The sequence below is a fragment of the Zosterops lateralis genome, assembly GCF_965231275.1.
Source record: "Zosterops lateralis genome assembly, chromosome: 15".
Classification (NCBI taxonomy): domain Eukaryota; kingdom Metazoa; phylum Chordata; class Aves; order Passeriformes; family Zosteropidae; genus Zosterops; species Zosterops lateralis.
The window spans coordinates 5165155-5309333 of record NC_139775.1 but is presented as its reverse complement, the minus strand read 5'-3'; the positions used below and the strand labels follow the sequence as shown (position 1 = coordinate 5309333).

The following is a 144179-nucleotide window of genomic DNA, read 5'->3' as shown; positions in this document are numbered from 1 at the left end:
GACTATAAAAATCTAGAAACAAAAGACAGAAAGCTGTAGTAAAGCTTCTCTTCCCCAGTAAGAGTGCCTGTAAGAATAGGCATTAATTGACAACAGAGGAAATCACAGGAGGCTGCAGAGAATTGTGGAATAGGGCAGATACATATAAAAAAAATTAACCTGTGCCAGAACAAATTGAAGCACAACTGCTGTAGCATTTCTCATGTTTCATTATAAGCTGACTTACTGACAGCTTCTTTGTTTGAGATTCCTCTGATGCTGAGTCTGAACTGGCTGCCTCTGAACATCTCACATATTTTTAACAGTTTTAACAGTTTGGTGGTTGGTTTTTTTTAACAACTGAACTTTCCTTGTGGGTTATGCAGACATTGCTTTTCTTTTTCCGCTATACTTTGAAATACTCATCGAGAATTCTAGGTAGTTTTGGTGGGGGAAGAGAAGTTTCCTGAGTACATTGGCCATGGTAATACCTGAAAGTCTTGCTCAGGTTTGGGAAGGAAGAACAGGTGGTCTTGAAGATAGATAATTATGTGACATACACAGTATCTGGCAGAAAATTCCAGTAATTTTCCGCTCTGATATACACTTACAAATAAATATTCCTTCTAGTTAACGAGCTGTGGACAACTACTTGCTCTGCATAGAGGTAGCATCTGGCTTAAATGAGAGGAGGGGAAAAAAAGGAACAAATTATCCAAAAAGTAATATTTGTCTCCTCCCATTTTCCAGAATAGAAGCTTCAGTAGGTAGTTTAAATTGAATGGCAGGTACTTAAAAGGCTTCTTTCTGAAACATGAGTTTTAAAAATCTAAGCAACGCATGAAAATTTTAAAGACGGGAAAAGAGTTTCAGTTCTGATTCTGAGCTCCAAATTACTCCTGTGTTTGGTCTGATTCTTAGAAGGAAAAATGCCAACCCACTCTTTAAAAACATCAGTAGGATGTGTATGTCCCCTGGTACCTCCAGCAAACCAAGAGATTCCACATTACATTAATTTACGCGGTTTGCAAATATTTCTGAAGTAGCCTCTTGATTTGATTTCCCATTCCTGAGCAACAGGATCTTTTCAGGGTCTGTAAGAAATGTATTATTGAGAAAAATACCTTAAATTATTTGCTTAGCAGATGAAGGGAACTACTGAGAGAACATGGACGCAATGTAAAGACCACCTGGGCATATATGGGTAGGAATTTGTGTGAGAGAAAAGGATTTCCCCATCCTTACTGCCCTCGAAAAGAGATTTATGTGTCTCATGTAACACTGATAATAGTGGCAGCCTCTGCCTTCCTCTCAGCAGGAATAGCTATAGAAGATGAAAGTATCTTTGTAGGCCAGCGTGAACTGATTTCCTCCGTCCTGTGCATGATAATATTTTAATTAGTCAATTCCTTGTGGTGGTGAGGAGCTTTTCAATTAACCATTTTTAAAAAGCATTCTCACTTTCTCTAATTACATTACTTTAATTTCTTAGTGAAGGAATAAATCTCAACAGACAGGAATTCATCCACCTGGATTTTTGGGTGCGATGAAGATGGTAGAAAATCCAGAAAGCAATATGCAGTGGATGAAATATTAATGAATACTCTTTTTCTTATGCAAGTTATTTGTGATTAGGAAAATGGGTGATGCAGGGAGTGATGTGTGGAATTTCTTGCTCTTTAGAACACTAAAACGTGAGACATTTTCTGTAGTTGAAAATACTGCAATGCCTATTCCTTTGATTATCACCTGTTGTCAGTTCAAACCTTGAAAAACCAAATTATTTCCTGATCAGTGGAATCAAATCTAATATGGAAGAAGTCAAAATGTTTACCTGAAGATCCTTTCATCAGTTTTTTATTAACATTTCACGGAAGTTACGTGGGGGTAATAAATCACTAAGAGATGCTACAGGTGTCAGGGCATGTCACACGTGCATTCAGTGCTTGGGCCATTACTGATGGAAATGAATATAAGTGAATGAAAATGCTTATTTTATATAAAAACTGCCTTTTTTACAGTGTATATGTAAATTATAGACAAATGGAAGTGCTTAGTGACTATAGTCTATAGTGACTTTCTCACAAATCTGTGAAACACGTTTTATACACTGTTTCAGTAGAATTTTTACTGCTCCTCTCCTACTTCTGACAAATGAAGTATTTCAGGTTTTTTTCTGCTTTCTAATACACATAGCAGCTTAATTACTCTTTTGAAACTCATGAGCATTTGTTTCAGAGGAGATGAAATTAAAAGCAGGAATTCTTATCTCAGCGGTTAATGGGCCTCTTAGTGGTAAAGAAACTGCCCACTGATGAGAAAAATCTCATCAAACAGATTCAGAAACAATTGAGTAAAGCTCAGCTCTTCTTCACGTAAAGAGAAAACCCTGGAGGTATTCAGATGATTATCAGTTCACGGTTTTTCCAAAGAGCAAGGATCTCACTCACACTGGCCATAGTGAGAATCTAATTATGGTTTTTTTATTATTATTATTTATTTTTATTTAAACCTTTAGTTATCGTAATTCCTGCTGAGAGATGAAATATAATTTGTCTTTTTTAGAAGTTGTAATAGGGAAAGTGGGGACCTGGTGACAGGATAGCCAAACTAAACCCAGTTGGAAATGTTTAATGGAATAGTTTTTCCACTACAAATTATAGCTTGAAGGGTGGTGATCAGGATTAATTATTAGTTAGAACATCTTGATATTTGACCAAGAGATCTGATAAGAAAAAGCCAGATTAAACATAAATCAACCTTTTATTTTCTTGATTTCATGAATTTCTATCCCAATTTATATTTTAAATAATATAATATCTATTTTGAACCTTTGATAACATTATTGTTATTTTATAAAGTTCTGTCACTTTTGAAATATTTATAGTTGGTAACAAATCATTTTATCAGAATTCTCTTTCTGCAGGTAAAATAAAAATTTGATTTTATATTCCAATTCAAAATAAAACCAGATTTTGAAATGGGAGGTTTTCCTACAGGAAGAAAATTTATCTTTTTTAGCAGCTGTACATTTGTCTTAGTATAGTTTCAGTATCACAAAGATTTTCACTGCATTTGACTGACATTAATTGGAGGGGACAGGTGGTGGTGGCAGTGAGGAGGAAATCTCTCCAGCATTGTGTAGAATTGATTACAGGATATACAGGGCGAGAGCTGGTGAAAAATGCATAAATATCACTTATAAAAGAAATTGATTAGCTGAGATTAAAAAAAGAAAAAAAAAGAAAGAAAAAATCCACAGTATGAAGGTAAATTAACAGCAATAAGAAAGACACTTTTCTGTTGCCTTCATGAAGAATCCCTAGAAGTTCACTCTTGTTCCCCTGCACTGGTGAGGTCACACCTGGAGTGCTGTGTCCAGTTCTGGGCCAGGAAAGGTGAACCTCACCTTCAGGGAGGTGTTGGAGCAAGTCCAGAGAAGGGCAGCAAAGCTGGTGAAGAGTTTGGAGGATAAATCCTGTGAGGAGCACCTGAGGGAGCTGGGGGTGTTTTTACTTTGGGGATCCACTGGTTTTGCCAAAGGAGAATGTGATCTACTGAGTTGTCAGGCTTGTGAACCAGTGGGGTTGACACAACAGAAACTAAGTACATACTGATACAAAGCCATGGTAATTAACTTTCAAGTGCTGAGGTTGATTAACAGAAATCAGATCTTGTTGTTGGTGTTTAACTCTCATAAAACAAGGTGCAGTTGAAAATCTTCAAAATACTGAGATTTTTTTTCATACTATAAATATTTCTTCCTAGAGAACTTGAAAAAGAAATAGAGAACTATGTAAAATTATATGAGGAACCAAAACAAAAGTGCAGCAGCCTAGAAATAGAGAATAGTTGTTTGATGCCCCATGGCTTGGGAAACAACTGCTTTCTAAACATGAGACTCTTCTTTCCTTCCCATAATCACTGCCTTTCCTTCAGGAATTTGCTCACAGGGAATCAGCTTGAGGATTAATACTTCTGCACAAGGCTTTTGACAAAGTGTGTGGTATCAGACTGTGTGAGCTCGAGCATTGTTGAGAAAGGGATTTTGCAGAGGAGCAATAGGGGACCTTGGAACACCTATGTGAGCCACAGAAATACTTCAGACCCTTTGACAAACAGCTCTGGAAACAAAAGTGATATCTCTGCCTGAAATACTGGAGAGGAGGACAAATAGAAAGGGTAAAACCACTTTCCAGTAGTGGGTTCTCAGTTTTCTGAGCTTCTCCCACTTTCAGCAACGCTGCTGAGTTTGGTTTTGGTGTCTGTGGTTTCCAGCAAGAATAACAAAGTTGAATAACCACTTGCTGGTGGTGATCTGGAGTGATTTGGGTTTGCTAGGGCCAGTTCCCAGTTGTGATGTGTGTAGGTGGAGCAGATGCAGAGATTTAAAAGACTCAGAGCCTACATCTTGTCCCTGTTGGCTCTTCTGGGGTGAGACATGGCTAAACCCATATGGTGAAAGTGGTCTGTAGGAACTTGACTGTGGTAGAGAGAGACTTTCCATTCCCCCAGGGATCCCTGCTGAAAAAGGCTGCCCTGCAGCAAGCCCCGGTCAGATCCCTTAATTTATTTGACTTTTGTTTGGCAGCTGGGTTGGATTGAGGGCTGGGGTGCAGGCAAGGCAGGATGGAGCCTGGTGCAGTGCCCTACTGCAGTTATTTTTCACCCCTGTGCAGAACCTGCAGCACTGGAGCAACATTATTACTGACTTATCTAGGGACTGTGTGCTCAGAACACTTCCTTTTTTCTGCACTGCAAATGAGAATCTGATAGGAAAAGGAGAATGGTGCAATGGGCTTTCCAGAGCAGAACTGACAGGCTGCTGTTCTTGCAGGGGTACATCTCCCAGTGGCAGCTTCCTAGTGCATATGGAAGAGACGATGATCCATCAGTGACTCACTGGATGCTTTTCACTTCATCATAGCAAATGATTAGAGAAAAAAAAAAGAGAGAGAAAAAAGAAATAATACTATTTCCATGTCCTTATAAATGCAGTAGAAGCCTGTGATTAGAAACAAGCAGTTTAGCATGCAAAGGGTAAGGGCATGGCAGCAGTAGCAGCAGGTTAGATGTTATTGCTGTTATTGAACAAAGCACCAGGGTGACCACACTTTATATGAGCTTTATTGGTTCACTCTAGTAAAAATGAGTCACACCTCTCTCCCTCAGCTCCTCATCTTTTTTCCCTCAAAAGAGTGATAGGAAAAAGGATGATTAAAAACCTCCAGCATGCAAAAAGTTTGACTTTACACGTCAGTGCTGTGTACAAATGGATGATTCACCAGAATCCATCTCAGTGTTTTTAGGATGTTTTCTTGTTTGAAGTTAACATGTCAGACTTTATAGAGATTCCAGGTTTGGGCCTGTGCTAGTACCTGCTTTTATCAGGTAAAATGTGTTATGTGGTGGCACAGAAGGGATTCCTGCTGAAAAGTGCTCCCCTTTGCTAGTTTGATGGAAAAATAAAGAGAAATCTATGTGGAGTCTCCATTTCTGTGCTTGAGGCATTATTTCCACAGAGGTTTATACTGGGCACTTAAATGGTATCTAGAGGTGCTTTTCAATATCAGATACCATCCTTTGCAACATTGGAGGGGGTAAACCAGACAATTTTCCAACTCTGAATCAATTTTGTGACTTTCCAGTCTCTGTTAAGCAGCTTTTAACTTTTGTTACCATTACAGTCTTGGAAGTTACAGGCAGCAGAAGGCTCAGCTATACACCATTCACCAGGCAAGAGGTTTCATGCCAGGTAGTGCAGGGGCTGAAAGCCATTATTTAGGAACCCATATCATAAAAGTACTTGCAGATGTAAAAAAGGATGGGGCACCAACCTGCGAGCAGCAAAGTCATATAGTCCTGTCATATGTGCATTTAAACTGAATTTATCATTGTTGCTACTTGCAATGAAACTGTACTAGTCAATGTTCAGCTGCAGCAGCACCACTTGCCAAGCAAAGCCACCCTGTCTGTGACAGGAACACGTCTGTAATGCCTGGCATCTGACAGTCCTGAAGCATTTTGCAGTACAAATGTTAATTAAACTTTACAACAGTTTTCTAAGGTAGGTAAATGCCATCAACAGACATTTCAGCTAAGGCACAGGGCTCCCTCTCCTGTGGAGGGGTATCAGGGTGTGAGAGGGGGCATGTTGGGTGAGTAGCCCGTTGCGTGGGGCCAGATTTGTGCTCAGGAGAATAAGTCTTCAATTGCTGCATGACCTTCTGTGCTTGAAAATTGGGACCTACATCACAGCTGGGACCTCTGCTATGGTTACAGCAGGAAAACTCAATACAGTAATAGAAATGTTCCATAGAGTGGAGTAGCGCAGTGGTCTGTCTGCCAGGGAATTATTATGGATTTCCCCCCAAATGAGACTATAATTCAGTTTTGATATGCATCACATCTTCTGTTGTTCCCATGAACCCTTTTCTTGTCCCAGAAGTGTGGCCCTGTCCCTGGCCTGTGGCACTGCCTTGCGTGGGCTGGGTCTGCACAGTGCTCCGAGAGCAGCCATGTGCCCTCTGCCGAGGTGTGAGCCTTCATTTCATCCACACGCTGCTGAATCCTTAGCAGTGTGTGTGCACCTTGTCAGCCCTTCATGTTCTCCCTCCAGTGCTCTCCGTTTCCTGGCAGGAGAGGAAAATGCCCCTGGCTTGTAGCTGGAAGCCTTTGCTGTCACACGTCCTTGTCACAGCCTCTCATCCGAAGGGCGAGTGCCGTGTCCCCCAGCCCACCCCGAGCTGCAGCCTGACATCCAAGCCTTGTGCTGTGTTATTCAGACCCAGCTGAGTCTTACGTGTAAACACTGCAGAATTTCATGGCAAAAGGGTGGGAGGGAGGAGGAGGCAGACAAAGTGCCCAGTGCCCTACTTAGCAAACGCCTAAAGCCTGGCCCGCTGTGTCGCCTTGTCAGGCTCTGCATGCTGCAGAACTGATTAAACAAAAACCCAACGTGTTGGGGCCAGAAATTGCCCGGTTCAATGTTAACATTGTGTAAACACTCTCCAACTGACTAAATTCTGGCAGATCCAAAAGTTGCCAGGAGCATTTTCATGCTTTCCCTGTCTGCTGAAGCTAAGCCTGCAGTTCCAGCTCCCCTGGTCTCCCAGGGACTCATTAGCATGGCCCTGCCATCGCTGCTGGCAAAGGCAGCCACGGGGGACAGTGGCACACGTGCAGAGAGTGGCAACCTTCACACAGGAGCAAAACAGGGAGGCAAAACCACCGTGGAGGGAAAGGATCATGCTTAATAATATGCAAATCAATGTAGCATCTCAGAAAGATTTGATTTGTGTTTTGAGGCAGCTGCTAAAAATATTGTTTTAACCCCTCTTGGGAGCGTAAATATATCCACTAGACCCAGGCTGGATGGAGAGTGATTACATTTTCTAATAACTTTAATTTTACAAGGTAGAACATTTGAAAGCTGACATGTCTTTCATCCTTGGGCCGAGTGTGTTGGGGAGATGCCCATGTAAGGGTAATTGCATCAGTGTGAATACAGCACAGCCCTGCCAACCACACAAAGAAATGCCCTGCAGATTTGTCAGGACGTGAGGAAGTTTTGCTATACATAATGAAATGTGAAGTATCATTTCCGATGCACAAAGGACGTGCTTTCTCCTGGCTTTTTATTGTTTCATCACAGGCAGCCCAGTGCTCACTGGTGCTACCTGGGCTCAATCATTACATCTTCAGGCTGTGCATCCTCCTCACTGAACCCAGTGCTTACATACTGACTCAGGACAGGCACTGGAGCCTACGTGTTTTCTCATTTATGAGAGCAAAGGATTTGGTTCCTTTGCCTTCCTGTAACCAATTCCACACGTTGTTAAGCTTGTGTAGCTCAGGTGGCTTGTTATTGCCTGTGCCTTGCAGAAAACAACACTAAGGCTTAATGCAGTTGTTTCCACTTGACACAGCCATAAGGAAAAGCAATATTATGGCCCAGTGACAGTGAGAAGCAGAGAGGTGCCTCTGGAGGCAGAGACCCACACAAGGGCTGAGGCCCAGGAAATTAATAAATGAGCAGCACACTGCTGTGCTAGCACTTGAGGAAGGGCTGTTTGTGCCCTGCTCTGCTAAGTTATTGTTCAGGAGATAGAAAATTGGTATTTCTGTGGCTTGGATCCATTTTGATTTGTTTTCCTGTATTCAAATAATCTGCTTTCAGCTGCTTTCTTGGGCCGAGTTTGACAGGGATGCACAAATTGTCTCATGGCTCATCAGATCAGATCATCAGATCAGATCTTCTAAAGAAGGTCTGTAAGTCTTCTCCCTTTAGTTTTTGTTTGGGGCATTTGTGATAGCAATGTCATTGTAAGGGGCCAGGATTCCCAGCTCTGCAAACACAAAACCAAAAGGCAAAGGACTCAGGGAGTCTCCAAACTCTACTTATTTTAGACACACATTGTTGATTTCAAAGACAATGGTATTGATTAGCTTCATTGTACTTCGGTGCTGTCCTTGACAAAATTTTCTGAACAGTTAAAATGAGTCAGAAAAGGGCTGCTCAAAGGCTGTGCCATACTCGGGCAATGTTTCTATCAGTCACCCAGGACTGATTTTTCACTTCAGCCATGAAGGTCTTGGCCCCTCCTCACCCACCCGTGGGGCAGGGAGCAGTTGTGATTTCACTGTTTCCCTGGTGCTTGCTCAAACATTTAATTATTCTCTATGTTCCATGTCTTGCCCGGCACAGTTTTGAATTTGTCTCGTCTCATCGGATGAAGGAACTTGTAGGAATTTTGGAATTAGGTTTGAACTACTCTGCCTGGGCCCCACACCAAGGCCAACTGTGAAGCCTGTGGTGCAGCTAGAAATTCGATGTTAAGATGTTAGTGGAGATAGTGGGTTTTCCAGGTGTCAATAGGTATAGTTAAAGTGTGAACACTTTAGCCACCTTAAGGAACAAGAGAAACAATATCTACTTACATTCTTTCTGTGTTATGTGCCAATGAAAATGTATCTGTATTTGTAAACTATCTAGAAGAGTATATAACCTCCCATTTTAGACAAAATAAATGAGAAGGTGGCATTAATCACAGTGATTGGATCTGGGTTTGCTCCCGTCCAGCTTCCCATTTATTTTAAGGGTCCTCTCACTTTAGGAACCTTTTGGTAACAACTATTCCCCTTCTTCCTCTCCTTCTCTGGGATCTCCATACACTGCAAATCAGGCAGATCTTGGTCTCTGTTTTGGGCTTTAAGTCTTACAAAACCAGTCACATTCTGTTATCCTTTTTGCACCTTTGCGTTTTTCAGTGTTTTAAAATTGAGGTACTGAGGGATTACAGAACTTTCATCACCAGTCTCATAAGTGCTGCAAATGGAAGTATATTTACCTATTTGTCACTTACTTGTTCATACATCTAAGGATCATTTACTAGGTTGTAGTCTCCTATTCTGTAGCTGTGCCTAAGTACACTTCTTGTTCCTAGATACACAACCACAAATCTGACTTTGAATATGCCTGGTGAATATGAATGGATTTCACTGAGATACCAAGGTTTATTAAAAATTAAAAAGATCTTGTCTAACTCTGCTCCTGGTCCTCCGTGCAGACTCTGCTTAACTGGCTTAAAATGTTTATTTCTAGAACTTTAACAACCTCTTTATTTACTCAAGGATTGGAAAATAATTAATTTTCCTGCTGCCCTTTTCATAGATGGGATAGAAATATGTATTGAACATTTACCTCTTCTACCTTTTAGTGAAAACTTTGCTGGCTGTGTAGCTGCTGTGCTGCTGAAGTTCCTTTGCCCTGTTTAGTTCTGTCCTCAGCCAGCCCCGAGATGACTTTTTTCTCTGTTTTCTCTGTTATTCTTAGTATTGCTAATAAATATTTCATCATTTCTAATATTGTTTACAGCAATTCCTCCTTCTCAGTCATTTTATATTGGCTTTTTGTTCCTAATGCCTACTTTACTTTTCATCAAATTAGAATTTGCTTTTAGCCAAACTTGGGGTTGTTTTTTTTAAAAAAAATTTGGTATTGTGTCTCTTGTCTATTCTATGATTTTTCCCCAAGAACTCCCCAATCTCACTCTCTCTACTTTTTCAGTCAGTTTTTGGGCCCTTTATATTCTTTAGTTTTTGGGCAACAGTTCTTTTGAGGCCTCACCTGTAAAATTGTGCATGCCACATTTACCCTTCTCCTTTCTCTTTTGTCCTCGTTTTTTAATATCTTTTTTTAATATCTTTTTGCATAGTATGACATTAAACTGCAATATGCAGATCAACAACAGTCTTACCTATATGGAACCACTTGGAAAATCATGTCCTATGTTTTTGTGGTCCAGAATCTTTGGAGAGACTGTTTTCTGTTCTATCCTTTTCTCAATTAGTGCAGGGAAGTTGAACTCCAAGGAATTTTGTTGTCAGTTTGTTATTTTCATTTCAGCCCTGAAGAAGTATCCACTCAGGTTCTTCAGGCCATAACTGCTTTTCTTTTCTATATACATCACTTGGAATAACAAAAGATATTCCTCCTTGTACAAATCTTGCTTGCATCCTTACTTTCCTACAGCTACACTGTTGGAAAATAGGATTCAGCTACAATCCTTTTTAGCAGACTGCACTAAACAAGGTTTCCTGACAGTAAGAGTATACTGCAATGGTAATTTTATAAGTGGAAAAGACTATCCCAGGGATAAAACCTTTTGTTTGAGGGCCTGAGTTATGAGACCTCTCACTGTGAAATGCTGAGGGTTGGCATAAAATCAGCATTTGCTCCTAGACCTGCATCCAAAGCCAGTGCTGCACCAACTGATATGGAATAATGTTCCTGCTCCTCTTGTGGCAGTGATTTTGGGTAATGTCTGTCAGCCCAAGCTGCCAGAATGATTTTGTTCTCACTGCATGGATGTCCAGCGGTCTGTGCAGCAAGCTGTAAAGCCAGGCACTCAGGGATTGGCAAGAACATGGCAGCTTGAGCTGGCATTCCTGAGCAGGGCCCTACTGAGTCACCTTGCCTCGTCATAGCTGAATCACTGACAATTAACTGATGGAAAGCTTTCCTTACACAACAGATGTTGGACCTTGCACAGAGGTCTAGTGAGTGATCCTGGACTCCAGGACTGATTGGGAAGGTTCTTCAAGTCAAACCAATCTACACAGAGACAACTTTACTTCCCCCATACTGCAGTCAGCCATGCACCCTAAAGGATGCTTTAGTGGCTGAGTGTGGTCACACTGAATGCCACAATCATAATTTCCTGCAGCAGTCTCCCCAGAAGGATCTTTCTTGAAGAACTTCTCTGGGATGTGAGAGGGCATCATGATTTTTCATGTGACAGAGGACACCTGGTAGCTCCCAACCATGTGAGTGAGGTCACTGTGCTGTGTAGCAGAGCTATACACCTTCCTAGAGGAGATCCTGAAGCACAACCAGGCTGTATCTGAGGGGCTGACAACAGCCAGCTCAGGCTTACAGAGCATTCACAGTGTGGTTTTCAATGCCTGGGAGAGCTCTTACTTTCATAGAAAATTTCTTGCAGCCTCAGAATGAAAGAGTGTCCCTGATTAAGGGCTGCTGCCACTGAGCTCCTCCTCTCCCCCTTTCCTACCCCACAGCTGGAGCTGGAAAGGCAGAATCTGCCCTAACTGTCCATGGTGATGTTGTGTTCTATTTGGCATTTGTGCAAGATCTCTCCCTGCATTTTCCCTCCCTCAAAACACAATTCCCTAGATTTTTAAACACATCCTACCAAGAGCACTCAGTGAGCAGGGAGCAGATTGACTGCAAGCCCTTCTGACGCTAAATTCTGCTGACAATCAGCTCCTAATGCCAGCAGCTATTCCTGACTTGTATCCTCTTCCTTCAATCTAATGTCGACAAGGTCAAGTTTAGAAACTTCTAACAAATGTTACTTTCTCATTAACAGACAGACTGTTGGGTGGCAGCTTCTGTTTTGTGTGTGCCAGTTGCCATTTCAATCAGCTCTGCTCTGCAAGCCTTGTGTTTGAAGAGCTGGCCATGCCAGAGCAGTGAGTGGAGTATGCACCAGCAGGTCACCCTGCATGTGTTCAGCTCTTCATGGTGGTCACGGGAGTTTCTATTTGAATCCATTTTCCAAGGGAGCCTGACTGTTCTCTGCTCTTTGTGAAAGAAGGGATGAGGTGGCAGAGCAGTCAGGGAAGGGAATGCTGTCTGTGTCTGTCTGTCTGTCTGTCTGGCTGAAGAGCATCATGAGCAGGTTGCAACTGGTCCACAGGGCCACGTGGTTACAGTGAAACTTCCTCTGTGTAGAGGAGTCCTGGTTTTGGATTCTGTAATTCCCATTTTCCTAAACTGTACCATCAGTGCTCTCTGCTAACCCACCACTGGCCAAGGGCCATTGAAGTCTGCAAGAGACTCCAACTCAGCTGAGAACTTTCAAGTTGTGATCTTGAACAGGAAGGAAAATAACTTCCCTGCTGTATTGGTGTTGGATAGTAGGCTGAGGTAAGAGTCCTGCTTTATTGTGACCTGACTGATGTCTCTTCTCACCTAATGATCACAGTGATCTCCAACCCAGTGCAGCAGGCTTGGCTTTGGATATGCACCCATAGCAATTGTATAGGTGAATAAATCAAATATATATATATATATGATATAATAGGGTGATTTAAAATTGTATTGTGAAGATGTATATGGAGATTTATAGTTCTAATAAAACCCATTTTAGGTATTTGGGACTATTTCCACTGCTGTCATAGAATCATAGAATAATTTTGGTTGGAAAAGTTCTCTAAGATCATCCACTCCAACTGTTGGTAGCCTTTGGTTTGGCTTCCTAAAAATTTGCCTTTATAACTGGAAGTTATCCAGAGGCTGTTTTCCCATGAGCAGTTCAGGACTCTCAGGTTGGAGGATGCTCTGCTGGGGTGATGGTCCTGGCAGTAAACATCTGCTGGCAATGCAGGAGAGGGTGGGTGAGTTTGGTCTTTGAGGGGCAGTCTGGGCAGTCTGGGCTGTTTAAGGATGAGTGAGAGTGGAATGACTTTCCACAGACTAGAAAGCACATCTCCAGAGCAATGTTCTTATCCAATATGCCTTGGAATTGATACCAACCATCAGCTGCAATGAAATGGCCTCTCATTAATGCTAATCGCACTTGCCTCTTACTTTCATATTAAATAATGAACATTGTTAAGTAGTGGAAAGCCTGCTCTCCCTTTTTCTGCTGTGACAGCATTAGATTGTTGTGATTTATGCTCTTCATATAGGTAGTAATATGATTATTCGGTTAATCTATTATTCATTTCACTCATGATCTATTCTTTTCACATTCTTATTCTGTGAGTCAATTTCTCTCTCTGCTATTTTAATAGAGTAGCATTTTAAATTGTGAGAACACCGCATTAAACATGTATAAGATTTAATCTAATTTAAAATGCTTTCTTCTAGCAAGATATGCCTAATAAGCATAAAACTAATAATGTTCAAAATGCTATGGCATATTAACATGGCACATTGTGAGGGCTGCATTTTTCAAATAAAGCTAAGCACTAATTAATGAATATCTAAACCCTTTTCTTACTCCTTATCCTGAAGCTGTGTGATTGACATGGAAAAAAGATCTTTTGACAGAATAGCATTGCATACAAGCTGCCTTGAAGTTTACAAATATTTTTTCTTGCTGTCTAATGTGATATCTTTAAAGTAACACAAAATCAGTGTGATATCTCACAATATTAATGTTATATGGACACTGAAATACTTCAGAATCATTGATCTACGCTTGGCTTAATGCTGAATGTATGTATGTGACTCACTGGATGAAATGGATTTTATTTTTCCTCTCTGCATCTTTCTGCAGAGATCATGAGTCTGTTCCAGCCTGCAGTGGCACAGCTTGGCTGTTGTGTTCTATGCTAGTAGTTTTAGAGACTTTTGTAAGAGTTTAATAATCTGGGCAATAATTATTTTTGCTCCAAATTTGTTTTACAAAAGAATGAAGTTTTGGGTTGAATGTAGAGTTGTTTGAAGCAAATTCAGTCTTCTACCTGCTTCTGCTGCCTAAGAACTGAGTAATTTTGTTTCATGTTAAATATTTTTGTTTCCTGCTTTGAAACCAGGCTTCCTCTTAGAAGTTAGGTCAATGTACAATTGTGAAAATAAAATACCTGCCCAGATGCAAAAAAAAATACATTTTAGTATCAATTGAACAGATACTTATTCTAACTAAAATAGACTTGTCTATTTTGTTTGTTCGTTTCACTGTTTTCATGACCCCATTTCATGCACAGTTTTTGACCATGTGAAGATAGAGAAAACAGTGAACACCTGATCCTACAGAAAAATGATGGTCAAATGTAGGGTTTATTTTGTCTGCACTGGCTCGCAGGAACCTGTTTTTCCTTTCTGGGCCAAGCAGAGCAGAGGGCAGGGAGGCAGCAGAGCCTGGTCCCTCACTATGATGCTGGATTTTGGCCAGGAGCCCCCACTGTGCAGATTTGGAAGCCTCCTCAGCTCTGCTGTTCTCGACAGAGTCAGTGGAAGCCACTGTGTAACACCCAGTGGGAAAACTCATCTAATTAAGCACGTCTTTATGTCTCTGCAGCCCCCGAACCCGCTTTGTAAATCTCCTACTCGTTATCATTGTATCAGTTTAATTATAGATTTTCAGCAGAGGCTGGCATGCAACAGGAGGGCAAATTGCTCGCTGGGTTTCCGGGATTGCTCACTCCCAGCAGGTGACTGCAGGCACATATGGTGGAATTGGGGTGGAATTGGGGTGGAATTTAGGCATTTGCTGGCACTGCCTCCTTCCCCGTGTGCAGCATCCCGGCGGCTGCGAGCCCTGCACGCCCACACTGCCACAAGGGTGAGGCTGGAGTGATGCAAAGGGAGCCCTGGACAGGCAGATGATGAGCACTGACACAGCTCTGCCTCTAATGATGTAGAAAAATGACTAATGCTGCAAGTTCCAGAATACAAACTCCAGAGATATCAGGAGTGCTGAAAAAAACACCCCAGCTTTCTGACAAAGAGGGCAGGAGGATATTGATTCTGAGTGTGACTTGGATTCAGCAGTGTTTTTCCTTAAGCATGCTGTAGTTCTTGTAAGGTCAGAGATTTGCTGAATATTTCTATTTATTATTTGTGTTTTGCTGGTTGCTATGTACTGCTGTTGTAGTGTAAGACCTGTTGGGTTGGTGGTGTTTGAACATGAGAGAAAAATGAGAGTATATTTGAGGAATGTATTAAGAGTGTACTTAACCCTACACTATCTCTGCCCTGGAATCTGCATGAAGTAAACTTTTATGGGAAATTAACTTTTCTGAGCTTACAAAGCCAATATTTGAGTGTGTATTTATTTATTTATTTATTTATTTATTTATTTATTTATTTATTTATTTTTAACTGAAGAGGTAGAACTCCCCTTTGTAATTCTTTGTCCCAGGAGATACTGAGTTACAGCGGTTTGAGAAACCCAGACTGAGGTGCTGGAACTTCAGTGATGCTTCCTGGTGTGATGGAGAGACTGATGGGGAAACTGTGGCCATTCTTGCAGACATACAAAGTTAAAGCAATCACTGTTTTTCAATTGGGAAGGAATTTTTCCTGTGTATTGCCCAAATGCTGTTGGGTGCTGCAGATCCTAATGCTGCCCACCCCACTGTTTCTCTAACCCTGCAACCGCAGTGAATTTAGGAAAAAAAACAGTGGGTGGATGATCCAGCTTTCTGCAGGTGAAATGGCATAACTTGATGTTAGCCCTTCTGCCACCAGGACTATGATTCTATTTGCAACTACATCTGCACCTCTACAGCCCTGGAGAACAAGGTCAGTAGGAGATTTCTGCCCTGTGATCTTTGCAACATGCTCCAAACCCACCCAGAAACTTCCAGCAATGAAAAATGCTATCTAGCATTGCTTGGTTTCACCAGATACTGTCCCACGGGTGACACCTTCCAGACAATAAGAGTTGGCTTTGGTATATAAAGCTCTTCCTCTTTAGGGTCCTGGATGCCTGGGCTGGTCTCAAGCTGACAGCTGGCGTCAATGACTATTTGAGAAACTTAGACCTTGGGTACAAAGAGATGCAGCACTTTTGTTTTTCATGTCTACTTCCCCTCACATCTATCCATCTTAACAGTGATGTTATTTCTGGCCTTCGTTGTTCTGTTTCTGCTTTCAGCAAATAACAGAAGAGAAAGGTCTGTGACAATTTTAGGAAGTTTTATAGAAGGACGTTATTGATGGCTGCTACTTCTTCCACAGGCACTTGGAGAAATCCTTGAAATGATGTTTGCTGGTGTTGTGAAACGAATTATTACTATGGTAACAGCTGCTGAAATGTTACAGGAAAGTTTAGCTCTACTTTTCCTTTTTTTTTTTTTTTTTGTTTGTCTGCTGACATGAAATCTTGTAGCCTTATTGCCAAGATGGTGGCATATTTGTTATGCAGCTCAAGAAAAGGGAAAGGAGCAAGCTTGTCAAAATCTTCATATTCAGGATCTGAGCAGCAGCAGAAACAAACATGCTTCTACCTAAATAAACTAAGAATTTAGGAAGAAGGATCTATGCACATTGACTGGAGGAATCTTATTTTAAATGCTAGTGATTTTTTTAAATTAAAGTATTATTTCATACTGGATTGATATCCCAATTCTACAGTTATAACTGCTTGAGCTAAAAAATAAATTGCCTTACAGTATAATTTTCCTCTTTTTCCCAGCAGGGCCAAATCTGCTGTTTGGTCTGTGGGTAAGCAGCAGACAAAGCAGAGCTGAATGCTCTGCCTGCACATCCTGGGGCTGATTTGGCACAAAATGTCACGTCCTCCTTGCTGGAATAAATGGCCCTAAATTGTCAGAAGTGTAAATGTCTGCTTGACCACACAAGAGACAAGAAAGCAAGCTCTGGGCCTCTGAGTGTAGAATTCTCAGTTTACTACCATGGTGGACACTAAAGGACATGAAGTGTGGAAGTTCAAAATGAAAATTATAAAAGTTTATTGCAGCCTCTCTTAAGTGGGAGGAAGGGGCTTCCTCATTCAGTTCTGGCACATAAATGATGAGGGTATTGAAGAGTCTCCAGTGGCTGACAGTAGAGGTGGACACAAGTAAATAAATGGTCTTTCTTCAACATCCAAATGTATTGTCCATCATGGATTGACCCCAGCCCTGGAAACTCATCCTGTTGTAGGGGTGAAAGGAACCTTGGCAAACCAGTTCATTTATCTGCTGTGAAGTAGAGTCTGCACTTGTGCACATCCTCTGAACTCAGGATAATTCAGCCCACTCAGTTATGAAAGTAGCTTGAGAAATATGGAGCTGATTTTCCTTATGAGATTGGAGAAGCTTTGTAATGAAAAAAAATGTACCCACTGTGCTGGGTACACTGCAAGCTCTGCCAGTGGTTTTTACAGCACATTTTGAAAGAGAAGTGGAATCCAAGTCAAGGACGGGAGCTCTTTTTAGCACAGAGATTGCTGACGCTGGTGCTCATGACCAAAGGAAGATGCCAGTCTCTCAGGTTTTCTCCAGGACACTTGACTTATTATATATTGTGTTGCAGGAAAGAAACTCTGCATCTGAACAAGGTGGAACGTCACAGTCTCTGGGTTTTAGAACTAAAGGGTTGAGCCAGTCCCCATGTTGCAGGTGATACCAATCCAGGAGCCTTTGTCCAGGGGTTACCAGCCTGGGACCCCCAGAGTTTGGGACCACATGAAACCCTTTCATCTCCAGGCTGTGTTATCACTTGCAGAGCTGCTGTGGGAGTGTAAAACCTGCCATGTGTAGTGCAATGACAGTTCAACTTCTTCACTCCCTTATTTTTTACTAGTATTTTTGGGTTAGGACAATGTCAGGAAGAAGTTATTGAAGACACAACACTCTCATGAGAACTGAGGGCAGCTCTGACTGTAGTCCATGTGAGCACAGTCCTGCTGCTTAACCATGGGTGAGGGAAAAACCCTGCAAAGACATATGATTTCAGGGTCTAAACCCAGGTTTGAGACAGAGATTTATCATGGCAATGGGGAGAGAGGCAAACTGGATTCTGCTCCCTGGAGTGTTTGGGCAAGCTGATGCACAACTTCACATCTTGTGATGCTCAGCCTTGCTTCAGTGGCCTGATCCTGATATGTTAAAAAAGTTATTGAGGTGCTTTATAATTTAACTTCTCTCTGAAATTCCAGCCAGACTTACTGTATATGCAAATACCAAACAGGTAGAAGCCTTCATCCCAAGGAATGACTTCTGCTCTGTCCTTTCCAAAATCCCATCTTTAGTGTGCTTTTTGAAGTTAAACATTTTGTGATAGTTAAGATGATGGGCTTTGTCCTAAGCCTCAATCACTTAGAAATATTTGATTGTATATGACCCTAGCAAACTTTGGGAAATTATTGGCAGCTTTACTCCATTATTTGGGATCTTAGTCCTTCTGCAGCGGCACAGCAAGTAATTTTGCTTTGTGTAGCAAAGGCTGCTTGGGGCTGTCTGGATACTGCTAATTTAAGCAATGGATTGAGGAACTTTGTGCCTGGAAAATGAAATACTACAAATGGATCAGACAGTGGGAGGAAAAGTGGGTTTGTGTTTGCAAACACCCACTCAGCCACAAAGCACTGGCACCAGAGAAGTTTTTTAGCCAGTCCTGAATCTTATCCTCTATAAATCTGTGGCAATTAGGAGCAACTCCAGTGAGTTGAATGGGATTATTGATGTAAATAGAGAGGAGATCATATTTATGCTTCTGTGCAACTAGTCTTAGCAGGGAGTGGTTCCGGAAAAAAACCTAAAAGATTCAGGTTTGAATGCATTTTAACTATCCTTCCTGTCACTCCTGCCCCTTTAAATCCAAAGTAAAATGTTGCATAGAGTGCTTTCATAAATAATTTACTTTCTGCCTGACACCAGTCAGGGAGGCATAAAGCTTTCTGTGTGTGCATACTGCTTCCAGAGCTCAGCAGTAACTAGATCTGAATTTAAAACAAAAAATCTGAAGACTTCTGTTTTTCTATGAGGATGGAAGAATTTCAGGGACTTTGAAAGAGTCAATTCAAGCCCTACCACATCAGACACTCTCTGTGGTGTTTGAAAAAGCACTGTTCATTCATCCTGACCCCCCAGATGGGAGAGGGATGACGTGAGGAGAACTGCCCTTGTGGTTAAGGAACTGGGTGGAACTCCTGAGATTTTGGCTCAAGCCTCTGCTCTGCTCTAGGTGATGTTGGCCAGACAATTCACTCCTGTGCTGAGATCTCCAGGCTACTTCCAAACAAACTGGGAAGCAGAATGGCTGCATTGATCTGCTGTGCTCAGGAAAGATACCTGTTGCCCATTGGGGCTTAGCTAACACAACAGGTGTGTCTTGTTTTCCCAAATTATCTTGCAAAATTACTAAATTTCCACTTTTCAGAGGGATAGTAATTACTGGGCAAGTTGTGGAGTTGGGAGGTGTTTTTCCAGAAGTCTTTTATGACCTTGGGCAAAGCACTTAGGCAGAAATTTAGTGAAGTATTAAAGCATTTTAGTCCTATTGAGGGCTTACACTGGTTCATTTCAGTGGGATTTAGGGTTCCACTTTCTACTTAAGTATCTAAATCTTTTTGCGATCAATAAAAATCTTAAAGTTTCTCTTTGGAAAAAAAAAAAGGGAAAAATAAAATATCTTGTCTCACAGGGATGTTTTGAGAAGAAATTAAGGATTGTGAAAAAAACCAAAAGAAATTGACTATGAGGCTATATAGATGTGATAGAGAGAATGATCATGTATTCCTTAAAATAAATCCTGGAATACATGCTTGGCACGGGTGTTGTACAAGTATTTCCATGCTGGCAAGAGCAGCCGACCCATAATGCACAAAGCTCATTCTACAATTTACAGCAAACCTCTGGAAAAAATATTTCTTTCACTTAAAAAACCCAAAAAAACCCTGCCTGTGGCATGGCATCTGGAACATGCTTAGCAAGCAGCAGGAGCTCTTTATAATTCATCAAAAAGGCCACACAGATAATGAGACAAGGTTCCTCGCTGTAGCTAAATATTTCTTCCCAATGCTGCTTCAAAACAAGCAGTACCAAGGCAGTGGCTGTGGAGAAACCTCTCTCCAGTGTCCGGTCTGGTGTGTCCCAGGCAGGAGCAGTGCCCAGAGCTGAACTTGTGTCTGGGGGCACCATTCCCCCACTCCAGGGATGTTCCAGTACAAAGCACCAAACCATGAATGTCCCCTGCCTGGCTCTGGCATGGAATTTGGGCTAATGTGCCCAGGCTGAGGCTGAATGAGTTTCAAAAAGCTGTCAGGGCTGTCTTGGGAGCTCTGCTGCTGCCCTCTGCCACCACCATGCTTTCAGCTGGGCTGGGGTGGGAGAGTCTCCTGGCTCCAGACAGACCCAGAAGTTGTTGTTGGAAGAGAGGGCAATCTGGGTTTGGGCTGTTTTGTTTCTAGCTGACATTGTGGACAGGGCTGAGCTGAGCCTGCCTGTGGCCCTGGGGAAAGAAAATGTCTGTGGGAAATGATGCTTCGCTTGGCACCATTTCCAGTGGGAATCAGTAAGGATTTCAAAGATGTTCCCCCTGATGTGCTAAAGCTTAGCTTAAAAAAACACAGAGATGAAAGGGCAGCCTCCTCTGGCGCACGCTGAGATGTGACAGGGAGAGTGACTGCTGCTGCACTGAGCAGCAATGAGCTGTAATGAGCTGCTGTAAGGGGAGTCACAAGCACTAAAAAGTCAAATGAACAGGAATGACTGTGTGCAGGGTGATTCCAGCAGTGCCAGGGCTGCCTGTGCACACCGTGCCTTCGGTCCCTGTTCCTTTGCAGGGCTCTGGAATCCCATGGGACTGGGGGGGCTCTGAGGTGTCTGGGGAGGGACAGGGAGAATTGCTGTGCCACATAGGCTTCCTCTGCATTTTGGCACCCTCCCTCACTGTGTTTGTTCGTTTTTTTTTTTGGTTTTTTTTTTTTTTTTTTTTTTTTTTTTTACTTTAAATGTAAACTGCAGAGGCTTTGATACTGTAAGAGAAGAGAAAAGTGAGGCTCCTGTGCTTCACAGAAAAGCTGTTAGGTTATTTCCTAGTCTTACATCTGTCTTTTCCAGTCTGCTGTAACTGTGGCTGAAGCTGTAATGCAGAGATAGGGAATTTTCCATCATGTTGTGTGAATCTGGGAGGGTTGTGAGGCTCTGTAATTCTGCAAACTTTTAGAAACACAATCTCTTTGTGAGGTTCTGTGTCTCTGTTCTCTCACCTGTATTGTGATAAGCTTGTAGATGTGTGTTTATATCAATGAATCCATGTGTTCCTTCTTCCTTTTCTCCTGTTTAGTTTCACGAATCTTTTAGAAATTAGTAAAAGAGACTAGGAAATTGCCCCACCCCTCTGTCTGTGGGATACAGTGTCAAATGGAAGAGGGCACTGAAGGAGGAAACAGAACAGTGGAGAGTATGAGGGGATTGAAGTGCTTCCACCTACTCTTCCTTCCCTACATAAGGTCTGCATCTAACTGCAAACAAAGAATGGGAGAAGCAACATTAGAGAGTGTGTATGAATGATTTGCTAGTAGTTATAAGCAGAGGTTTCCCTCTTTCTTCCTTCTGTTTGGGGCGTGCCTTTTGGTCTCAATAACACTGAGAGATGTGCACTCCTGCCTTGGGGATGATAAATGGCTCTCAGTGATTAGGAATGGGACTACCTTCATCTCTGGGGTAAGCAACCAAGCTTACTGCACACAGTGGGGATGTAGGAGTTATTGTGGCAATAACCTGTTGAGTCACTGCTGTTTATTGTACAATTATTTGTGTTCAAGTCTGATGCCTAAATAATTTGCAATACTGAAACCTTGCAAAAAAAGGAAATTAAAGCAGAGAGCATTGCTTCACATGGCAGAATGTCCCTGCTGAATAAAATCTTTAGCTATTTCCCTTAAGCTCTAGTTAATAAGGTTCAAAAAAATGACGGCTGGGCTCCTCAGGGGCTGACATCTGAGTGCAGCTCAGAGGAGCAGACCAAATTTCAGATGCTTCTCTGAAGCTTCTCTCATCCATTTGAATGTCATAGGGTCTTCAAACCTGGGCTGAAAACCCTGTGAGGACACACTTCTCAGGTACCCCCTGGAGCACAGAAGTGCAAAGGCACGCAGAACTCATGCCATTTCAAGCCTGAAAACAGAAGTTTGTGGTGTACTGGTAATAGGCAGAGATTTAGGGTGGAGGAGGATCTTAATGACTGGTTTCAAACAATGGAAAATCTCACCCTTGTTTAAAGTATGGAGTGTGCAAGGCTTCTTAATAACAAATGAGGGAGGGCTTTGTGACCTGTCCCTATTTACTCTATGCTCATCTGGCTTATTACATATCCTGCCCAGTGTAAGATTGGTTATCATAGCCCAGCCCAGTGCCAGCACCCTAACACAAACACAAAACACACTCCCATGTGTGAACTGCTGGGGTTTCTCTAGGAGCATAGAGAAACAGCAAACATAGGCACATCCTTCGGCACACAGAGCCCCGGGGCACAGTGCCTTTACAGGGACTGAGAAACAGGCAGGGCCCTCCTGCAGGGTAACAACATCCACAGCCCTTGGATGTGCTGCACACGTGCCTGCCTGGTCACATACAGATCCAGGCTGTGGCTTTCCACAAGGCAGCACCTTTAGGAGGCATGGCAGGTTTCCATAACAGATCCAGTTTCAGTAGGAACCTTCTATTCCAAAGAGAAATACTCTTTTTTTTCTGTGAGAGAGAGCGAGTGAGCAAACAAGCCACACAGAGCCTAGCAGCTCTGGATTTCTGGATTGCATTCCTCAGCACAAGAGCTGGCAGCCTGTCAAGGATAGTCTTTAAGTATGCACATATATTTTTGCAAATTGGACACTAAGTGTCTTAGCAGAAACCTGGTACAAATGGGAGATGTTTCCAATCAAAAGTCAACATGTTGCTGATCCAGCTCATCACCATATCTTACCACTGGGGAGTAAACAAGTTGAAGTACCTGGCTCACATGAGATGACAGATAAAGGAACTGGGGTGTTAGGATCATTACTTGTTGACTCATGTGCCTCTCAAGCTGCCATGGTTCCTGCAGCAGCCCTGCAGCTCACTGTTCAGAATACCTACTTTATCCTCTTTTCCATCCCTGGTTTACCTCCAGTCTCCTGTCCTTGGAGTCTTTTGACATCAGTGTGAGTTTGAAAAATCTTTGTCTGAAACGTTATTTAGACTATTTAGAAATTGCTTGCCTACAATTGTGTGACTATGTGTCAGATCTGTGAACGCTGTCTGGGGCTTTGAAAAAAAGTACCTAAGAAGGAGCGAGGAGGAAGTGTATGAAAAGCCTTAACTTGGGTTTAAACAATGATGACTAGGCATTGTCTACGCAGGAGTTTCCTGTGCAGTGAGGGAGGCTTAGAAGTGAAGTGCTTTACTTGGCTTCCAATTCCATCTGCATTGTCTGGATCTATTCCTCCCACAGGTTTCTGAGGTAAGAGCATGGCTGAGTTTTCCAGGGACAAGAGAGTGCCACCTGAGATGCTGTTAATGGAGACCTTGCCCAGAGTGTACACAAAACTGGAAATTCATATTCTTGCTTAGAGGTCTGTATTATTTGTGGTATTGCTGAAAAAGCTGTGTTCTTTAGAATATTAGAACAGAGACTGGGAGAGTTAATCTGCAGTGCTTATGGAGTGGTCAGAGACACGTGGAACATGTCCCTACATGAAAAACTGCAAAGTGAATTCAAAATAAGTGAAATTCTGCAGTTCTGTTTGTTTATTTCACAAAAAGCCATCTTGATAAGCAGGAAAGTAGAAGGACAACTTTCCAAAGCAGAGGTAGGGCTGTTCCTGGCAGGACCCTTCCTGCTTTGTTGCCTCTCTGGACTGCCCATGGCCTCACCTGCTCTCTGGGCTTCTGGAAATGTTCATGCACTATTGACACAGTTTAGTGATAAAAATGCACTTTCCTCTCAATCCACTAAAACAAAGCCCCCTTTTTGTTTTGTTTTCTTGTCAGATTGTCTCTGTGACATTCATCTTCCAGGTTGTGACATTAAATGCTGTATTCAAGTATTAGAGAGAGGAGGATAATGTCAACAGCAGCTATCAGTACTTCAGCTTTCAGAATGTTTTGATGGTTCTCAGGCAAACTGAATTCAAGCTGTTGAAATGTGAGGATTCTTGTTTTCCTCCCTTCCCTCATGGTGTCTCTGACTCCTCCAGAGCACCAGAGCTCATCCTCCTTGAATCCACGGAGGGAGGTGAGGAGTTGTTTCAGTGCACCTTCCTGGATCCTTGATGCACTTGAAGGCTCTTTGATTGCAGTGTTATTTCCTCTCAGAGCTGATGTGATTCCCTCTGTGCAACAATAAAACTTAACAATCTTTCTACCCTTTCAAGAGAAAGGAAACAATTTTAAAAGATATATAGCCACATATATCCCTAACATTTCTAGGCTAAAAAAAATATATCACATTTAAAGTGTTGTGGCTTTGGCTCTGCTGGCTTTCCCACATCTGAACAATGCAGTGTCATGCTCCAAAACTTCATGACTTGTAAGATTCAGTGCTGGGTTGGTAACTTATTTGTTGTATTTTTTGAAATGCTGCAGTGTTGTATATCATTGGAAACAAAAAATACTTATTTGTCCTCTGATACTGAGCACTGAGTAGTAGCCATGTCATATCTGAATTAGAAATATTTTAAATTGTGACACTCACCAGCATATAAAAAGTATATTAGATTATCTTAGAATGTTTTTATGGCTCCATGTGAGTAATTCGACAGATGGTACAAAGGCACTTGGTTATAATGTTAAAGGAATGTAAAAAATTGTCTTGTTTAAAATAAGAAAGTAAATTCTCAGAAAATTCTACAACAGTTTTACAAGTGTGCTATGTGCTGCATAGATAAAGGAAGGAATGTGAATCCTTAATGCTATGCCTGCCTTGAAAACTCAAGTAAAATCTCATGAAAGTAGTAATGTTGTCCCACATGTACACTGAGAAAACATTTGCATTCCATGGTTCTGTATCTGTCTTGAAGATCAATGTGCATATGCAGGTACAGGCCGTGTTTAGAGAGTACATGAGTTAGGGAAACATATCCAGCTGCTGTGAAATCAGGCTAAATTTGCAGCACAAATTAGGTGGAAATTTTCCAGATTTGTATTTAAAACCAGCACACTCAAGAGCTTTGGAACTAAGCAAGCCCCATCTGTTTTAAAAAATTATACAGCACTTTGAACCAGCCGCAGTATACATCAAAATTTGGGATGTTGTATAAGAAACAGCAATTTCTAGGGTAGAAAGAAGATTTCCAAAAACTGATTTTGTATGTCTCTTCTTGAAGCAGTTGATTAAATGCACTCATTGCCTAAAACAATGCACTAAGTTTTTCATGTTAATTGTGAACTAGTTCCAAGTCTGATTCTCTGATGGAAGTGTTCCATCATACCTTATGGCTGAGCTGCATTAGCTGGTAGGTCCTGCTCAGCTAGGAGAGATCTCTCTCTGGCACCAGCCAAGCCACAGTTGGGGTTGAATGGCAATTTCCAGTGATATGTGCATTTTCCATTGTCTGTGCATCATGTAACTCTTCTTCCTGGGATACATTTGTGGACACAAGGAGGAGAAGGTGGTGAGGAGCCGTCAACACAGGTTGAGGAAAGAGGCCGGCCTGAACTGATTGTCTTCAGTGATGAACCAACAGCATTTGTGGGTGGGTGAGGAACCTGCCTGTCATTTACCTCAGACTTCAGCAAGGCTTTCATCAGTCTCCTAGACAATCCTCTGTGTAGTGTGAGACATCACATTCTCGATGGACAGAGTACTCAACAGATGGATAGAGAACTCAAAGAACTGGATAACTCAGCTCACTGATCCCAGACACACTCATAGGCATCTAACAAGTGCAGTACTCCAGCATCTGCTGGGACCTGTCCTGTTTGTGACCTTCACCAGTGACCTGGAGGAGGATGGGGCATGCTTTTGTCAAGTTTTCAGGGGTCACCAATTTCCAGCTGCCATCTGTCTGTAGCTTGTGGGCAAACCCACCAATCAGAGGGGCCTTGACAGGCTGAAAGGCCAGAAGGATCAGTAAGGATCAATACAAACTCTCCATCTGGGAAGAAAAAGCCCTGTAACAGTAAAGGCTCCTAAAGGCAGAGCCAGATTCTTCACTGAAATTGGTGGAAGGATCAGAGACAGCAGACATAAACAGTACAATAGAGATTCATACTGAGTGTAAGGAAAACTGTTTTCCTCATAGCAATGCTCAAGCAGTAGAGCAGACTGCCAGAAGAGCTGGGAAGTTTCCATTCTTGGAAGCTTTTAGGACCTGACTGGACGAAGCTCTGAGCCACCTAGTCTGACCTCAGGCTGGCACACTGCTTTGAGCAGCAGGTTGCACATGGAGATTTCCTGGGCTGCCCTCCAACCTGAATTACCCTCTGTGATCCTCTAAGAGCTGAACATTTGGGATTGAATATTTTTTAGGCTTTCAGGTGATGTAAACAAGAGCTGACCACAGGGGAGTCCGACCTACATATATTAGCCTGGGATTTGGTATTTCAAGTCTCCCAAAGAGTCTGGGACATAACAGGAGATGCGGTTCTGTAAAATGACAAACCTGCAGTACATTTATTGACTGACTCTAACTGGCCTTCTCAGCTCTATTTTGTTTCAAGTATTTCTGCTGGCTCAAACAATGGAATGTGTTACTCTAATAAACAGTAGAATAGTGGCCACTCACCTGGGGTTTGCAGGGGGACATCTCTATGTTCATTTCATCCAGGAGACACTATTGCCTGAATTGATAGTAGATTTGGTTTTCTAGCAAGAGAGGGAAGAAAACAGAAAACGTGACTCAAAGCTCCTGTAATCAATTAGTAGTGAGTAGACCAGGGTGTGAACTGAGAGCACATCAGCTAACGCCCTGAATTCCTCTGTGTGAAGCCGTTGACTTCACCCAGAAGGTGCAGTCAAGCCCTGGACAGATGCTCCTCTGCAGGTTCACCTAACCAGACGGAAGATGCTCCAGCTGCAGGTGCTCCTCAGTGCCCCTGTGCCAGAGGCTGCTGGCCCTTCCTCTTTGCTGGCAAAAAGGGTTTGCCTGAGCACGGACACCTCTGGTCCGGCAACATCAGCAAAGCCAACACAAACTACCCATGAGGTGGGTGTGAGCTGCTCCCAGGAGATTGCTGGTCCCAGGGGATTGCTGATGTAGATTAGGGAATGCTCCTGTGGGCTGCTCAAGGTGGCAGATCCAGTGCAGGGGCAGGCGCCAGCAGCATCTCACATGGAGGAGCATCTACCTGAAAAACAAGTGCAGAGGAGCAGATGAGCTGTGAACTCACACCCCTCGCACTGCACATTGGCTTTTTTTGTGTCACTACCAGTGAACAATGGCATCCACCCACCTTTTCTGAAAACTCCCTGGTATGTTGCACACAGGCCTTGATTATCATTGTCTTCCTCATTGACTCTCAAGAGTATGAATGTTTTACAGAAGCACAGATGTCACCCAGAAAATTCCAAAGTTGTAGAGTTGCCTCATAGGGCTTTTAGCTACACTTTGATATTTCCCTGGAGGATGCATTGCCTTCTTACATCTCTTTCTGGACAGAAAGTCCCTTTGTAATGCCCTTATACTGCAGAATTTTGTTTCTTCTTCTTTTTTTTTTAAATTTAAAAGCTTGCTTTGGGAGTTGTTTCACCTTACATGACAGTCAGTCCCCAGGAATCATTTCACTTTTACATAATGTGCACATCTGTGTTCTGTCTGTGGTGTGAAAACCAGCAGAATGCTGGCTGTTAATAACAACCATATATCCACTACTCTCCTACTGCCCCTGTGACCCTCCCTAAAGTCATTGGCAATTCATCATCTTGTAGTAATTTGTAATGAGCAGCGTGCAAAGGGTGAATTCCTGATGGTTTAGTGTGGCTGTTAAGTGTCCTCATTGCCCCTTGTGTCCTGAAGAGTTCTGTACTCTAGAGGACAGTTTCAGTTCACCTGTCACCAAACCGTGACCACCTCCGCAATGGGCATGGCAAGTATTGAACAGGCTCCATATGATCAAAAATAGATCCTAAGGGTAGAATCTCTTGGTGAGTATTGTGGCAGACATTTGCCTGTCCTGCAGTGACATGGGAGAGGAGCTCCTTAAATCACAGGACTGTCAGCAGCTGGAAACATCTGCAGATGTGGAATCTGTAGTCTCTCCTCTCAGACCTTGACATTACTGCTTAATCTCTTCTATTTGTGACTAAAGTTTTGTTTTTATTTTATTTTTTATAGGAGTCACATAAAAACTACTGCAGGAAGAAATCCTTGTAAATTTCTATTTTGAATGGCAGTAGGTATTGCAGGAATACATGTATATGCCAGGATGTGTGTATCTATACACACACACACACATATATATGTATGTAAATAAAACCACAGGGAGCTCTAATGCAAACATTACCACATACTGTGAAGCTAAATGGAGGCAACAGATACGGAAGCATGGGAAGGAGGTGTTGAGTTTTCAGGTGGTACAATAATGAAAAGTTAACATGCCTTGGTGTCCTGGTGGTGACACCCATGAGAGCCCAACACATGCCTCAAGGACAACACACCCTGAGAGGTGCAGTCGCTCCCTATTAAAGGGCTCATTGTTTTGGAACAGAGGATTTCCTTTACTGATCAAAGAGCTGCCTTTGATTAATCAGTTTTGAAATGAACGAATTTCTAAGTTCTTATTTTTCACTTTTCTTATGGGACATATTTCAAAAGCCTTTTGATGTTTGGTGATAGGCATTTAGTAAAAGGCAGGTATGCTTTTACAAAAAGAACCCTGAAAGTCTTGTTGTAAAGGGTAACGTGTATCAGAAAACATTCAGAACATGTTCGGCAGGTCTATTGCCTTCAGCAGACCCCTGCACATTCACAGAGTTGCTCTGGTGCTCATTCTTTAACAGGATCAACTGTTTTAAAAGGTAAAATCAGGCTGCTGGTCTGTGAAAAAAAAAAAAAAAAAAAAAAAAAAAAAAAAAAAAAAAAGGCAGTATCTACTGCAAAGGTCAGAAAATATTAATGTGGCATCTTACACTCACAGAGTACAGGCAGCACAAATCTCTACAAATAGGCATCCTGCTGGTAACCAATTGAAATGTAGGAGATAGTTAATGTCTTTCAATTGTAAGTGTCATTTGATCCCCAGGGAGACATTTAATGGATGGTATTTTCCTACTGAGAGTCCTGTCTTTTCTTTCTATACTTCATTAGTAATAGTTCAGGGTCCTCATGTTAATAAAAAATGTATTCACTGCTTACCTGATTTTTCACGTTTCACACATTGTATTAGGAAAATTGATGTTGTTTCTACAGAATTAAATAGAATACTTTACCTTTAATTATATGGTGTCTTCCTGTCTGCAAGCAGGTTTCCCCCACTACTTATTAACAAGCCAAAGAGAAGGAAAGAACAGAACAGAAAAGATAACAGTACCTGAATAAAGAAATAGCTATTTGCAAATCAACTTGCTGTGAAAGTTTACCCCCTCCCTATCCAAGCTGTGTGGTGTGGATTGGTCTTGGGATCCTTCAGAATGCAGGTTCTCTCTGAGGTATCTATGGGAAAAGGATGCCTCACTTCTGTTGTGGAGATGGACCTGTGGTATGAAAGACCAATTTACTGAGTGTTAGTAATTTTATCCATAAGTGGAACCCTGCAGTTGTTTGACAGGGTAGAGCATTAATATCCTACTGCCATTAAAGTAGAAAAAAATCACTTAAAGAACTCAAAATTCCACAAGCAGAGCTACCTGGAGTAATTTCAGATTCAAAACTCAAGCTGTTTCTCTCCAACTCTTTCCAGATGGCTCAGGGAGAATATACTGACCCATCTCTCTTCCCTGGGATCAGAGATTGGGATGCATTTTCTGATACCATCTTGGGTGGCTGCTGTCATGTTTTCACAATGTTTTAACTCAAACTTACTTTCTGGTAATCTTTATGAACTCCCCAATAAGCAGATAATTTAGTAACAGAAATACCTTACTTTAATGGTCTGTATTTTTTAAATACAAAACCCCCACTCTAACATGCAAATATAGAGCCTCCCAGGAACTGTTCTGTGTTGATGGGGTTCTATTCAGAAGTGCAATTCTATCTACATTTGTGGCTGCAATGTTCCTGCATGGGGCACTTGCCTGAAATGGCATAAACCAGTCCCCTGTGACCCACAAAAATACTCTGGATTAATTTCAAGTGAAACCATTGCGGGTGGAAAAAATCTGATAGTGCTCTTTTTGCATTAGACATGAGCTCTGCAGGTGCAGGAGCTCACTGCACATGTTCAATGTGGTCCTGAGCACTGGGCTCTTGTGCTGAAGCGAGGTTGCTCACCTTTCCATCGGGCACTTTCCACTACCACAAGGAGCTGTTCTTCCTATGTTTGCACTTACACACGTGTTTGAGTGCTCTGCTGGAGCAGAATCAAGCCACCAGTTTCAATATTGACTTGTTTTTGTAAAATTGAGCATGTTGTGTTTTGTTACATAGCTTGCGGTGGTGAGAGAAATCCATTAAATTTGAAGTTAATTAGTATGGGAAGACTGTAATTTATCGAGATTGCCTGAATGGAAGTAAGGGCATTGCTATTTAATTAGCAAGTGCATTTGGATTTTTAGATTATTTTTTTCTTTTTGATTTTATTCAAAATATTGTAAGTGCTTTGACTATAATGAAAGAAGAATAGATTAAGGACAGACGACTGAACAGACATTAAAAACCTATGACATAACATTAAATTTCTTTGCTATTAAGTGCGTGCTTTTGATCAGATAAAAGAACTTTTATTGCTGTGGTCTATTCTCATTTTGTATCTTAATTATGCCTGAAAAGATTCCTGAAATGACAAAGTCCTAATTTATATTACCACAAAGGACCAATCTTACAGAGTTATTAAACCAGAACGTGCCTATTTGTTGCTTCTTCTGCTTCCCTGTTTCCGAGACCTTCCACTGAAGTCATGGGCACCTTCAGGTAATTTCCATAAATGTTCATGCTCAGCTGTGTTTTATTCTGTGGGCTGCTTTCTTAGTTTTCCTTAACTTAAGTCATTGTAGGTTGAAAGTTCACTAACATCACCACTCCAAATTAAAAAGCGGTGGGACGAGGAAATGGTCTCAAGTTGCATCAGCCAAGGTTTGATTGGATATTAGGGAAAAATTCTTCATCAAAAGGTTGTCAAGGACCGGTCCAGGCTGCCCAGGAAGGCAGTGGAGTCACCCCTGGAGGGCTTTAAAAGATGTGTGAATGTGGTTCCTTGGTGGCCTTGGAGGTGCTGGGGGAACTGATCTTGTTCCAACACAAGTGGTTCTACAATTCACAGCTACTCTCCTCCATGGAGAGTGAAGCTGCTCACAGGACGGAGATTGTCCCTCCAGCTCCTGATTATGCAGCGTGTCCCACTAAGGGATAGTGGGATGAGACATTCAAGTGTACTGAATAAAGCAGAGAAAATTCCCTCTGAGGAGCACACAACATGCTCAGTCCATCCATCCATCCATCCATCCATCCATCCATCCATCCATCCATCCATTGCCTCTCAGCGAGAGCCACAGGCCTTGCTCTGTACAGGACAGCATTTCGGCACGGTGACGACCACGACCTTCAGGGCAGGGACCCCACTCTGAGGGCTGCACGGGGCGCTCGCCGCTGTTCTTGTGGACGGCGGCCGCCCCTCAGCCCGTCTTGTCCCATCCCGCCCCTCAACCCGTCCCGTCCCGTCCTGTTGGAGTCCAGGACATCCCTTTGGATGACCTGGGACCTGAGAAAGAGAATTTGAGCCCTGGACAGGGGATGTGGAACCGGTCCAGGGGGGTTGGAAACCTTGGCACAGAGCCCAGGAAGACACTGAGTTTGATCTCAGCCCATGGGAGAAACTTCCAGCATTAGGAGAGGAATTGCAAATCACCAGGAAGTGAAAAGAGTAGTTTAGCATAGTAGAACATACAAAATTCAGTAGTTTTAGGATTCTTAGAATAGAGGTAAATGGGGGACAAGATGGTGGGATTTGGGTGGTGCCTCGTGTCCCTCTCCTTCTTCCTCGTCCTCCATCTTCTGGGGTGGTGATGATATAAGGGAGTTAGAGTGGATTGGGTCAAAGCAGAAGTGACCCTCTTAGTGTAAGCACTAGGCATTGGTGTGACATAGTAAATAACCTATATGTAATTATCTGTATAAATGTGAGGTGACCCCCATCGGGGGCAGTCCCCTCATGTCCCAGCCGCTGTCCGGACCTCGGCTGGGAGCGGAGAAAACTCTGTTATATCAAATAATAAACAACTAGAGAAACCAGAAAACAAGGCCTTGAAGACTCCGCTTCTTTGTACCAACGCGACTCGGGGCTTTTAGAGGGCAAGGACTTTAAACAACTTGAATCTGGGGTGAGAAATCCAACCCGAGACCGTCCCGCCCCTCAGCCCGTCCCGCCCGTGGCGCGGCGCTGGCGCTGAGGCGGCTGAGGGAGATCCCCGCGCGGCGGGCGCCCCCTGGCGGCCGGCCCGTGCGCTGTGGGCCCGGCCCGGGAAAGCCCCGGGGGAGAAATAAACCCCTAACAGCGCCTTTTAAACCCTCCGGGATAGATAGAGAAACCCTCGGACAGCGCCTTTTAAACCCTCCGGGATAGATAGAGAAACCCTCGGACAGCGCCTTTCAGCGCTAGCGAATGACGTGTTGCTTTATTCTTGCTCAAGAGGGGTGTGTGCCTTGTGTGGCCAGCAGAATTTTCCGGCCTCCGTGCGAGGTGCTGATACCAAACTTCTTCGCCTGTTTCTATGTTTTTTAGCAAAAAAAGAGATTAATGTTCACCGATTCCAAATCACGCAATTCGTTCGTTAATTAGTATTCTGTTCTCTCTTGGTTATGGATTTTTCACTTTTCCCGCTAATTTGTATTTTTAATCTTTTTAGTATTTTTTTTCCTTCAGCAGGGATTTTCCAACACAAACATGCTGAGTCTTTGTTATTTTCTTCTTTACCTTCTGGTTCCTGAAAAACATCTTTGTAGTCCATAAGTTCTTCACTTCTTGTATCCAATTTCAACAATACATCACTCTCTCTCTCCCAAGCCTTGCTCATTGAAGCATACCAAAGTTACCCTAGCCAAACTCTAAGGTTCTGTAATTTTCCCAAACTGTATTCCCCCAATACCTGCTCATGCTAAATTCTGGCTAAAAGTGATTTAACACATAGCTTATAATTAATACACTGGTTATGATTAAATAAAACCAATGAATTTAAATTAATTAAAACCATTTAATAAAAATTAGAAAAGTGATACAATTTCCAACAGAAGGACAAGGATTTGGTAGATGGTTGTAATCTTTTTAATCTCTGATTTTATGCAGGTATTTGCAGCTGCCTCTGCTGAAGCAAGCTCCATATCTCTGCATGGCTCCCTTCTGCCTCCTGTGAACAGTGATAATATCACTTCCCTGCCTCCCGAGACTGCTGTGAGTAAATGCATCAGAAAAGTATTTGGCTGGGCTAGTCTGTCCCTAATGCTCTAGTAGGATTTACTCCTGTAGCTGTGGCAGTTGTACCAGTGCAGTGTTTTATAAAACACCAGGCAAGGACGGGGGATCCTGCCCCTGACCTGCGCAGGTGAGGCCCCACCTGGAGAGCTGCCCCAGCTCCGGGGGCCCAGCACAGCAAGGACATGGAGCTGTTGGATGAGTCCAGGGGAGATCACCATGGTGATCAGAGGAGTGGAGCAACTCTGCTGTGAGGAAAGGCTGAGAGGACTGGGATTGTTCAGCCTGGAAAAGGGAAGGCTTTGGGATGACCTGATTCCCTTTTCTGAAGGGAGATGACAAGAAATGTGGAGAGAGACATTTTGCAAGAACATGTAGTGACAGGACAAGGCAGAATGGCTTCAAACTGACAGAGAGGAGGTTTAATTTAGACACCAGAAAAAATTGTTTACTGTGACAGTGTTGAGGCCCTGACACAGGACACCCAGAACTGCAGATGCCCCATCCCTGGAAATGCTCAGGACCAGGCTGGATGGGACTTGGAGAAACCTGGTCTAGTGCAACTGTGGCAGGGCTGTGGAATAAAATGATCTTTAAGTTCCCTTCTAACCCAGGCCATTCTATGATTTCATGATGCCATGATCTGCTGTGACTGCTCTTTGAGTGCATACTGTTGTAGGAATTACACATGCTGGTGTTGAGTATACCCAGCTCTGAAAGAAGTTTCTGGAACTTCTGCCTTCCCCACTTTAGTGGCTGCAATTGAAAAAATCCACATTTGTAGTGCACGGTGTGCTGTCAAAGCTGAGATCTGCAGGATCTGAACAATTTTGTGACAGCTTCAGGGTGGTATTTCTGTTTCCACGGAAACAGGCACAAAAATCAAGGTGAAGTGTTAGCTCATTATCTAATAATAAAGCTGAGCATTTAAATATGAAGTTCTTCACCTTCCTTTTGCTGAGGAAACTTCTGTTCCTACAGCACCCAGCAAATGCAATAGAGGCCTCATGTCTTCAAATTGTGGTCACAGCTTGGGCTGTGTAATCTCCTTTCCAGAGATGAAAGACAAAATTCAGCCTCGACCCATCCAGCCATGGAGCCTTATGCTCTGCTTTTAAGATAAAAGGCTGATTTGTCCCCACAATTACTGCAAAAACCAACACCATTGTTTGTATGACAAATTACAGACTAACTGAAGTTCTTTTGTTTTACCGTGTGTTTTTTTACTGTGCATTTACAGAACCTTTCTGTGCTCAAATGCATTTCCTTGTAAATAATTCTCGTTGCACACACTTTTTTTCTGCCCACACTATTGCTTATCACCTGAATTTAATGGCTCTTTGGCTTTGCACTCCCTGGACTCTTGTTTTGAGTCAGTGAGTTTGATAGTTTTGCTGAACATTCCTTTCTTCAGGTCATTGATTTCTAAGGTTAACAAAATGAATCCTCTTACTGATCCTTGCTATGTCCCACTAATCTCATTGCTATATCCTCAACTGCTCAATTACCTTTTGTCTTCAATTTCACATGCATTTATCAAACCCACAGATCAGTCTTTTGTGCAGGAAGCAGTTTCATACTGGATTCAAGAACATAGTGTGAATATTTCTCATACTTATATTTCAATTTGCTAAGCTTGTTTAAATTTTCTTGGTTAATTTGCTTCTTGACATACCCTTTTAAGTGTACTTTCTCCACTGCTTATTTTTTGTCAGAGATGTCTTTCTTTCTAACCTCTGTTCTTTTCTGCTCTTGAAGAATTCTTCCAGTATTTGATAGTGTTGACTTTCTACTTTGCAGCACTTTATCTTTTCTATCCTCCTGAATCATTTGACTCCTTCACCATCCTGTCTTCACTCTAGGCAGAGAGCCTATAGTCTTCTGAAGGACATTTGATCTGTTTTTCTCAATAGGAAACTGAGGATTTTCTTATGCCTGTTTTTTGTACCTCTGACTCCATGTCCCAGTTTTTTTGATGGCAGGGTTGATATGTACTTTGCCAGGTTTGGCATGATCAGTTGTATCTTGGTTCAGACATATTGAGGAGAGCACAAATGCAAACCCTCAAAGCAGCAAAGTTCATGGCCTAATCCCCATGACACCCTTTGGATCACTCGGGTATTAATTCAAAAGGGGGCCAGGCATAAGTCTCATTCCTTTCATATCATCTGTTTCAAACTCAAATGATCCCAGTTTCGTGTATCTATAACTGAGTCTGCTCTCACAGATATTGTCTTTGCTAACAGTACGGTATGGAGAAGAAAGGGCTTTTTACACATTCATTAACATGTCAAGGGGCTGTCTTTAAGTGTATTATAACAGCAAGGGCCACATGTCTTTCACAAATGTAATTAAAGAAGCCCAAACTAAATTCTGGCTGTGGAAACCCCTGCGCAGTCCGTCCCAGGACTCTGTCACTCTGAGCTGCCTTTTGCATATCAGAAATCTCTTCTTTCCAGTGCCCATAGACCCTGTAGTCATTTACAAACCACACTGACATCCCAGAACAAGTCACTGCCTTTGGCAGCGGCTCAGAGGGCTGGGATCTCAGGAATAAACAGTAAAACTGAAGCTCTCAGGCACAGTAGCTTCTTTACTAAAGAGAGGCACATTCTTAGCAGTAACTGAATATGGTTGAAGATAAGAGTTTGATACCAGAGCACTGGGAAAGAATACAAAGAACACCACTCCCGATCAACAAGCTTGCTTAGAAATAACATTTCTCTTTGGAAGAAAAGCTGAAAGAAGTTCTGCTTTGGAAAGGGCCTTTAGACAAAAACTTGGGTTTATAGATTTGTTATCTTAGACAATCCTGTTCTATTTTAAATGTACCAGGTTAATTAAGGGTCATGTAATTTCTTTCACAAAAGAACTGAAGCTCTGGGCTCCTCTTAGGAAGCACAGAAGTTAAACATGTGAGATGAGTACTCCCAAAACCCATGGTAAATCCCCTCATATTCAGACAATTACCTTCCAAACGCCTGAGAAACTGTGAAAACCCCAAGCACCCAATACCCATATCCTTTAAGCAGAGGTGGGGAGGGTGTGTCACATTAAAAAAAAAGAAGTGGACACAAAGGCACTTCTGTTTAAAAGCCTCCAGGGTACTCTGAAATGCCAGCAGGCTAAGCTTGGCTGAGCAGGAGGCTGATAGTAGATGATAGTCTGCAACAGGCATGGAGTTCATACAACCTTGAACATTGATTATGAATTTCAATTAAATGTTTTGCTGAACAGCTTTCAGCTACTCGTTGTTGCATTTTTTGGAAGAGGACCATTGATGGCTAACTGGGGAGCAATATGAGATAAAAAAGAAGCATGAATAGCCTAAAATGAAAGAAAGAAAGAAAGAAAGAAAGAAAGAAAGAAAGAAAGAAAGAAAGAAAGAAAGAAAGAAAGAAAGAATAAAAAAAGACATTTATACAGATTAGAGTGGTGTTCTATTTTAGAAAGTGGTGGACATGTGGAGGTTTCTCCAGGATCAAAATACTGCTAGCAGGTGAGTGTGTCACCACCACTGCAGTCTGACAGAAGTCCATTAGCTTAAAAAGGGGTCTTTTAGGACAGGAAAAAGGACAACATAATTAGGTAGTCTGGTTCATTGGAAACACCTCCTCTGTTTTCAACCTTGAAACATCAGTTCCTTGATAGAAGAAATACACATTCAACAATCTTTTGGATGACTTCCATTTTCAGTAATATTGTTGTACATAGGAAAGGAGGTATGTTTGTCTTAGGCATTTTTTTCTTTGAAACAGACAGCAGAAGGAACAGATAAATTACAAGAGGTAGTGAATTTAGCAAACCTGCACATAAAACAATCTTTCTTAAGAATAAAATGCTGCATTTACAGCTGTAAATGTACACACCCGTATAAGTTAAAAATACAAAGCTACTTTGACTGTGTTTCTTGTTCTTTTTAAGTTCAGAGAATGAAGTACTCAAGTGCTGGACTTAAAGTGGTGAATCTCATTGCATTGGCAAAACCAAACAACCTCTCATGCAGCACCAGGCTTTTGACTTAGCCTAAGTAAGAAAGTTAGACAGTTAGTGCAACCCAAGTGCAATTAATTGTGTTCTTCACAGTGTGTACATTTTGACTGGCTTGTAAAGTGAATGTAGAAGTTCATGACTCTCCCAGTCAGCTTCTCTTGATGCTTGAAGAAAACATGATCTGCAACATACTGGGCCACAGCCTGACTTGGAATGGTTAGACCGGTGTTCATCAGACAGTGGAGAAAAGTCAAAATCAGCTACCTGGAAAAGGAACATCAGAAAGAAATTTTTTTAGTTCAGTTCCCACCGGCTCAGATCCAGCAGGAACACACTGGGCTACAAATGGCACTTGGTCCTCAACCATTTTCACTCAGTCACTACAAATAGAGTTCTGATTTATATCTGCTTTGCACATGGCTTATAGACAGTGTCTCTAGAGGGATATAATTTATATTGTGGCAGTGTGAAGGGTATTAGGTACTTTCCAAAGTACCATGAAAGCTACTTTTGATTTAAGAACTCATGCTTATTGCAAACACCTTTTGTAGCAAGTGAAAGTGTATTAGAGATGGAAGGGAGCTGGGGAGATGAAGGCCACATACAAGGGGTAGGTAACAATTTAGGGCTGCTTTAGGTAACATACTCCTCCATTTTATTATCCTGTATCTTCATGCACTGCATTTCCTTCATGTAACTACTCTGAGGTAGATCCTCTGGAATGGATGCTTCAATGCAAGCATCTGCTTGGGAATATTAACAAACTGCCCATTATTATTCTGGCAATTTAGAGTTTCTCTGCAACAAGCCAGGCTGTTTCTTCATTTGCCTTCACTGTTTGGATTTTCTGGTGGAACAGATCACATGTACCAGGGAAACTCTCCCCTGCTTCATTTGTCTGAGGATTAAAGAATCTTTCATATCAGATATCTTTCATGGCTGAAAGCTACCTAATTACTATCCCAGCTCAAAATAAGAGTAACTGAATACCTCCACGAGATCCTTTTGTTGTGTGTTACTTCGAAAAGTTGTGTACAGCACCAGTACCAGCATCACTAAAACCAGAGCAGTGCAGAGCAGGACAAAGAAAACTGGGTGGATTCCTAGGAAAAAGCACAAGGATACATTCCTGGAGTGACACGATACCCCAGAAAAAGGCAGCAGTGAGAAGGAAACAATGAAGAAATTTTAGGAGTATTTTTAGAAAAAAAGAAGGAATGTGTCTATGAAGGGATAAAATTTTCAGCCCAAATCACTCCAGATTTTTCTGAAATCTCAGGGATCAGAGAGGGGTTTGTAAGGTCTTTCCATTTATTCCCTCTTTTCTCTTGAAGAGCCTAAAAACCTCCACCATGTTACATATATTAGCCCCTGACTCCCCAGGGTACCCCAAGAAGGTACTGTCTCCCCCAGAGCAGCTGAGAGCCTCCAGCACGGAGGATTCAGCCCTGAATGCACAGCAGAGCCCTCTGGAGAGAGCTGCCCTGTGTGTACACAGCTGGCTCACAGTGACACGGTGGGACCAGCCTGTGTCACAGCCTGGCTGTGCCCTGTCCTCTTCACTTGGCCACCCAACTGCTCTCCCAGCTGGTTTAGGGACTCAAGAGGAGCATGTGTGGCCATGCATGGGGGAGCCAGCTGTGGTCACCGGCAGGAGGGACAGAGACTAGTAATGATTGGAGTCCTAGAAAAATCTACCCTCAAAAATCCATAACAAAAATGAGCAAAAAGAGTTGAGACTGCTTAATTAAGATATTGTTACAGACACATATGCTTGCCTAGTTATCCTCTCTAACTACAACCCAAAAGCCAGACTATTTAAACTGAAAAATATTTCATTTAAGTAATACAGCCTTTCCAGTGTGCTTAGTTGCTTCAAGACGCTCTTGGGACTAAGGGTTCAGCAGAAAACAAGAAGCTCAGAGCAATTACAACAGGCGCATTACAAATTCTCATTTCTCTTTTTATTCCTCTCCTTTTAGGGATCTACACCACATTCCTGAAACCTCATCTGCAGGGTGGTTAATCCCCGTTTGTCCCTATGGTGTTTGGGGCTCTCGCTGCTGCTCAGACTCCGTGCCGCTCACCTGCCGGCCGCACTTTGATGCCGTGGTACGTCTGCAGCACCGTCACGCCGTTCTCCACCCTGACACTGAGGCAATACTGCCCCGCGTCCCTGAAGGTATGGCTGAGGTTGTAGCAGGAGCCACTGATCTCCACCAGATGGCATTTGTCACCTTCAAGTGGAATGCATTCGGATTTTATAAGCCAGCATAATGCCAGTGGTGGGCTGAAACGACAAGAGCAAAAAGGCAAAAATTAAAAAAGGTGAAAACTCTGTGAAAATTTCATCAAAGACCTTGGTTAAAATAGCAGAGTGATTTTGAAACTAATGAAGCTAATCTAAATACAAATAAAGAAATAATTAACTGCACTGTTGTTTGGTTTATAGCATCTGCCAAATGAAAAAGTTCTTTGTGATGCTTTCTATAAAGGCAGGCCTTTCAGCTGAGACCTGAATACCTGCAATGGTCATCAGCGGGCCACTGTGTCTAGAAAACTCCTTAGTCCTTCTTCAACAAAGATAAAAGGAATCTTTTTTTCCTGTACTTCCAAGGGAAGGTAGTTTTTTCTTTGTCCTTGACACACAGAAATCACTGTCTACCACTGAAGCACACCCAAGACTTTTAATTAAGAAAAAAACACACAAATGAAACTAGAAAGAATATAAGATGACCTCTGTACAAAGGACTAATAGCTGGAAAATGTAAGTAAATTTCAAGGATCACAACATTCTCTTACATTAACAAAAAGGTTTTTATTTGCTCTCAAGCAATTTAGTGCAACCCACTTAATGGCCATGCGGCTATTCACCACATCTAATTGAAGCCTTTTATTGACCTTTCCAGATCCCTGTTTCAACTGATTCTGCTTGAACTCACCTTATGCACTATAGACTTTGATTCTGACAACAGAGTTTTCTTTACCCTATTTTATTAGTGTTTTGTTTCTTATCTCTTTACAACATTCTTTGCTAAAGAAAGCATCATCTTTATGTGTTTAGCTCATTTTCTAGCTTTGTTTTTGATAACCCATCTCTTTGTCACTGCATCTCTATCTTAAACTCTTGCATCAGCCCCAGTCCTGTGACTAGAAGGTCACCAAGCCTGCTCTTAGTGATCCCAGGTTTGCCTCTCATAGTTTTTGGCTATTCACCTTTACTGGGATGCCATCTCCAGTTCCCATTCCTGCCAATTCCTTTCACAGCAAACTGTGCTCCTTTGTCTGTAGGGACGGTTTATGCCTTTGGTAAATGACCCTGTTTGGGTGCTGCTCCCTCCAAATGAGCTCTAATATTTCAACTTGAGAGAACTCGTGCTAGGATTGAGGTGCTCACAACTCTTGTTATTTTTCTATGATCCTTGCTGCATGGGACTTCTGTGTCTTATTCATCTTGTGGCAATCTGAACTTTGCCAGGATTACTCCCCAAACCTATTAATCCCCTATGCCAGTCAAGCTTTGCTGCTGTGCAACAGAACTTGGAATATATTTCAATTTAATAGCAGGGAAATTGGTGAAGGAGAAAAGTTCAGAAAGAAGTTTTCAGATGTATTTTCCCCCACTATTTCTCTGGCTACTTGCCTTTTAACATTCCCTTTAAAAAGATTTTAAAAAAAATAACATTTGCTTCACATTGGAGGATTCTACTTTTCTGTAAAGATGCAGGGTCTTTGAGGCTCTTAGAGCTCATGGCATTTTAAGTCAAGAAAATGCAATATTCAATGGTATTTTTGGGCATGAAGGAGGTGGTATTGGTTTTTAAAAGTAAATGTTCTGTGGGATTCAACTGACTATTTTTAGGAAACACTGGGGAAAAACACTTAAAGAGACAATTTTGGGCAGAAAAGAAGTTGTGCTTGCTACTTACGTGCCATTGATATGAAGAGATAAATTCAAGTTTTCCATTACGTGAGTCTCTCTGGAGCCCACTATGTTAATACTTTTAACAGCATCTGGGAAGAAATGAAAAGCCAGCATGTCACACTCCACATGTAAACTTGACTCTCACTGGTTTCCCAGTGAAGATTTGTTTCCACAGACTTGCAGATTTGAGCTTCATCAGAGCTTCACAAAAATAATTGTATTTGTCTCACATCCCAAAAGGAAACCTAACAACAAAGATATTGTAAGTTTTCTGACATTTTGTCTGGTTCTTTTTAATATGTATAATCAACTTTATTAATTCTTTACATTTTTAGTTCTGTGTTTATTTACTCTTGAAGCTGATCAAATCAATGAGACTTTCCTAATGCTTGATATAACTAATTTATTGTATAAGGATAGCTGGTGTAAATTGAACAAACAAATCCACCATAAGTTACCATAAATACTTTATGTTTGAATCATATGTGAGGCATTTACAAAAGACAGTAAAATTGTCCGTAGATTAAAAAGAAACCTGAAGATTTTAGCTGTTTTCACCCATTTTTCTGCCCCAGAAGAGCATGAAGTCAATTCTGCAATGGGAACACTTCAGTGAATGCTGTTGACCAGCCATTGCACATGAAACAATGTTGAAGTTGCCTCACGGTGTTAAAGCTAGATTGTATCTGTACACACCAGATTGTGTCCGCACATACGGGGCTAGTTCTCCATTGAAGGTGCAAAATGTTTCATAATTACCCAAGAGCTCCAGAGCTGTGGTAAAATCCCCAGTTTTCTGCATGACTTCTCTCTCGTGTATGATGCTCCCAATTTGCTCCCATTCAGCCACGACCTTCAGATGCACCGTGCGATTCCCCATGGAGGAGCAGTTGCAGTAGACAAAGGGTTCCTTGGTAATCTGGTAAACCCTGTGCGCAACAGGAAAAGATTTAGAATCAAAATTGCCTTTTACCAAGTGCTTGCATATTTCTGGTTTAAAAAGGGACAAGCTCTAATATATTTTCTTTACAGACAATGTTCCAGTGGCTGTGATTCTATTTCTACTTTCTGTCCATATAAATGAGGATTTATGTCTGTGGTATTACCTATAGAACTTCAATTAGTACAAGATCCAGAGTAAATCTCTGCATTTACAATTAAAGAAAATAAAGATAATGCTAAAAGAATTCACAGAATTGAATAGGAAAAGTCAGTAAGTTATGAAAACAACATTTATAGCAGGCAGAATATTAGCTAATTGATTTAATTGGGATTTTTCTCTAGATGAACATCTGAGTCAGATCTTGAATACTCATTAAAGCAAACAAAGTAACCACACCTACCCATCTCCAAAATCCCAGTTGTAGACAAATGATGCTGACTTGAAGTACTGACTTGGGTCATAAAGAGAGAAAGAAATCCGAGTCACTGTGTCCGTGGAGGAACCAGAACCATGTGTTGTAACTCTGCTGTCTTCTATCTGGGCAATGGTGAGGTTTCCTGTGATAAATTCTGCAGAATGAAAAGAATGACAACATATGTGACAGAAGAATTACAGCATGTATGACAGCATATATGACAGAAGAATGACAGTATGCCTCAACAGCATACTCTGTGTGTGTATCAAAACATTCTTTCAGATGTTCTGTGTAAGTCTTTCTGCATCCTAGTCCAAGTGGTTAATTGTATTTTTTATCTATTACTCAGTGTTGTCACACATGTGAATGAGGCAGTGAAATTAAAATATTTATTTAGGGTTATGCAATCAGTCATGATAAAACATCCAATAGAACTAGGAGAAATAATCCTGGACTGATTGAGTGGAATATAAACTTTCACTATTGATTTAAAATTAATTGGTATTAATACCAAACATCTAGATTCAGAATCAGGCCAGTACACATACTTGTCATGTTTGGGATAGTGTTTTTTGTTTGTTTAGTGGGTTTTTTAAATGTAGGTTTTTCCCCCCTTTATTGTTGTTGTTATTATTATTATTATTCCCCCCAAACAGAAATTAAGATTTGACTTCTGTGAATAATAGATGTACTATATATTGTGAATACAGAAAAGAGGCAAATGTTTTTGTCTATGAGAGGTTCTATGTTGGACAATGAGCGGCAAGGACTGACTGATCTAAAAAAATCCTCTCTAACCTACAAATAAAGAGGTGTTTTGATGAGACACTTATCAGCGCGTTATAAAATTAATGGGCTATTGATTACCAGTAACAGACTCTTATCTTGTTAACAATTCATTAAATCTGGTTAACAGCTGTCTTGGTGATGCACAAGTAATAATTACAATTACTGTTGGAATGGGGCTGTCAGTCAGAGATTAGGTTAACCATAGCACAGCAGTGCTTAACTTGTAAAAGACCAAAACATATTTATGGTTATGAGTATTCCCAGAAATCTGAAATTGCACTTAGCAAGATTTAGAAATGCAGCTATGACTTCATATCCAATTTCAGTACACTCAGACAGAGCTTTAAAAGAAAAGGTAATGCTCTGTTGTGCTGATGGCCTTACATTTGCTGTGTCATGCAACAGGGAGAAGCAGCAGATTGTCACTGCTGAGGGCCATTCTAACTTTAGGTCTAGAAATGCTGGGAGGCAGTAGAAGAAGCATTGTTCTAGGAGTCCGGGCATCACTGACCCAAGCTGATGTGTGAACTGCAGCTGCGGAAGCATCTGGTTTTTAGTTCAGTTTCTCTAAGTGACAGAGGCAGGAAAACATGGGCAGCATTACATTTTCTTCCTGGATGTAGGGAGACTGGAGTGTGGCTGTAATGGTACTAACTGCACCATGCCACCCAAACCCACCTTCAGCCACAGGGCCACAAATCAAACTCTGTTGTCAGAAGCCATATGAACACTGGCTTTCCTCCTGATGCTGGCAAGGGCACATATACTGAGCTCCTGGAGAGCTACAGGTTGTAAAGGAATTTTACCCGTTTTACCTGTAATCTGAAGCACGGTGATGTTTCTAACAACTGACCGACACAACCAACAGTTTTTGTGAGTCACCCAGACAGACACAGGGAAAGTGCCAGGAAATTCACCAGTCACATTAATTACAGAATTTAACCGCTGCTCGGATTTCTCTATCAGAATCAGAGGAGCATAAATCCAGTTAAAGTGATACAAATTCGATGTGTCATTTTCGTTCTTCGTTCTTAGCCTGGCCTGAACAGTAGCTTGGGCTCCTGTTGTGATGGGACCATTGTTGGTTATTTCCAGACTGTACAACTCTGTGGAAATCAGAAGAAAAGGAGTAAACCAAATCTTGTTGTATGGCATTTTAAATTTCCTTTATTTATTTATACATTTTAGCTAGTCAGCTCTAGTTACATCACTGACAATGACACTCATCCTAGCAAAGACTTTATCACCATAATTTTTTACTGTTTAAATATCTGGAACAGAAACTGTTGCTTTTGTATATGAGCTCAAATAAATAGCAGTAAACAACATGTCAAACTGGGTCCTAGAAATGTTCATAGTAGAAGACAGCTTCAGTCTAGAACATCACAAAATCTTTGGAGAGGTTTTGCACCTAGAGCTGGGTGCTGGCTATAGGTTCATTGTCACGAGACTTCCAGCTACTGGAAGAGGCTCAGCTCTAATCTCTGTCCTAAAAAATGTAAACTTTCAAACTCAGGTGAGATTTCATTCACTAGATTCCTTTGCCCTGTTTTCAGCTCTGTTGAATTTTTTTTCTAAATTTCCTTGTAAACAAGCATAAAAAAACCTCAGTAAAAATATTTTCTGTGCTATAGTCCACCCTAAATTTCCTTTTCCAGGGAAGGACCAGTGAAAGCTGTACCATGCTCTAATGGCAAATCAGTTGCTGTCCAGAGGGACCTGGACAAGCTCAAAAAGTGGGGCCATGGAAACCTCATGGGGTTGACCAAGGCAGAGTGCAAGGTGCTGCATCTGGATTAGGGGGAACCCCTGCTATTCAGTACAGGCTGGGGGATGAAGGGATAAAGAAGGACTTGGGGCACTGGTGGATGAAAATCTGGACTTGAGGCAACAATGTGCACTCAAGAAAGATCTGAGGGTCCTGGTTGAGGGAGGTGATGTTTCGCAATGAGGGTGGTGAAACACTGGCATGGGTTGCCCAGTATATTAATACAAGGCCATTCAATACATTCAAGGTCAGGTTGGACTGGGCTCTGTGCTACCAGATCTAGTTGAAGATGTCTCTGCTCATAGCAGGGGCTTGAACTAGATGACCTTTAAAGGTCCTTTCCAACCCAAACCATGCTGTGATTGTAGAAACATCAAGGCATGAGAGGTGCAGGACCTGTGATATTGAACCAGCTCTGCTGCTCTGAATGACTCGCCATTATCTTCTCTGTCACGTTTACTCAAATTACTTATAATAGGCAGCATTGGGTTTTGTGGAAAGGATACAGTAAAATTTAAAAAAAAATTAGCAGTGCAGCTGCATTAAAGGATGTGCATATGTTAAACAATAAAATCAACTCCCAAGCCCCAAAACAAATGGAAATGCAAAATAGCTGTGAATTGGGACAGAGCTGGGAACAGGATCTAGTTGCTTGGCTCTAGCATGGAGCATGTTCCCTTCCCTGTATCAGAGCTCTGCCTGGCTCTCCTCTCATCAGCAGTGCTGGGCAGAGCAGCAGAGCTGGGGGGTTCTAATGCAAGCACTTTCCTTATCCTCTTTCAGCAGCCACCAAACTGCTACCAGGGACCTGAATCTCTGGCCTTTAAAACCTGCATTTCTCACTCATCCATGACCTCTAACATGAGGGGAGCACTGGGGCCAGCTAACTCCTGTGCTGGTTTTTCTGCACCCATCAGCTTGGGATGGGATGAAAGAGATGGCATTTGTGCCTGCATTTTATTTTACAGATCACAGGTGCTGAACAATTCTGGAGGTAGAAGATCTGTGAGAAATGAACTGCAGCACTACTGCCTGAGAAAGAACGCCAGTGTTCCCATTTCACAACACAAGAAATGGCCCTGAGTTCTGTTTTTGAGTTAAAAGAGAAATGACTGTGATTTGATGAAACCTGGCAGAGGGAGGTTTCCTGTCTCTAAAAGATTCAGGCTACACTCCCCTTGGTTTCAGCAGAATTCGGGAAAAAAATAGCCGATGACCTCATGCTTATCTAGCACTTCTCCTTGGAGGTTATCACGGTGCTTTACAAATCAGGGCCATATCAGCCCTGCAGCTGCATCAGCTGGAGGTTCAGTGGCCAAGCCAAGGTCACCCAGGGAGTGACCGGCACAGCGAGACACCCCATCCAATTCGGGGATTTCTCCTGCCTTTCCCACCTCTCTGTGCAGAGCTGCGGGAGCTCTGTGGGTCCCTGTGCCTTGCGGGGTCAGCGGAGGGAGCAGAGGTGCACATTTGGGTTAGAGGCGCAAAGCAGAACCCCGGCTGCCCGGGATGCCCCACCTTCACTGCAGGCACCAGAGAATAAACTTGGGGGGGGTGGGAGCGTACCCAAATCTGCTTCCATCCCTTGTCACATCCATCAGGCTCGGGCAGGGAAGCACCCACAGCCGTGCTGCAGCTCACTGCTGAGCTCTGAGCCCCCGCACCCCGCAGCCCGCAGCCCTTGCCCGGTGCCAGCGTACACCGGCGGCCCCTTACCTGCGCCGTGGCCGAGCCGCAGCAGCGGCAGCAGCGCGCAGAGCAGCCGCAGCATGCTGGGGCCGCGCCTCGGTGCCTCCGGGACTGCCGGACTGGGGCCGGGACTGGGGCCGGTCTGGCCGCGCTGTCCCCGCGCTGTCCCCGCGGCTCTGCCGTTCCCGTGTCCGCGCCCCCGGGGCGCTCCCCCGCGCTCAGCTCAGCCCGCCTCTCCCGGGGGCAGATCCTGCGGGACGGCGCGGCCGCTTTAAACAAACAGTCAATGAAAACCACAAATGCCTCGCGTCTGCCGAGGGCGTGGGGACACCCCGGAGCGTTCGGGAAGGGGTTCGTGCTGAGCTCTGGCCGCGGCAGGCACAAATAAACTATTTCTGCGGTGCCGGGGGCGGTCCGGCCGCTGTTACCGGCCCCGCCGCGCTCCGAGCGGCCGGTAACGGGCTGGAGAGGAGCAAAAAGCGCCGCAATGTGGTTTTCCGGTGTTCTTTTTTTGTCGTTTTATTTCGTTTTTTCCTGTTTCGTTTTGTACGTTTTAGTTTTAATTCGTTTATTTGTATTTTTTTTATTTTCTTAAACTCAACGTTCGAAGCCCTTTTCTCGCTCCTGTTCCGTTCCTTGTGGCGGAGCGGTCTCGCCTCAGCTTCGCTTCCGGCGGTGCCGGGAGGGTCCTGAGCCGGCCGGAGGCACCGGCCGCGGCCTCCTCCGCCCCGGGAACGCCTCTCCCGCCGTTACCGGCGGCCGCGGTGTCAGCGGAGCCTCCGGGGCCGGGCGGGTCGGGTCGGGGCGAGGCCGTGCCAGGGCCGCGGGGCCGGCCAAGGGAGCTCCGCGCCCGCCTCCGCCCGGGAGAGGAGCGGGAGGCGGCCCCGGGAGGAGGCGGCCGGAACTGAGCCCGGGCGCTTCCGTCGCGCCCATGCGCTGCCGGCGGCCTCCGGGAGCAACAAAGGAGGAGCCGGGGGGCCGCGGCCGGGCCGTCCCGGGAGCCGCGGGGTGAGGGGGGCAGCGGCGGCGGCCCGGCGGGGCCTGCGCGGGGGGAGGCGGGAGGGAGCGGCCCGAGCCCCGCCAGAGGAGGCCTGGCGCCCAGCGCCGCACCGGGAGGGCTGAGGGACGGGCGGGGGGCGGGGGGGGGGGGAAGCGCCGCCGCGGCCGCTGACGGTGCCCGTGTGTGTTCGCAGGGCGGAGATGGGCTCGGCGTGATGGCGGCCTGGCAGCGCGGAGCCACCCGGGCCAGCAGCGCTGCGGCGGGGAAGGTGAGGGGCCTGCGGGCCCGGGCGGGCTCGGCCCCACCCCGGCCGGGAGTGAAACTGACAGCAAAGCCCCAGGGGAGGAGGGAGGTCGCCGCTCTCTGGAGCTGGATATGATTTTAGGCATCTTTACGAGCGAGACAGGCAGGCTGTGGCAGCGGGACAACTGCTGACGGCCCTGGGAGTGAGTCCCGCAGGGATTTATCCGAGGGTGGCTGGAAGTTTGGGATCTGGCTGGGGCGAAAAGCAGGATGACAGGGGTGCGGTGTCGGGAGCATCCCTGAGCCCGGAGCATCCCTGAGCCTGGAGCCTGATGCTGGGAGAGGAAACAGGACAAAACACGTCAATTTTTGTGCTGTGAAAAGCTCAATAACCCCTTTTATCTGTTAGTGCAGTCCTGTCACAGTGGGTGCTGCACACGCTTGGTGTTGTATTTGTAAGCCTAAGTAAATGTTCCAGTTGTGGTTTTTGGAAAAGGCGCTCCTCTTCGGTATGTCAGAAAAATAGATGTAGGTGATGGGATAGCTGCTGTTAACAGGCCATGTAAACTAACAAATACGTCTGTGTTCTTTTGTAGGTGTGTTGATCTTGATTTTATGTACTGAAAGCTGATCTTTCCTCCTCCAAGATGGCATTTGTTTCAGCACAAGGGCCTACGGTGGTGGACCAAACCACCTTGATGAAAAAGTACCTTCAGTTTGTGGCTGCTCTTACAGATGTCAATACACGTAAGAGACTTTTTTCCATATTGAAAATTGCAGGTCTTCAGTGGTTTGTTTCACAAGTTTTGCAGACTTGTTCGGGTAGTTGATAAATGAGACAGTGAAGGCTGTGGAATTCACTTTGAAGTTTGAGTTGTGATTTTCGAAGAAGCAAAATGATGACAAACACTTGCTTGAGCCAAAGTGAGTGAGCTGTCTGTGTGTGTGTGCAGTTGTGTGGTGATTGTTTGAGAGAGCTGTGTGCTTTATAATTGGGCAGTGATAGCTAAACTGATAAGATCTGATTGCTTCTTTGATCAATGAGCCTGGTGTTTTCCTTCATGACCTAGTTTGCACTCACTTTTTTTTGCTTGAATTTTCATTTTCAGCTGATGAAACCAAATTGAAAATGATGCAAGAAGTCAGTGAGAATTTTGAGGTAAATAAAAAGATAACAACCCCTAGCAACAAAACCCCAACAAAAACTCCCTAACTTTCTGTAATGGTAGTAGAATTGAATTTCTGATCTTACGCAGTTAAAATATTCATAGTAGTATCCTGTGACTTATGATTTATTTGGTTACAAGTCATTGATTTTAGGTTTGTATTTAGGAATTAACCAGGTCGTTGAAGAATTACATTTGGACTTAGAGAGCTTTCATTGCTCTCTAATGAATCTTTATTCATTAAGCATTCAAATAAAAGTGAAGAAAGATACTTTTAATCTATTTTTTGAATGCTATGAAATGTCTCTATGTAAAGCTTTCTTTTATTTGGTTCAAATGTGTATTGTACACTTGGGAAACAGAGGCACTTCTCATTCCTCTGTGAATTCCATGGTGTGGAAGTGAGAGAGGAGCTGTCAGATGCAGAATCTGACATCAGGAGTGGAGATGTCTCCAGTCACATCTTCTGCATGGTGATGGAGCATCATTTTAGAGGAGCAGCAGAGAAAATGTGAAACACAAGTTAACCCAGCCTTGTATTAGCAGAAATTATACTTTAGCCTTGTATTAGCAGAAATTATACTTTAGTTGAATACTTAGTTGTTATATGCCTGTTCTGAAGTTATAGAAAACTAAAAATCATTCTTGTCTAATCATTATCTGCTTAAGCTGTTTCTGAAACAGTTTAAGTGACTTAAAAGAATAGTTTTAACTGCTTAGTCTGGTGATCTGTTTAGAATCTGAAGACTTAGTTGATTCTCTTTGCTCTTCAGTAGGGAAGAACTTGTTCAGTATTTGTTTTGATCATGTTCTCTTGGAACTCACTTGGTTCTTTAATGTGTCAGCAGATACTTAGTCACTGAATCTATTCAAGATTCACTGAAAATGTTTAATAGTAGCTTTGAATGTAACTGAATATAAACTGTGTGATGTCTATTTTATAAGTCCCCATTTTTTTGTTCTTAATTAGAATGTGACATCGTCCCCTCAATATTCTACATTCCTGGAACACATCATCCCTCGGTTCCTCACCTTTCTACAGGATGGGGAAGTTCAATTTCTGCAGGAGAAGCCAGCACAGGTAAACTATGTGAAGCATCTCCTGCCTTTTTGCTGTGAAGTCCTTGATTAACCTAATGAACTCATTTAAGGCTTGTTAAAAATAGATCTATCCTTTGGAGTGGAACTGGAAAAGTCCTGTTTCTAAATAAGTTACTTATAAATATACTTATATACTCTGCTAATCTGGGCTTCTGTGAAAAAGGAGGAAAAGTAGGTGCAACAGAATTGGCTTTCTTACTGAAATATTACACATTGTTACAAATTACTGCCTTTACTGAAGGTTAGGAATGAAAGGGAAAAGTTGAATCTTTGTCATTGAATACTTAAAATTGCATTCCTTAAAAGAAGTTTGATTTTTCAACTGTACATTTGTTAATTTTGCCTCACTCACATAGGTGGGTACTAGGAAGGGTTATGTCTTTGTAGGCAAGCCTATGTCTACATGAAATAGAATGACTTGTTTTCTATTTCAACATACAGAATTAAGCTGAAAAAGATGCTGCAACCAATTGCTGGGTTTTGTAGGCTTTTCAAAAAGTTCTATCATATAATTATTTTTCCTTTTTTTTTTTTTTTTTTAACAGCAACTCCGGAAGCTTGTGCTTGAAATAATTCACAGAATACCAACAAATGAACACCTTCGTCTTCATACCAAAAATATCCTGTCTGTGATGTTCAGATTTCTAGAGGTATTTTTTACTTCCTCTTAAAACTGTTTGAAATTTTCGGAAATATTTTCCTCTACTTCCTTCATCTCCAAAATTTGCTGGGGGTAGGATTTTCAATAGCTGTGCTGCCAGAGCAGGAATGGGAGGACCTTCTATTTAAGCTTCACCCATGCCCTCTATTGTCACCTACCGGTTTTCTGCATGTTCTCTTCTGCCCTTTAGAAACTTGAGTCTTACAAATACAGGGCGCTGTTCTCATGCTGGGCAAGATTTTCTTGGGAGCTTATTCTTGGGAGTTTGTCTTCTGTCTTGGAATTCACAACACTGTCATTTAAAGCTCATGTGGGGATCTCTGAGGGGCAATGGGGACAGATCTGATGGTACAGAGGGGTTGAAATGTCTGGGTTTTATGGCCCAGGGGTGGATTTAATTTCAGCTGTATATTGATATATTGTTATATTTCAGCCATATATTAATTTCAGCCATACTCTGGGACTGCAGGGTATCCAAGGAAAGGCATCTTGCTCATGCAAATCTGTATTAATGGGGCACTTTAGATTGTTGAGAGGAGTATAATTTTACAGGATTTTGAAGTACCCACTGAGTAGTTGAAGAATTCAGCAGTGGGCTCACTAAAAAGTTTTTTTTTTTTTTCCAGACAGAGAATGAAGAAAATGTACTGATTTGTTTAAGAATAATTATTGAATTGCACAAACAGTTCCGACCAGCAATCACTCAAGAAGTGAGTCATAACTCTTATTACATAGTATAAAACTTGCTGCCATGCTCTTCAGAATTGCTATTTTGTTCAAGTGGATTGATTGGTTTGTTTTGCTGTTGTCCTTTTATGTTGCCTGACCTGTTGTGGCAACCATATGTTTAGTTTTTTTTTTTTCCTTTTTTAAATCTTAAAGTAATTTTTTAAAGAGGATTGCATAATGCTGACACTCCTGGGGAAAAATACCCAAACTGTTAAAGCTTAGTTATACTTGGTGTAAGTGTTTATGGACAATATGATTAGTCTTAGGAATAAAATTCCCACACAAAAGAAGAGAATAGATGCCTTTTTAGTTTATAAAGGAAAATCCCGAAAAAGGAATTTACTCTTGATTGACTTCCCCCTGCCTCCCTTCTTCTCTCCTGTGACTCATCAAGGGGAATTTGGAAGTTTGCATTGTTATTCCCTTGCCTTTCACCTTGATTTTCTCTTGGGAAGACTTAGTTGTTTCATAGTAATTATACCTAACAATACTGTATTGGAACTATGTAATGATGATAGGTAGATCAGATTCTTTCCAAGTGAAATTTGAATTAATACTGACAGTACAGAAGGAGGTAGGAGAACATTTTCAGATTATTTTCAGTTATCATGAAAAATATACTGTACGGGTGAGTAGAGATTTTATGTATTTGTGCTGTTAATACAGAGATTCTAAAATTGTGGTTTTTAAATTATTTTTTTAAAAATTCTTTATAGTAACTTACTTCTTCCTTCCTAGATTCATCATTTTTTGGACTTTGTGAAGCAGATTTACAAGGAACTTCCAAAAGTAGTGGTAAGCTTTATATTTCTTAAATTGCCTTTGCTATAGTCAGAAAACTAGTTTTTATTTCTTAATTTTATCTCTAAAAGATAGCAACAGAAAATAATAATTTCTTTTATTCTTCTTAATTATTACTGACATAAAAGAATTTTTTTGCATCTAGTGATACAAAGTAAATATAGTTTTAGTGAATCTGTCAAAACTATGTCTAAAAATGGAGACATTTAGATTTTGGTTTGGAAAACCTGTTTCTGGCACACTGTTCCTGGTAGGAGAAAACTGAGGTGAGCTGAAGTTGTGGAGCAGAGTGAGGTTGGCTGCAGTTTTCTCCATGTAGCCAAATGTGTCTGTTTTTGTGGGAAGGGTGAGGTCATGGAGGGAGGCTGGGTGTGATCCTCCCTGCCTGATACAGAGTAATTCTTGGGGTGTTTTCTTCAGCCCAAGAACTGCTTTGGCTGGGGGGACTTCTCTGCTTCTCCCTCCAGTGGGAAAGGTTGCAGGGTGTGTGTCTGGCCCAGGCAGATGCTGCAGAGAGGAGAAAACTGCTCCAGGGGAGAATTATCTGGAGGAATTCTGAGGAGATGGATGGCCTTTCCACTATTACGGGCATGATGGTGTTTTTCTTCTGCTCTTTGCTTGTAGAATCGGTATTTTGAGAACCCTCAGGTGATTCCAGAGAACACTGTTCCCACTCCTGAGATGGTTGGCATGATTACAACCATTGTGGTGAAAGTGAACCCTGAGCGAGAGGACAGCGAGACGAGGACAGTGAGTGTCTGCCTGCTCTTCACTGGGGAACTGTCTAGAGCACAGGACCACAGATATAAGGCCAGGCAAACGTAACAGACTTCCTTTTGGCTTGCTTTTCTTATCAAAGCTTTTCTGTAGAAGCTGATTGAAACTTCCCAGATATTTTCTATGCTGCTGTAATTACAGGATTTTTATTTAATGTAATACCCAATGCTTTTCTGTTAAATGTTATTATTGTTAAATGTAGTGCTACTAAAATGGGCAGTTTCTGTAAAACTGTGTTTTACATACTCTTTTGAATTAATAATTAGACTGTTTATAAAGCATGTATTCTTTCTTTCAGCATTCAATAATTCCCAGAGGATCTTTATCACTAAAGGTCTTGGCTGAGCTACCTATTATTGTTGTTCTCATGTATCAGGTTAGTACACTTCAGTATTTTGCATGTAAATACTTCATCATTACTGAATCGTTTGTGTAACTTCTGTTGGCTAACATTAGTAAAAATGAATGTGATATACTTCTGAAATTAAAATATCATCTAAAAATAAGCTGGTGAGATGTAATAATTTTTTTCTGATTATCTCAGTAGCCAGTAATTTGACCACAAGTGTGACTTGTGAATTTCTCTAATAATACTTTTTTTTTTTAAGCTCTACAAACTGAACATTCATAATGTAGTAGCCGAATTTGTGCCCTTGATTATGAACACAATTATAATACAAGTTTCTGCTCAAGCAAGGTAAGAGCATTTAACAGTGTTTTGATGATATTTGAGATAAACTACTTAAACTTGTCATTCAATATCGCTCAAAATATTTTTGTCTTCTATCTTGTGATTTTTGATTCTAGTCTTACTGCTTTTAATCTCAAAAGTAACAATGATTATTTGAGTAAAAATTACCAAGGTTCTGTAGGTGAAGTTACTGGTATTTATGTCATTGGTAAAGTCCATAGTTGTGCAGTAGGTCCCAATTTATTATTTGATAATGAGTTTTTTTAAGAGAGAGTTTCTGACAAAAATCCACATTGTCACAGACAGCGATGAAGACCCTGGGAGTGTGGACACTTGTTGTTGTTTAATCTTTTATAGCATCAATGATAGATTTGTGCTCTTCCAAGCTTACCTGAAGGCCTGTGATGTTGCAGGGATAGGCGCTGCTTTCCCTGCCTCAGAGAGGGATGTTTCTGAAGAGCAGCAAGTGGTTCTGGTCAGGGCAGTGGGAGCATGATCTCTGCCTTTCCCTGTCTGCCTGGATGACCTGATTGAGGGGTTGAAGCTTGAGAGAGACAGACAAGTCTGTGGGGTATATAATATATCCAATATTGCTTGGAGGAAAATTTCCCCCAGTTAGGGCAACTGAGCCAAACCTGTGCTGTTTTGTGTTGGATTGGCTTTCTGTAGAAAGGTGCTGCTGGGAATTTGAATGGCAGAGGGCTTGTTGAAAATGGGCTCTTCCAGAGAGATTGTATTCTTTTAAGAAGCAAGAACTTCACTACAAGATGATGTAGTTTGAAACTTCACTGAATTTTCTGAGCGAAGCTACTAAAGGGGTGGAACAAAATCGTAACCACTGTTTAATTCAATTTCAGACAACATAAACTTTACAACAAGGAGTTGTATGCTGATTTTATCGCTGCTCAGATTAAAACATTGTCTTTCTTGGCTTACATCATTAGAATTTACCAGGTAGGATGAATTTTTATTACTTTGGTACTTGATGCATCAGATTTCTAGTTGCTTTATGGCAGACAAGTGACCTGCATGACTGCAGTGCATCAGAGGTTGGAGACGGGAGCATTTGTGTAGACTATTTGAAGGTGGAGCTGTTTTCCTTTCAAAAGTATTCTTATGTAAATACAAAGTAAAAATAGGCCATTCCCCCTTCCTGGGAATTCATGGAATGACTATTATATTTTAGTTTTGGAATTAGATTTTGGAAGAAAAACTAGTGAATTTTAATGGAGTATTATTTTGTAAATGTAACACAAACCTTAAGAGTAGAATGCTGTAATAGTTGTACTCACGTTATTCTTTTTTTTTTCTTGCAGGAATTAGTGGCTAAATATTCTCAGCAAATGGTAAAAGGAATGCTGCAGCTGCTCTCCAATTGCCCAGCTGAAACAGCACACCTCAGGAAGGAACTCCTGATTGCTGCTAAGCACATCCTGACAACAGACCTCAGGAGCCGTATGTAGCACTTTTTATAAATGTACCTGTAAACTGGAAAGATTTCTGCTATTTCTGTCAATTTAAGAGGCATATTGCTTATTTGTATTAGACTATCACAAGATGCCAGGCCAAATAGAATTGTTGTATGCAGGGGTGTCCAATTTGACATTTCCAGTAACTCATTAGTTATATACAAAATGATTTTCAAAGTTATAAATAACCTGAGTTTTTTTCTTTGCAAATATAATTTGCTTTGACTGGGTACTGCAGTGTTACTCAAGGGGCAAGTGTCAGTGAAGTAGACAGTCACAAAAGATTGTAAATGGCACTGCCTTTTATAAGCTTCAGGAATTTGGGGATAAAATCACTTTCTAACTTTAGGTTTAAATACCTAAGTTAAGTGGTTTAGTGCTCAACTATCTTATTTTGATTGTTTCCTTTGTCAGTTGTTGTGTACGGCTTTTTCATTACCCTGTTTTTTTTAAATTCTAGAATTTATTCCATGCATGGACAAGCTGTTTGATGAATCTATACTGATTGGTTCTGGATACACTGCCCGGGAGACACTGAGGTATGAGAAAGTTTAGAGTAACTATCTGTGTGCCTGCCAGGGCTGCTTGCTTTGAAAATGATTAATATTTACAGCAGCTTCTGTATAGGGTCCTAAATCTTTGCTTCAGATAACTAATTTTACTAGGTAGTTTTATTGGCAGAGCTTCTGCTGCTGTAATGGGGGCTTTTGTTTAACGCTTTGATGGCACAGTATGGTAATGTGAGCATAGGACAAAATAAGAAAAATGGGTGAATGAAGATGATTTCAGTTTTTTGAATTATGGAGGACAATTCAAAACAGAGAAACCAACTCAGTGTCTGCCCAATATTTCATGAAACACCCTAAATCTTATGTCCAGGTAACATCTGAATGAGATTCACTTATTTTGTGTAATAAATACACTCTTCTGTCAATTAATGCTTCAAAACTTACTTGTTTGCAGTTGAAAAATTAAGTGGAGAGAATACCTAGCTTTCTGTGTCTTCAATAGTCTAAATTTTAGGTGAGCTTGCTGACGAAATTGGTATCTGAACTAGGAGAATTACTTCATTTTGTTTAAGTGTCAAGTGTACCTTATTGACAGCATGTGTTAGATTTAGAAGTATTTGCTCTGCTAGATTCTTTGCCTGGCATTTGAAATGAAATTATTTTAAAAATTTATCATTTTTCTTAACTGCTTTTGAAATCATTAATCATTTATGATTAATTATGAAACAGATTACCAGAACTGCTGAAAATGGGGCTAACATGCATGTTAAGTGCATGCAGATGAAAGTATGTGGTGGGGTGTTCTGCAGTGAAGGAATAAAGATCAGAAAGGCAATACCAGAGTTGTGGGATAGATTGGTGTCTTTGGTTAGATTGCACAGGTTAAAATTCCTTTGTGTAGCCAGAAAAGCCTTGTGAACTCTGGATTTGCATATGAAAATAGAAAACTTACATTGAGAAATTTGGGAGTATCTCCAGACAGTAATTATTTGTTTAATTAACAACATTTTTAGTTGTGCTCAGTGTATTTTCCTCATCCCTTCTTTTGGCTGTAGACCCCTTGCATACAGCACCCTGGCAGACCTGGTGCATCACGTCCGGCAGCATTTGCCTCTCAATGACCTCTCCTTGGCTGTCCAGCTGTTTGCCAAGAACATTGATGATGAATCCTTGCCAAGCAGTATCCAGACCATGTCTTGCAAGCTTCTGCTAAATTTGGTAGACTGTATCCGGTCTAAAAGTGAACAGGAAAATGGAAATGGTAGAGACATCCTTATGAGAATGCTGGAGGTATTGATTTGCTTAAAGCATTCAATAATTGCTTGGATGTCTTGTTTAGCAGTATGTTGTCAATCACATTTTGCTTTCTCCTTTCTTCAAAAATGAGAATATGTAGGAACAGCCTGTGTACTGTATTTCACTTCAGTGCTTTAGAGAGGGGCTCTTTAAAATGCTCTGCAGCTGGAATAATACCTCAAGTGTAGTGGAGATTCTTTGTCAACTCAGCTTCATTCAGTTGCTAGTTTCAAAGCAGGAAATTGAATACTTGTTCTGAGTAGCTTGGATTCTTTTAAATATTCTTTTATTCTAAGTATTAGTTATAATAATTTTCTCCTTGCATAAGAGTATGCAAGAATTGTATTTTTTAATGCCTTCTGGTTATGGGTGTGCTTTTGGGTGTGGGGTTTTTTTTACGCCCTGAAAGAGGATCTTGGCACAGGTCCTTGGCATGGCACAGTACAGTCTGTACAATTGGAAATATCTGTTCTTTGAAGACCTAATGATCCTTTTAAGGATCTGTATATGGAAGGTTTTTTTGTATTTTTGAAAATCAAGGATGCATTTGTTGTTTGAAGAAGACAAATTAGTTTATTGATACACTTGTAAACATTTGCTGTCATTTGAATGACTTCAAAAATAGCTGTAAGTTTTATTGGTCTCAGTATGCTGGTTTGAAATATTAGTGCTATTAAATTTAGGATGATTTTTGAAGAAGAAATTTACTTTCTTTTTCTTTTCCCCCATTCCTTGCTCTTTGATTTGTCTCTCCTCCTTTGCCTTAGGTGTTTGTTCTGAAATTCCACACCATAGCACGCTACCAGCTGTCTGTCATTTTTAAGAAGTGCAAGCCCCAGTCCGAGCTCGGGGCAGCTGAAGCTGCGTTACCTGGAGTGCCCACAGCAGCAAATGCAGCCCCTGTTCCTGTCCCATCTCCTGCCCCAGCCACTCCTGTGGCCCCTGCACCAGTACCTGTGTTTGAAAAACAAGGGGAGAAGGAGAAAGAAGATAAGCAGACATTTCAGGTCACGGATTGCCGGAGCTTAGTGAAAACTTTGGTCTGTGGGGTCAAGACGATCACGTGGGGCATCACCTCATGCAAAGCTCCTGGTGGTAAAGCTGCATATTTAATTGCATTTATTTCTCATAATTCTACAGAAAAAAGCCTCTCTAGAATGAAAGCCATTAGTATTTTTAATACTCAACTCTCTTATTCTTTTTTCAGAAGCACAATTCATTCCTAATAAGCAGTTGCAACCTAAGGAGACTCAAATCTATATAAAACTGGTAAAATATGCAATGCAAGCATTAGACATTTATCAGGTATGTAACTTGCCCACATGGCACTTCTACTTATACAGGTACTCTATGTTAGGTTTTTTAATAAGGATTTATTTGTCAGCTAAAACACAGATTACATGTAGTATATTTTTACTAAGTCTTAATTGGGACCACAACTATTGAGAAATGCTCAATATGAAGAATTAATTTCAAATGTGAATTTCAACATACTTAAGATTAGCAAACAACAGATTTTTTTCTCAACAGCTGTTTTTGTCTGTTCATGCAGGCAGGTCAGACTGGAAATAATTGTCTTTTATGCAATGAATTAAATCCTTCCTTGAAAGAAAAAAGCTTAGCTAACAATTGAAGTATTCACATGTCTTGTTTATCTTCTGTATTTGCACAAAGTACTAATGAAATGTAAATGTTTTTGATTTGGTATAAAATAATTTACAAATACACCAATATCTCCTACTGTTTTTCTCCATTTCTAACTTCCTAGTTTTAAAATCTGTTCTGAAAACACTCAATTTTGGTATTTTTGTCATGGTTGGCTAGTTGTGCCCAACATCTAGTGGTGTGGGGCTCGCATGTAAAATCCATAAAATCTCAGTTACTTTCAAAAGCTATTTTAAGAATAATGGGAAATAAGCTACTCAAATTCTGTAACCACTGTCTGTGTGTTCTCAATTGCTGTAGGTACAAATAGCAGGAAATGGACAGACATATGTTCGAGTAGCAAACTGTCAGACAGTCAGGATGAAAGAGGAAAAGGAAGTTCTGGAGCATTTTGCTGGTGTGTTCACAATGATGAACCCTTTAACTTTTAAAGAAATCTTTCAAACTACTGTTCCGTACATGGTGGAGAGGATCTCTAAGAACTATGCTCTTCAGGTATGTTATTGTTTACTTTTTAAATTATTAATGGACATCAAGTAGGAAAGAGCTTATGCCTTGAGGTACATATGGCTGATGTGGAATTATAAATAATATTGAAATTAGCACGTGAGATTTGAAGCAGTGTACTTAAAGAGTAGTCTATGAAAATAATTTCAAGATGGATTTTTCAAAATACCTTACCAGACTTAGTGATGCAGTACAAACATGAACACTTCAGTTTAGAAGATATGAACTTCATTCTTGAGAAGTACTGAACATTATGGACTTGTTGTTTTGCTCAGGTTGTTGTGCTGATGTTCTGTTGTTTTACAGAATGCAAATACTATTAAATATCCATTTAAAATTTAACCTAAGACTTCAACATTAAGATGCATACATGGTTGTTTTCCACTGAGGACAAACCGAATCACTTGGGTAGCAGTGGAGATGGGGAAAGAAATTTGTCTTAAGTTGTTTTTTGTTTGTTTTAGGGTTTTTTTTTTTTTTTTTAATGGATAGTGCATTTATCCTTTTGTTCTTTTTATTACACAGTAATAAGTTCTTTGTGGTTTCCTTTTACAGATTGTTGCCAATTCTTTCTTGGCAAACCCTACTACCTCTGCTCTCTTTGCAACCATTTTGGTGGAGTATCTTCTGGATCGTCTGCCAGAAATGGGCTCTAATGTGGAACTGTCCAATCTGTATCTCAAGCTGTTCAAGTTAGTCTTTGGCTCAGTTTCACTATTTGCAGCTGAAAATGAACAAATGCTGAAGGTAAAGGTCATTTGTCATTAAAAATGAGTCTGCTTTAAAAACAACACTCTTAAGAGTTTTGCACAGTCTGACATTTGAGTCATTTAATGTTTGAAGCACTATTTGTGACACATCTCCATTTCTTTCCAAATTCCAGTACATTGTCCTGTTTATAAGAGATGGTTTCTGTCAATGTTTTCTTTATATTTGAAACTATGAAGTGATGTACTAATTCTGAGTATAAATGGCTGGTAAATGACTGTGGTCTGTGATTGCCATAAGCCCATGTAACTTCATGGTCAGGACATGCATAAATTCTTGCATATTTTCTCCCTTTGTTTCTGTATTAACTTAAGAGTTGTACTTGGATTGAAATCACTTTTTTGTGTGTTGGTAAATCTTGTTCTCATGTCATATTCAGTGACATATACCTCTTGAGTTAGATTTTTCTATGCTCTTGGGAAGTCTGAGCTTAAGGAATGCTATTTTTTCTACTGACAACATGTTGTGTATTCCAAAGATCTATTTATGTTGATTAGATCATCTTATTATTCAGTGAATCTAGAAATGCTGAGCTTGTAGCAAGCTTTCCTCATAAAAGCAGCAGCTGCCTGTATCTAGAAAAGGCAGTAGGAATTTAATGGAACACTGATTATTCTCTCATAATTTCTCTTAGTTTTTCTCCTTGTACTTTGTACCAAACAAAGTTTCTGATACAGCTAACTGTGTGGAACAGAGAGGGGATTACAATTTCCCAGAATGTTTGAAAACTAACAGTAATATGAAGCAATATTCACGTAATCTTGCTCTAATTCTTGCAGTTTGTCATCACAATCAAGGTCATTTGGATTTTATAAGATGGAGATGAAGTTTAAAGAGTGTAATTTACTACCTTCACAGTTTTGTGCTTCTGTTACTTTTTTTCTGTTTCCATAGGATGGATGGTAGGGGCCTTGGGCAGACAATTTAATTGAATGATGAAGGCTGTTTGCAGCATTTGCATAGCAATGCAGAAAGCTTTTTAGATGCTAATATATCCAGACACGTTACTGTTTATCTCTGGCCTGTGAGAATATTGGTATTTATCAACTATTTTAAATGAATCTTGCAAGGCGTTCATGTCCTCTGCTCTAGAGAGGCCACCAGTTCCATAGCCTTTTTTACCTGAGAGAGTTGGCTTTCAAAATGAAATTTTAGCATTCACAAAACTTAAGAACTAGTGATGAAACTAGATCAGGGGTAAATTAATATTGTTAAGTGTCCTCTCTTGTCATTCTGACACCTCTGATTTCTGCTCCACGTTCCCAGGTACTTGAGAGGAAATATTTTTTCATTGTGTCAGATTTGCAGAATCTCATGCTAAACTCTTGTACAGTACGATGATGATAAAATTGATATTTTATTAATCTTCAAGCTTTATTTTCTTTATAGCCACATTTGCACAAGATTGTGAACAGCTCTATGGAACTTGCACAGACTGCCAAAGAGCCCTATAACTATTTCCTGCTGCTCAGAGCACTGTTCAGATCTATTGGAGGAGGCAGTCATGATCTGTTATACCAAGAATTCTTGCCGCTGTTACCAAACTTACTGCAAGGTAGAACAAAACCTTCTTTCCCTGTCCCAGCTTCTGATTTTTTTAATGTGAATAGCAGTAATGAAGTTATGTTATGTAGTTAAAAACCCCTCAAGTAGCTTCTGATTTTGAGTTTAGCGATCGATTTAAATACCTTGAATGTGCTTATTTTCATTTACTATCAGCTGCTTCAGGCTCCATAGTTTTGGCTGCTTCACAATTTCTGCTGCTTGTTTTTCTTCTTTTCATTGTGAGGCTCTTGGGGTTTTCTTGTTTGTTTCTTTTGCTTGTTTGGTTTTTTTTTTTGCAATGGGTGACTTTGTTAGCATAAAGCATTTGAGGGATGAGTGAGTAGGTGAAGCAACCTTACCTGGCCATCACTGGTTTTGTGGGGAGAACACAGCAATGAAGCTCTGGCTGTTGCGCAGTTGAGGACATGTGTGTGCACCTGCAAGGGCATGGTAAATAGAAATTCAATTAGTGCCAGACTGCAAAAAGAAATGGAAATAACCATCAGTTTGATTAATTGAGCATTTATGCTTGCAAGAACTGTGTTCCAGAAATACGAGGGTGAGCAAGGAAATGTGGAGAGCTACTTAAACCTAAGGACAAGTTAACCAGAACTATTCCAGGACTGTAGACTGGTTCAGATCTACAGCTGTAGGGACTGTTTTTATTGTATTTAGCAAATATATATGTTATCAGTAAATGGTGTAAAATTCATGTCAGTAGATTTATGGAATATGTGAAATCTTTATGGGGAGAAAAAATCACTTGGGGAATGTGCTTAGTCTGTATGGGGCAATTAATGTACTTGAACTCACTGAATGTTTCTTTTCAGGACTCAAAATATTTTAAAAACAGATGTTCTGTTGGGATTTTGTTTTTTTTTATTGTTACAAGGCTGAGGTTTGAGTCAAATTATCTTTTTTATCGCTGTATTCAAATGCTGCCTTATTGAGTCTAATATTGAACTTCAAAATATGCATAGATGCTTTTTCTTCTATATATGTGTACATAAAAAAGCATTCACTGCATGACATCCTTAGGTGTAAGTTAGAATAATGAATGGTATTCATATTTTGTACATCCATTATTTACTGAGCTGTAAGCTCTACAGTGTTTAAAAACGTCAGGTTCTTCTGAATTTAGGAAATAGCAATTTTTAATAGTAAGCTGTGGACTGTCTTTTTTCTGTGAGTGTATAACTTATCTCTAATTTTCAGGACTTAATATGCTCCAAAGTGGCCTTCACAAGCAGCACATGAAAGACTTGTTTGTAGAGCTGTGCCTCACTGTGCCCGTTCGCCTGAGCTCGCTGCTGCCGTATCTGCCAATGCTGATGGACCCGCTGGTGTCAGCTCTCAATGGATCCCAGACCCTGGTTAGCCAGGGCTTGAGAACTCTGGAATTGTGTGTGGATAACTTGCAGCCAGACTTTCTGTATGACCACATTCAGCCAGTTCGAGCTGAGCTCATGCAGGTAAATGTGTTGTTTCCTCTTAGACCACAAGAGGTCATTGATTTGCTGAATATTATTAGAATTTTGTGTGAAGCTTTGGTTGCAAAAACTTGAAAAATCTAGCATGAATTACCAGTCTGATATGAGTGTAGGTGGATAGTTGGTGTTGTGCTATTAAGCTGAAAATTCTGAAAATTTAGAAGTGAATGAATTATTTCTCTTACATACTTTTTAAAATGGCTGTATTCTATTTACTTTATTTGCTTTTATGTTTCAAAACTTGCTCTGAGCTTAATTCAGTTCAGCCTTAATTGGCCTGCTTTTTTAATGAACAATGTTGTTTAATATTCATCATAAACATGAAACTACTATTCCAGGATAGCAAAGATTTTGTAGCTGATGACAGTAGTCAAATCTAAAACTGCATTTAAGACAACGTTACAAAGCACTTGGGCTGTTGTGAGCTGAGACTGCTTATATTCAACCTTGATAAGGAACTTATGCAAGGTCAGTTACCCACATAAAAGAACAGAGTGTTTTCCTTGAGGTTTTTTTTTTTACATTACAACTTGAAAAATGTTGAAGAATGACTTTCTTTTTTTACATTACAATGTGAGCAATGTTGCAGTAAGCCTGGTGTGCCTGTGTGCCTTTTAACCCCCAGGCTTTGTGGCGAACCCTGCGCAATCCTGCTGACAGCATCTCCCACGTGGCTTATCGTGTGCTTGGGAAATTTGGTGGCAGTAACAGGAAGATGTTGAAGGAATCACAGAAACTACAGTATGTGGTCACAGAAATCCAAGGACCCAGTATTACAATTGAATTTTCAGACTGTAAAGCATCCATTCAGCTTCCAATGGAAAAGGTAAAGGTTTAAGTTACTTTCAATGCTGAGAAGCCAACTTTAAAAATATCTGTCTGGAAGTTCTTTTTTGATTTCTTCTATAAGCTGTGTAAGATTTCACTCCCAAAATAATAGATTTAGGCATGCTGTACTGCACTTATGAAGTGATAGGACAGGGAGCAAATACTGGCCCAAATAAATGTCTTCACAGGATAGGTAAGGTTGGAACTTCTGGTATATTGCTTAGGTTAGGAGCAGGAATTTCATGTAACAGACCCTGTTTGCTTTTTGAAATGTACCAAAAATTTACTGTAGAAATTCTTCAGTGGTGATTATTCTCATGACTCCAGTGATTTGGTTTTGTTTGTTGTCTCTAGAAGCACTTTGTACTCTACTGGCTTTCATCTGCCAGTCACAGTGTATCACGAGTGCTTCATTCTCACTAATTACAGCAGTCTAATCTCTGAGAGTGAAGCTGGATTCTGAGATAATTTGGTCTGTAGAGTTTTAATACTTACCTTTTCAATTAGACTTTCATAAGTAGATATAATCTGAGTGTAGTAAGCAATTTTCTTCACAGGCAGCTGGCTCTCTGGCTCCATCCAGCCAACAGGCTTAAAAATAGTTTGGAAAAATGATTCTTAAAATGCAGATTTACTGATTTCTCCACTGTACTGAAGCTGATGAATTGAATACGTATAAATACTGTAGTTGCTGACATTTACCTGTTCTGCTAGGTTTAGTTCAAACTAAGTTTTCCAAAGGATTTTAGCATCTAATATTGATATGGAACAATCTTCAGCTGCTTGATGTTGACCAAGAAAGTGTTATCTGCTGAACACTTTGTATCTGCGAGGAGGAAATGTCAAAGTACAAAGTAAAAAAAAGTGGAATAAATTGAAAACAAAAAATCCTTGTTTTCTTTTAGTGCCCTGGCAGACTTTTGTGGTCTGTCCAAAACTAATTTTTCTTTTCATTGAAATGCTGTGATAAAAACTTGGGATGACAACTAGTTAAGTAAGTAGAAATACCAAGGGAGCAAAAAGCCCAGGGAAATGCCCACTTTTTAGCAGGGGCTTTTTCTGCATAAACTTATTAAGTGTGGATGATTAGATTTTACTTGCAATTGACAATTTTTTTTTTTTTCATGCATTCCAGAACAATTTTTACGTGGTTTTTTTTTTTTTTTTTTTTTTTTTTTTAAACTTAATGGCCATCTCATTTACCTTCCTTTCTTTTGTGGGAGAAGGATAGAAATTAGACAGTTGCGCTTTTATGTGTTTTTATCTCTTTATATATATACACACAAAATAGAAGTTCCGAAAGAGATGTACTTCCCTTTTTAATCATCTTCATATCTTAAAAGATTGTTTTGAGTTATTCTCAAATGTATTAAATCTTGCAAAGGAAGACTACTATTTCCATTAAATAACTGGTATTTAGAAGTTGCTTACAGGGACATTTCATCATGCATGGAAAGGTACAATTTATATGTGGGTATAAATGCATTGTATACATACAGTGTAAAGGGATTAGGCACAGCAATTATTGCTGAAGGGAAGGCAAGGAAAATTTATTTCTGGGGAAGGAAAGAGACACAGCGAATGTTTACCTCACTCATAACTTGAAATGCTGTCTGACCAGGGAGGTAAATGTATCTGCCATGAAGCTTAGCACATTCAAAAGCACAGAAAATACCATGGTGTTTTCAATCCATGCTCCCAAGCTCTCTCTGCATGTCTTCACTTGAGCACTCCAAACTGTGCATACTTTAAAAGTGACTTTTAATATATATTAATGATACCATTCCCTTGATTAATGAGGGTATGGTAAATGCCAAGAGCAAGGAGTGTCTGGGCTCTCTCTTGTTCCATTCTAGGCCATCGAGACAGCCCTGGACTGTCTGAAGAGTGCCAACACGGAGCCCTATTACCGCAGGCAGGCCTGGGAGGTCATCAAGTGCTTCCTGGTGGCCATGATGAGCCTGGAAGATAACAAACATGCATTATACCAGCTTCTTGCACATCCCAAGTATGACAATTCTTTAAACGTAAATGTGTATGTAAAATTTATGGTGTCTTTGGAGCAACCTAGTTTAGAGACAATGTTTAGTCTGTGCAGTTCATGGGGTTTTTGCCTGCTGGTGAAAGGGAATTTTGTTAGCATGTTTTTTTAATGCCAGTGACATGTTAATGTTTCATAGTTTAATTTTCTTCCCCTAATTACAGACCAGGGTATAATCTGTTACGTATGATCAATATGATTAATTTTATTTTCATGTATATAAATAATTGGAATATTCTGGTGCTTAATTGTATTTTAAAAATTAATTTAGATTGTGACATTTTGTATGTACATCTAAGCTTTTACTAAAGTGAAACAGAAAATTCAATTTCATTTAGTTACTAAGCTATAGCATAGTCACACACAACCTCTGTTTATCTTAAAAGATGTGGGAGCCTTTTATTGAAGCTTTTCTTACATGTTTTGCAATTCTAGTCATTGCTATTTCACAAGTTTATTGCTTTTAGACAACTTTAACATCTTTGCCCAAAAAGTGTGGGCTGACTTTGACTCTTGCAATGTAGTAAGTGTAGCTAAAGAACATCGTAGCTTTCACAGTCTGGGGTTGTTAGACTTGACATAAATATAGCTTTGCAATGAATAAGTTTTGTTGGGCAGTGATTTAATAAATAATGCTTCAATCGTTCAAGATTAAAATCAAATGTCATTTTTAAAAAGGGAAGAATGTCAGAATATTGAAAATGACATTCTGTAATTGAGTTGCAGTGCAATGCCTGTATACCTATTATTGTATATACGTGGCTTCTTCTGAACCACTGGCTTTAAATGCTCCTGATGAAATTGAGCCATCCATCATGCTGGAGACCAGTGGCTGACAAAATTAATATGGGCTGAGTGAACTGGTCTAGCTCTATCAAAATGAGGGGAAAACAGGAGGTGGAGAAGGTGTTAGATATCGAGAGCCAACTTCCAATGAAGCACCTGGCAGGGGCTGTGATGAGGCTGGGGGTGTTGCAGTTCGGGGTTGTGCTGAGCAGGGCGTTGTGTTCCAGCTTCACAGAGAAGTCCATCCCCAGTGTGATCATCTCCCACCGCTACAAGGCCCAGGACACGCCGGCTCGGAAGACGTTTGAGCAGGCGCTGACCGGGGCCTTCATGTCGGCCGTCATCAAGGACCTGCGGCCCAGCGCGCTGCCCTTCGTGGCCAGCCTCATCCGCCACTACACCATGGTGGCCGTGGCCCAGCAGTGCGGTGAGTCAGGGGCCTTGGAGAGCCCTGCTGTACCTCATCCCTGGAGGGGACAATGCAGACAGGCAGAAAGCCCTCTAGGTTATGGTCGGAAAAGCCTCTCTCCCATGGCCTTTGCAGCCACATGATAATATCTTTTAAGTTCTGTTGTGTTATGGGTTAGTTGATATCACCCCTGTTCAGCCCCTGTTCACCATGTATGCACCCTTTCCAGAACACTCTCCCCTTCCTTAATTTGCCTAATTTTGCCATGGTACTCCACCCCTGTTACCCTGTTGGTTCACCTCGGTTCCTATTTACCCCTTTGCAGCACTTCCCTTTATCCCTGTTTGACCCTCAGATCTGCCCCTTTTTGTCCCTGCCCTCGACCCAATCCTGGTTCGAGGCTGTCCTCATCCCTGATCCCATTCAAAGCTGTTCTTGTCCCTGACATCCGTGGACCCCTTTGCTCTTCCTGTTTATGTCCCTGAATAAACAGTCTTTGGATACTCAAAGGAGATCCCTTTGCCATATTGGCAGTGCCATTACAGTCGTGCACTCTGTGCTCAGACATGGAGTTGCTCTCTAGGCCCATGTTACTGTGCCCATGCTGTAACAGTGCAGAGAGCTTTGTGCTTTTACTCACTGCAGTTGTTTTAAACTCACAGTTTGTTTTAAAAAGTCACAATAGGCAGTTGCTCCTGGGTAACTATGCTGGATTTTTGTTTGATGGCTGAATTATGTTTTAATTCTTTGGAGCAGTGGAAATTATTAAACGACTTAAAAAGCAGTCACCTAATAACACTTTGTAAATGCTACAGCCAATGAAAAAGCTGCAGTGTGGAACAGCTTATATAGTTCCAGAGCATTTGTGTAAGTTAATACTCACAGTACCATTTGCAGATGGTCTTTAATTGGATTGTTTCCAGTTGTGGTTTTGAAGGACCTGTAGAGGAACTAAGTAAATGTTGGAGCACTACAGTGTCTTATATCCATGAAGAAAACTTTTTGTTTGGGCTGTGTGACAAGTAATTTGGTAAAAGGCATACTATAAGCATATCACTTTTCATTGTCACATTAATGTAACTGGGTTTTTTATGACTCTTCATTTTAATTAAATCTTCTTGCAGTGCATAGTCTAGTGCAGAGAAGAAAATATTCAAGTAGATGTAATCTTTTTTTCTTCTAGGAGTGAAGGATGCCTTACAATCCATTTATATGCAAATAGGCACAGGGCTTACTGGTTTTGCCATCAGCTAGTCCTAGGAGTAGTAAAATCTAATTAAAAGACTATTCATATTGAAATATCCATTGTTTTATCTTTATTTCCCCTCCTCCCCATTCCCTGTTACAAATTCCAGGTCCTTTCTTGCTGCAGTGCTATCAGGTTGGGAGCCAGCCTAGCACAGCCATGTTTCACAGTGAAGAAAATGGGTCAAAAGGCATGGATCCCTTGGTGCTTATTGATGCCATAGCAATCTGCATGGCCTATGAGGAGAAGGAGCTCTGCAAAATAGGAGAGGTGGCACTAGCAGTGATATTTGATGTTGCAAGCATCATCTTGGGTTCAAAAGAAAGGGTAAGATTTTTAAAAATGTGTTGAAATGATTAAGTTTCAACCAATGTAGTTTTGCTTCTAAAATTTTGGAGGCTTCTACTAAGCTGAGATAAGGAAACTGATCCATTTCTTTGTTTCCAGGCTTGTCAACTTCCCTTGTTTTCATACATTGTGGAACGTTTATGTGCTTGCTGTTACGAGCAGGCATGGTATGCTAAATTAGGAGGTGTTGTGTCCATTAAATTTCTTATGGAACGACTGCCACTGATTTGGGTCCTCCAGAACCAGCAGACTTTCCTGAAGGCACTTCTCTTCGTTATGATGGACCTAACTGGAGAGGTATGTAATGAATGAATTTTATCAAATAGCGTGGGGAAAATTTCTGGCCTTAAATTCACACAGATTGAACTCTTAGTAAGCTTGATTTTGCTGAACTTCAGAATGCATTTTACTTGCAAGAGTTAATAGTGAATTCTAGTCATTTTAACTCAAACCAAGATCTGAAGTTAGGAATGACGTCAGATTTTTCTACAGAACTTTGCTGAAGTTTTTGAAATTACACTTGCTGCTTTTAGAGTAGAAATGTACAGGCCACATGTAGATCACAAAAGAACACAGATTCACCATCACTTACCACAGAATCACTAAGCTTAGCTGGAAATCAAAATCACAGGATTCATCAAAATCAAATTTTAAGTTGATGGGTAATGCATGTATTTGTGATCTTTGTTCTGTACTTAGCTGATAAAAATGATCTCTGATGCCTCAGGTTTCCAATGGAGCAGTTGCTATGGCAAAGACCACATTAGAACAACTCCTGATCAGATGTGCAACTCCTTTAAAAGATGAAGAAAAAACAGAAGAAATCCTTGCAGCACAGGAGAAGTCTTTCCATCATGTCACACATGACCTCGTTCGAGAAGTGACCTCTCCAAACTCCACTGTGAGAAAACAAGCCATGCATTCCTTGCAGGTGCTTGCACAGGTCACTGGCAAAAGTGTCACAGTCATCATGGAGCCACATAAAGAGGTGAACACAAATATTTACTGAACTGAAGCTTAAAGTTGTTCTCCAGTTTGGATTTGCAGAAATGCTTTTCTTAGTACGTTTTTCCACACTAGTAAATTAAGTTGCTAGTGCTTTGATAACGTATGTTTGTCATCTGCTAAGTTTTGTTGTTCAAACATGCGCAATGGCTGGAGCCCTACAGAGATTCAGGCAGGCTCTGCCTGACTCTTAGCCAGTATTTATAGAGTCTTCAGATAGATTTACTTCCTTAAATTATGGGCTGCTTGTCCTGCCACCAATCAGACATAGGCTAGGCCACGTAGACACTACATTTTGACACTCAGATTTGTTATTTTCTAAATACGTGGCATTATTGCTATGCCTTTCCCTATCCCGAAAGAACCTGTAAAGTTCAAAGCTGATTGAAATAACTTTTGGCTAGATACTCCTTAAAGCTGATATTGTTTAGTCTTTTGGAAGATAATTGAATGCATGTAAGTTTTATGGGCTGTGACAGTGTTCCAGATTATACTGGGAACCTCCCTAATTGATATCTTGCTTTGCTAAAGCTGTTAAATGAGGAAAGTGAGAAGTTGGTGTAATGGAAAAAAGTTACACAAACTTTTCTGGTTTTCTGATGTTATAGGAGCTTAAAATATTCTTGTTTCTTGACTGTTTGAAATGCTTCAGTCTATGAATTTCTTTGTTGTTCATGATGTTGTGTGAAGGTATTAAATATCATAGGTCTGTTCACAGAGAATATGTATTAATTACAGCTACTACGCTGTTTTGCAAACTGACTGTGAATCAAAGTATTTCAGAGAATTACTTTTCCTCTTGCTTAATTATTTCTCAAGACACATCTGGAGCCACAATAGAAAATGGATAAAAACCTACAGCCGTGACTAATCATGTCTTCTTGGTGGCTGGGTCTGTGGGGTCATTTCAATAGCTGCTAATTCAGTAATCTAAATTACATCATGTAGGTTCTCCAGGACATGGTTCCTCCTAAAAAACATTTGCTTCGGCACCAACCTGCAAACGCCCAGATTGGCCTGATGGAGGGAAATACATTTTGCACAACCCTGCAGCCTAGATTGTTTACAATGGATCTGAATGTTGTGGAGCACAAGGTTTTCTACACGGAGGTACTTTCTTTTTGTGTTCTCATCTTCGAATGTAGACGCTTCTGTATGATAGCATTAGTACTTTCATTGTTAAAAATACATATCTTTGTGCATTTTAAACTTTAACTGAAATGTAAGAATTTCCCTTTTGAAACATCAAGTGAGGTCTGCTTTGCCTGCAGCCGTCAGTGCAGAAGATCCTCTGGTTTTGAGTTAAGACAAAAACAAAGTGCTATAGGTGAAAAGCTGTCTGTAAAGGTGGGAGTGAGTGGTGTTTCAAATGTGAGTAGCAATATTAAAATGATGGTTTATTTTTTTCCTAGTTACTGAATTTGTGTGAGGCTGAAGATGCTGCCCTAATGAAACTACCTTGCTACAAAAGTCTTCCATCACTTGTACCTCTTAGAATTGCAGCCTTAAGTAAGTAAAATCTCCTAAACAAGACTTGGTGCAGTTAAGTGTCCTTGTGAGCAATGGGCAGTCTGCTTACTGAGATCAGCAGAAAACCTGAGCACTGCAAAACTGATGACTACTCTCCTGAGGTTACAGTTTAATGGAGAGAATAATGGGAAAGTATTGCTGCCTTCTTAATGGCTAGAATTCAGTTTTCTGAAAGGAACCCAAAATATTTTAAGATTAATTATGTTACAAAACATAGGAAAACTATAGAACGTTAATAGAATTCTCATTCTTTTACTATTTTATGATACCTGTTGATTTTGGCAATGCACAGAGTGTTCTAGCTGTCTGCAATTTGAGGAAAAGAAACTATAAGAGAAGTGATGTAGAATTAGGGTTTATTTTCTCCTCTCCTTTGAAATTGAGTTAACAAAGAGAACAAATTTACTTTGATATTTGCAGATGCTCTAGCTGCCTGCAATTACTTGCCTCAGTCAAGAGAGAAGATCATTGCTGCACTTTTCAAGGCACTGAATTCAACAAATAATGAGCTGCAGGAGGCAGGAGAAGCGTGCATGAGAAAGGTGACTGTATTAAAACAACATTGCTTTTGAGGCCATTGTTCTCTCTGTTTTACTTCCTTGGTACAAGACTTCTTGGGGAAGTTCTCTACAGGAAATATTGTTGCTCTGTTCAGTTTTTGTTTGTGATGCTGATAAAAGTTTGTGTCAGATGTGTTTGTTTGGGATTTCAACTTGGCGATAAAGAATTAATCCAGGCTGCAATTAAGAATTATAAGCTCTTGGTTAAGAACCATGGTAAATCTTTCAGTCTTTCTGCCCAGTTTTTCCCTCTTTCTTTTAGTCTGGTCTTTGTAAATGAGTCTTCTTTTCTAAATAGCATCAGTCCTTTCTCAGCTGTTCTGCAAATGTGCAGGCTTGGCTTTCTTGTAAAAGCCTTTCCCATGTTCTGTCTGTGTTCCTAAAAGAAGTGGTGGAGACCCCAAAGCTGGTTTTGGAAAAGTAAAGCAGGACAGCAGAGTTAGACTCTGACTCACAGTGTGATGGTTACCTTAAAGAACAGGACCCTGGCTCCTGTTTGAGGTCAGAGTTAGTGTCCTTGCCTGACACTGCCCTGTCTGTCCTGTGGATGCTACATTATCATGTATTAAGGTTGCAAGGACAGGGAAAGGATATTCTTTCATCATGATTTGTTGTTCAATAGGCGTGCCTAATTCTGATTCAGCAAGATTTTAATTCCATTCTTCTAAATGAAAAAAAAAAAAGAGCTAATGAATTTACTTACAGCCCCTTTGTAATGCTGAGTAGATGGACTGACATGGAACAGAGACTATAACTGCAGTAATACTGGTGGTTTGCATTTGTTTGTGCCATTGACTGGCCAGAGGTTGTGTGTCTTTTCATGTCACTGTGATCATGAGAGGGAATGTACTTATTATTTATGGCTTGTTAACAACGAAGTTGGGTTGAGAGGTAGCAAATAAGGGGTTGTTCTGACCTATACATCTGGTTTGTCTGGTTGTTTTTTTCTGTGATAAAAACATGCCCACAGGATATTTGGTTATGACAGGAAATATTCTCTCTGACTGCTTGCAGCCAGGCTCTTTTGACCTTTTCTGTTGCTCTGGATGCATGCAGATTATAACATAGAAATTTCCTCTACTGCCTTCAGCCAGATTCACAGGGAGTTCTTAATATAGGGTCTAAGTAGTTTGTTCATAGCTGTGTATTTAATTTATAGCTGTAGCAGTTTTTCAGTCTGTCTGTAATTACAATCTCCTACTTGATTATTTTATGGAATGTCCTACTGTGTGTCAGAAATACCTCAGTGCTTCCCAAATCCATCTTGTCAGTGTGTGTATTTCCAGCACTAGATGTTGTTTGAACTATTGCATTCTGAAGGAACAAAATAAAAGAAGAAAAATCAAGTCAGCTGAATCTATTTTAAGAAAAATATTTGCACAAAAGTCACATTCCTCTCCACCTGTATCTTAATTTTGCACTCTCTTGCAGTTCTTGGAGGGAGCTACCATAGAAGTTGATCAAATTCATACCCACATGAGACCATTGCTGATGATGCTGGGAGATTATCGCAGTCTGACACTCAATGTTGTGAATCGTCTGACATCAGTCACTAGACTTTTCCCCAACTCTTTCAATGATAAATTCTGTGATCAGATGATGGTAAGCCCACCTGAGTTTCTATTTTAGCTCTTCTGGAGGAAATTTTCTTCTAGCTACTATTTTTGTTGGTGAAAAATCAAAGAAGTTCAGTAGTGACTCAATATATATGTTAGAAGTAAAAGATTTTTGTTTCACAATTAACGTCTTTAAACATTTTAAGTAATTTATAAAGGGCTTCTAAACAAAAAAAAAAAAGAATTTTTAGTGAAGACTTAACTAGTTATGCTAAGGTCTGGGCAAATTTATGTCTAAGCAAGGTGCCACCAGCACCTTTAACAATTTTACTTTCCAGTGCACTAAATCTGTTCTGCTGCTTTCTTGACTTATAAAATTTTGGGAGGTATTGCTCTGTTTATTTGCTGTGTTTAAACTGAATATGGGAATCCTTTATCCCCTTGGCATGAATGTTTAAATATTTAAATGCATGCACATCAAGCAAGTAATCAAGGAAGTGTAAGACTATCAGACTTAAGTTTTCTGTGTATATATATATATATATATGTACTCATTATCCCTGCTTTCTTGAATATGGAGAGGACTTCTAGCAACAGTGAACTTTTCAACTTGAGGGAGTGAAAATAACTGATAATTCTTTCCTTTGTTTCCTTCAAAGAATTATTTCTGCCTCTACATTGTCTCTTGTAGCATATGCTAAAATGGAACAGACTAATTACAAGAATAATATTAATTATCCTTTCTTTATAGCAACACCTGCGTAAATGGATGGAAGTTGTAGTTATTACACACAAAGGTGGACAAAGGAGCGATGGAAATGTAAGTTAATGAATGCTTTTATGTGAAAAGAGAAGAAATAAATAGTATTAATGTTTTGGAATGAAAGAACTCATTCAGTTGTAAATGCTGCCATAACTGATTACACATTAATGCTTTGTTACAAGCCAACAGACTTGTTGAATTGAATATAGAATATTGAATATCTGTTGGAAGTCTCAGTAAGAGGAGCTTCTTATCTGCTGACATTGGTTACTTTAAAGACTGTTCTAGGTTAGTGTGGGAACAGCTCAAATATTTGTATTTCTCTTCCCCCTCAGGGTTTTCTGCTTGGAAATCTATTCTTCACTGGAATGGCTGATGAGCTCAGCAACATAATCCCCCTCTTTTCATTAATATGTTTGATGTTCATAACATCATAGCCTGTTGAAAATTATACATAATTATATCATAATCCCAGTTAATTTAAAATTTAATTTATTAACACCAAGTTCAATATTTACTAGTTGGGATCACATTAAAATCACTCTCCCAGTGAAACTAGTGGCCTCAGTGTTGAAGCATGGGAAGCTGATCAGTTCTCTTAAAGATGAAGAACTGTGCTTTGTAATGTCAATATGTGCTCTTAGCAATACTGATGGGAATTCCTGCTTCAGTGCAGTTTCCTGTACATTACCAGAAGTCCCATAATTCTATTAATGTTTTACTAAATGCTTTTATTAAGTGTTCAGATTTATGATTGCACCTAAGAAAAAATGGAGGGAATTCTATTAATGTCTTGGTTTTTCAAATTAGAATGAAATTACATTGGCTTTTTATTTCCTCAAAACATGGAAATGGCTTAATGGCTTTTCATTTCTCTTTCCTGTCACTGCAAAGAGAGCTTTTAATCTGAATTTGGTCATTGCTTTGTATTAGACCTAGATGTTCTCTAATGAAGTAGAATAAGATTGGTTTCTTATGTTTTAACTAAAACACTCTGCATTCTTCAGTTAACCTTATTCATGTCAGAGTCGTTCTAAGGCCTTCATCTATTTTTGGGATTCACTTTTCCTCAAATGTGATGATTACAGATATCTCACAGATCTCTTCATAGCAATAATGTTTTAAACCACAATGTGGCACCTCCAGACCACTTTTTATTTGTCACTAAGTTATGTTTAGTTGGGAATTCGCCTGCTTTTAATGTTTTCTTGTTGATGTTTTCTATGTAATTATGTTTAGAGATATATGCTGAGTGGGAGGTGTACACCAGACACTTGAGGAAGAATCTACCGTCACATCTTGAGGGAGAAGTCTGGAAACATTTCAAGTAGAATTGTGTCAGTGCAAAGCTGATTGAATATTACTTTTCCACTTCCTAGTTGTTGCTCCAAAGTTTCCTTAAAAATAAAATCTCTAGGAAACTGCAGGAGACACAGTTTGGTCTTTGTACAATTGCTGTGGCAGGCTGTGTTCTTGTGTCTGTATGTACATTGTGCTGTTGAAAAACCGTCTTTTACGTGTAGAAAAACAGAGCTGGTGAAAGTGGTGGTCAGTTATTGTAGCTGGCATTTCACTTTCTCTCCTTTCTTCATGATCCTACTGAGATTCCAGTATCTGAGACATTCATTAAAAGCGGTGCTGGGGGGTAGTTGGATCATCCAGACTGTGTGGTTAAGTAGAGGAGGTGATGAACACTCAGTGGAGAACAGAATTGACCAGGGAAGTCTGGTGTTCCCTGCCTGAACTGGTGCAGTTCCAAGCATTTCATCCTTTTCCAAACAGCACGGGATGAAGGTGCCATTTGAGGATGGTGTCAGACACTTCTCCAGTATAGTGCAGATAGTGGCTAGTCAGCAAGGCCTCTTGAAGAATAGTTACAAGGTCTGTGGAGTGAGTTTTCATATGTAAATGGTAACTACAGACAAACTGAAAGTTTAGTTAGAAATGGTGCATAATGATGACTATTGTAAAGATCCACACTGATGCCAGAATAAGTAAGCCTTGTTCACCTAAATAATTTATGACAGTCTTGCTGTGATCCTGAGCTGTGATCTGGCTATTTAGAAAAATGAACAAATTAAAACATAATATATTAAGTAGTGATTAAAATCTAGTGTGTCCAGGGAATAAAGTATTTGATTTAAATCTTTCTTCCTCTCTTCCCTGCCTCTCCAAGGAAAGACATGGGATTTCAGGTCATGTCTGGTAATTGAAAGAATAAGTTTTGAGTAGAGGGTTGTCTGCAGCTGTCCCTGCTGTGAGAGGGTGGAAATTTCCATGGTGGAGATTCTGCATTACAGCCTAGGAGGACTTTATAGCTCTAGAGGACTTTATCACTTGGTAGCTCAAGTACTTGAAGGTGGTTTCATAATAGATGCTGGCCAAATTTGTCTTCAAAGATGCTAAAATGTTTTTTCCCCTGATTTAATCATCTTTATTATCTTTTTGTTCAGTATAAATACTTGAGAAGCTATGTCTGATCAATGTAAGAGTAGAAAAAAGGATGCTTTTTGTCCTAGATCTTTGGGGGACAGTTTGGAGCATGTGAGAAGTTGATTGTCTCCATTCCTTTCATTTGAGATGAGGAAGTGACTGAGCTGAAGTTAGGCTGCAGCCTGAAGAATAGCATGTGCTGATTTGTACATTTATTTGATATTTTTGTGGGCTTTTTCCTTTCATGCTGTGACTTCTGTTTTGGTTCAGCCTGCCACGGAAGGGGTAGAGGTGAGAAACTCAGTGGAGGCACCAGGAACTCTTTTTGTTGTCATGGTTTCTTTTGTTGCTGTTGTTTTCTTCGGTTTTATTTTTCCTTTTAATTTGTAGTTTGTTAGTTTTATTGTTGCGTTTTGGGCACAGTGCATTGTGCCTTTGAGTGCAGAGCTGTGAATTGTCTTCTGTTTGTCTGTGGCAGAGCTGTTTTGATCACGTTGCTGTTAAGGATGTTGAGCATGTTTGTACTAGGAAGAGCAGGATTTTTAGTTTCTGTGAAGGCATAAGTGATTTCAAAAGGTTTTTATGTATTCTCAGCTCTGCACTTCAGTCCATGAGAGGAGTCTTGTGGGATCTGACTGGGCAGATCAGGTTAAAGGAGTGGAGCCTAATGCTTTGTGTTTAAATTCAGTTGAGAAAATGCAATGCACTTGATAAAATAATTTTGGAAACTGCACACTGGAACTTGGTTTTGGAGAGATGGTGGATTTGCTGTTTTGTTTTTTCCTTTCCCTTTTCTGTACTGAAGGAAATCTACACTCTAGCTAGCTGACATACAGTCTCTAAAATACACAATGAAAAAAAAAATTGCAAAATTATTTTGGACTCCTGGAGAATTTAATGTCTAGTGAGAAAACAGAGCTGAATTTATAGTAACCAGCTGTTTGGGAGATAAGCTGAACAGTGCTGTGAGAAAGCTGAGTATCTCTTTCTTCATGTCTAATCTGGGGGTGTATAGGAGAAATGGTTTAGGGGGGGAGGTCTGGCTGTTTAAAGCATGACCCACTTGGTGTAGAGCAGTGAGCACTCTGTAACTCCCCCATCAGCAGTATCATTACAGTGTTTAGCTCTTACCTGTAAAACACCACTCTACTGGCAAGGAAAATAAAATTTAAACCATGATATTACCAGAGGGGGAAGGGTAGACTTCCACTAGTGCAATTTTTTCATGCATTATGGTAAGCAGATGCTGCGTCTATGTTAACCCTTTGCATTTGGCTGCTGGCTATGCTAATACAGGGGGAAAAAAGAAAATAAGATGTATGATATTGTTTTTATACATTTTAGCCAGTAATATTTATTTAATTGTGTTTCTTTTTACCTGTAGGAAATGAAGATTTGTTCAGCAATTATAAATTTATTCCATCTGATCCCAGCTGCCCCACAGACTCTGGTTAAACCTCTCCTGGAGGTTGTTATGAAAACAGAACGAGCAATGTTAATTGAGGTAAAAGTGGAAGTTAGCATTGCTGAAATTTTTGCTTTATAGTCTTCTTAAAAATTAGTATATGATAACTATAATATTTTAAATATGGTGTGAGAATATTTGATATAATAAATATGCTCTTCAAGCCTTTAGGAGGTCTTACACCCTTAGAAGTGAAGTTTAGAAAGTGTCAATAAATTCTCATACGCATGTTCTGAACATTTTGTATCTGCATAAATGCCAAGTCAAATGCATTTTTCTGAGTGGTAGTAAATTAGTAGGAAATACTCTATACTCTGCATTTTTAATTTAAGGTTTATGAATTTTTCAGGCTGGCAGTCCATTCAGGGAACCACTGATAAAGTTTTTGACACGTCATCCATCCCAGACTGTGGAGCTGTTCATGATGGAAGCCACTTTAAATGATCCACAGTGGAGCAGAATGTTTATGGTAAGCTGTGTGGGGAGAGGAGCAGGAAAAACACCTCAACTTGACAGATCTGATGAACAAAAAGGTTTCATCTTTTCCATCTTTTTTTTTCCTGTATGACCTTGTAGTCCTTTATCATGGTCTTAATCTTGACTGCAGGGTTCCTGTTCCTGGTTTTGTATTTGTTTGTCCTGAAGGGTTGATTTTATACCTTTCCAGATCATGTAAGCCTGTTACTGAAGTGTAGATGTTATTTTTATATACATGAAATACAACCTCTGCAACTTCAGTGTGGACTATAAAAGCTGCAGGATGATATAGTCGCCCAGTATTTTGGCTTTTAAAGGTTATTAAAATTATTTCTTCCCCTTTTGCAGAGTTTCTTGAAACATAAAGATGCCAAACCTCTGCGGGATGTACTGGCAGCTAATCCCAACCGATTTATCACCCTGCTGCTGCCTGTGGGCGCCCAGGCGGCCGTGAGACCCGGCTCCCCCAGCACCACCACCATGCGTCTGGACCTGCAGTTCCAGGCTATCAAGGTTTTCATTTATCCTTGTTTGTCTCTGCACTGGAGAGCTGAAACCTCTTCAGCTACAAACCTCTTACATCCAGACTTTCAGTGTGTGCGTGTGTGTGTTACAGCTCATAGAAAACCTCTTGTAAAAATGTGGAGTGTTTGTAGTCAGAGCTGCTCTGAGAAGGGAAAAGAGACTCGAATTAACTGTGCTTTTTTTGCCCAGTAGGATACAAGGGAAAAGCATGACAGCAGAAAAAGAAATTTATTTTTCTTAATCTAAACTATTTTGTGTTTCACTCTTTTGTTTTGCTGTTGAATATTTTAGAACCCTTAATTGACCTTAAGCAATTGCTTGTATATCATTGTTTCTCCTGACAGATCTCTTGTGTGTTGACTGCGCATTTGTCTTGTTTTGCTTTGGACAGATCATAAGTATTATTGTTAAGAATGATGAATGTTGGTTAGCAAATCAGCACTCCTTGGTGAATCAGCTGAAACGTGTATGGGTGAGTGAAGCTTTTCAGGAGAGACATAGGAAGGAGAATATGGCTGCAACAAACTGGAAAGAGCCCAAGCTGTTGGCCTATTGCTTATTGAATTACTGCAAGTACGTAAAAATCTTTATTTCCTAGACCCTGCATGTTTTTTTTTAATTTTAGTTTTGAAAATGCTGTAAAGGTATATGGGGCTACTAAAAATGGTTTGCAGTTATTGAAGAGAAAGTGTAATATATTTCATGATATTGTCATTAGCTCTAAAACCATGCCTGTGGGACTGGCTGCTCTTCTCTGCTCCTTTAAAAGAGTATTTTCATCAGCATAGCAGTTTGTGTGTTTTTTTCATAGAAGCTTTGTATTTTATGTGTTTTCACAGAAGGAATTATGGTGATATAGAGTTACTCTTCCAGTTGCTTCGAGCTTTTACGGGTCGGTTTCTCTGCAATATGACTTTCTTAAAGGAATATATGGAAGAAGAGATCCCCAAAAACTACAGTATTCCCCAAAAACGGGCTTTGTTCTTCCGATTTGTAGACTTGAATGACCCAAACTTTGGAGATGAGCTCAAAGCCAAGGTAACTAAAGCAATTATATCAAAGAAGCCTGGTATTTAGGTTTAATTTTCTTCTGGGGAACTAGGGCAACAAAACTCCCTTACTTAAATGTCAACGAGTTTGATAATTGGCAGAGTCATTTAGGTGAAAATATCATACCTGAAGAAGAGCGATAATAAACAGAGACAGCAATTCATCTTGTGTTCAATGCTGACTGCTTTAGTTTATACTTTCTAAGAATCTATGCCCTTGGAAGGAAGAAAGAGGGGAAAAAATCAGTGTGTATCTTTTTCTTGAGGTTGTATTTATAGCTTCTTTTTGTAACTCAGTGAGTGTGTCCAGCAGCCAGGTTTGCACGTGGGAGTACTTGAATGTTGGCTGCCATTAGAAGAACATAATAGTACAGTAAAACTTGCTTTGTTTATATTCTGTAGGTGCTGCAACATATCCTGAATCCTGCTTTCTTGTACAGTTTTGAAAAAGGAGAAGGTGAACAGCTGTTAGGTCCCCCAAACCCAGAAGGAGATAATCCAGAAAGCATCACTAGTGTTTTTATAACAAAGGTAACAATCTTTGTTTACATTGAAGTATGTGAAAATTAAAACGAAAAGTTGTTTCCTCTCATTTGACTTTTCATCCTGATTTGAATTAGTTGGTCTGTTCTGAATATTATGGTTTGTTATGTCAAATTGCTTTGTAATGTTAAATGTGAGTTCCATCAGTCATCAGTGGGAAGGGACTACAATTTTCACTTTATGCTGTTTTCAGAAATGGAATGTGTCTTTAGAAATGGGCCTTCTCTAATCCCAGATTTTTTTCTAAGGAAAGCTTTCAACCCAGCATCAGTGTCTTTCTAATTCACTGCTATTTTGTGGAACCAGTCAGCAGTTATAAAATAAATGTTGTTGAAGATGAGAGTTGGGTTTATTTATTTATTTATTTCTATAGATTAGCAGTTTGGGAGTTCCCAGCTGTGCTCATTATTTAAAAATTCACACTTCAGGAGGTTGTTTTGTGAGTACTAAACTGAGTCAAGAAAGTAATTACAAGTTCTTAGTCTTCTTAAAAACCACTCAAAAGGCAAAAAGTTGAGACTTTACCTTTGTAATAGTAAAAGTTGGTTTTTTTGGGTCAGCTTCATTCTCTCCTCTTTGATCATGCCTGAAACTAGGTACTTGATCCAGAAAAGCAGGCTGATATGCTGGATTCTCTGAGGATCTATCTGCTGCAGTTTGCCACACTGCTGGTGGAGCATGCCCCCCATCACATCCACGACAACAACAAGAACAGGAACAGCAAACTGCGGCGCCTGATGACCTTTGCCTGGCCTTGCCTCCTGTCCAAGGCCTGTGTGGACCCAGCCTGCAAGTACAGTGGCCACTTGCTCTTGGCACACATCATCGCCAAGTTCGCCATTCACAAGAAGATTGTTCTGCAGGTATGGACCATGGGCTTGTGTTAAGTTCCATTTAAGATTCAGAGTAGAAGCTGTATGGTGGTTTTGAATGTTGAGTATAATTCAAACACCACAAACAAATGCAGAAGCAGTAAGCCAAATACAGATTTACTTGGGATAGGAGAGTATTGAAAGTGTGAAGACAAATGAAAGCAGGAAGGGTAAATGAGAAGTAGAACTTTTGGTTGAATTAGAAAAATTGAGACTGTTTCTTCATTTAAGAGATAGACACTTCAATTGAGACACAGTGTAGGGAGCAAGGGAAAACTTCAAATTGGACAGTGGAGAGGGAGAAAGAAAAGGGAATGTAAAGGAAACAGAAGTGCTCTATGCTTGTGCTGCTGATGTATCGTGATATTTTTAACAAATTATGGGCCTTTAGAGAAAAATTGAGGTTTTTAGAGAACACGTGTTGTTTCCCTTTCTTTATAAATGCTTTGTTTTTGTAAATACATACAGCATTAATGTTGACGAGAAACTCTGCTGTTCAGGTTTTTCACAGCCTTCTCAAAGCTCATGCAATGGAGGCCAGGGCTATTGTCAGGCAGGCCATGGCTATCCTGACTCCAGCTGTCCCGGCTCGAATGGAGGATGGACACCAGATGCTCACTCACTGGACACGAAAAATCATTGTGGAAGAGGGCCATACAGTGCCCCAACTAGTACATATTTTGCACTTGATAGTACAACATTTCAAGGTATTTGTACTGTTGTTCTGGTACTCACTGTATCTCCTGTATCAAGGAAGTAAACAGTTTGATTAGAAAAACAGCATAATCTGATTTATATGGTTTAGCTTCAAAATGCATAATTTGTCTGTAAATATACTTATCTATAACTGAATATAACTGTTTAATAGCAAGTAATTTATTAAGCTCCATGATGATTGAAGTTAGAACTCCAAATGTCAGGTTAGAGTCTACAAGATGAATTCGTTGCACATGCATTGGCACTGTTCTTTAACAGGCCTGTGGAGTTTCTGTAAGAGTTCTTTAAAAAAAGTGAAGAACCATAGTCTTTGTTATCCTTCAGTAATTCTTGTTTGTTTGGTTTTATATTTTCTGTGGGATTAACTAGATCACTTTTACCTCCAGCCAATATATGTTGGGAAACATTAAAAAAAGGGGGGAATGGTGCAGGATGTCAACATAGGAGCATTTTTGAAAACATATATTAAAATGCAATCCAAAGGGACAGCTAATACACATTTTTCAGGAACTGATGCCTCAACAGTTTTTGAAAGAATATCTGAGTGTGTTCAAATATGAGTTGAAGCTCTTTTAAAGGCTTGGAAATGGGATGATTGGTCCTTGAGAAAAACCATGAATCTTAAAAAGAACCTGTTCATTTGAGTGCATGAAATCAGTAGTAAAGTTACTGAAAGTTGTAGCCAAAGCACCATTTTCAGTGCGCCAATTACTTTTCCATATTGCAAAATCTGAAGTGGTACAGGTTTAGCAAACTTTGGGATTGATGACTGTTTTATAATTTTGCTTTATTTCAACTTTGAAGATTTTGTGTAGAATGTTATTGGTTAATGACTAACATTTCTGTGAAACCATTTTTCAGGTTTATTATCCTGTGAGACATCACTTAGTTCAGCATATGGTTAGTGCCATGCAGAGACTGGGCTTCACTCCCAGTGTTACGATAGAGCAAAGAAAATTAGCTGTGGATCTTGCTGAAGTTGTTATTAAATGGGAATTGCAAAGAATCAAAGACCAGCAGGTAGGAAATCAAAATAAATGGGTAACGATTGAACTGTTCCACAGTTTAATATACTTTTTTTAACATGCACATTGCTGATATTTCAGCCAGATTCAGATATGGATTCAAGTACAAGTGGAGAAGGAGCAAGTTCTGCCTCATCTGCTGTTAAAAGAGGATTGTCTGTGGATTCTGGCCAAGAAGTAAAACGATTCAGGACAGCTACAGGAGCAATAAGTGCTGTAAGAGAAAATCAGGATCTGTTTAGAGACTCTTAAGTAGTATAATTGTTTTTTCCACATGACTCAAAATGCTCTAAATTGAAGGTTTTAGCTTTAGCAAGTATTTAAAATCTGTTTTTGTTGTTTTCCTCCTCCAGTCTCGCTGATGACTTTTGTGTTTTGTGCAGGTGTTTGGCCGGAGCCAGTCCTTGCCAGGAGCTGATGCCCTCCTTGCCAAGCCCATTGACAAGCAACACACGGACACTGTTGTGAATTTCCTGATTAGAATTGCTTGCCAGGTACTGTGTTTATTCTGATATGCAAATACCAGTGTGGAGTAGCAGCCAAACCCATAAACCCCTCTTTTCACACAGGTCCTTTTAGGCTTGGATTATTCTAATGTTTCTGTACTTTGTTATCATGAATAATTTGCATTTTCAGGTGATGCTGCAATGTATGCTTGTTCTATTGCCTAGGTTAAATGGCAAGAATACCTTATCCCAAAATATTTAGAGAGTTTTGTAGGGAATGACTGCATCTAGGGGTAATGATTGTAGCTTTATTTTCAAACTCCTATACATGGAATTACTTTCCTGCAGCATGTAGACCTAAAGCTTTTCACCAAATTTGGAGGGAGTTAACTTTTCTAGAATGGGGAAAATTATCTGGGTGTATCTCCAGGCTGACAAGTTTTATGGCTTCTCCTCCTGCAGCAGACTCAGCTGGTAGGTAGAATGGGATTTTATATCCCACAGTCCATTGCACAAAGTAGGTGTGCTCTTAAGTATAGAGATGAATCGAGTAAAGAGCTGCACATGTTTATGGAGACTTTGCAAACAGTGAAGATTAACCATCTTGAGTATGTTCAGAGTTGTAGTAATAAAGGATGGCATGAAACTTTTTTTTAAAATACACCTTTGATGGGTGATTTAGGTTAATTAGCAAGCAATTTAGACATCAGTTCTGGTGTTTACTATTAGTTGACATATTTTTGTGCATTAAATACTCTGTGACTGTACAGATAAAACTACTTAAGCTCATCCATTTCAGAAATAAGAAATTATATGCTTGCGTGGAATGCATAATAAATTAATGACTTGGTTCCAAAAGGGTGTCATTTTGATAACTCTGATTAATTGCTAGGTAAATGACAACTCCAACACTGCTGGATCCCCTGGGGAGTTGCTGTCTCGCCGCTGCGTCAACCTCCTGAAAACAGCTTTGAGGCCAGACATGTGGCCCAAGTCAGAACTGAAGTTGCAGTGGTTTGATAAGCTGCTCATGACTGTGGTAGGTAACATTCTAGTCCTGTAGGTCTTTAGGTTTCCCTGGCATGTGAGATGGTAGAATACTATATCATATCTAGATAGAGTGTTTTACAGTACTGACCTTGTCTTTGTATGAAATAAATAAGTTGTTAAGTGTGTGAATTGCATCAGTGGTTATAAATTTGTAGAGCTGCAGTATTTACTGGTTGGTGTGTTATTTTATTTTTTATTATTTTATTTTATTTTTTCTTAATAGGTTTTAACAGATTTGATCTGAGTTTAGTAATCTGTCTAGTTCTTGTTTACCCCTACTCACTGCCTTTTTGTCTGCTTTCTCTTTAGGAACAGCCCAATCAGGCCAACTTTGCCAACATTTGCACTGGCTTAGAGGTCTTAAGTTTCCTGTTGACTGTGCTGCAGCCCCCTGCTATCCTGAGCAGCTTCAAGCCCCTCCAGAGAGGGGTGGCAGCCTGTATGACCTGTGGGAACACCAAGGTTTTAAGAGCTGTCCACAGTCTGCTGTCTCGCTTGATGGGAATTTTCCCCACAGAGCCAAGTGAGTGCTGTTTTCTTCCTCTTTTTCTTTATTGCTACATAACTTAAGTGGTTGAGAGTGGGATGAAGGCAGTCTTTGGAATGTGCTAATACTCTGTTTTATGATTCCTGCATTTAATGGTCCATTTTAGCTTGCACTTTCAACCTCTGATTAAAAAAGGAAAAGCCGAAATAAGTAATTGTGTGGAATACATCATTATCCATTGACATAAAAACTTAATAACCTGTGGCTGTCATAACTTTAGTTCAAGAAATGCATGCTATAAATTTAATGTATTTTTGCAATTAGAATTTTTCAGCTTCAGAAGTGCAATTTTTTAGTTATTAAGCTTTGCTGTTTTGCTGAAATAAGGAAGGGAGATAAAGTGTAAAAAAGAAAGGAAATAGTAATATGCTGTGTCTCAATAGAAGCTAATGTAGATAATCTTTTCTTGGAAAAAAGTAAATCAGTAATGTAAGACTGCTCATCAAATTGAGTTACTCAGAAGAAGTGGTACTCTTATACACTATTATAAAGGACATACTGGTATAAGAAAGAGGTTTATATAAATGAGGGATCTGCTTGTGTCACCTTACACTATTGACAATATAAGACTCCAGTGATGTTTTAGTGACTCTACATTCACAGTGTAACTATTCTTTGCCTGTTCTGTGGATAATGTTCCCAAAACTAAACACGACTCTAAATTGTGCAGGTACCTCAAGTGTAGCTTCCAAGTACGAAGAGCTGGAGTGCCTTTATGCTGCAGTTGGGAAGGTGATTTATGAAGGACTGACTAATTATGAAAAAGCCACCAATGCCAACCCTTCCCAGCTCTTTGGTAGGTATCCCACATCTCTGGCAGCTCTGTGGGAATGCCCCTGAATGAGGAATGTCTTTGTCACCAGTTTCCTTTTCCATAAGGAAATTACAATTTGATCTGATGCAGAGGAAGCTGTGGGAAGCATTTCAAGCTAACTTGAGAGACGAGCTTGGCATGTCGTATCTGTGAAGAAAGGGAATGGAGGGGGCTCATTGTATTCTGTCTGCTCTCTGAGGTGACTTGGGAGCAATTTCTGGAGGTGGGGAGCTGGAGATCTCCTAGGTGGAAGCCTTTTGTATGCAAAGTGCATAGGAAAAAGCTGCAGTATTGATAATAGGCAAAAAATAAAGTAAAAGTTACTGGCAGCTTCTTACATGGAAAAAAACCGAAATCTTGCAGGTCCTCTGAGATAGAACAGAATAGTTCAAGGAATCTGTAGAGTCTTATGTGTTCCTGCCTTTCTTTTTAATTTTTTTAAGCTTCATTTATTAGCTGATTTAGATAGTGTAATAAGATTTATGTATTTATAGATCTTAAACTCAGTAATCAAGAAATTACAAAAATGCTATTTTTTTCTGACAAAATCTAATATTTTAGCATAGACCATTCTGAAGAGCTGAAATGGTTTTCTTTTCTTGTTTTTTGTACTTACTGAACTGCCAGACAACTCAGCTACATAATAGAATGACAAAGATATATTGGAATAATAGAGTTTGGCCCAGAACTGGTTGTGTTGGTAATACAGACCTGAAATTGTACAATGTTGGAAAACCTGCTGATTTAAATGGCAAATGTCCTTCACTGTTCTATTCTGTGAGCTGTGTAGATGGTTGTAATTTCACCTTGGGAATTGCCTATTTGTCAGATGTCTGGACGTGCTTTACATCAAACTAACCAGGAAAGATGTTTCTTCCATTTTGTCCAGAGCTCCCTTAAAAGCAGCACCACAATCAATCTGTCAGGAGGTGCATTTTGTAGTAATTCTGTGGCTCAGAGGCTGAGCTTTGTGAACCAAATTTTGTGCCCATCTGATCAGAAAAAGAAATCAAAACTTTGGCAGGAGCCATTCAATGACCAGAGCGTGCTTCTGTAGATATGTTGTGTAGATATGTTAAATTAGAAAGTAGATTTTTTTAAAGTAGGTATAATTTTACAAGATGTGTGTGTTTTAAGGGTGGACTAGTCAATTTGAGTTAACTTCTTCAATCTACAGAAACTGATTTATGAAACGTTACCAGGTTTCTAGATTAGAAAACCAAATTTCTTAATTACTAAACCTGGGCATAGTAATTTAAAAGTTTTTCTACTTTTTTGCTACTAAAATAAATGTACAACATCAGGAGTAGTTACATTTCTTTAAGGTCTTGGGGAAGTATTTGTTCTCAATCCCTTTCTTCCTGTCCTCCCTTTCCCCCCTTACTGTTCATCACACACTTATATGCAAAACTTTGAAATATTTTGATTATTGCAAAAGTAACCTTTTAGACTTAGTCTAAGGACTAAAGCTGAGACTGAAATTTTTCTCCAAATCTTTCCATATTTCTGATGTTTGTAACCTGGGTAGTCCCATCCTTCCTTCATGGCATCTGTACCTTACTCAGGTCATGCCCAAGATAAGTTTTAATTGCTGAGGCCTTTTTTTTATCTCTAGGGACTCTGATGATTCTGAAATCTGCGTGCAGCAACAACCCCAGCTACATTGACAGGCTGATCTCAGTTTTCATGAGGTCCCTGCAGAAGATGGTCAGGGAACACCTGAACCCACAGGCCACAGCAGGAACAGCAGAAGCAAGTACAGGTATTACCTTATACAGTTAATGATCAGAGGTGTTATTAAGTATTAAAGTATCTTCATCCTAAAGGGATTCAAATGACTTTGCAGGGTTTGTGTGCATTATTACTTGTTGAAAAATACTTCAGCCTTAGTGAGTAGTATTATTGAAGTGTTGAGAGCTAAAAATGCACTTAGGAGTTCCAGTTACCTGCTTAATGTATGAATTTCAGTATTAGCCCGGCATTTTCAGTGAAGGATAGGTGAAAAATTTGTTGAGCTGCAGCATAAATAGAAATACTGAAGTTCTTCAAGGCTTTTGAATGTTGAGGGGAGAGGGGTTCTTGTGCTTTCGCTTTTTTTTTACTCCTTCCTCTTTTATAATATTGGAACAACTGTGTTTGAATTAACTTGTTGGAGCTGATGCTTTAGCTTTTAATCTTAAAATAGCATCTTTCTCAGTCACTATAATTCTGTCTGTTGTCAAATGAATTAGGTCATGAGTCATTGAAAAAATCAGATGTTCTTGTAGAAGAAAATTCAGTGCTGGTAAGGGGCCCTGTAATTTACTAATGAATAAGCTACTGGAGTAAACACTTTGAAAGAATTGCTGGTGTTAGATTCCCAGCCCATACTTTAATTAGGTAAATGAGAATCTTGTAAATTTTATTAGCACTGAGAAACAATTGGAAAATTATTAAACTTCATAGATAAGCAAGTCAGGAAATTAGCTGAACAGAATTAGAGAATTAGCTGCATCACAGACAATTTCTTTCACAAAGTTAATTGTAGTTTTTCAGTATTAAGGGTCTGTAATACCTTTTACTGAAGATTTGCAGAAAGGAAAGGACAGACTTGCCTTTAGGATTTTGAATAGATTTGGTTTTGAAAGGAGTCAGGGAATCGTAGAATAGTTTGGGTTAGAAGGAACCTTAAAGATAATCTAATTCCAAGCCCTTGCCATGGGCAGGGACACCTTGCACTGGACAGTTGCTAATAAAGCCCCATCCAACCTGGCTTTGGGTTCTGCCTTCCTTGTGTAGAAATGTCAAGTAGTAATTCTGAACACATTATTTCTGGGGATTTATTTCCAGGCAATAGATGATATTGCTGATATTTTTCAAATTGCAGTATCTTATCTGGAAATTTTTTTTCCTGGGTGTTTCATAGGTGTATACACAACTCTGATCCTTTTTTTTTTTTGCATCCGTAGCAGGTACAAGTGAACTGGTAATGCTGAGTCTGGATCTTGTGAAAACTCGCCTGGCTGTGATGAGCATGGAAATGAGGAAAAATTTTATACAAGCTATTCTAACATCTCTCATTGAAAAATCCACTGATGCCAAAATTCTTCGTGCAGTGGTAAAAATAGTGGAGGAGTGGGTGAAAAACAATTCCCCGATGGCAGCTAATCAGGTAAATTGAGTAGATGAAGTCATCATTGCTCTCAAATACTAAATAACTACGATTAGCCACTGTAATTCATCAGTTTTGACAATGAGGTTTGTAATGATCTGTTAAGTGTGTTTAGATGCCCTTGATGATGATTAGACTATTTTCATTCCATGTGAAAGTAGCTGCAGCTATTGATACTTTGCATTTTATAGGTTTATATTTGGTGTTTGATCTCAAATGCTCTTTTGTGGAGAACTTCCTTTAAAGTAAAAGTTTTAAAATATATAATATCTACTTTATACTTCACATTAACCTAGATAGAAAGGCTCTTCAGGAGGAAGGTGACTAATGCTGGTATAAATTGTTACTCTGTAACATTTTGTGATTCCTCAATCTGCCATATTTTTGTTAAGAGCTGAGCTCTTTACAATCTAGTGCTGTACAAAAGGACCAACATTTTATAATATACATCAGAATTTTTTAATCCCTGAACAATTTAAACTTATTTTTAGTCCCAATTTTAAAATTCTCCAGCATATATTAGAAGGATAAATGCTTGAGTTATTTTTCTTTTTAAGAACTATGACCTACCAAGCTCTTTTTCAGTACTTCAGAGGCAAAAGAGTCATGTAAAGGATGGCTGAGTTGGACTTTGAATGTGCTAGTTCTCTGCATGTTCTAAGACGAATTGACAAAATTAATCATGTCTTCTTTTTCCACAGACACCTACTCTCCGGGAGAAGTCCATTTTACTGGTGAAAATGATGACTTACATTGAAAAGCGTTTTCCAGAAGACCTTGAATTAAACGCTCAGTTCTTAGACCTTGTTAACTATGTCTATAGGTAATTATAGCAATTAATCATTTATTGCAGCTTATTGGTTCATAATTTGTACCATATATGAACTTTATAACATGTTATCAATCTTTTGAGATCTGAATTAAGGGATTTTTTTTTTTTTTTTTCTAAAATGCAAAACCAATTCACTTTACTGAGACCACAGTGCATGTTTATGGAAGGCAATTTGAAACCAGAAATTCCTTAGTAAGGATTTTTACTTTTGGCACTGATAAAATACCTCCATCCCAGCTTCTTTCTTTCTCAAGATACTAAGGCACTATTGTAGCTGACTGTATTCTCAACACTGCTGAGGTGGTTACAGCCAAGATCTGTCTTTTCACATTTGTTGGATATAAAGATTTTTTTTCCTTGAAATTTTATTGTAAGTTAGACTTTCAGGAGAGTTACTTTGCTAGGTAGACTTGCAGATTTTGAATCACAATTAAATAATTCAAATAGTCACCTTCTCAACAAATGCCAGGTATTTAATAGTATGCTGCTGCTTCACATTCTTTTGCAGTCACTTTGCTGCTGTACTCTGCTGGTTCACTGTGCAAAACTTTTGTGTGCACACAGTGCTCAGAAAATTTTATCAATCAATACCATTTGTCATTTCAAACACACGTACAAATGTGGCTCAGTGTTTCACAATTATGATAAGATTTTATCCTGAAAGGGTATTTCTACAAATGGTTCTAGGGCAGCTTTACAACAAGCAGCAATGTTTTATTTGCTGTTTCTCTCAAAAGCTGCACCTGGATGTCTGCCACATGACAGAATGTCACCTCTTCAGATTTTTAGCATGTTATACAAAGACTAGGAGTCTTCTCTTTCTGATGGCTCTGTTATTTCATCTGTATTCATTTCAGGGATGAGAATCTTTCTGGGAGTGAACTTACAGCTAAACTGGAGCCAGCATTTCTCTCTGGTTTGCGCTGTGCCCAGCCACTCATCCGAGCCAAATTCTTCGAGGTCTTTGACAATTCCATGAAACGTCGTGTTTACGAGCGCTTGCTTTACGTGACCTGTTCCCAAAACTGGGAAGCAATGGGAAATCACTTCTGGATAAAGCAATGCATTGAGGTAGGGAAACTCCTTGTATCAGAAATGCAATTAGAAATATGTTTTATTCTTTGTTTTTCCTCGTTGGGTGTAAAAGCATTATGTGGTGTGTGTTTTGTAGTGTGTATTGTCTATATCAAAGCTGAAAGTACCAAGTCTGCTGCCTCAGCTCCTGTGGTGCTTAAAAATACATACAATGGCTAAACAGTGAAATGCTGATGCTTGGGAAGTGGCTTTAATATAAATGTTTAAAATCTATTTTCTCTGCCAAAAGCTTAATGACCAGGCTAATACTTAAGGAGAACAGTCTCTTATAATCGATAATGACTATGAAAATACCCCAAGAATTGTTATAGGAGAAGATTTCAAGGAAACAGTTAAAGCTGGAATGTCTCCTATAACAGTATGACCGCTGTTAGGTGGGATTGCACTGAAATGAAATTGCATCTTTCCTTGGTTTATTTAAAATAAAATGGGACAAAACCTTTTATTTTAACAATTTGCATATTGAAGCATGAATTTAAGGTGATTGTGAACATCCTTTTTAGGGTGACAGAGTTGTGTTTATTAGCAGATAGGGGGCACTTAATACATGTGTTAAAAAGTACAAAGTACAGCCTTTAGGCGCCTAGGAGAATCTATTAATAAAGGTGATAAATAGCCCTTAAAATTACTATTGCAACTTTTGCATTGTTTTTAAATATTAAACCATGGTGATGTTTTCTTAGTAGTACTACAGTAAAATACATGTTCAAAAACTTGTGTTACTTTTCCATGTGGCAGCTGTTATTGGCAGTGTGTGAGAGGAACACAACGATTGGCACAAGCTGCCAGGGGGCCATGCTGCCCTCCATCACCAATGTCATCAACCTTGCCGACAGCCACGACAGGGCAGCCTTTGCCATGGTCACACACGTCAAGCAAGAGCCTCGGGAGAGGGAGAACAGCGAATCCAAAGAGGAGGTAACTGCCAGAAAATACTGGGGGAAAAGCAATCTCTGTGGTGGAGAATTCAGCTCTTTCTAGTTTTTCACCAGATAACTTTGGAGAATGTGCGATGAAGATGATGTGTGCAGATTGGTTGTGTCTCTTGTGGTTTAAGCATGTGTGGGTCTCTCAGAACTCCCATTCATTCATTTCGCCTTCAGCACCCTAGGCAATTACAGATCTGAACCTGAAGAAGTACCAGAAACAATGAGGCCTGAAATAAATTGATCTGGAGGGTGTTTTCTGTTGTGGAAAATAAGCAAAAGTACACAGAAGACGCCTGTTTTTACTTAGTGAATTGTTTATTTCTGTGTAGGATGTTGAAATAGACATTGAATTGGCTCCAGGAGATCAGACCAGCACTCCCAAAACAAAGGAACTGTCAGAGAAGGACATTGGCAACCAGCTGCACATGCTGACCAACAGGCACGACAAATTCCTCGACTCCCTTCGGGAAGTGAAGGTGGGTACAGGTTGTTGGTGACAAACCACTTTAATCCTAAAATCTTCAAACTGATCTGAGGTGGGTTTTTTTCCTTTTTCTGTCTCTCACTTCTCATTTTTTAGCTGAGTTTTCTTATGTAGACATCTCTTATAATCTGTAATTTCTTATTTGCCTGTGGTAAAAAATTCTTAAGCCTTCACTTCATTGCTAGTTATTACTGTATCCTAGTCCTACAAAATTAAATATCATCCTGCTTCACTCCAAGTATATTTTAACAATTCAGAAACTAGTGATGACAAACACAGGGTATAGGATCAAAATGTGTATCAGCATCTTATGATTAAATAACTTCTAAGAAAATAATTTAGCTCAAAGCTATGTTTAAATAGCTCCACACTAGCAGCAGCTCTATCCAATTAACCTGATTATTCCTATTTCCAACATGATCAACATCTTTCCTTTTTCCTTCTTTTTTTTTGGTGGTTATAATAATGAATCAGAGTCTTGATCAACATTATATAGCACTAATTTCTTGTTGCAAGTCTATATTGCTAAAGGAAACATATTTTTGTTGAAAAGACATTAGCATTATTACTGAAACAACTGTATAACTGAGCTGTTTTGCCACAGGATTAATTGCTTTTTCCTATTTCTATACATCTGTCTGTTTCCAGACGGGAGCCTTGCTGAGTGCCTTTGTTCAGTTATGTCACATTTCTACACCTTTGGCAGAGAAGACTTGGATACAGCTATTTTCACGACTTTGGAAAATCTTGTCTGACAGACAGCAACATGTGAGAACCTCTTTGTCTTCCACTTGCAGATTCCTCTTTGTAAATGGCTGCTGTTCCAGGAAAATGTATTTGTGTGGTGACTTTGTTCACCAGCTTTGAGATACTTGCCATTCTCTGACTGTTGAATGCTGTATACCTGTATCAATACATCTTTTGAAAGAAATAGGGCCTTTCATTTTACAAAGAGAAATGTACTTATTGAGTGGTTGTTCCCTGTACTAAAGAGATCATAAATCTGATTTCTGTAACTGAAGAATCTGAATAGAGAGATAATATTTCGTTTTTTCTTCTAGGCTCTAGCAGGTGAAATAAGCCCTTTCTTGTGCAGTGGAAGCCATCAGGTGCAGCGAGATTGCCAGCCAAGTGCCCTGAACTGCTTTGTGGAAGCAATGTCACAGTGTGTTCCTCCCATTCCCATCAGACCTTGTGTCCTGAAATACTTGGGTAAAACTCACAACCTCTGGTTTCGTTCTACCCTCATGCTGGAGCATCAAGCCTTTGAAAAAGGACTGAGTCTGCAGATTAAACCTAAACAGACAACAGAATTTTATGAGCAGGAAAGCATAACTCCTCCTCAACAGGTAGTGTTATATTTATTGAAATATCTTATGAAATATGAAGAGAAATACCTAACACAAGCGGCAAGTCCTCCGCTAAACCATATCCCCAGGTGTCACATTTTACATGTATTTTAAATACCTCCAAGGGCAGTGACTCTGGGCAGCCTGTTCCAGTGCTTTACAACCTTTTCAGTGAAGACATTTTTCATAATATCAAATCTAATAAACCTCTCCTGGTGCAACTTGAAGCTGTTTCCTCTTGTCCTGTTGTAATATTGACTTGAATTGAAAAATTTTGTTTTCTATGATTCAATCTGTTGTGTTAGGGAAGACAGGCAAGAGTCAGTATACAAGCCTTAGGATTTATTTTTTTTTGTCACGCAGTGTTGTTCTCAGTACATGGTTGTTACTAATTTCTTGCCTTGTAGAGTTTTAAAGAGAGTTTTAATAAGTTTTGTACGCACTTTTCTATTTCCATGTCTCTCTCAGCTTGCCTCAGTGTAGAACATGAGATTTGTACCTACTGTGCTTTATAAAGACAGGTTGACTGTGGAGAAATATATGTTCTTAACCTTGCAGGAAATCTTGGATTCCCTTGCTGAGCTCTACTCTTTGTTACAAGAGGAGGATATGTGGGCTGGGCTGTGGCAGAAACGCTGCAAATTCCCAGAGACAGCAACAGCCATTGCCTATGAACAGCATGGCTTTTTTGAACAGGTACAGTCTTGATTTTAGAAATCATCTGAGTAGTTGTACTGTCAGGATGAATATTCTGGTCAGCAGGAAAAACCTCTGAATATTAATTATTAACTTCAGTCTTCTAAAATGGAATGTGCCATGGCTTCCCTACTGTCTACAGCAGTAGTTTAAGGCCTTCTAATACTGAGGTAAGGTGAAATTTTTGTGATGGTTCAGTGAAACCATCAGGTTTTCATGACATTTGTCAAGCTCCCAAATAATAGCTATATTCAGGAATGTATTTAACAGACTTTACTTTTTTTTCCAAGTCTACGAGGGTTTTCTTATCACTTATTTTTAAAAAGAAAAGAATATTGAGTTATTGTGTATATAGCAGATGGAAACATGGAATGGTTGGATTTTCTTTAGGCACAGGAGACTTATGAAAAAGCAATGGAGAAGGCTAAAAAGGAGCACGAAAGGAACAACGCTTCCCCTTCCATCTTCCCCGAGTACCAGCTCTGGGAGGACCACTGGATTCGGTGAGCCTTGAAAGCTGATGCAGAACAAGTATTTTACCCTGTATTAGAACCAAAACACCCTGCTCTTGGTTTAAAGCATTAGTTATGAGAATAAATTTATCTCAGGACTTAGCTCAGATACAAGGGATACTTAAGGGAATAAAAAAAGCTATTTTGTATTCCCTTAACAGAGTCTCAGCAGTGATATGCCTGAATTGCTGTAAAAATGTAATTTGCTATTGGTGGAACCAGGCTGGAGCTAAAATTTGTTTTTCCTATTTAAAATGGTTGTTCTGGGAGACACAAAATGCAGGTCTTCCCTGTTCACAGATTTCTGTATTATAACTGATAATAAATAAATTAAAAAAATAGTCTTCCCATCTGGATAAAACTTCTGCTGTGCTTGCAAAGCTGTTTGTAGACAAACAAATATGCAGATAATACTCTGATACACAACATCTATTGTCACTTTTATTGAAGTTTTTGGGGTTTTTTTTTGGTAACAAAATTGACACTGCATTTCATTTTCTTAGTTGCTCAAAAGAGTTGAACCAGTGGGAGCCTTTGACAGAATATGGCCAGTCCAAAGGTCACATAAATCCTTACCTGGTGTTGAAGTGTGCCTGGAGGGTCTCAAACTGGATTGCTATGAAGGAGGCTCTAGTGCAGGTGAGTGAGGGCTTTTTGTGCTCATGTTTAGTTTATCCTCATCCTGCCTTGGGTATCTTCATCCCAACTGTTTTAAGAGCCATTCCATAAGAATAAGCTGGTGGTTATTGTTCTTGAGGCTGATATGAAGTGCCAGGCTTCATGGGCATCTTGAGCTTCTTGGGACCAATGGCAGATTTCAGTTGGAGCTGCCAGAAGATGGTCTGGGATTTTTTTTTAAGCATTATATATGGTGTCACTAATCTAAAGAAGATGGAAAACGTGGGTAGTTTTTTCGTGGTTTGATTTTTTTTTTTCTTTCCTGTTCTGTTTTAATTTTAAGGAAATATATTCTCTTTTCATGGTAGGTAGAGTTGTTCATCTGTGATGAGTTAATATAGAAACATTAACCAGATGTAAAACTGAAATCTAAAAGGTGAGAATGCTGCATTAAATCACAGGTGGAAAGGAGCTTGCAGATCTTTCTTGCACTGTTGTATACAGTGGGACAATACTGGAATTACTCTGCTAAAGATGCCAGAATTTGCAATAAAGGGGTGAAGTACATATTTAAAATACAATATGAAGCCAAATCTTTAAGTAGCAAACTGCACACGCAAAAAAAACCCCCAAACCTGTCCTATGGGTGCTATTTACATTTCAATTAATTTCTTTTGTTCCTGTAACACTTAGTATTTTGTGTTCTATTTAAGTATGCACTTCAGAGGCCAAGTATAGAAATATGTGAGAAACCTTTAAAGCCTAAAATAGAACTATATTGTACAGTATATTATAAGCCCTGGGCTTGAAGAGAGTGAAATAGATCGTGTCTGACAGCTTCTGGATTTGGACAATTGCAAGTTGAGTGGAAGTGACAACCCTGAGTAAGTGCTGATAGGCTTTAGCTGGAGTTATATTAAATGAGGTATTTTCAGTAATGAGACATTTACCAAATGACTGAGGAGAAGATGCTGCTGAAGCCATAAATGGAGCCTTTGTGACTCCACTCAGGTTCTTGTAAAAGTGTCAGCACACGTTTGCATAAATATTGGGATCTGAAGGAATAATTGATTCTGTGCTGCTGTACTCACTACTCCAGTTTTATTGATATTCTTTAATGTGGCTGTTTTTTGTCAAGCTCCATGGTTGATTCACAAGAGAGGCCAGAGACGATGGCAAATATCTATCACTTTTCGTAAATCTTTGTGAAAGATTTTTAATAATCTCCCCATTAAAGTTGAGCTATTAAAACAGCAAGTAGCCTTTGATAGGACCCAAGACTCATTTCCATTTGCTCACACTGCCATTGTGTTTAATGATCCAGTAGATAACATAATAAAGAAGGAGATTATTTTCACTGTGTAAGTGTAAGGATGCTACCTGGCACTTCCTCTTTGCTGGCTCAGGCGTAAAAGTCAGTTGAGGATAACAGGAATAACAATTGTGATGGTCACCATACAGTTTATCAACAGGAGGATAATGCAGGGGGATTTCTGTGATGCACATCAAGCCATAAAGGGCTTGATGTAAAGTGGTGGAAAAAGTGGTGAAAAAGTTGTAGATTAAAGGCCTGCAGCATCAGCTAGTGAGCTCAGTGCAAGTTTGCTGTAAAATGCTCATAGAATTTAGGTGCTGCACAGTTCAAGTGCCTTGCTGGGTTTAGTTGCCATATTTCTACTGTTCCAGAATGCTGAGAAAATGGTTTAAAATTATTTTATAAATTATTTTAGCACTATCACCTGACTTTGTGTCTGTACTCAGAAATTACTTTAACACAAATGAGAAGGTTGGTTGTTGATTACTTGAGAAAATATTAGTTGTTTATTTTCATGAACTTAGCAATGCTCTGGAGCAGACAGGGAGTATAAAGCTGCATGATGTGGGACAGGTAGGGACAGGATCCTTTTCGGTGAGATGTTGCCATTACATGTTCTGGAGCCTCTGAAGCATTTCAGACATAGTGTGTATTACCTGCTGAGAAGCATTTTCTGGCTTTGTACAGGGTGGATTGTTTGCTCTGTGCTTCCTGCTCCTGTGGCAGGGCTGCTTTGGGCTTGCTCAGCTCTTTGAGCTGCATTACAGTTGTCAGTGTAAAAATGCCCCAGCAGCAGCTTGGGCATGGGCACTCATACTCTTCTGCTGAATTGGCAATTTGTGTGCTAGCCTGCCCTTGCCAGTAACTTCAGGAGAGCTGAAACTCCTCTAGTGAAATAAATGTTAATACTTCAATCCAGTGGTTGTAAAAAATGAGATTATTTTTTAAACACCAAAGCTGTTTGTTTAAGAAGGCTTTAAAAAAAATTACCTGTTTGAGTAGGGAACGATATTTAATGGATGTTTTTCCTATTCCACAACCAGGTGGAACTGAGTTGTCCTAAAGAGATGGCCTGGAAGGTGAACATGTACAGGGGGTACCTGGCCATCTGCCACCCCGAGGAGCAGCAGCTGAACTTCATCGAGCGGCTGGTGGAGATGGCGAGCAGCCTGGCCATCCGCGAGTGGCGGCGCCTGCCCCACGTCGTGTCCCACGTCCACACCCCCCTGCTCCAGGTAAACTCTTCTTCTTTCCACTCTTCCTCTCTTGGTGCTGTTGTACACCACAATGACACAGACTCTGACTTCGGATGGCTGAAAAGGGCTCCTTTATTTTTTGGGACGTGTCTCCTTTTTATATTATTCTACACAGACCAATTTGATTGGTGAAACAAAGACAAAACTCTTCACTCACATTGGTCAGAGCAGAGGGACAGCAAGAAGTCCCTCCTAGGGAAAAGAATGTAAACAAAATTACAGTTACAAAAAACACGTCTCTTGTTTATAGAAAATTCCCTGGGAAAAGAATTTCAGAAAACTAAAACATCTCAGGCACAAAACCAGGGCTACACTGTTGTTGTAGGAATTGAAAGACTCCAAATATTTCAGAAGGCAAAGAGTATAGAAAAAGAAGGTTTTATTGTTTAAATTCTTATTACCTTTTATAAGATGTTCTAATACAGACTTCACATGATCGGTGAATAGGAACAACACCTCTCCAATGCCATTAGTTAAACTAGAAGAACAGAAAACACCAGATAGACAACAATTTATTTGAAAAAAAAAATAGTTGTTTACCAAGATTGTTTTAAGAAGAAGCTTTCTTTAGAAATTTTTCCTTAGCAAAAAGTTAGCAACTGCCAGCAGGCTAAAAATCTCTCAAGCCCACACTCCTCCAGTAGCAGGTCTCGGAATTTTAGTAGCTGCAAGTGTAAAATACTTTACTGTATATAGAACTGATAGTTTGCATCATGGTTTGTTTTTTTTTGTTTTTGTTCAAAGTTGTAGAATGTGTGTTCCTGTTTCTTCAAAGTATTTGTTGCTTATCAGGAAGAGCTTGAAAGAGATTGAACCCACCGTTTTTCAGACCTCCAGAAATATTTTTTGGCAAGCACTTGGCACAATTCTGATTATGTGGAATATGTAGTTTAAGTATTACATGAAATTAAATAACATATATTACATGGTGAAAAATGAATGGTTATGTCCTTTGCAACTTTCACACACATTTTGCCATAACAAAAATGGATTTCTGGTTTTTTTTTAAATATATAAAATATCAACACCCTGCTGTTTTCTCTTGGGTTTAATAATGTAAATAATTCATTTTGAAACTGTAAGAGAAGAATTTTTGAGAGTAGATGTTTTATTGACAAGTATAATCAAATGGAAGAAGGTGCCTAAATCCATCTCTAAAAAATTTGATTTGACCTTGAATTACTTTCAGAAGATTCTTGAAAATGAACCTTGTCTCCTCTGATCTTTGTGGTACAGCTGGAGCCAGTGTGGAAGTGGGACTGGAGCAAGATTGTGCTGGGTTTGCAGTGTGGGATCTAGGCAAAACATGTCCTTCTTTTGGTATTTCAGCTTTGTCCATGTTAAGATACCTATAAATACATACCTGACAAAGCTCTTGGTCCTGTGGAGGGAACCTTTTTTCTCCAGGGGAGAAATTGTGGAATATCTCAGTTTTCATAACAAGGATCATTTCTTGATGGGTCCTTGCTCAGAGATCTGTGACTGAGCCCTGCCTGTGGAAGTGCAGAGCACTTTGCTTTGAGTTCTCCTTGATACAGAGGCCTCTGTGATTCTGTTTAAGATGAGTAGTTGTATTCTGTGTGTGTGATTCATAACCAATCTACACAATATAAGAAGGGACTCTATAAACTGGTTGCTGCTGGGGGTAGAGCTCACACAGCAGCTCATAACTTTGAATTTTTATAATATAAATTGATGCATCAGATAAAGTGAATGAATATGGAAGTTTTCTCCATATTCAGAAGAAGTTATCAAGTAATAGGTACAATTTGGGAGCTCACACAATACCATTAGATGGCTTCTCAATGAATTTAATTCCTGCTAAGTTTTCACCCATATTTCAAATTGCTCCCCCCCGTCCCCCACTCAAGAATGGCAGCATCTGCAGCAGGAAAAAATTAATATTGCTAAATAAAATATTTAAGTGTTTTCAGATATCAATTAAAACAAGCTTTTAAAACAATCTAATATGTATATATCCCTTGTGAAGAAATGATAAATTAGTCAGTGACTGACAGAGGTACAAATGCAGCCTCGAATTTGCACTGCAGTAATTACTTTTTTTTAATATCAGATAGTATGTGATTAAATACCCATGAGAAAATTAAATTTGTGTGATGAATGGGTGTAGGATGAAGGTTAAGCTATTGTGAGAGCTGATACTGAGATGATTGTAGGAAAATATTACTTTAATTTATTTTGTTTCAAGAGATTTCAGTCTATAAATTTGGAGTGCCTTTTTTTTTTCCTCAAATAGTTATCTCATTTGGTTGATTAACAATGAATACAACTGTTATCTGCCAAGTGGTAGCTTAGAGAATACTACACTGGCTTTACTGTACTACAGATAATTAAATCCCATTAAAGTTTGTGGGCATTTTCTTCAGGTGGTTGAAGTTTTAACAAAGTGTCTGCTGCCTTTAGTGGGTTCAAGACTGCTGCCATCTTCTGTTTGTTCCTTATTTGTATTGTTTGTTTTCTAGGCAGCACAGCAAATAATTGAACTTCAGGAAGCAGCCCAAATAAATGCAGGGTTGCAACCAACTAATCTGGGGAGGAACAACAGTTTACATGATATGAAGACTGTTGTTAAGACTTGGAGGAACAGGTTACCTATTGTGTCAGATGATTTATCCCACTGGAGCAGCATTTTCATGTGGAGACAGCATCATTACCAGGGTAAGTCTGCCTGCTCCAGCATGCATTCATCACAGAATTTTCCAGACAACACATAAGTTCTCAGTGGCTTGACTTTTGACAAGTTTTAGATTTTATTCAGTTTCCATTTACATGTTTGATTATTTTAAGCTGTCCATTTCCTGTGTGTTGGTGTGAGAGGCATTGCTCTCTGTATAACCACTTACAATTTGCCATTTACACTAACAAACATTTCATGTTGCCTTTGCAGCCATTGTGACTGCCTATGAGAACAGCTCCCAGCACGACCCCAGCTCCAACAACGCCATGCTGGGGGTTCACGCCTCGGCCTCGGCCATCATCCAGTACGGGAAGATCGCACGGAAACAGGGGCTGGTCAACGTGGCCCTGGACATCCTGAGCCGCATCCACACTATCCCCACGGTGCCCATCGTGGACTGCTTCCAGAAGATCCGCCAGCAGGTCAAGTGTTACCTGCAGCTGGCTGGAGTCATGGGCAAAAATGAGTGCATGCAGGTAGGGCAGCTTCATTCCGGAGCTCGTTGATGGAACTTGTGGGATGGCAGGGACCATCTGATGCATTGATATAAACAAGCTGCCTGTGTCCAAAGCGGGCAGAATTGCCTTGGCCTGGTGCTGTTTTACACCACAACCACACAGACTGAACTTCAGAAAGCTGAAAATGACTCCTTTATTTTTGAGATGTGTCTCCCTTATATATTTTACACAGACCAATCTGATTGGTGAAACAAAGACAAACTTCTTCACTCACATTGGTCAGAGCAGAGGGACATCAAGAAGTCCCTCCTAGGGAAAGAATGTAAACAAATTACAGTTACAAAAACATGTCTCTTGTTTACAGAAAATTCCCTGGGAAAAAAATTTCAGAAAACCAAAACATCTCAGGCACAAAACCAGGGCTACATTGGCTGTGTTATACCCTGCAGAGGGTGTTGTTTGGAGGAATGCTGTTAGTCCAAAGCAGTTAATGTTCTCTGTGAACTGGATATTATTTGCCATTATCTGCTTATTCTAAATTTGGATAGTTACATTGTGAGGTATATATTAATATATCAAAAATATTAAAAATCTATAAATTAATATATTAAGATCAATTAATTTATTAACATTAATATTATAGTAATTAAAATTAATAAATTAATATATTAAGAATATACTAAAAATTAGCTGATCCGGAAGTAAAATGGGAGTAGGTTTTTTGAAATCTTACAAGATCGATAAATGGAAGGGATGTTGAAAATGGCATTATTTATAATAGGAAAAAGCAGCACTGCTGCAATACTAACTGGAGGTCTGAGTGTCCCACTCATGAGTGGTGGATGTTGTCAAACTGAAGTAAAATTGTGTGTGTTGAAAAGGAAAAAAAGTGATTTTAGGCAAAACCCACTGGTATGTGCTTGGCCAACAAATGAACCTTGTAATATAACATAATATAAATAATATTACAACATAAACAGGGTGGAAAAATCACCTCCTAAATGTTGTCTGTAGTATTTTGTTTGCATAGGCCAGTGGAAACTTAGAATTGTCAGTCTGTATCTTTTAAAATGAAATACTAGAAAGTCATGCTATTTAAATTTCAAGAGAATATTTAGGCTGTTGTTTTATGGCACTTTCATTTAACAAAGCCTCCCTTGTAAAAGACTTTTCTCACTAAGTCTTATTTAACAGGGTCTTGAAGTTATTGAATCAACCAATCTGAAGTACTTCACCAAGGAGATGACTGCAGAGTTTTATGCATTAAAGGGAATGTTCTTGGCACAGATTAACAAGTGAGTATGCTGACTGCAAGAGGCACTAGCACACATCTGAAAAAAATGCAGCTGAAGTATTCAACACAATATCTGAAAACACAATATCAGAAAAGCTGTTCCATATCTTTATACCAGCCTAAAATTTCTCACTGCTGTGTAAGAAAGTAAATGTATTGCACTTTGGAGATGTAATGATTGGTCTTAATGTTGAACCTTTTAGGACAGAAGTAGTAATGGTTTTGCTTTGCACTGACAGGCATTTTACTGTTTTGAGGAATATCTCTTTAATTCAGTAAATAAATATCTCATCAGTCAAATTTTGTTTGGTGATGCCAAAAAGATCCCTTCAGAATTCAAGAGCTGTTAGTGGGCATGGGATTTAATGGCAATTTTGCTATGTGTTACATATGGACGGAATAATTCCTTTACCACTGCATTGTGGCCACTTATGGAATGAAATCCATCAGGTCTTAAGCTGTACACTGCAACCTCACATAGCAATTCAAGTCAGGAAATTATGAATATCTTCTTCTGTGGATACAAGAGAGAATTTTAAATAGGCACAGTGCAATTACTTTGATGGAAAGTACAGTGGGCTTTTATATGGTCACAGGCTTAATTGTAGTTGTGTAAAGAAAAGAAAGTGTGCCTCCCCCATATTTTTAGCTTTTTTAAAATTCTTGCAGAGAATTGTCTCTGTTTGTTCCTTCAGGATAAAATGGATGAAGGTTTCTGTTTAAAAACATGGTTCTGATGTACTTACAGTTTCTTAATCTTACCTAAAAACACACAAGCATTTTTTAGCACTTCAGTTGAGGTCAGGAATTTGGGAAGGTTTCAGTTAGGAGCAGTGGCAGTGTTGAACCTGAAAATGGGGCTGCTGATGGATTACCTGTGTGTCAACGAAACTGAAGTTAAAGGTCACCTCTGCTCCTGCATCCTCCTGTGCTGCCCATTGGCTGGCCAAGGTGATAGAAACCATTTAAAAAAAATCACCTCAGGTGTCAAGGATGATGGATTGTAGAGTGGGAGAAAGGAAAACAGACAGAGAAGTCCCTTTTTTATAAAGGGGCAGTAGTGATACAAAGTCATCCATCAGGCTGCTGCTGCTGGGCTGGCTCACTTCAGACCTTCAGCCAGGGTGCAGGAAGCTTCTGAAAGCAAGGACATTAATGTAGCACAGAAACTTAACACCTGACAGACAAAGCTGTTTTCCTTTTTAGAGTTATGCCTCAGTATCTAGTCATTTTAATTTACTATTAGTTATTATAATCGCCCAAGCTAATATTGTTATGTTAAAAATACAGTAATTAAAAAGAAATGAGTAAGGTGAGAATTATGTTACTTTCATATGGTTTATTTCAATGCTAATTCTGCAAAGGAGAAGTGAGTCTCTTTCTGTCATAGGGAGATTTGAAATACTTTAGGTTTCTTCATTTTGATAGTGCTTCTGTGAGTTTTCTCATCCTTTATTTTTATGCCTAAGAAGTAACATAGATTCAAGGACTGTATATGTATTGGGATGAATCATGCCAAATTTTGGACTTGTGACACTTGAGGAAACATGGACAAAGCTATAGAAATAACAAACAAATAATCTTTTAGTTACCCAGAACTGTGTGATTAACTTTCAAATCCTTCACTTTTCCTGTTGAAAAAAGAAACTTTTACAACTGTGTGGATGAGGAACTGGCTGTTTCCAGAAAATGTTGATTGTAAAATTTTTCATGACTTCTCTGGAAAAGGAGTTAAGTAAGATGCACTCCTCTAAAAGAACTTAAATAACATCTTCCCAATGTTGCTTTACTCCTTTTTTTGCTCAGAGGAGCAGCATGTTTAAATGATTTTGCTTCCACTCCCCTTGTGTTATCATTTGCTCTTCTTTCTTCTAGTTTTTACTGCTTGGGTTTCCAGTGCACTGCAGTGCACTGGAAGTTTTTTTTTTTTTCTTTTTTTTAGAAAGTATTGTGGAGATTTTTAACCCAAAACTGTTTTCATTTTGAAGCATTCACTTTTGTAGGTTCTGAACTTTAAGGAAAGCAATGACAAAAGAGTTGTGAGGTGCCTTACTAAAGAACTTCATGCAGAAATACCACTGAATATTAAGAAACTAATTGCTTGCCCTATCCGAAATCTGATTTACACCAGCAAACAGTTACTGAATTATATAAAACTCATATTCTTACTTGTCACCACACAGGTCTGAGGAAGCAAACAAAGCTTTTTCTGCAGCTGTGCAGATGCACGATGTGCTGGTGAAGGCGTGGGCCATGTGGGGGGATTACCTGGAGAATATTTTTGTGAAGGAGAGGCAGCTTCACCTGGGGGTGTCTGCCATCACCTGCTACCTGCACGCCTGTCGCCACCAGAACGAGAGCAAGTCCAGGAAATACTTGGCCAAGGTGAGCTCCAGGTGCTTAAAAAAGGATCAGAGCTCCACCCCCTCGGGAAAGGCTGGGATGGTGTTCAGTGCTCAAATTTTTGCAATTAGAGAGAGGGTTACTGAGGGAAAGATTTTATTTAGATGGAAGGGCTGTGTGCGGTTGCTCTTAACTCATCTTGGGTTTTTTTACTGCAGTGGGATGTTGGGGTTTCCTTTAGATGTGGAACCTTTCTGTAGGAGGAAGAGGACAATCACTTCCAGTTCTTCTGCTATGTAGTGTGGTGAAATACTTGTAAAAAGACATCCTTTGGTCCTTTGAAAAGTACCATAGTTTGAGGTCTGTTTATTATTACTACGGATAAACAATATTGACATTTACCTACGTATTGCATTTTATTCCAGATAAGCCTTTTCTGTACAGTTTTACTCTGAAAATCAGCATAATTTTGGCCAAAAAAAGCTATTTGTGTTCTATGATTCTCAGTTTGGGAATATTTAATTTCTTTAATGAAGAAAATTAAAAAATTATACTAGACCAGGGAAAACAATGTTCTGACCATGAATCAAACACAGAAATGTTGTTTGAGATTGAAGATGGCCTCAGTAGCACTCTGAAGTTTATTATTCTCCCTGTCCAGTTGCATAATAGTTAATGATTTTTAGTCTATGCTTAATATATTTACATTTAAATTAAACTAGGGTGGACAGTTAAAATAATTAAGAGCATCCAAAGAAATAATCAAGTTCTCGCATCAAGGTTCATTTATCTGAGTTGCATATCTTAGGTTCTATAAAATTGCCTAGATTTATATCCACACCCCCAGCCAAAAACCCAAAGAATTTCTGGAATGCAATCATGTTCATTTGCTCTTTTCTGTCTTATTTCACAGCAAGGGGTACCCTTACATTTATTTTTTACATCCTTTAAATATTATTTATGAGGGGAAAAATAGCATTGGTTAGGCATAATGAATGTGAGTTCTTGTCTCTGAAACAGCTTTAACACCTACCAGGACTCCACAGTCATATTAATAAAATATCTCTGCTTTTGTGCTTCGTAATGAATGATGTGTCCTAAATTTGAGCACTGAGAGATCATCTTGAAATTCTCTTCCAGGTTCTTTGGCTGCTGAGTTTTGATGATGACAAGAACACCTTGGCAGATGCAGTGGACAAGTATTGCATTGGTGTCCCACCCATCCAGTGGCTGGCCTGGATCCCACAGCTGCTGACGTGCCTGGTTGGCTCAGAGGGCAAACTCCTCCTCAACCTCATCAGTCAGGTACAGAAGATAAGCTCTAATTCTTTTTTGTCTGTCACTTTTGTTGGCAAGATGACACATGAATATTTTTTAAGGGAAATTACAAAAATGCCAAGCTTAAAAAATGGTATTGTTTGCAACTGCTGATGTGTTAAAAAATTGTAATTTCTGCCTTTAAGCAGGATATTTTAAATTTCAAGGGGGCTTTTACTTACTGAGATTAAATCCAGTGAAGTTGTATCCCTGTTTGCATGAGGCATTATAGCTCTCCCTCTGGAATTCTATTTAATATATTTTTGTGAATGATATAGAACACATAAAATACAGAGTTAAAAATGCTTGTAATGTAGGAGTAAAGAATGGTTAGCTTTAGTAGCTAAAGAGCAAACTCTTTTTGGAAGTGTTTTGGTGTTTGTTCATTCAGGTAGATGTAAAACAGATGTGAAGTCCCATTAATGCACAGGTGGCCATGGGAAGCTCTCACAGTACCTGAGTTCCAGGCCTGACACAGGACAATTGTTGTCCTCACAGAACTCCTTTCTTTCCCTCTACTCTTCATTTTTTCGAGATATAGGCTTACAGTGTGGGTCCCTTCCAGTTCAGGGTATTCTGTGATCCTGTGAGATCAAGCTCCTTTTATCCTATCCCCTGTCTTTGCTCTTTCAGACCTCTGAGAATGTGTGTTTTTGTAGCTAGAGAATATGTCCATTTGTGTTGGCATGGGTGTACACAACTTTAGATGTGTATGTGTGTGCAGATGTCCTCATGTTTCCCCTTCCCTCTCTCTTCATAAAATTAAAATGTAAATTTGAAGGGACTATGCTTCCAGGCATGGTTACCGAAGTGGGTAAGGCAAACTTTGATGGGTATGGCTTGGTATTGTCTGGCAACACTGGTGTGCTCTACTGTCTTCTGACAGAAAAAACTCATTTCAACACATTGTAGACCTCTTTTTATTTGTTGAGATCTCGATAAAATTTGTAGAAGTGAGTGTTTGCTCAGGAGTCATACTTAGTTGGAGCTTAGACTTTTGTGTTACAGTGTGTGTGAGGTTAGTGATCTGTCATAAATATCAAATTACTGAATACTTCCATCCCATTGCAACATTTCTACCACTTACCATATCCATTTGGATGGAGGAAGGACCTATGATTTAGTTAAATTGTGGCTGGAGAAGCCTCAAATGATGTCTTAAGATGTGCTCAGTTGCAGGTAGTAGACACATGGTTTCTTTCCTTTAATAGATACTGAGATTTACAGATGTAAATGTATGCTGAATGTTAACATCTCTTTAGGGTTTGGTGTTTTTTTTGGTTTTTTTTTTAATGGAAGCCATAAAATCCTGTTTTTATTTTTGGGTGCAGTTGGTATCCCCTTACATTAAGTGCCACAATTAGGTGGAGTAAAGTTACTCTCTAATGGGCTTTCTTATCAAGTATCGTGGGCTTGCTGGGAATTGTGGCCTAATTTAAAGACTAACTGCTGTCATTATGTCTGTTTTTTTTCCATTATGCACATGAGTAAGATCTTTGAGCTGGCCCAGCTGGGGCTCTGACATTATGCTGCTTTCAGGTTTATTAGGCAATATGATCTGGAAGCCCTAATTAGGTAATATCTTGACAGTGTGTGCAGGGAGCTACCAATTCATCCTCTTTGGGTTTCTGTTACTGAAAGAATCTTTAATTTCCATAAGCTGTTATTTAACACAAAGAGCTGATTATTCCTGAATTGGTCTCATTTACAAGAGAATCTGTCCGTGCTGATCTGATCTGTAGTCAGTATTCCTTAACTGAGAAATGTGTATCTCCTAATAGGTGGGAAGAGTCTATCCCCAGGCTGTTTATTTCCCTATCAGGACCCTCTATCTGACCTTGAAGATAGAACAGCGGGAGCGCTACAAGAGCGGTGAGTTTGGTCCTCACAAAATCGCTTCAGCTCTTTCTTACTTAATTGTTATGTTGAGTTTTCACTGGATTTTACAAAGAAAACAGATTCTCTAGAAAACATACCAACTTAACAAAGCTAAGGAAGAAAACTTGATGCATTGCATTGTTTTGTTTCTGTGAAGTTAAACCTGCAGATGGCTCGAGCTGTCTTGAATTTTCTTGTATAAAAATACTCATCGAGAAGAGTTGCATCTCTTTCATTCTCATGTCACCTTAATTATTGAGAATCACATGTTCTTTACTGGATGTTTATCTTGATAAATTTGAAAGAATAGAAAATTCTTGGTTTATAAATAAAGGAGAGTGTCACAATTTTCTAAGATTCTCTAGATTAATTTTCCTTGGAGCATGAACCATACAACATTTAGTTTGTTTTCAAAGGTGCCACACTTGTAAAAATATCTCTATAGTAACTTCTTACAGTGAATTTTCAAGTGAAATGAACATTTCAGTTTACACCAGATAAAAGCAATGTTGGCTTTGAGAAGTGTTTGGGAGATGGGGAAAGCATCAGCAACTTGCACAACAGCTCTTTTCCCAAGAACAAATCACATCTGGAATAGTTATGTCAAATGATTCTGCAGAATTTAGTTGTTCTTTTGTCCCGTATAATTTTGTGGGAATCCTGGGAGAGCTACTTGAAGAACTCTCATTTCAATTCTGTGTTCTTTATTACAAAGTACATTGTTTAGTTAACTGCCCTTTCCATTTGGGAATTAGTTCACCAAATTTCTGTGTAAAATTTGAAAGGGCACTAATTAAATAATGTTTTATTTTTGTTTGGGTAGTCTTTTGCAGAAGGAGATGCCCACATACCCTAATAATTTATTATTTTCCGGCAACAGTAGGATATTTTCCTGTAGGTTCTGCCAAAAAATACTGCTGGGTGGGTTGTGTCAGTTAGTGGGAGTCATCTGATAAAGCAAAACTCTGCTTAATCACTCTCTGATGGAGTTGTCATGCTAGAGATATTTTGTGCTGAAAGATATGATGTCTGTTGTTGGCAGCAACATATTTATTCTTTAGTTATGGGTGAAAGGTCTCCCCAACAGGGAAGGGAAAAAACTGCCCATAATTCAAATAATTTGATCCTTTATGAAACAATGTCTGTTACTTCAAGAGCATATAGTTTGGTAATGTAAAAGCTGCACCTCCTTTGTGGTTTTGAGGAGTGTTTATTTTGCTTTAATGTTGGGAAGTCTGTACCGCTAAATAGTATTTGGTGCTGAGTTCTCTCTCTAAAAAAACCCAGTTTTCTTTCTAAAAAAATTCTTTCCAAAACTCAGTAAGGAATACATAATTAATACTTAATGTAAATCTCAAGCCAATTCTTGGAACATTTTATTGTATTTCAAACAGACACATATCAAGGTCATGAAGGGTAATTCTTATTTCCTTTTTAATGTTCACTTTCCAGATTCAGGGCAACAGCAGCCAAGTTCAGTTGGAAATCAGTCCCACTCTGCCTCAGACCCTGGGCCCATCAGAGCCACTGCCCCAATGTGGAGATGCAGCAGGATCATGCACATGCAGCGGGAATTGCATCCCACACTTCTGTCCTCTCTGGAAGGCATTGTGGATCAGATGGTCTGGTTCAGGGAGAATTGGCATGAAGAGGTATTTGGCTTGAAAACACCTTCAATGGATGGATCATCTAAGGGAAAGTTCACTGCAAAATATTTATCCAGAATTAATTTTAAACATCAAAGCATAACTGTTTGTTTTGATTAGTAAACTGATGTTTGTAGAACTGACTGTTCTGATTGGAGTTTAGGGATCCTGGTTATTTCTGGAAGCAGTTCAGGGGTTTTGCAGACCTGTTAATGTGATGAATGCCTCTAGGATTTAAGCTGTTGCTCATACGAACTGAGAATGTATTTTCTTACACTAAGTTTCAGAGATACCAATTTCCTTCTTGATCTGGTGGTCTGTGACAGGTGGTGATTGATACCTGAAATTTGCATTGCAACAGAGAGCAGATGGACCTGCCACTCTGCTGTTATTTACCTCTCAAAGTCTGTTCTGTCTGCTTGGCACAGTGTTTATTTGAAGGTTTCTTCATATCACCCTTTTTTCATATATCTCGAAATATGAAATCTAAAAGTTACCTCATGTTGAAAGAGCAAGTTGTCCTTTGTGAAGCACCATTTCCCTGCTCAGTTTGTTTGTTTGCAATGTTGATGAAATTCAGTGCTGTTGTTCTGATTCACTGTCTGATGCAATTTAAGAGTAGAGTTTTAAGCAGATATTTCTGAGAGCATAATTTTACTAGATAAAATGCAGTGTGGGGATGAATATTTTGTATCAAATCAGAAGCCCTTATCTTCCTGACTATTTTGCTTTTTCTGTTTTTCATTCTTAGGTTCTCAGACAACTACAGCAGGGCTTGGCAAAGTGCTACTCTGTTGCCTTTGAGAAAAGTGGAGCCGTTTCAGATGCCAAAATCACTCCTCATACACTGAATTTTGTCAAGAAGTTAGTCAGCACCTTTGGAGTAGGTCTTGAGAATGTCTCCAATGTGTCCACTATGTTTTCTAGTGCAGCCTCAGAGTCACTAGCGAGGAGAGCACAGGCAACAGCTCAAGACCCCGTGTTCCAGAAGTTGAAAGGCCAGTTTACAACAGGTAAATGTTGAAATTTTTTTAAAATGTTGCTTTTAATCTCAAGAAAATTTCTCCCCAATGTTCAGCTGTGAGGGCATTTTGCTTTTTTATTCCAATATCTTTCCTGAAAGGAAATTTAGAAAACGGCATCTTTTTGTCATTTGGCAAACCTGAAATAGTTTTGCTCCTGTCTTTTGTGCAGTAATAAGTGTAATTCAAGTGGAAAATAGACATCAACCCAGAGAGGAAATGTATAATATTTTTATTATTGAAAACTGTGGTTTGATCACATATGTGTTTAAAGATAAATTAGATTACTTCAGTATAGTATTTTTACAATTTGCACAGAACTGCCGGCTGTATCTGAGGGACAATAATGATCTCTGTCTCTCCATGATGGCAGAATTTAATGAAATTTTCACCCCAGGTCTCCAAACTGATAATTTTATGTGAAGTCTTTCAAAACAGCCTACTTTTGATGAGTAAGATTACTTTATTGTTTTGCATAACTAGGTTATAAAAATTCTATTACCCAAATTTACATCACTGGCAAATTGAATCAATAACTTTAATCAGATCTAATAAAAAAGATACTTAAGGGAAGTAGCTTTTGCTTCATTCATTTTTCTCTTAACCAGTGGTTACATATTTGAGTATCTGATCTTGATTTAAAATTCTAAGAAAAGCTTGTTTACAAGCTTGATTTGATTGGTGAAATGTGTTAAGGCCACGCAGCTCATGCATGACAGAAAGTGACACTGATTGGCATCAGTGTTTTGGGTTGCCGGAATTTTGAGTTTTGCATAAATTCCTTGGCTTTTCTTTAAACATAACTGAGAGTGTTTGGCAAGTAGACTTGGGGTGTTTTTTCAAGCATTTTGCTGATAATACTGTGAAAATAAGGGAACTGCTGGGAATCCTGTGAAAGTAACTGAGTTGTAGGAGTGACCTACATATCTTGTGCATGCCAGGCTTTGCACGATGTCCTTTCTGAGGCACAGCACTTGCATGACAGCAGATAATGAAAGTCCTGAACCATATGATTAGATTTTTACTGGATGAAGTGTACTAGGGAGGGAAATGGAAGTAGAAACACTTTGTGTGTCTTTAATGGGAGCGTACAGGGGGGAAAAGAATCACTGGATAATGATCAATGGGATGAAATCTCACCAGTCCAGGTGCTGGATTGTGTACCTAGAACAGAGTAATAATGGCAGGTACTGGTGTAAATGGGGAGAGGAGAGGCTGGAGAGCAGCCCTGGGGATGGTTCTTGTAGATCCCTTCCAGCTGAAATACTCTACATTAAATACAAATTTGGACTTGACTTTAATCTTTAATAATGGTTTGTAGTCTTTACATTGCAACAGTAGTATAGCCAGTTATTTATTGCTGTAAGTGTTGTTGATACACTCAGTTATGGTTAGATTTGAGTTATTTTTGATCTGTCACACTTCCTTTCCTGTGAGCATCAGAGAGCTCTGGGGTTTCCAAGGTGTAAAGGAAAAATAAATATAACGCCAGACTAAAGTCTGCAATATCTGAAGTAATATTTCAGATAAATATTCAGAGAAACATTTAAAAAAGTTTAATTATAATTCAGTTACAATTTTTAGCTAAAACAAAAAATGGAGAGGATTTCTATTTTTTTATGCTATTTTTATTTTTGCATATCTTTGTGATATATAAAGCTTTTCAGATTTTCTCTTTTAACTAAAGAATTATGTGGAACAACATATAAACCAAAATATGACATAGGCTTGGTCATAAAAATCATGTAAAGTCATCAAATGCAAAATGTTTCTTAGTAAACTTCAGTTAAATAACAGTAATTAATTTTTTGGCAGAGATTTCATGTTTTATTTTTCAAGTATGATGAAATATGAATGTCTGCAGGATACAAGTTATTATTTTGCTTAGTGCTGTATTAGATTTTATTTTAATCTATTACATTCAGTTGTTTAAATTTACAAACCAAATGTGGAAAACCAGAAGAAATTAAACCAATCATTATACTTAATAATTTCTATAATCTAATTTGTTATACAGAAAATGAAGTAAGTTTTTTATTGATTTTGCAATAACAGTAAAATGTATGTAAATAACTGAATGGGATTGTAATTACTGGACTGAAGATTGCAAAGGCTGTTGTAACATTATGAGAAATCAGTTCTTGAATGTGCCTGATGTGTCCTTCTGTCACACCACAGTGTTCATGTTTGTTTTTCCCCTTCTCAGTACCAATTGCATTTAGATGATGGACAGATAATTACAGTGGTTGCCATTCATTTCAAAAGTATCCAAACTAAAAAGCTGTCTTGGAGTAAACTTTTTGTCAATTATTCCCAGATTAATGTTGACAGCTATGGTTTATAGACACTTTCAAAGGAGTTTGGTTGCATAATCATTTCCATCAACATCAGAGTTGTATTTTGATTCCTGTTTGGAGCCACTGGAGACTCTCACACCATTTCTTATATTCTAAATTCTTTGTCTGCAGCAGTCTGGACTGTTGGAGCTGTGATAGGTCATCTTTATCCATCCTAATGTTAAATTATAAAAACAAATTTTACTCTGAATTTTTTTCTAGAACTTCAAATGCATAGTTCTTTGACCATCTGTTCTTTGTTCTCTTTCTCTCCTTTCCTGCTAAACCTTTAGACATCAAAGAATAGAAAATGCTGAAAAATGCTCCCTTTGAGAGCTGTCTCAGCAGTGAAAGCAGAAGGAAAGCTGCCTCAATTGTCCTTTTGTGGGCAGATGATAGTTTAGAGTTTGGATCAGCTTCTTTCTGCGACCCTCTCTCCACTCAAGCTGAATATGAATGGAAAGTTCCAAAATACACCCTTGAAGGGCATGGTAATTTCCTTGAGACTTTGTCACCCAGCACAATGAATCCTTCAGTGTAGTCAGGAGGAAGCTCTTGAAACCCAAGTGTGGCTCTGAACTCTTAGGAGAGGGCAAAGGAAAGAGCTCTGTTCATTTTCAGCTTTTTTAAGGATTTTTTTTTCCTTTTTCCTCAAGAGTGAACATAGCATACTTTGGTAGTTCTTCGCTTCCCTTGTAATTTTTAGGTAAAAAGGTTGTTTTCCAGGAAATGCAGATAAAGAGATTGATAATATTTGACCTTGGTGTCTGGTCTACACAGTATTGGTTTTCTGGAGCTGAGTGATAAACCAGAAGTCCTGTTCATGTTTCTGCTTTCCTCTCACTGAGATTTTTCATCTTTATTGTTTTTTTCCAAAAGTTCTTGTGAGATTGGAAAGAAGGTTTGGGAAGTAGTGTACATAAATGTTTGCATAACAACTTCAAAAGCAAGACAGCACTTCAAATTTGGAGAATGCTTGGATCTTTTTCAATGTCCTGGGCATAAAGAAATGTCCTGCTCTGTGCAGCTAAGCTTACAACTCAGTCCTCAGGGACACCTTACATGATGGATGTCTTGGGTTTTTAAGCTGGAGATCCTCAAGGTGTGAACCTTATATGGAATCAGGTTTTTCCTATGATCAGAATAATCTTAAAAATCTTCAGATGAGCTGTTGTTTACTCTAACAGCTTTAATAGCCTGTTGTCTTTGATTGATCAAAACTGTTTTCTTCCAGTGTAGCAGAAGGGTTTTTTTAAATCTAGTTCTGGAGTCTTAGTTTGGAGGTCTTCTTTGTTTTCTTAATGCCATATTAATGTTGTGTAGGTCAAGGGGTCTGGGGTGGACAGAGGGTTCGATACTCTAATTTTGCTACTTCGAGTATGTTTTTTGGTGTTTCTACCTGAGGAGTGATGGTGGTACAGCCTTCAATCAAAGTATGTTAGAGCCAACAGGTTTTTTTTTAGGTCTGTCTCACTGAGAAAAAGATTGTGCCCCATTTCTTCTTCCATTGAGAGTGGCAAGAAACTTCAGCAGCATTGAGAAGAGAGAGTAAACTGCCTCCACTGCAGTCTGGGTCATGGCCTTCAGTGAAATTTCCATTAAGGATGGGGGGGAAAAACTTCCCATCCTTTTTAGGAATAGGTGGTGCAAGTAGTGAGGTGCCTCAGACCAGTGTGTGTGGTAGCTTGAGAAAGGTGTTTTCCAGTACTAAGTACTGAAAAAATGGATTTTTTTTGAAACAAAATCACTGTTTATATAGATTAAGATATCTCCAAACCAGAGAAACTTTGTACACAAATAATGTTCAGTCTGGTATTTCCCTTTCTTCCAGCTGAAGTGGTTTTTTTTTCTTAGATGGGCTCTCTGAGACATGAGCAGAAAGACTAATTGAACTCTCTGTTTTTCCCATCTGCCACTGGGAAACAAAAGAACAACAAAAGTCCTAAAATAAGTATTCAACAAACTAGAGCTGCTCTTGTGGTGAACTGACTTTATTTTGTAAGGAAAATATATTGATGCGTGTTTTTACCTCTTGGCTGATTCACATTAGCACAAAAACTAGTTGCACTTTGAGGGTACTTTCCTGCACTTCAGAGATTCGGGAGATAAATGATGCAATAATTTTGTCACTTTGATGAAATTATTTACTCCCATTGCTCACTAGAGGGTAGGCTTGGGATTTTAATAAGAGTGTTTTACAGTGATATTGCAATAGATGCACTGCCCACAGCAGGCAGAAAAAGAAAAGGGAATATTACATCCATAAATATGAAACTGTATTTTTCATTATAGACTTTTTTCTTACAGAAGTGGAAAGGATTTTGTAATAGCTGGGGGGTTTTTTTGCTCTGTTTTAGGCTGATAAACTTAGGTCTTTCACTGAAATCTTTTAGCATATCAGTTTATTGTGGATACACAGTGAAATATGTTGGGTTATATGTTCTCTGATATTTATTTAAATAACAGAACAGCAAAATAAAGGCAGTCCTACGGTGCATTGTTTTCTTTGGCTTTAGAATCCTGGATTAAAGAAAAGAACTCAGAAGAGTGTATATATAGAATGACAGGAGCTCTGCTGGCTGAATGAATGTTTTAAGTTGTTTGTAGGAGTAAGTCTTTTGGACAGTTAGAGTTTTGAGTGGTTTAATTGTGGTGGAAAAAAATTTTCATATGCAGTAATTGCTCTGTGTACATACTTAATTCACTCTTGGCTTGTAAAAGCATAAAGATGCTTGTAGCATATTTATGTGGTCAAATTTTCTGAGCAATACTCATTTTTGTTTGGTTTTTGGTATTTTTGTCAACTTAGGAAAATATTGAGTGTACCTAACCTATTGAAATGCAGGTTCTGCAAGAAAATTAAACCCATATTCAAGACTTAATTTTCTGTTGTATTGAATAATACTGAAGATTCTGCTCTGCTCTAGCTGTAAATCTAAGTAATACTGAATTGTCATTCTCTGTTGTTTTTTTTTTTCCCAGTAGGTTTTTCATTTGAGACATGTTGAACTTAAAACATGTCTAGGCATCTTCTAGGGGGTGGAGATGAGTTTAAAAATTCGAGTCTGTTGGTTAACTTGCACAGCTTGGGATGCCATAACTAATGAGGTTTACAGAGAGTAGTTTGTCTTCTTATCCAAGTGTGTTTAATCTTTCATTGTTGGGGCACTGAAGTGCTGAGGCATCATTTCATGTATGTGGTTTATTCATTTTTCCCTCTTTTGGGAAATTCAAAGACATTTATTTATTTATTATTTGCTTTGTCTGAAACTGTAGTGAGAGCACTGTTGGGAAGCTGGTGTTGGTGTGGCCCAGAAAAGGTTCAGTATTGCAGTGATTTCTGTTACAGAATTACTTGCATAATGTACTGAAGTTCATGTATTGACCTTGAGAAAGTTTCTTCTTCACCTGCATGTGGATTAAAGGAGATATTCCCACTGTGTAATACTGTTAACATTGCAGTGGCAAGAGCAGGCCGTTTGCATAATATTGTCATTTTTCATGGGCTACTGTGGCTGTTCTTCCTGTAGTGTCTTTCAATTGCTAAGACAGGAAAAAACAAGAATTTTCTAGCAGCTCTGAAGAGAATAGTAATAATAACAATTTTATTATTTGCCCTGCAGTTTCTCACATACAACACTCTATGTTGTATCCTCAACTGGGGCTTTCATTCCTTTTAGAAGTAAAAAGTCTCCACTGATTTAAAATAAATAAATAAATAAATAAATGGCTTGTAATGAAACAGATAGAAAATTATAGTGCTATAAAGTAAGCCTAGTTCTCCTCTTTCACCAAGTAGTCTGATCTAATCATTTGGGGTTTTACTGCTTTCTTTCTGTGCAGTATGTCTGGTTACAGTATATTGAGAATTCAATACAGTAATAGTATTTAAATTTTTATTATATGCTTTTCAATGTTTGTGTGACTGTGAAACAGGAAAATCTTAGGAAGCTCAATATTTTAGAATATTTTAGAGTTGCGTACAGAAAACAAGTAGCAGATTCTGGCAGGTTTAAGTTACTGTTGTAGATAATGCTAGGAGTTGGCTAAAAGGTTTTCTAGAGAAAATAGAAATATTCAACAGTGTCTGTCTTTTAAAGGCTTCTTTCAGCTTAGTGGTGGGCATGTGTGTGTTTGGTTTGCACTATTGAATTGGGTGATTTGTGGTTTTTTGGCTTTTTTTTTTAGATTTTGACTTCAGTGTGCCAGGATCAATGAAACTCCACAACCTTATCTCCAAACTAAAGAAATGGATCAAAATTCTGGAGGCCAAAACCAAACAGCTTCCAAAGTTCTTCCTCATAGAGGAAAAGTGCCGCTTTCTAAGTAACTTCTCAGCTCAAACTGCAGAAGTAGAGATTCCTGGAGAATTCCTTATGCCAAAGCCAACACATTACTACATCAAGATTGCAAGGTAATCTAAAAGTTCCCTTTGGTAGATGTAATTCTGAAACCAGAGAAAAAAATTAAAAAATAATTAAAGCCCTCCCCATCCTTCCATCCATCTGTCCATCCATCCACTCTGCAAAAGTAGATGGATATTTTATAGTAGATATATATTTTATGTATGTGTATTACATACATAAAACTAAGAAGTAAGACCTTTTTAATTTATCCTCCTTCAATAATTTTACATTTGATCACTAAACACCTGCACTGTTCAGAGTATGTTTGGTTTCCTTGTACGTTGGTGTAAGTTGAGATTCGCGCTTTGACTGCAATCCCTGGAGATGCTGTTGTTCAAACCAGTGACAAAGGTCTCCCCAAATGCTGCTGCCAGGTTTATGCCCAGGGTGGAGATCGTGCAGAAGCACAACACGGCGGCTCGCAGGCTGTACATCCGCGGGCACAACGGGAAGATCTACCCCTACCTGGTGATGAACGACGCCTGCCTGACCGAGTCGCGCCGCGAGGAGCGTGTCCTGCAGCTCCTCCGCCTCCTCAACCCCTGCCTGGAGAAGAGGAAGGAGACCACCAAAAGGCATTTGTTCTTCACAGGTACCAAAAAGACAGAGATCTGCCTTGTTTTTAAATGTGTGTTGCGCTCAGAGGTTATGATCACTGGAGGATTTTTTGAATATTCAGGAGGTAAATTCACATTTGTCTGGGTGATTAGTCTTGTCTGGAGCTGTAGCACCTCTCTGGAGAAGCTGATTGCCTGGGATTTGGGGTGTTTTCAGAAATGCTTATGTGCACTGCTTATGATATTGAGTGCACTTGTGAATATTTAAGGCAGAGGTGCCCAGTGGGCCGGTTGGTGTGGAAATGGGTGCACATACTTCAGAATAAACATTTAGAGATAACTGAAGAGGGACAGAACAAAACCTTTTCTGCCTTATTGTGATATACTAATACTAATTTCTTTTACATCATCCACATAACACAGAAGAAATACTTTTTTTTTCTCCTGCTGAATTTCATCTGAACGAAGTATTACCCTCTTTCCTAAAGCTAAAGAAGAACAGGAAGAATGATGAGTGCTCAATTTTATTTTGAAGATACAATTGATACTTCTGTTAAGATAGAAAAAAAAAAACTCCATAGCTTGTAAATTAGTTATGAGCATAGCATTAAAATTTTGTGTTGATAGGGTTTAGTTGGTCATTAGGGTTGTATTTTAAGGGCTGGTGTGTCAGCATCTGGGATCTGGATGAGCTCAGCTTTGCTTTGCTTTGCAGTGCCGCGGGTGGTGGCGGTGTCCCCGCAGATGCGGCTGGTGGAGGACAACCCGTCCTCGCTGTCCCTGGTGGAGATCTACAAACAGCGCTGCGCCAAGAAGGGCATCGAGCACGACAACCCCATCTCCCGCTACTACGACCGGCTGGCCACCGTGCAGGCCCGGGGCACGCAGGCCAGTCACCAGGTACAGCACGGGGCTTTCACCTGGGGTGTCCCAGCACCCTGCTGTGCCCAGGGCACTTCATCCAGGGCTTTTCCTGGGTAATTCAGCCAGGGCTTTCCCCAGCACCCTGCTATGCCCAGGGCACTTCATCCAGGGCTGTCCCCAGCACCCTGCTGTGCCCAGGGCAGTTCATCCAGGGCTGTCCCAGCACCCTGCTGTGCCCAGGGCAGTTCATCCAGGGCTGTCCCAGCACCCTGCTGTGCCCAGGGCAGTTCATCCAGGGCTGTCCCAGCACCCTGCTGTGCCCAGGGCAGTTCATCCAGGGCTGTGCCCAGGACCCTGCTGTGCCCGGGGCAGTTCATCCAGGGCTTTTCCTGGGTAATTCACCCAGGGCTGTCCCCAGCACTGTGCTGTGCCAAGGCAATTCATCCAGGGCTTTTCCTGGGTAATTCACCCAGGGCTGTCCCCAGCACCCTGCTGTGCCCAGGGCAGTTCATCCAGGGCTTTTCTTGGGTAATTCATCCAGGGCTTCCCCCAGCACCCTGCTGTGCCTGGGGCCATTCATCCAGGGCTTTTCCCAGGAAATTTCATCCAGGGCTTTCTCCAGTACCCAACTGTGCCCAGGGAAATTTCATCAGGGGCTTTTCCTGGGAAATTGCACCCTGGGCTCTCCCCAACACCCTCTTGTGCCCGAGGCAATTTCACCCAGGGCTTTTCCCCAGCCCCCTGCTGTGCTCTGGGCAATTTCACCCAGGGCTTTTCCCCAGCACCCTGCTGTGCCTGAGCAGATTGGTATTTGCTTTAGCTCAATTTGTCTGTTGCTAAGAAGTGCATTAAAAATGCCTTTTTCCAACTAACCCCTTTGCTGTGCAGGTTCTCAGAGACATCCTGAAGGAAGTGCAGAGTAACATGGTGCCTCGCAGCATGCTCAAAGAGTGGGCTCTGCACACCTTCCCCAACGCCACGGATTACTGGACCTTCAGGAAGATGTTCACCATCCAGTTGGCCCTCATTGGCTTTGCAGAGTTCATCTTTCATTTGAACAGGCTCAACCCTGAGATGCTGCAGATTGCCCAGGTATGCTGCAGTTTGTTCATTCTCTTGTCTTGGATCAGGTGGATATTTGCACTGTGCTTTGGAAATCAAAGTTCAACATAGATAATTAACAGTGCATTTCAGGAAGCTTTTTATTTCTCTGTGATTCCACATCTGTAGGGAGTACTTCAACCTGCAGTCCCCATGGACATAACTCTGCCTTCTGCGATGAGAGTTTAGAACTTTGTGAAATGGTTCTTAGATATTAGAACTCTTCATGAAAATGACTGATAACTCTCTCTCTTTAGTCTTCTTTCAAATATATAGCTTTCAAAATACCATTGTATTAAATCAATTAAGTGTAAGAAAAATAAAATTTAGAGCTTCATTTTCTTAAAGGGCTATACCCTTTTCAAATACCATTCTATTTTGAGCATATCCTTCAAGCTACAATTCTTATTAGTCATGATTTTTCTGTTTTAACCCAACATGTAAAATGAGATTTACCACCTTAAAAAAGAGCAAAAGTGGTATTTATTGAAGTCTCAATGTCATTTTAATGCATGGAGAACTACAGTTTGTATAGCAATTAGGATTTTTTAATCCCTCTATTAAGTGTTCAGCTGTTTACCCACATTGAACCTTGGACACTGAATGTTGTCTCAGAGGTCTGTTGGCAGTGGCTCTGTACAGCTCAGGATTCAGAGCAATCTATCCATTAAGTTTGGCATTACATGTATTTAGTAAGGATTTTGGAGACAATATTTTGAGAGAAATACTTACCTTTGCACATGCCATTATTTATAACTTCATTGCTCAAAAGTTCTTTGGCTAAACGAGTGAAAAGTGAAGTACTGTTCTAACTCAGGATTAACAGAAACAAAAATCCAGCTGCTTTTGGTTCCATTAACGAAATTCAGTTCCTTCAATTGCTTTTGTGCATCTTTCTATCAAACCCAGGACACTGGCAAGCTCAACGTGGCTTACTTTCGCTTTGACATCAACGACGCCACCGGGGATTTGGACGCCAATCGTCCGGTTCCGTTCCGCCTCACCCCGAACATCTCCGAGTTCCTCACCACCATCGGGGTCTCGGGGCCCCTCACTGCATCCATGATTGCAGTGGCTCGCTGCTTTGCACAGCCGAACTTCAAGGTTGGTATACCTTCTGCAAGCTTATTTGTATTTATAAAGGAAACAGCACTTTTTTTTTGGTGAAGGTAGGAGCTGAATGATGCTGCGTATTTCTTTTAAAATTTCACCCTGAGGTCATCACAAAGGCCAGCTGAAGTGTTGGAAGTTTTTGGAAATGTTTTGTTTGTTACATGTAAATGTTTAATTTGACTCAGACTGGACACACAAAAGTTTGCTTTAGAGACTTGAGACTCCTGAAGTTGACAGATTAATACCAGAAACTCAATTCAGTGATGGGAAAAAATAGGAAAATGTTTGTTGCAGGTATTTCTTTTTCTTCCACAGATAGAACTGGCCTATACAACATATATGTGTATATATATTAGATACATATGTACGGATGTTATAGTCAGTGTTCTTTCCCTGTGTAGCAGAAAATATTCCCTGGGATAGCAATGACTGCAAAAAAAACCTTTTCAGAGTACTCCAAATCTTTGCCCAAGATTTGTGTGTGTATGTGGTAAAAGCCACATTTAGCAGAATAATTTAAAAAGAGGCGTACGCAACTGTTTCTGTGTATCAATATCTTAATATATGGTATTAATTTCTGTAGGAGTCATTGTCTTGTATTTTTGTGATGGAAACTTTTTATGAAAAGAAACACCTGAAGAGGAAATAATAAAGATGTTTGGAAGCCACCCTCACCCTCACTTCAGACAAGTCTGAAATTGCATTGTGGCACCAAAAGTGCCAAAATGCTTTCGACTAAAATCCGGTTACAACTCTATAATCTGATAGAACCTGATAGTTCTTTGGATTAAGTGCAATAATCTGATTTTTCTTCTTCATCTAGGTTGATGGCATCCTGAAAACTGTGCTAAGGGATGAAATCATTGCGTGGCACAAAAAAACCCAAGAGGACACCTCCTCTCCACTGTCAGCAGCTGGGCAGCCCGAGAACATGGACAGCCAGCAGCTGGTTTCACTGGTTCAGAAAGCTGTGACTGCCATCATGACTCGCCTGCACAACCTGGCTCAGTTTGAGGGAGGGGAAAGCAAAGTCAACACTCTGGTAGCAGCTGCCAACAGCTTGGACAACCTCTGCAGGATGGACCCTGCCTGGCACCCCTGGCTGTGACTTGACACTTTCAGTAGTTTGGGGGAAGAGAATTCTTTTTTTTTTAATTTTATTTTATTTTTTCTTCTTATTATTTTTCTTGTTTTTATTTCCTCCTGTTGTTTGTGGTGTGAGCCATATTTTGTGTTGAGAAAATGTGAAAGAAGCTTTCCAGACGATGGCTTACCTGTCCCACTGCATTTTGTCAGTTTTCATTCTAGCTGTGTTTACAGTAGTATGGCATTTTTCCTGGTTTTAATTTCATGAGGAGACATTTCCTCTCGTTTAAGCAGCTTTCGCAAATAGATTAAAATGAAGAGAGAAAAATAATATACAGAAAAATTAATTTTATGATGAAGACTATGAACTAGCATAGATTTAGGGTCTGCCATTCTTAATAACCTGCAGTATATGAATTTTTTATACAATAGTAATTACTAAAAAAAAAAAGAAAAATACAGTAATGAATTTTATTCTGTGAAATTTTACTTAATCACTCTCTCTTCATAATGCCAAATTGAAGGCAGAGATAAATGCTCTTAACTTTTAAGTTTGCTTCAAATTTACATGAGCAATGTTGCTTTGTACAGACAATTTTGTACCAAATGTTATAGAGGTGAGATTTTGTTAGGCACTGAGAAAATGATGATCAAATTGTGCTGACTTTTCCTGGAGCACAAGCAATGTACAGTAAAAGTGTAAACCATTTAGAGTATTTGGTTTAGCTGTGGACAGTGTTTGGGGGAAGTTTATAAAAGGATGGAAAAAGTCATCCTTTGATACCTGTATTTGTCTGTAATAGAGAAAAAATGAATTCTTATCAAGTTCTCTTTACTGTTTAGAAGTACAGTAGCTTCTTTAGAATGGATCTGTTCCTTTGTAATTTAAGAGAAAGAGCAGTTTAAAGTTTCACTCGTCTTTCTGTTGTGTTAGCATTTTTATAAAACTTCGGTGTTGAGAATGTTAAATTTGTACAGAGTGATTTTTTTCAAAATAAATATTTTATAAAACTCTCTGTGGTATTCTTTTTATTTGTAATACTTTTAATATCCAATGAGTTTGATTTTGCTTCATTTTATGATGGATGAATCAAGCATGGCCCTTCATGCCCATAATTGGTGCTGCTCCTTTTGTATCAAGAGTTTTGCTCTGTGGCACTGTGTACAAGGGGAAGCTCAAATATATGAGTGCTAAGGACTATATAAGGATTTGGAAAACAAATATAATTTTTTTTTGGCAAAGACTTCCTTATCAAAATCATGTTGGCAAGAATAATCTTATAAAACCTCGCACTTCCTGCATGTGTCAGCACACGCTCTGTCTGCAGTCATTCACAACTGAGCTCAGTGCTTTCATGACTTGGAGGCAATTGTTGCCTTCTCTTTATTGAAGATTGTAATGTTTGCAGCTGTGAAATACAGCATACACTGCACAGAGGAGTTGCAGGATCATTTCTTAATCGTTTGCACGTCTGGGATATGTCGGAGGGATGACAGCATTCCCTGACAGGAAGTCATCAGATAATTCAGCTGCTTCTCTGTCCATGATAGAAATCTTAATGGGAAAATGCCAATGTGAGTTAAGAGACAAACTTTGTTGTCTTTAAATTTGTGACATCTCTTTTGCTTGTGGCATCATCTCAGATATACTCCTGAAAGAGTAGGGGTGTGAGGGAGCAGAGAGTTATTTTAATGAGCTCCCTGATGGTGTTAATGTGCAAATGTTAATACCTGGGTCTCTTCTTTCATGAGCACATGCTATGGATGTACCTCAATTTGTGAGAAGGCTTACATGGTCTTACCCAGAGTTTTACCACCAGCTTCAGGAGATAAATCTGAAAGCTTTTAGTTATGCATGAGTATTCTTCAGAGCCTGGGGGATAGCTGACATCTCTTGTATCAGCAGCAGCTGTCCATTAGCAGGAAAGTGGTTTGACAAAGTGCAGGGTATGAAGTTCTGATTATCTTTATGAACATGTAACATCTATCTTAGCTGCATTTAATTTTTTATGATTGTAGATAAGGGTTCCCTCTGTCTTGTTAGAGATCCATGTTCAGAGAGCATCTTGCTGAGTAGATACTTGAACTACATTAATTGTCAGTTCACTCTAAGTATTCCTTTCAAGGTCTCTTCCGTCAGATTAGAAACTACACAAAAAAAGCCCATGTCATTACTCTGTAAAATCAGAGAGATTAAGAGAGGTAAAATTTAAAATTCTCTCTGAAATTGTGTGTAGGAGCATTATGTCATTCTGAAAATTCCTCCTGTTGTGTTTGTTTCTAACCCCTGTAGAGTTATGGACAGATTTCACCTGATCTTCATGAGGGTAACTAGTCACAAGTGCTTGACACCAAAGCTGTGCCAGCCATAATTCTGTATAAATACAGAGATGTACATGTTGGTAGACTGGCACATGTACCTGTCTTGGTGTGAATTGGGCTCTTTGGGATGTCACTCAAGGCACAGAAATACTGATAACTAAGAAGCAAATTTGGCATGAAAAACTGGATAAAAATGTAAGCTGTGGATATTATATGGAGAATAAATAGTTGTCAGGTTTCTCAAATTACACTTTTTTTGTCTCCTGACTTTTGTAATCGTGTTTGACTCTGTCTTTATTACATGATGCTGCTGCAATTTAACGTTTTATTATTACAGTCTCCTCTCAAAGTAGATTACCAGAATTTGTTTGCTTAAGTGAATTGCACTCTGAAACAAAAGCCTTTAACAGTAGTTGAGTGTTTGAGTCCACCCTCTGAGAGTGCTGTGCCACTTTCCTCTCCTGTAATTGGGCTGTCCATGAATTGTCAGATACAGAGAGAGTGAGCAAGGGATTAGTTATTAGTGGAAGATGATGACTCAAAGCATTTCAGTGGCAGACAATGAAAGCTCTGTTTCATAATGGCAGTGGAATAAAGTTGCTTTTAAGGCTCTGATCTGTTTCAAATATGATGTATGAAATGTTCCTTTGTGGTGTAGAAGTCTATTCAGAGAGATTTCACACTCACAGGAGCTTTTAATCAGCTCAGTGTGGGTGCATTTCACATTTAAGAGGTTCAAGAGAGCACCTGTGAAACAACTGGTGTTTTGTGTGTGGTTTTATCATCATCATCATCCCTTGACTTTGTTGGGTCTCACTGTCCCTGTGTGCATGAGCTGTGAGCCAAAGGGCAGTGTCACCTCACCAGAGACCTCCTAAACCAGATCTTAAGGTGCTGAAATGCAGGGAAACAAGGAACTCTGTGAAATTGTTAACTTAGATTTTCCTCTCTTGACTGTGGCCTTTTCATCTTTAAATGAGCATTGCCTTTCCCTGAGAGCTCCAAGCATGTGTTGTGCTCCCTCAGTGCCTTCAAACTTCTCCCTCCCCTGTTATAATCCAATGCTTTACTCTGAGAAATCTTTTTATTTCTTCCAATTTCCCCCAGAAAACAACATAGGATTGGAGCACCCTGGTTCCTCTGGGGCCCCTCAGCTCCTGGCACTGCATTCCCCAGGGATGCACATCCCCTGGGTGAGCCCTGCCAGCCCCGGGGAGAGAAATCCTGGGGAGAAAAAGGGAAAGGGGGAAGGATGGCTGATGGGCACCATTGGGTGCTGCCCTTTCCCTTCTCCAAGGGGCGTGGCTGAGTGGAATCCACTGCAAAAATGGAATTTTGGGTGAGGAAGCAGAAGTGGCAGAGGCGAAGCTGAGCCCAGTGAAACAGGAAGAAAGAGGCTGCCCTAAGATTTGTTTGTTTGCTTGTTTGTTTGTTTGTTTCCCCTCAAGAATGGTGTTTCATGTTGCCAACAAACAGAGTGGAATCCCCCAGCCCAGACTGTTCAGCCTGCCAGATGTTTTCAGCTGGGGTAACTTGCTCTGATGGCTGGGTCTGACACAGCCAGGGCTCAGGACATTGTCAGGGAAACTTCCTTAGGGATGTTTTGCTGTTACAAAATGCATTTTTATATGTTTGTTTGTTTTGTTTGAGGTGTTTTTGTCCTTTGGTGATGCTTTTCCCTCTGACCCCCCTGGAGCAGTACATGTGGTAAATATACTCTTGGATAATCCTTCTCGAGTGAGCTCTAAAGCCTGTTCTGACCTTTTCTAGCCCTGGAGGATCATATCATGCTGCTTGTAAGAAATGAGGTGGCAAAGTTTGCTGTGTCTGTGTTTTCAAGGGAGAAGCACTAACTCCTGTGGGTGGTTCTCTGCCCTGTTTTGGCACTGTGGTCTGGGCAGCAGCAGTTCATCTCCTATTGTGTTCAGCAACACAAACCTCGTTAGAGCTTTGTAGGAACACTTATCTTGCCATTTAATCCACAATGGTTGGATTTCTTGGAAGGAAACACTTAACTGTCCCAGAAATCAGCTGTCATAAGAAAGCACTGGTAAAATCCCATTTCCAGTCCACCTGGTTCTTGTGCTGAACGTGCTGTAGACATTTGGTATATTTGGAGGTGCTGTTAGCTTTGGCTTGTTTGGTTCATGTACTCCATACCCTGATGCCAGGCTTCACTTGCTGCCTGCAGCCTGATTTTTTTTGGGAAAGGATATTTATCCAGGCTCTAGGATACTGTCAGGATTGTACCTCAATCAGTCAGGCATTGCTTACCCTCAGTCCAGCCCCTGGGAGCTGTTACAGTACCAGCTGAATTAAAGAACCTTGCTCAGTCTGATAGCTGCGAAAGGATAGACCTTTGTTGGCTCTTTGTTTCTCTTTATACTAACACATTAATTACTGTCTCTCTCCACTCCTTGCTGCTGTTTGTAAGAAAGTGGCATTAAAGAACCGATTCTGCTTATTCAGCAAGAGTTCTCATCAGCAGCAATTCATAAACCACTTTAGAGTGGGTCAGTATTGCTCTACCATCCCTTGAAGCAATAGAAAGTGGCACAGAACTTTTAATTGAGGTCTGGTGGTGTCACTGAAATGTTGTTCCTTTGTGTAACAGCTGCCCCTGTTCCTTTCTGTAATATAAAAAAATAGCGATTATCAAGTAGAGAAAGATGCCATATTAAAATTCTGTAAATTAACTGCAAGCATTTTTATAAAGTTTGTTTTTTAACCTCTCATGCAGTACACTGTGCTATCATTTATTTTTTAGCTTGAACATGTGGAGGAACTCATCTTTGTGAGGTTCTATGGAGCAGTGGGGATTGGGACTTCAGCGTTCCTTGTCTGTGTGTGGTGCAAACTCTGGTATGAACTAAATCTGTGGGGGAAAAAGATTTCATATTTTTGATACTTAGGATGTGTCTGTGTGGTGTAAAACATTGTGGCTTTGTAGTCTGTAAGTGAAAATAAGTGTCTTCCAGTTAAAACAATTTTCTTGCCTTTCTCTTTTAGGTATTGCAGTCTGGGTGGTCCAAACTCAATTTTGTCGGGATTAAACGAATTTAGAGAAAATTCTCTGGGACCGTGTCCAAAACTCCGTGATCTCCCATAGCCCTTTTGCCCTCTTCTCTCTTCCATTCTATATTCCTGGCAGAGACAAACAAGCAGAGACAAAATGTATGGACATGACAGACACACAGGGGATGGCACAATGACAATAAAACTGAGGTGGGTGAGATGAGTTTGCCCTGCAGGCTGTATCTGCTTTCCAGATGTGGAGCTGGATGCACCCTGTGTGAGACGTGTTGCCCTTGCTTTAGTCTCTGGAAATTTCTGGAGAGAAAAGAGTAAATTTTTTTACTGTGGCCTGTAAACTCTTTGTGAAAAGTGTTGGGATTCTTTTGTATTCTGGAAATGGATCAAAACGTGCAGATTTATGAAACAGAGACACTGAGGAACTGGGATGGTGAGGATCCTTCCTCTGGCCACCTACTACCCATCTTTGATCTGGTGATTTGGGGAAAAGAAAGACTCAAACTTCCTGAGCCTTTTGCAGTCCTGCAAAAAAATAACCATTAGTTTGGGGTGAAATGATGAACTTGCTTGTCTCTGCTTTGGCTGTTTCACTGAGCTGCTATGTTGTGAATGAGGTAACTACTGAAAGTGCCAAAATGCTTGTTTTATTCCTTCTGTGACAGATGTGATGCTGTAGAGCTGTGGGATGGCTCAGTACAGACAGGAATTCTGTGTTCAGCTCTCAAACAGCCTGCCAGTCATGCAGCTTACCTAGCTCAGTTTAGCTTTCACTCACATGTATTTTTTAGGAATTATGTATACTATGGGATTCATCTGTTGTTTTCTGTGACCTGAATGAAGGTATTTTGCTGTAGGAATAATTACATCCAAGGGTCTTCAGCTTCCTTTGTAGCTCTCTTCTGCAAATCCACCTAGAAGGAGAACTCAGTTTTGGTAACTGTTTTCAACCACACTATAGGGTTTTTTGTGGGATAAATTCATAGGCTGACACAGAAGTTATTCTTTAGAGGGGCTTATTTAATGTCAGTGTTTCTCAATTTAGTGTCTAAATCCCCACTTCTTAATAGGAAGTTTTATTTTAGAAAACATTTTGTAACTTTTTAGGCTGTTTCTAAGTAAGAGTGGGTACTTGGTTAGGCTATGCTTGGGTAGCTTTTGGTATTTATTGCAGCATGATAAACAATGTTTGAGAAGAGGATTTTCACCAATTTTTAGTCCTGTCTTTGTAAAATATCAGAACCATAGATTTCAGGGGGTTTGTTAAGAGCAACATACTCAGAATTAATGGCATAATCCCTCATTCCAGATTCCAACAAGACAAAACACTTATGTATAATGAGGAATACTACCTTTAGCTTCTCAGTGTTTCTCTTACTTTCAAATATTGTTCAGTCAAAGAATAGTCTTGAGTTTTCTAAAGAACAGAGTATCTTCCTCAGATCACAATCTTAAAAACCTCACTATTATTTACACAGACCTAAGTGTAGATGCAGAATTGGAATTTTTCACTGACTGCAGTTCATTCTTGGAGGAATGAAGCTGAATGGTTTGAAGCCTAGTTTACAGTTCCTACATCTGAGGATGTGAGAGAAACTCTGACATCTGCCAGCCATGGCACAGGCTGGAAAATGCCCAGATCTGTTTTCTGTTTCTCATTGATTCGCTTTGTCACATTGCTTGAGTTACTTCACTCCTTCCTCCTTCTGGTTTCCCTGCTACTCTTGTACATTTTTTATAAAGGAAAGGTTTGAACAGAGTATGGCACAATGAGAGCCCAATGCTGGACCATGTCTTTAAGTGTCCCTGCTGTGTAAATAATGTGTTGCTCTTCAGCTATGATTATTTTCATCACTCAGGAGCTGGATGCGCACAGAAAAGTAACATTACCCCTTTTACCTTTAGCAGAATTGTTCCCATTTAATTTATCTGGTTTTGGCACTTTTGAGGTATTCTACTTTTCCTAGAGAGGAAGAAAACACAAATACACAGGTTAATTGCCTTTAGCTGCAAAATTTTCCCTCTCTATTTGTAAATTTGGTTAACAATTATATTCCTATTTTGCCTGAATCAATGGTAAGAACTGCACATTTAGAGTTGTGTGATTCACCTCTCTCTATGCTTTTAATGTTATTCAGAAGGAGCAGGGATAAATGCTCTCAGTTGAAGCAGTAGATTACAGGACATGAATCAGTGATAAAAATGTGCAAATGGACCTGACATCAGTGGTGCAGCTGAAATATTTTTTCTTAGGGATTGCAGTATCTGTCCCCGCCATCTTTAATAGGTAGCTGTTCATGAATCAAATAATACAATTTCAGTCAAGAAGCAAACTGCCAGTGGGAGGAAGTGTATAAACATAAATTACATAATTATTATTCCACTTGCTTCTGTGCATTTAATCACAAAACAGCAGAAGCCTGCAGATACAAAATAAACCTTTAAGGCATCATAATCTTAAACAACAGTAGCAACACACCAACATGTGCCCTGTAAAATAGAAAAAAGATTAGTAAAAGAGTGGCACTTTTTAATTTATTCTCCTCTTTTGTGATCATTAGGCAGTAACACTAAATTAGCTTACCATTCTTGCTCACCAAGTCATCAATTCTCAAAGCAAAGCTACAAAGAACTGGAGACTTATTGGGATACATGGATTGTACCTCCTCTTATTAGAGGAGAAGAAGAAAGAGGGGATTTTATCTGTATGTTCTTAGGGCAACTCTCCCTGTGTGACAGACATAACCTGATGCAGTAATTCTGTCTGAATTTGCAGGGAGCCTGCAACAACAGACCTGAGGGGAAAAGTGCATCTTTGGGAACTGACACCAATGTCAGTCATGGATTTTTTCAGTTGTGAACTGTGTTCCTTTTATGAAAGAAGAGCAAGAGTCATGCAGGGAATTCCTGCCATCAAGCAACACCATTTCTTTTGTAGTCAGTCAAATCAAAATAAAATCAATTCTTTTTGCCTATGAATGGATATCTCTAATATTTTCCCTTTTTTTGTGTACATTTCAAATATTTAGCTTGCCTTGGAGGCACAGGAAGCAGAACAAACATTAAGTGCTTTAGTGTGGCCATAGATGTGTTTTTTGCAGTGGATTACAAGCAGTGTGGCTTGGAGAACAGACACTGGCCTAGGGAAGAGGATATTTTAGATTTAGATGGGTCAGATATTTAGTTATGGATCTAGATATATCCATATCTATAGATATTATATAGATATTAGTTAGTTTAATTTATTTAGTGTGTTTGCCATTGGCTTTTTGCTCTTCCAGCAATGATTTTGGCTGTTCACTCATTTTCCCCTGGGCTGAACCCTCCTGGTGTCTGTGGACCAGACCTCTGAGGACAAGGTCCCCGAGCCCCCTCCAGACTCAGAAGCTTTGTCACCTTGTTCCTGCATGAGCTGCCACCCCAATCCAGCCTGGGGAAGGGCAGGACTCCCCATGGAGGCTGAAACAACAGGGAAATTTGTGCTCAGTGTGTCAGGATGAAGGTGGCCCTGCCACGTGGCCCTGTGGGTGCAAAGCTGGCTCAGGAGCTCACTGCATATCCCAGAAAATGACCTGGGAATCTTATTTTTGTTACTTTAATTCTGTATACATCACAAACTAACAAGCCATAATGGGAAAACCATTTTATCAATATCCAGTGTCAATGATATGGAGATTTAGGGCAGCTGGATTCCAGCACAAGCACAAAATGTTGGGCAGAGCATTCCTGTGCAATTTAATCCTTTAATCCATGCAGTAAATAAATGTTTTTGATCTGAAACACAATCACTTTGATTACAGCAGCAGAGGGGCATATTTTTTATTCTGCTGCATTATGTGGGCTAAATAAGAAAAAGACTGATGGAGACTTGGCAGATCAAGTCCTATAAATGGACTATCTTCCTGTTATTTAGACAAATTAATCTGTGGGTAAGGGCACTGTTATCAGCAGAACAGACCAAAGATCAGTTTCTTGTCATCCATCTCAAGTTTGAGAAGTATTCTCCCAGAAAAGTTTAGTTTTCAGAAATTTTGCTTTCAGAAAACAGTATCATTGTTGTTCTTTTTAAAACTATCTTCAAATAAAAATAATTTTTATTTTTAAAAAAATTCAATGCATTTTATATAGAAAATTTTACCTTGAAAATTTAAAAATAGTAAAAATCAATTTTTTTTTTCCAGTTCAACCAGTCACTCCTTAAAACAAATTTTACTGTCCAGTGTCTATGTCTGATTTCTCTCTTTCTCAGTTTTGCATCCCAAACCTGTTGCCCTTTTGCAAAATTGGGAAAATATCATCCCAAATTACAAATGGATCCAGCCTTGGTGGCCATTGGGAGTTTATTTAAATTTTATTTTGTTTGTAATATCCTTTTACTTCAAATGTTATGGAGCATATTTTTCCCATTTATTTTTCTTTAAAGAGAAAAAAGGAAACGTTGTGGATCCAATTTTATTTTGAAAACAATAATTAATTATATTTTGATTTTTGAATTATCAATCCCTTGTGATGTCTCAAACAGATATTTTAATGTGTAGAGCTTAAATTTTTGTGAAAGAACTGTCATTTTCTTTATTTACATGCTGCCCACTACAATGGGGTTTTTATTCATCTGAGCTGTCCCAAAGTAAATAGTTCAGTGATGAGGCATTTTCCTCAGAAATCCAGAGGGGCTTTTTAGTAATTTTTTTTTTTTTTTGAATGCAATATTTTAACTCTGATTTTTCATCCCACGAGCTATAAATCATACCTGTTTACAGGTATGTATGGAATTCTGTGGACTAATGATTTGAAAGTGCTATCACAGGAAAACAATGGTGTAGCACAATAGTTGACTCCCCCAGGAAATTGCAGAGCTATCTCAGTGCTCAGGAGGTTTAAAACTGTCAGTGCTTGGTAAAGATGAGTAATAGCAATCCTAGGTGTTCTCAGCCTTGAGTTTTAAAATTGTTTTCAACTCTCAATGCAAATGTCCCTTTCAAGGTGAAAAATGTCACACCAGAAAGGCTGAAAAGTTTCCAGGCAATTACACTGGTGAATAAGTGTGTATGGGTTCTTGATAACTTCAAAATAAGCTCTTTTAACATAAATAATAATAGTGAAAAAGACAAGAGGTCCTTGTAATTTATGTATGGGTTGACTGGAGAAAATAAAGCATTGAGTAAATCTGTAAGGCTCTTTACTGATTGCTGAAGTCTAGAAATCATTTTTTCAGTTCTGCACTAAGGTTGCCCCTGCAGAGCAGCTCCACAGAGGCTGTCAGGTTTTATGGAATGACATGATCTAGTCTCAGGCAGTGACATTCAAAACCCCAGATTTCATTTTAAATTGGAAACCAATATTAATAGGCAGTAGCCCATCTACAGTTGATCTCTTGTTAATTTGACAGAATATGTAACCGGCAGACAAAAAAAGTGGTTTCAGTTTTTTCTCACCTGCAGCTCTCTCTGCTGTAGAGAACATGAAGTCTTTCACAATAATTTTTTCACGTTCATATTATGCCAAGAGTCTGGCTACCAGTTGCAAAAAGTCTCCTTTTGTCTTTTTCTGGCAATTTTAGGAGGCTTAAAGACAGAGACACAGAAAGAGTGTTGTTACTGCTGTAATTGCAACTGAGCAAATGAAGGTTAATATTTCAGAGGACTGGGAGGAAATTGTTTAATGTATGTTGTGATTCTCATAATTTTCTGTTGACAAATGATGGTTGGTTGATGGGCACCCAAATGGCAACATATTCATGTTTGACACAACTGAGATTTAATAGCTGTGCTGTCCCTGTGTAGAAAACAGGAATCCTTGTATGTCAGGAAACAAACACCCTTCCTTGAAACTATTATTTGTAGGCAGTTTGAAAAATGACATTTTAATCCCTGTTTAGCAAATTCCCTTATGCAAAAGAGAATTTTTATTACTTAAAAAATTACTGTTGTTTAATATGAATTTGAAATTTAAATAACTCATCTCCAAAGAAATATCTACACTTGATTGCAATTCTTTCTCCCATCATTATCCTTTAGGAGAGTAGTACAAAATGTGCCTGGAGAAGCCTGGAGGCCCTCTTAGTAAACTGCATCTTGTCTACAAGGAAAGGGGGTATATTTAGGTGCTTTGCAAATGGCAAAAATAAATCTGATGTCATTTGGTATCAGGCATAGATTTGTAGTCTAAATGGAAAGAGCAAATTTTTCTTTTAATGTTGTGAATCTTAAGCATAATAGGTAAAAGAGCTGAAAATGTAAATTTAGCGCAACTTTTCTTTAGGCAAAAAGGAACAAAGAAGGATTAAAGCAGGTGAAGGAAGTACATGAATGGATAACTGGAGGAAAGAATTATGTGTATCATGTACTACAGACAACTTTCAAAGATATGAGGCTCTACAACTATTTTTATCTAGTGCTTTATGGCTGTAATCTGGAAAATTGCTCACACACGTATAACATGGAAGCAATTCCATTGCTTTCAGTGAGTTAGGAACAAATGGGGCAGCCATATGTGAATATGTTTTCCAGCTTAGAGCTATCAGACTCTCCTTTGTGCCTATTCAAAGCATCCAGTGAAGTCAGTGGGAATTTGGGCCAGTTGGAGATTTCATCTGGAGCTCATTTGGAGCAGCCTCACAGCAGAGCTTGTGTTTTCCTTCAGGATGTAACTCACAGAAAAAGAAAAATCAGGCATCATTTCACCCTCTCAAGTGGTCTTTTCAGGACAAAACACATTCTGATTGCTGCTCAGGAGGGAAACCTCAGGTGCACCATTGCTCACCCTGGAGGGATTTACCCTCCCTGCAGATTGCAGGGCTGAGCCAGAGCCCAGCCAGGCAAGCCTCCTGTGGGTGACAGTGCTGTCTGCTGAGGGCTGAATCTCCTCTTGAAAGTTGAAATTTGGGCTTCTTGACCACATGGCCAGTGCCATGAATGGCCTGGTGCCAGTTTTAAAATTGCTTTCAACTCTCAATGCAAGTGTCCCTTTCAAGGTGAAAAATGTCACACCAGAAAGGCTGAAAAGTTACACTGCTGAGTAAGTGTGTGTATGGATTCTTGATGACTTCAAAATAAGCTCTTTTAACATAAATAATAATAGTGAAAACAGGAAATTCTTGTCCTCTATCCTGCCTGCCTGTGTTTAACTAAACTAAGCACCCTCCACTCTTTCCCACATCTGGCTTGGCTTGGTGAGGTAGACTGAAACAATGGGCCAAATATGGCCACTTGCTAAAGTATTTGTGGTACAGTTGAAAAGAGTAAAATATCAAAGTCTGGGTATCAGTGCTCTAGTCCTGAAAATGCTAACTGATTTCCATCACAACTCTTACCTTTAAGGATCAATGGTGGGTATAAAACTGCAAGCTGTTTCCATTGTAAGGTACCAACAGAATAATATTTGTTTTTTCTCAAAAGTGTCTCCTTTTTGCCTCTGAGAAAAAAAAAAATTAAAAGCATTTTTTTCCAAAGGAGTAATTTTTCATGATATGTTCATACACACTTGAAGAGCAGCACCTATCATGAAAACATCATTCCTTACCTATCAATTATGTAGAGTCACTGAGTTGAAAGCCCACTGTACCCTCCTACCATGAGCAGATCAACACCATCCATCTCTGGAGCAGTGCATTGATATGGACCTATTTAGATTTTTATCAGTTTCAGCTATGTGTAACCATTTTATTATAATTGACCTGGGTTTGTTTCTACATGTCTCCCTCATTAAAATGTATAGCACCTGGGCTAATGGATTTTGTTTCTATCAAGATATAATGAGGACTGGCATATCTGCATATTCTCCGAGTGCACCAAAAGCAGAGACAAATACTCCATTTTATTACCATCTGACAGAGACATAATGATTGCTGAGAAACTCATTACCATCATATTATGCAATGATTTAACTCGAAAACCTTGCTGTGCTGCAGCCTGGCAGTGGTAGAGCTCTTGGAAATGCCTGTTTTTGTGTTTGAACGGTGCGAGCTGAGCAGATTCCCTTTGCCCCGTGTGCTGCACACAGTCTATTTGCTTTGCAGATTTCTGCCTGACTTTGAGCGTATTTCATTAGTATGTAATTAAGGAATATCACTGAAAGGTGGTTAGAAAAACACATGTAATGAAAATACAGGTAGTGAAGGAAGTTGGTACAAGAGGGAGAACCAAATATTTTCCCTTCTCTCTCAATTCTCCCTCCTTTGCACATCCCATAAATCTGTGGTTGAGAGGTGAGGCACCCTGGCTCCTCCTCTTTTGAGGCAGCTGCTGAGAGAATTCCAGCAGCTCTTGGTCAACTTTTCTGCAGCTTTGCAGATCCAGACAGGTACTTAGAGATAAAAGGTTTTCAGCTGCAATTTGTGTCTTTGCTCTCTGTACAACTTTCCTCTTCCAAATGGTGCTGCTGAGCTGATTTCTTCAGAGCTCAGTTTAGTGCAGAAGACCGTGACAGAAAATGTCACTGAGCACAGTTTATCATTTGAACACAAAACCCCTCAGTAATGCAAAATAACACGGTTCAGCTGGCAAATGCTGGCTGCAGCCACTCTGCTTCCATGCTAGGCAGGGGAGGGGGGTGGACTGATAATTTGTCTCTGTCACCTGAGATAGGAGGTCCTTAAGTGTTCTAAATATCTATATAATAGTCAAGAAGCCTTTAGTCAAGTTCTAACCCCTTCCAGCCTGTTTGACAAATTCACCTCAAAGTTTAACATTTCATTGTATATGAAGGGGTGGCAGCAATGTTCCCATTTCTCCTTGCAATGTGTAGAATTCACAATGTTGAAATACGTTAAAGGGTTTGTTCTTTCATATATGTACCTACAGGGAAATGCACAATTTTAAGAGGGGGATGGTAAGAGAGTTTTGGTATTTTGTAAACCTTTTCAAGTTCAGAAATTGTGTTAACATTTCAAATTTCAAACACTGATCAGCGCTAACCAAATATCAGGCTGGACACGTGTTTGGGATGGTCGTGTAATTTTATGTCACTGGACAGCTACTTCAGCAATTTGGATCCCTTTGAAAAGAATTTGTTCTTTTAAGCAAGTTCAGCTACTAAAGAAACATACAGTGTGTTCACACCACACAGACGTGATTTATTTGGTAGGTGAGAGGAGGAGTGATTTAGAAATCTAGAAATCTAACTTTAGCCATTTGATTTCAGTACTGCAGATTCAATGGATAGAGATGAGTCCCTGTATGCAGAAAGAAAAATGCCAGGGATGATTAACAAACCTGTTTCCATCTAAACAGCAATAAGAACTTTGCAATACAATAGTCTATAAATACTGAATTCAATCCTGAGCTTGTTTACCTGTGTTTTAGTATTTAGAAAGGAGGAGAATGGGTAAGTTGCTTCTTCTGTTATGGACATTGGTGAGCAAGTTAACAGGTTCAAATGCCTGCTGAAAAAAAGTAATGGGATATTGATAAAATAGGTAATGCATACCTAAAAATAAAAGGAGAGCTTTCTCCATATTCAGTGTTTGATCATGTAAGTAATCTAGCTGTGTTATATCATAGAATTGTGAACACAGGATTTCACCTGGGAGAGCTGCTATGGGTTTATAGAGCAGGTTTCCCAGTTGGAAAATGAACCATATGGTGCATATGTCAAACCCAGGGAAGGAGGTAAACCTTACACAGACCTAACAGATTCACTCTTAATTAAGATCAGATGGTGCCTAGCACTAATCAGGACACCCAGGCAGTCTATTTATATTTACCTTGATCTTGGGTGTGAAGATGTTGTGTGAGCAAAATTCTCCAATCACCCAAAATCCGTGGAGTTCCACATGACCCTTTGTGTTGGGGGGATTGTTCTGGGGGGAGATGGGAATTTTCTGGGCAAGCCATGTGTCTGGTCTGGGGCTGCCAACTCACAGGAAGACAACACACAGAGCAGCAGGGAACTGGGAAGAGCTGTGTGTGATAGAACTTGTTTCTAGAATGCAAAAAAGGGTGAGGTCCCTTAATTTCTCCACCTCCTTGCTGTTTCCATCCAGCTCCTGGCTCTTCACTGTGCATTCAGATTCCAGAATGCACAAAGGCTTTTCAGTCTGTTGGAAAAAGCTCATTTGCTCTTGAAAACTTTGAAGATCATTTTACAAAACTGGTGATGCGTATAAAACAAAGAGATCTAAAATCCTTGGTGGTCTATAGATGCAATCAGCCCTCAACTGCCAAGTTTTATTTTATTTTCTACACACATTTAAGTCAGCCCCAGCCGGCTCCTCTTCAGAGTAGCCCAAAATCATTCAGGAAAAGTGTGCCAGTCCCACAAAAGCTGGGACTCCTCTCACCCAGTGAGTTCCATCAGGCTGCAATTTCCTTATCACCGACATAAGCAAAGAAATACTTCTTTTGTAATGCAACTTATGAGGGAAAGTTAAAAATACACTCCTGTGGAAGAATCTGTAGATATTAATATTAATACTAATTACTAGCCAGCTTTGGCACTGAGGCTGTGGAAAGAATTTCTTTTTTTCACAGCATTTTTTTCTTCCCTATAGCTTTATCTGCCCTTTGGAAAAGGCAATGATTCTGTCCATGTCTTATATCCAGGAGTATGGAGTGTGTGTAAGAAAGTGCCAGAACAATTTTTGAGTACTGAGAAGGAAAACACAGTTGTACACAGAATTATTTTCAACAAATTGGAGGATTGCTGTCCCAACATACAAATTTGGAGCTCAAATGCTTCCCCACCTCGCATTAATCTTGCACACAGAATCCCATGTTGATTGTATTGACTGGATGGAAATAAGGTCACTGCACAGTGAGGCATTGAGCTTATTACTCATGTTATAAAGGATTGTTTTCCTTAGGTAAGTACAAGGATGTTGGTAGCTAAAATATACCGTGTGTTTGTTTTGGGTAAACATTTTGCTGTAATTCAATTTATGAGAGGGATCTTTCTCTTAAAAGCGTTGGACATGTCTGCATACTAATAGGAGATTATGTTCTTTAGCTCTACATATTGAAGAGCCTGAAAACTGGTAATTTAAGTCCAGGAGAAGTATTTTTACTGTGTAATTATGAAATAAAATAGAAAGCACCCAAAATGACAACCGGGATGCTGATTTTTGAAACCTCCTTTCTTTGGAAACAAGAGCTGTGTTCATTCTTGTGTTTCTTGGGTTGGTGGACCTGTATGTTTTAATGTAAAATATAAATAAACCATATGATAGAGAAAACCAGTGAAAATACCTATAGTTGTGCAAAATTCAGAAGGATGAGAATTGTTGCTTCCCCAGGACAGGGTTAGGTCTACAATGTACCAAAAGGAGTCTCCTAGTCTCCTGCTTTTGTTGGTGGTGTTTTTTTTTTTTTTTGTTTTTTTTTTTTTTTTTTTTTGTTTTGTTTTGTTTTGTTTTGTTTGTTTGTTTGTTTGTTTGTTTGTTTGTTTTCCCTCTTCCTCCCTGAATTGTAAACAAAGCAGGAAGTTTTGTAGTGAACAATATTTGGTGTGACAATGGGATATGGAAGAAGCCAATTTGTGGTTACCCTGTAATAATAAATTCTGAGGGAAATCCTTTTATATCTATATGCATTCAATCCTAATTCCAGGGTTTGGTAAGTGATTCTGCCATTATACACAGTTTAACTGTTTAACATGAATTCCTACTTCAGAGGCTGTGTTTGCACAGCTCAGGGAAGCCCTGACACCAGGCCTTTTACTCCAGATCAGCATTAGGAAAACTCTCTTCCCTGAAAGGGTGGTCAGGCATTGGAATGGGATGTCCAGAGAAGTGATGGAATCAGCGTCCCTGGAAGTGTTCAAAAGCTGTGTGGATGTGGCACCTGGGGACATGGCTCGCTTCTCCCAAGAGGATTATTGGCTACTCAACACTCTGACTCTGTAGCAGCACTGAAAATTTAGGTTTTGAGTTGCTTTATGATATCCATGGCTTTTCTAGCTTTGGATTTGGGAGAAGAAAGGTGGTGTCAGGCCACCTCAGCTCCCCGTCTTAGCTGAATGTGCTTTTGTCACCCTGTCGATGCTGAATCACCATCCAGGGCTGGGATCCTGCCAGCTGGAGAAGTGTGGGGCACTGGGACAGCCTGGGGGCTCTGCCCCATGAGCTGGGGCTGCCAGGGGCACCTTGGTTTGTCTCCTTCTGCCTCCTGCAGGGTACAGTCTGCGAGGGCACTGCTCATTCTCATGCAGGGCCACCTTTACTCAGCCTCGCCAGTAAAGTCACTGCAACTCAGTTTTAATTGGCCAATTTTTTAAAAGCTGCCACAGTCTTTAGGCTCCTAATGACTCCTAAAACATGAAATGAATTCCTAGTCACTGAGGCCGAAACAAAAATAAAAAAGAGCTCAGTGCTTTCTCTACTGTGTTTTTCTTGCCTTTTCATGGGTGAATTATTATAAAGGAAGCTATGTATCCCTGGAGACATTCATTATTGTAATGATAACTGGAAAGGGCTTCCTGTTGAGGAAATAATAAGTGTATCCTGGTTTGAATGAGCTCCAAGAGAGAAAACTCTGTCCTTCTGCCTGTCCCAGCATGGTGCCCCTCCACAGGGCCCTGATGATTTCTACGTGGAGCACAAGGGAGAAGCTGCTCCTCACAGCACCCATCTCTGGCTGCCTTTGGGACTCCAAATGGGAGCCCAAATGGGAGGTAATAGAGCTGGGAAATACATTTACCTCCCTCTAGGTCCCATCTGCTGTCCCCTCCCGAGCAGGGGCCCTGCCAGTGACTGAGTGGGTACAAAGCACAGCAATGGGAAGGTAATGGGATGTTCTCAGCTGGTTTTGGGGAGGCTCCTGCCTGTTGTGGGAGGAGAGTGGTTCTCAAGGGAGAACTCTGTGAGCTTGAGAAGCAGAAGTTCTAGAACAGCAGCCACTCCAATGCTTTTCTACATTCAGGGGCATTTTAGAGGAAAACCTTAGAAGGTTCCTCTTCCTTTTCTGTAGCCCTGGTTTCATGCCTGAGATGTTTTAGTTCTCTGAAATTCCTTTTCCAGGGAATTTTCTGTAAACAAGAGAAGTGTTTTTGTAGCTGTACTATGTTTACATTCCTTTTCCTAGGAGGGAATTCTTGATGTCCCTCTGGTCTGACCAATGTGATTGAAGAGGTTTGTCTTTGTTTCACCAATTGAATTCGTCTGTGTAGAATAGTATGTAAGGGAGACACATCCCAAAAATAAAGGAGTAATTTTCAGCCTTCTGAAGTTCAGTCTGTGTCATTGTGGTATAAAACAGCATCACTTTTCCTAAGCTCCAGAGCCTCCACAGCCTGGCCCCCATTCCTCCGAACCAGCTGGAAAACCTGTAAATGGTTTTACAGGTGGACAAGGCAGGAAGAACAACCATAGGAAAACAGTTTGGATGAAATCATCTCCCTTTCTATGGCCATCTGCTTCTGTAGACCTTGTGGACAGTTTGGGTCATTTACTGAGGAGTATTCACCCAGGGCTGTATTGGGGTATTTAGATTTTGTTTGAAGTGAGCTGGGGAAATGTATCAGTTCCAGCAGGGAGAGCAGAGAACCATGCAGAGTGTATTGGTTGATTGGAAAAAAAAATTAAAATAATTAAAGGAAATCACTGACCTTGGATTAAATGTTGCTGTCAGCTGCTCAGAGCATGGAGCTTTGCATAGCTGTGGGGTGATTATGCAGATCAAATGCACAACCAACCAGAAAATAGGAATTCTGCTTTGTAAAAATCTAGAATTGTGCGACAGCACCACAACAGCAGCTCTGCACCCAGGGTGGCTGGGGCAGAGCTCCCTCAGTCTGTATCAATAAGTTACACACACAGAGGCCAATCAAAATTCTTCTTCGTTCAAAATCCTTTTATTCTAGATAAAAAATTTCATGGTTAATCATTATCATCTTGTTCCCTTGCTAGGTAATTAGTATTGCATTGTTGCTTTGTGCCTTTCTCTATGTTCCCTTCATGTTAGAGAAGTTTAATTGACATTAAAAGAAGAGGAAATTAAAGGGATTTTAATCAGTTGGTCTGTCCTATCTGTTAAAAAAAAAAAAGCTGGAGTAATAGAAAAATAGACTGGTGTCTGTGCTCTCTTATCATCCATTTTGCCGTTCATTACTGAATTGATGAGAATGTCTGCTTTGCATATTTAATCATAGAACTGCTTAAAATACAACTGGGGTTTCTTCCTGTTGGTGCTTCTCTAGGCAACACTACAGCTGTCAACAGGCTTTTGCCTAACTATTACCTCAACTTTTTTTCAGTTTTCACTCAGAAACCAACACTGTGAGGTGAAAAATGAGCACTTACTGTGGTTTTCTCAGAAGATTCTTTGATATCTAGAGTAGGATTTCATTTCATAAACAGCTAAGTAAGAAAATAATGTTATCTGTAAGAACTTTTCAAATCTGTAGTTTAACGTAAGAGTTTGCTTGAAGCTGTTTACTTAGAGATTTTCTGAATCAGGACTTTGGTGCATCAAACTTGCAGAATCTATAAATGCCCAATATATGAGTTATAAAATGGCTACTAAACTTACACTGAAGGCAGCAAGTACAGGTCACAAAAAAGAATATTCAAATTCTGAGAAATTTTGAAAACTCTCTAAACAATAAGCATTTTCTAGATTTTGACTCAAGCAATAAAATAAACTTAATGTATTTTCGTGACCTGGATGAGTCCAGAAAAAATAGGTCTCATTTTTCTTAAAAGAAGAACTGCTATTGTTTGTCAGTTTTTCCCAGAGTGAAAAGCAAATATGAATTTTAAATATAGTGTTTATTAGGCTCTCTTCTGAAAATTGCAACAATAAAGAAAATCAGAGGAACATTCTTTAAATAGCCTTGGAGAAATTTACTAGAAGAATAAGAGTTCTGCAATTGATGGTGTGCTGTTCAGAGGTGAACTCAAACGTGCCACTACCAGGCATTTAATACAAAGCAAATTGTCAGAGACTTGGGGTTGTACACACTGGAATGAGCGGGAGGGCTCCCACTGATTTCCCTGTGCTTGGAGTCAGGCAGTGAAAATGAGATCCTGGCAGTTCTCCAGTGCAGGCTGCTGACAAAACTCCATTGCCTCATTAGGCAATTGCCTCCATTTGTACTGGCTTTTGCTAAGGCTTCATTCCCACCTAACTTTTCTCCTCAAAACGAGGGAAAGCAGGAGACACATCTTGTTGGGTCCCTGCTGTTGCTGTGCAGGTGAAAAGCAGTGAAATGCCTTGGTTGGCTTTAAAAACCTCTCTGGTGGTGGGAGATGGACTTGAGGAGCTCTATTGCTCCTTTTTGGGGGGAGCCTCTCCTGAGCAGGTGCTGCCAAGCTCTGCCTGTGTGGAGCCTGCAGGGTGACACGTTGGTGGGAACAGGCCTTGGAAATGATGGATAATGGAGAGGGAAGTGCCCTGGTTACATCCTCGTCCTGCCCGTGCTCATCCACACACATCTCCCAGTCATGGAGGTGGGCAGAGGTTTTCTGAATCCCAAGGAGCAGGGTTTCTATTTCAAACTTTTTCCTTTCTATTCCTAGCATGCAATAGCAAGTTGGACAAATTGCTTATAAACCTCAAGACCCTCCCTAGGATTTATTGGATCCCTGAGCAAGGATTTTCTGGGTCTCAGAGATCCATGCAACCCCAAACACCAGTGAATCTTCTGTCTGTGGTGAATGTATTAGAGAGAAGATTTCGGCCTCTTCCACCTAAAGTGGAAACTTTGCATGGTATCCATTTTGATTTGTTGCCCACAGACTAATTCTGGTGATCATTTGAGAACTGACAAAAAAAATAAGCAGCAGGTTTTCTTCTTTTGTAATTTTGAGACTTGCTGTCCAAATATGACACCTGAACTGTTCTAATTCTGCTGAAATGAACACAGACTTCTTTGCTTTGATTTTAATAAACAATGGATTGGTTCCTCTGCCTATATGTTTGTAATTATGAGAGTAATTGTGTGTGACTGTAATTACTCCTGTGCTTAATTTTCATCCTGGTTAAAGGCAGAAGGAAGTTATCCAATAAAAAATGGAAGTGGTTTGTTCCCAGATATGGAATCATGTTCTTGCATTAAAAAAGTTGGCTGACAGACTAGATTAAATGCAGATCTCTTCTGAGAGGCCTTTAATTATTGTG

General features: G+C 39.9%; 2 protein-coding genes across 3 annotated transcripts; one reads left to right on the top strand and one right to left on the bottom strand.

Moving 5' to 3' along the window:
* Positions 1-37066: 37066 nt before the first annotated feature.
* On the bottom strand, positions 37067-48523 carry TMEM130 (transmembrane protein 130; the record flags this gene model as incomplete). Its single annotated transcript, XM_083872294.1, has 9 exons — positions 37067-37701; positions 38428-38540; positions 39525-39727; positions 41367-41451; positions 42122-42291; positions 42706-42874; positions 44325-44615; positions 46942-47428; positions 47720-48523. 9 exons carry the CDS (start codon positions 48521-48523, stop codon positions 37525-37527), a joined length of 2499 nt encoding a protein of 832 aa, XP_083728420.1. The 3' UTR covers positions 37067-37524.
* On the top strand, positions 47157-123781 carry TRRAP (transformation/transcription domain associated protein). 2 transcript variants are annotated; one of them, XM_083872754.1, is made up of 71 exons: positions 47157-47974; positions 48806-48956; positions 49319-49368; positions 50346-50456; positions 51022-51126; positions 51764-51847; positions 52605-52661; positions 53292-53417; positions 53743-53820; positions 54053-54141; positions 54993-55089; positions 55452-55590; positions 56065-56143; positions 57169-57403; positions 58177-58504; positions 58617-58714; positions 59375-59569; positions 60137-60328; positions 61739-61904; positions 63110-63366; positions 64010-64210; positions 66069-66220; positions 67267-67466; positions 68804-69021; positions 69142-69339; positions 69770-70030; positions 70996-71157; positions 71460-71556; positions 71998-72119; positions 73569-73739; positions 74445-74513; positions 78274-78393; positions 78704-78823; positions 79180-79344; positions 79748-79929; positions 80196-80394; positions 80808-80936; positions 81545-81811; positions 82321-82527; positions 83399-83557; positions 83644-83778; positions 83946-84056; positions 84901-85047; positions 85368-85581; positions 86276-86401; positions 88035-88181; positions 89368-89570; positions 90272-90393; positions 91260-91473; positions 92236-92415; positions 92756-92902; positions 93559-93678; positions 93972-94259; positions 94818-94955; positions 95346-95458; positions 95971-96106; positions 98444-98635; positions 101140-101335; positions 101565-101830; positions 103007-103107; positions 105290-105491; positions 106590-106754; positions 108548-108638; positions 110097-110296; positions 111042-111303; positions 117837-118062; positions 118429-118646; positions 119327-119511; positions 120364-120567; positions 121486-121680; positions 122513-123781. In XM_083872754.1, the coding sequence occupies exons 2-71, from the start codon at positions 48857-48859 to the stop codon at positions 122795-122797; spliced, it is 11514 nt and encodes a 3837-aa protein (XP_083728880.1). In that variant the 5' UTR covers positions 47157-47974; positions 48806-48856; the 3' UTR covers positions 122798-123781. The 2 variants fall into 2 exon arrangements, with proteins under 2 accessions (XP_083728880.1, XP_083728879.1); XM_083872753.1 differs by having other exon boundaries at positions 66069-66247.
* The last annotated feature ends 20398 nt before the right edge of the window (positions 123782-144179 follow it).

Coding starts and splice junctions, on each gene's coding strand:
- TRRAP (XM_083872753.1), top strand. CDS start 48,857: ATGGCATTTGTTTCAGCACAAGGGCCTACGGTGGTGGACCAAACCACC. Junction 94,956..95,345: donor AGCATGGCTTTTTTGAACAG/GTACAGTCTTGA, acceptor GATTTTCTTTAG/GCACAGGAGACTTATGAAAA. Junction 120,568..121,485: donor AGATGCTGCAGATTGCCCAG/GTATGCTGCAGT, acceptor TATCAAACCCAG/GACACTGGCAAGCTCAACGT.